Here is a 144,179-nt window from a genome sequence, read left to right on the forward strand (position 1 = left end):
CAGTACTTCTGGTAAGTGTGAACACGTTCATCATTGTCAACGTCAGTTTTGTATAGCAGGTGTGTTTATTGCTTGATTTACATTTAGTTTTTGTCTTTGTCTTTCTGCGCATTTTGGAGAAGTGTCCATCTTTGCCACCGTGTGTGATGGAACATGGCTGTCCAGTAGGGCCCTCCTGACCACATCTGAAGCATTTGACAGGTTGGTCATCATTAGATGGCTTGCCCTTGTTGGATGAAGAAAATCTTTTTACATTTTTTAAAACATTTTGTGACAGTCCCATCTGGGTTGTTTTTGTTCACTTTTCCCCTGTTGAATTGCATTGACGTTCAGTCTTTCCCATTCTGGCCGCATGCTGGTCAACAGCCTCCAAATACTTGGTCCCGTATGAAATCGTTTTTGAAATCTCCATAATCACATGTATCACCCAACTGTTTAATTCTGCTCACAAATGTGTCCACTGATTCCCCCTTGCGCTTGTTCAGCTTGCCTAAACAAATGTCTCTTGTAGGTGATGTTTTTTGGTGGAGTGACGTACTCGTTAAACTTTGTCAACCTGATTTCATAGTACTTGTCTTCCCCAATGTCGTCTAACTTTGTGAGTATATCCTGCACATCCAAACCTTCCAAGTGCAATAAAATAGCTTGTTTTTTGTGCTGCATCTTTGGTTCCTGAATCAGTGATGAACAGTTGGAAACTATTAATCCATTTTGCCCATCGCAAACCAACACTGGCTGGGTCGGAATGCACATCAAATGGCGGGAGAGAAAGTAAGCTCAGTGCTATTGTTCTTAGCTTCTTTTGCTAGCTAGTGCACTTGCTTCCTAGTTAGCTCTGTTAGATAAACGGCAAGGCTTTCATGAAAGTCCCTTTACAAATTCACTTTTCCTGCACTCACCCAGCATATTGAGTAGAAAAGGTATATTTTCTGATTTCCATATTCTCGTCACCAGTTGTAATATATTGACTTGACTCAGAATCATGGGAATCATTGACCTACACTTTATTTCTGGTCCCAAACCCAACCAATACATACCCAAGAATAGCCTACATCTGTGCATCGTGCCAGGGTTGAATTGCACCACTAATACACTACACTTCCTAACTCAGTTGCCCGAGAGAAAGGAAACTGCTCAGGGATTTCACCATGATGACAACTGTGACTTTAAAACAGATACACTGTGATAGGCTGTGATAGAAGAAAACTGAGGATGGATTAACAACATTGTAGGTACTCCAAAGTACTACCCTAAATGACAGATTGAAGATTGAAAATAAGGAAGCCTGTACAGAATACAAATATTCCAAAACATGCATCCTGTTTGCAATAAGGCACTAAAGTAAAACTGCAAAAAATGTGGCAAAGAAATTAACTTTATGTCCTGAATACAAAGTGTTATGTTTGGGGCAAATCCAACACTAAACATCAATGAGTACCACTCTTCATACACTACATGACAAAAAATATGTGGACACCTGCTCGTCGAATATCTCTTTCCAAAATCATGGGTATTTTTTTATGAAGTTGGTCCCCCCTTTGCTGATATAACAGCCTCCACTCTTCTGTGAAGGCTTTCCACTAGATGTTGGAACATGCAAGGTCTTGCTCCCATTCAGCCACAAGAGCATTAGTGGGGTTGGGCAATGGCGTTGGGCGATTAGGCCTGGCTCGCAGTCGGTGTTCCAATTCATCCCATAGGTGTTCGATGAGGGTGAGGTCAAGGCCAGTCAAGTTCTTCCACACCGATCTCAAGAAACCATTTCTGTATGGACCTCACTTTGTGCATGGGGGCATTGTCATGCTCAAACAGGAAAAGACCTTCCCCAGACTGTTGCCACAAAGTTGGAAGCACAGAATTGCTTCACTGGAAGTAAGGGACCTAGCCCAAACCCTGAAAAACAGCCCCAGACCAAGTTCCACCAAACTTTACAGTTGGCACTATGCATTCGGGCAAGTAGCATTCTCCTGGCTTCCGCCAAACCCAGATTTGTCCGTCAGACTGCCAGATGGTGAAGCGTGATTCATCACTCCAGAGAACACGTTTCCACTGCTCCAGAGTCCAATGTTGGCAAGCTTTACACCACTCCAGCCGACGCTCTGCATTGTGCATGTTGATCTTAGGCTTGTGTGCTTGCTGCTTGGCCTTGGAAAACCATTTCATGAAGCTTCTGAAGAACAGTTCTTGTGCTGTTGATCCAGAGGCAGTTTGAAACTCGGTAGTGAGTGTTGCAACCGAGGACAGACCATTTTTACGCGCTACACACTTCAGCACTCGGCGGCCTTGTTCTGTGAGCTTATGTGGCCTACCACTTCGCGGCTGAGCTGTTGTTGCTGCTAGACACTTGGACTTCACAATAACAGAACTTACAGTTGACCGGGGCAGCTCTAGCAGGGCAGAAATTTGATAAACTGACTTGTTGGAAAGGTGGCATCCTATTGTTGTGACGCGTTGAAAGTCACTGAGCTCTTCAGTAAGGCCAATGTACTGCCAATGTTTGTCTATGGAGATTGCATGGCTGTGTGCACAATTTTATACACCTGTCAGCAATGGATGTGGCTAAAATAGCCGAATCACACATTTGAAGGGATGTCCACATACGTTTGGATATATAGTGTATCATTCTTAATATATTTTGAGTAAATTCATCCGGTGGATATTTGTGTAGATTGCATTTGTCTTACTGTGACTGCCCCTAAAAAGCAACTAATACTTTTGAAAATGGCCTATGTGGCATCGGTATAAGCGTTGATGAGTCCAAAACATTTTTTCTAGTGTCAAAATTGACTACAAAGTGTAAATAGTATAACTTTGGTTATAAAGTCAATCTCTTCTAAAACAGAGTTTGGAACCTCAGTGCGACACAACAAGTAAATTAAGGTTGAGTTTGGATTAAGATTGGGACTGTTCTTCGGATTGAAGGATGACCGAGGATGGCTTTGGTGTTCTCTACCACGTCTGCAACGATGAAGTTAACACTGTCTGTGTGGGTATCAACCTGAATGGGGAGGTGAACTTCTCCAAAGACTTTGACATTTACAGGACTATTGCCCTGCGGAGACTGCACAGTCAATAGCTGGAGTGGAGGTCTGGATGAATGGCGTTGTAACAGCCAAGGCAGGACATTTCCAATAGAACACATACCTCCATGTCATACATTAGTAGGTGGATACTTATTTCGGGACCTGTGCCCTTGACACTGAGAACAGCAGGTGTGTTTAAGTTTTCGGGGGAATTGGGCGATTCGGGGACTGCCCGCGGCTTAACTGGCATCCTTGGTGAGGGACAGCCCTGTTTCATGTGTCCAATGCTTTGGCAGTTGTGGCATCTGATTTTGTTCCAATTGGTATTTTCGCTTGGTTTGTGTGGCTTGAAGCTGGACATTGGAGGTTTCTGACTCCGCTCGACAGATGGTGTTGTCCAACTCTCGCCTTCATCGTCACTGTGGTCGATGCATTCCCGTGAGGTAGCTGCTCTGGATCTCTACTCTGTAGTTCGCACATCAGACTGCTTCAGTTGAGTAACACTGTTAGCTGCTTGCTTGGTGGTTTCGTACCCGTGGGCAACCTCATAGGCTCGTGTCAATGTGCGTGGACGCTTCTCCAGTAGCTTCTGCACAATTCCAGCGTCTCCCATGGCGCTAGTGAAGACCTCCACACTGATGGAGTCCTGTTCTCCCTCAGAGCAATCTGCATACACAATGGACACCTTCTCATGAATGCAATCTTTCAATACACACAGTGATTCACCTGGTTTGATAATTCCCTAATCTCAGAACGCCATTCACTATAAGACGCAAATAAACAAAGTCAAAAATGGCTAAGCTCATTGCCTGACAAATATGAATTTAGTTTAGCCACTTTTCAGCATATTACAAATTGTCAATGTACTTGTTACAGTGTATGCAATAACTAACTTGACAAGTCGTTTACCGTTTTTTGACAAATCAGAAAGCAAATCCAATTTTTCACCTCACAGATCATCACATCAAATACAAGCCTAGCCTAACCATAGCGCAAAAGCTATACAGGGATGAAACCATTTTAGGGGAGTTTGTGGGGGGTTGTCAAGTCAATGGGGGGTGGAAATGGGGGAAAGTATCGTGGGGGGATATGATGCAGGAAATATTACTATGATGGGGATTTATCAATAAATCGGGGGCAAACACGAGAAGTTTATATGCTAAATAAAAATAAAGCTGAGCTGGCTTTATTCTGAGGTACCAAAGTTACAATCTGATGCCTGTGTTCAAAACAACTGGGAACTGGTAAATCTCAGACTTCCAGAGTTCAGAGTTCACAGTTGTCTTGAAAGCACCATAAGCCAGTCGAGTAAACTATCCCTTGTTATAACATTTTTCTCTGACAGACACTTACATGACAACCAGAATGCATTGTATGATGTCAACAAACATGGTGCCACACATAGCCGGCAAATACCTTATCATTAGATCATCATAATCAGTACAACATTCAAAAAAGTATTTTACACACATTGTGTGTCCATTAAATCTATGCAAGAATTGTAATGCATGATTTGTCACCAGTACTTGAAAACATGTGAATGAAAACAGTATATATATTATGATCGCTACAGCAGAAACAATAACATGATATACAGGAAATAAGCCACTGACTTTGATAGTAACGGACACATGTCCACAGTCCAATCTGTAAGGAAAACAACCATGGAGGCAATGCGGGCACCAGCCAGAAAATGTGCTGGTGAAAATGTTTGTGCAAGACCTGTTCTGACTAGAGATGCGCAATGTCTTCATACTCGGGAACTGCTTGGGCTCTCATTGAAGAGAGAAGTTTGTCCGGCTCAGTAAAGCCTCAAACATAAATTGTCCGTAAGATTGAAATGGGCTACTTATGTGAATTAACGAGGAGACGGAACACAACTCAATTAAAACTTGTTAGAAAATCATTTGAAATTGACAAGTTGAAACATAGCCTATAGATAATTAGCAGGCAGTGTGCCTTGGTTTGAGGGCAGAACAGGAAACTGTCCTGTTGCATAACAATCACATTTTGGAATAGTGAGAGCATTCTGACATCACAAGCATGAAAATGTCCTAACCGACTTGCCAAAACTATAGTTTTTTACAAGAAATGTGTGGAGTGGTTGAAAAACGAGTTTCAATGACTCCAACCTAAGTGTATGTAAACTTCCGACTTCAACTGTATGTAGTGATATGAGATGCTTGGTTGTCTCGCCTGGCTGACTTGAGATGAATGCACTAGCTGTGGGTCATTTTGGATGGGAGAATCTGATAAATGACCGATTAGAGGTCGACCGATTATGATTTTTCAACGCCGATACCGATTAATAGAGGACCAAAAAAAGCCGATACCTATTAAAATCGGCCAATTTATATATAATAAATATATATATATATATATTTGTAATAATGACAATTACAACAATACTGATTGAACAATGAACACTTTAATTTAACTTAATATAATACATATTATATTGAATAGAAAACTACAAAACCACAAAAAAAAACTACTTCCTGAATGGATTTTTCCCAGGTTTTCACCTGCTAAATTAGTTCTGTTATACTCACAGACACTATTGTAACAGTTTTGGAAACTTTAGAGTTTTCTATCCAAATCTACCAGTTAGATGCATATCATATTTTCTGGGCCCGAGTAGCAGGCCGTTTAATTTGGGCATATTTCATATACCTTTGGCTATTGGATGTTCTAATAGGTACTTCAGTATTGCCTGCCTAATCTCGGGAGTTGATAGGGTTGAAGTCATAAACAGCGCAATGCTTGAAGCATTGCGAAGAGCTGCTGGCAAACGTAGTACAGTGCTGTTTGAATGAATGCTTTACGAGCCTGCTGCTGCCTACCACCGCTCAGTCAGACTGCTCTATCAAGTCATGGACTTAATTATAATATAATAACACACAGAAATACAAGCCTTAGGTCATTAATATGGTCAAATCCGGAAACTATGATTTTGAAAAAAAAAAGTTTATTCTTTCAGTGAAATACGGAACCGTTCCGTATTTTATCTAACGGGTGGCATCCATAAATCTAAATATTGCTGTTACATTGCACAACCTTCAATGTTATGTCATAATTACGTAAAATTCTGGCAAATTGGTTCGAAACGAGCCGTTGCATATACCCTGATTCAGCGTGCAAGGAACTCAAGAGAAGTGACACAATTTCCTTAGTTTAATATTGCCTGCAAACATTCATTTCTTTTAACTAAATATGCAGGTTTAAAAATATATACTTCTGTGTATTGATTTTAAGAAAGGCATTGATGTTTATCGTTAGGTACATTCGTGCAATGATTGCGCTTTTTTTATTAGGAAGAAATGGTCTTCACACAGTTCGCATTGAGCCAGGCACCCCAAACTGCTGCATATACCCTGACTCTGATGCACAGAACGCAAAAGAAGTGTCACAATTTCCCTAGTTAAAAGAAATTCATGTTAGCAGGCAATATTAACTAAATATGCAGGTTTGAAAATATATTTGCATATTAATTTTCAGAAAGGCGTTGATGTTTATAGTTAGGTACACATTGATGCAACGACAATGCTTTTTTCGCGAATAGGCTTGTTAAATCATCCGTTTGGTGAAGTAGGCTGTGATTCAATGATAAATTAACAGTCACCGCATCGATTATTTGCAACGCAGGACAAGCTAGATAAACTAGTAATATCATCAACCATGTGTAGTTAACTAGTGATCATGTTAAGATTGATTGTTTTATTCAAGATACATTTAATGCTAGCTAGCACCTTACCTTGGCTCCTTGCTGCACTCTCATAACAGGTAGTCAGCCTTCATAACCGATTGTTATGAAAACTGCCTGGGCAGCAGCTAATTGAGGTTCCTAATAAAAACGACTAATACTAATGTATTTTTGTATTATTAAATGGAATGTTATCAGTGGAAGGAGAAACCCTGTCTATTCTGCAAACATACACAGAACATGGTTGCATTGTTCTCAGAATATCAGATATGAATGTTCCAGACATGTTTCATGTGAACGTTGCAAAAACATTTGTATAATTATAGATCACCTCTTTTACTATTGCCGAGCCAATCAAGGCCCTGTTTGGTTAACCACTGATCCATTCATATGTCTTTGTCTGTTAGCAAGGTAATGGATACTCTCACATACAATGCTTTTAAGATGGTGTTTTCAAGTAAAACCAGCAGGAATTCAGCTTAAAAAATGTGTTTAATATAGGAAATCTTTTCCCAAGTCCTCACCAAAATAAAAAATAGGTATGATGTCATGTCTCAATGTAATCAAGGTATGAAATTATTATTGTCAAATACAATCTCTTTTTGGAAATAGTTGTGGTCAATTTGAAGTGTGTCATGACGTTGGCCTGGGGGTCATAAACACCTCTTCCCCCCTTTTTCCTCTCTCTACCCTACTGATGTGAAATTTGAAAACCCCTTGGTTAACATAGAGATTCTGGGAACATCAGAAGGTGGGGGGAAATGAACTATATTCTGGTCTTCCAACCAATTGAACATATGCGGTGGTACTTAATGAATATGATGTCAGTTCGGTTGTCATCTGAGACATTCTCATCAATGATAGGATGACATAAACTCTACAGTGGAAAGTCTGCACATTGTAGTTATTGGATTCACATGGAATTGTTGTTCAATTTAAATGTTTGAATATAAAATTATTGTTGAAGAGATTAAATGTAATTTTAGCTTCCAAATGAGAGATTTGGGTTTTCATAAGGTTAGGACTCTGCTCAGTCAGTGGCCCGCCCCTGTGAAGGGACATGGGTTATAAAACTTTTCAAACACGCCCTCCTCTCCCTTCCTATATAAACCCTTGACGACAATATATCCTCCTGTTCCAAGTAAGTGAGGTCTGCGGCCTCTGCATTAAAAGGAATAACATGTCAACTACAGAACTAAGCCAACCTCAGCGTGAGCTTTGGTTGCGAATGGTATGAACTTTGAACTCTTATTCACTACAGAAGTGATACCTCCTAGCCGTTCAGTTAGCAACAGCAGCTGCAAACGTGGGCTAGGAAAGAACAGACAGAGTATCCCGTCTACCACACAACAACGTTACTACAATGTATCCAATTGACCACCAGAGACATTCTTCAAAGGACAAAGAACTTGGTTTGGCAACATGGCCTTCCATCTACCACCAACCTACCAAAGCGCAGCTCAGAGTAAATATTTATTGCATTTTCCTTTTCCAAATGGGCGGTAATTTAGAATGCATAAGATACTGTATTTACAATAGCACAGCTTCTCCCTTTGTCCCTCAGTCTTCCCGCTCATTCACTCAAACCCAGCCCCTTTTCTTTTGTGTAACCAGCTGTAATATCTGTTCCCTCCGCTAGGGACGTTTTCCTTTATGACGTGATTTGTAATCAAGGTATGATTCATTCTTTGTATATGTAATTCTGTGATTAGTTCGGTATTTAGTAAATAAATAATTAAACCCAATTTTGTATTGCTGATTCAACTTGTTAGCCAGGGTTCGTGAAGATAACCAAGAATGTACAACTTTCAGATGAGACTGAATTAAGGTGACGATTAATATTGACTGCTATTGATGTAAAATATTGATAGGTCTTTAAGAGTTTATTCGGAAGATAACAGCTCTATAAATACTATTTCGTGGTGCCCGGACTCTCTAGTTAATTACATTTACATGATTAGCTCAATCAGGTAATATTAATTACGGAGAAAGGATTTTATAGAACAGCATGTCATATCACTTAATCCGGCATAGCCAAAGACACGACAAGTGCACAAATCATTATAATAATGTTCCACCTCCCCCGACCATCTACTCCGAAAAATACTGTCCCGAAGCTGAATCTAGCTGCCTATACCTGAAGTATATAATTAATTTAAAAGTTCAAAAGTGCATGTACAACGGCAGATTGCCCTTCAAAACAAATCAAGTCAAATGTTATTGGTCACATACACATGGTTAGCAGATGTTATTGCGAGTGTAGCGAAATGCTTACGCTTCTAGATCCGACAGTGCAGCAGTATCTAACATTTTATTGTGATTTCTGTGATTTGTCCCAAGTGATTATGTTGCAATCTGTCTGTTTTTCCACATTAAAACTTGGAGATGGAACTCTGTGTTGTGTATTGTTTTGGTATAACTGGGGCATTATCATTGCTTAAATGGCACATGTGAGAAAGTACAGACATGCTATACACATTTTGTTATATTCTGAGAATATGGCAACCATGTTCTGGGTATGTTTCTATCAGAAGCAACATTACCGCCTGAGCCATGTATTCAGCAACAAACTTGGAATGTTAAATATAGAAATGCAATGACGAGAGCTGATGTGATTCCTAATCAGAGACACATGTTTTTTCTCCATGGTACAGGTGGTGTGGATTTCAAAAAGATGATAATGTGTTCTCTTTGAGATGCTCAGCTATCTAGAATTCTACTGATTCCCATCTTTCAATGAGGAACTCATTTGAAATCAGATCAAATAAATGTGTTGACTTTGCCATACAGTATATTGCTAAGAATGTGAGAGGAGGTGACTCCCCTAGTGGGCCTTGAACCCTAGTCACCAGCACCATTGACGAACACCCTAACCACTGTCCCAAAAAGGGATGTCTCAATGGCATGTGTTTATTTGGCTAGTATAGTTAGGCCCTGTCCAGCATTAGACAACTATATAGAAAGACCTTAAATTGTTGAAATAAGTAAATCAAATCTCATATAGCGCAAATGAACAGCAAACATGGTTTCAAAAAACAAATAAAGCAACACTTCACGGCACAACGCCTCTCCCCCATGTGGCCTACTTGTTGTGTGTATGTACTGAGATGTAACTGATAGATGCACACACACACACGTTAATGTTTTCAAATGTATGTAAATTGTAAAGTATTTTGTCTTTAAAATGTTTTCCGCTATGTGCCGGACCCCAGTAACACTAGCTGCGGGACGCCAGTAAGACTAGCTACTGTATATTGGAAGTGATGCAGACAGTTACATTGATGTAAACTACAATATTAAAGCTGGTAATACACCATACATTTAATTGTTTTAAATAAATTATTGTCCTATTTGGAACTAATAAATAGATATATATTTTTTAAAGACTAGCTGTCTCCATCGGCGTCGGCTAATGGGGATCCTAATAAATCTAAAAATAAAAAATCTGTAATGAGAGAATAGTCCAAATTAATTTACAACTGACACAGACATCGAGGAGTAGCAGGAAGATTTGAATCTCGTGATCCACGATGTTGAGAGTTCAAATCCCAGGTGAGGACCCAAATTAATTAAGCCAACTCAGGCATGGTGAAATTCTCTGAATGGTTTCAGATAAACAAATTATCTTTAAATGTAAAAAAAAAAATCATACTTTGATGTATTCACGAGTAAGAAAAAAAAGTCACATCCACTAAATTCCTCAGAGTTGTAAATTGATGAAAAGGTATCCTGGAAAGATCATATTCAATTTGTCTGCAGCAAAGTGATGAAATCTGTTGGTATCATCAGAAAGATTAGTGGTTTGGTTCCTCAGGCTTGATTCCTAACTCTATACTATAGCTTAATTTACCCATATCTCATTTACTGTAATATTGTCTGTGCAAGTATATATGCCTCATACTGCGCTTTTAACAGACCTCTGAGACTATCACAGTGCAGGTGCATTTATACGGAGACAGCCACCTCCTCTAATTACCTGGCTCCATCTGCACCTTTGTTTAATTTGGGATCGGTGTCCCTTCCACGGGACGGTCGAGCTAACGTAGGCTAATGCGATTAGCATGAGGTTGTAAGTAACAATAACATTTCCCAGGACATAGACATATCTGATATTGGCAGAAAACGTAAATTCTTGTTAATCTGACTGCACTGTCCAATTTACAGTAGCTATTACAGTGAAAGAACAGCATGCTATTGTTTGAGGAGAGTGCACAGTTTTTAACATGAAAAGTTATTCATAAACAAATTAGGCATACAGTGCCTTGCGAAAGTATTCGGCCCCCTTGAACTTTGCGACCTTTTGCCACATTTCAGGCTTCAAACATAAAGATATAAAACTGTATTTTTTTGTGAAGAATCAACAACAAGTGGGACACAATCATGAAGTGGAACGACATTTATTGGATATTTCAAACTTTTTTAACAAATCAAAAACTGAAAAATTGGGCGTGCAAAATTATTCAGCCCCTTTACTTTCAGTGCAGCAAACTCTCTCTAGAAGTTCAGTGAGGATCTCTGAATGATCCAATGTTGACCTAAATTACTAATGATGATAAATACAATCCACCTGTGTGTAATCAAGTCTCCGTATAAATGCACCTGCACTGTGATAGTCTCAGAGGTCTGTTAAAAGCGCAGAGAGCATCATGAAGAACAAGGAACACACCAGGCAGGTCCGAGATACTGTTGTGAAGAAGTTTAAAGCCGGATTTGGATAGAAAAAGCTTTCCCAAGCTTTAAACATCCCAAGGAGCACTGTGCAAGCGATAATATTGAAATGGAAGGAGTATCAGACCACTGCAAATCTACCAAGACCTGTCCGTCCCTCTAAACTTTCAGCTCATACAAGGAGAAGACTGATCAGAGATGCAGCCAAGAGGCCCATGATCACTCTGGATGAACTGCAGAGATCTACAGCTGAGGTGGGAGACTCTGTCCATAGGACAACAATCAGTCGTATATTGCACAAATCTGGCCTTTATGGAAGAGTGGCAAGAAGAATGCCATTTTTCAAGATATCCATAAAAAGTGTTGTTTAAAGTTTGCCACAAGCCACCTGGGAGACACACCAAACATGTGGAAGAAGGTGCTCTGGTCAGATGAAACCAAAATGGAACGTTTTGGCAACAATGCAAACGTTATGTTTGGCGTAAAAGCAACACAGCTCATCATCCTAAACACACCATCCCCACTGTCAAACATGGTGGTGGCAGCATCATGGTTTGGGCCTGCTTTTCTTCAGCAGGGACAGGGAAGATGGTTAAAATTGATGGGAAGATGGATGGAGCCAAATACGTCCTGTATTTGGCTCCATCCATCTTCCCATCAATTTGAACCATTCTGGAAGAAAACCTGATGGAGTCTGCAAAAGACCTGAGACTGGGACAGAGATTTGTCTTCCAACAAGACAATGATCCAAAACATAAAGCAAAATCTACAATGGAATGGTTCAAAAATAAACATATCCAGGTGTTAGAATGGCCAAGTCAAAGTCCAGACCTGAATCCAATCGAGAATCTGTGGAAAGAACTGAAAACTGCTGTTCACAAATGCTCTCCATCCAACCTCACTGAGCTCGAGCTGTTTTTCAAGGAGGAATGGGAAAAAATTTCAGTCTCTCGATGTGCAAAGCTGATAGAGACATACCCCAAGCAACTTACAGCTGTAATCGCAGCAAAAGGTGGCGCTACAAAGTATTAACTTAAGGTGGCTGAATAATTTTGCACGCCCAATTTTTCAGTTTTTGATTTGTTAAAAAAGTTTGAAATATCCAATAAATGTCATTCCACTTCATGATTGTGTCCCACTTGTTGATTCTTCACAAAAAAATACAGTTTTATATCTTTATGTTTGAAGCCTGAAATGTGGCAAAAGGTCGCAAAGTTCAAGGGGGCCGAATACTTTCGCAAGGCACTGTATTTGGGAAGTCTTGATACAACATTTTGAACAGAAATGCAATGATTCATTGGATCAGTCTAAAACTTTGCACATATACTGCTGCCATATAGTGGCCAAAATCTAAATTGCAGCTGGACTGGAATAATACATTATGTCCTTTCTCTTGCATTACAAAGATGACGGTACAAAAAATACAAAAGAACGGAAGACTATATTATCTTTTACCAGATATATTGTGTTATATTCTCGTACATTAATTTCACATTTCAACAAATGATTAATAGAAGGGGAGGGGTTATAAGACCCCTACTTACATTTATAGGGTCCTGAATACAGATTAATAATATATATATATATATTCATTTTAAAGGTTTAATATTGTTCCACAGTCTTTTCTAATCTCTGCCTCTTATAAAGAAACTGTGTGACTGAGACAGAACCCTGCAGGGGAGTGTAAGAGATAAGAGACTAGTCAGACATTCCACTATAAATCAACTTGGGGAGTGGACATTTACTGCTATTTTAGATAACACTAAAACTCTTGTTTACATAGCTGTGTAGGCATGGTTTTGGTCTCATGAGTAGGAGGTAATAACGGAGACAGTGACATCACTAAGATATATGACTGTAGGAATAATGAAACAACTCGGACCCTTTTCTATTTTGCAGAACTTACTCGGAAACATGCGTGCCATGTTCCTGTTGTGTCTGCCATGTTCCTATTGTGTCTGCCATGTTCCTGTTGTGTCTGCCATGTCCCTGTTGTGTCTGCCATGTTCACATTGTGAACTTCTGTCTGCAATTGCATTAATATGGCAATTGGCCATGCTGCTGTTCCAGTTTCAACTTCCACCTGACTGTGCTGCTGCTCCAGTTTCAACTGTTCTGCCTTATTATTATTCGACCATGCTGGTCATTTATGAACATTTGAACATCTTGGCCATGTTCTGTTATAATCTCCACCCGGCACAGCCAGAAGAGGACTGGCCACCCCACATAGCCTGGTTCCTCTCTAGGTTTCTTCCTAGGTATTGGCCTTTCTAGGGAGTTTTTCCTAGCCACCGTGCTTCTACACCTGCATTGCTTGCTGTTTGGGGTTTTAGGCTGGGTTTCTGTACAGCACTTTGAGATATCAGCTGATGTACGAAGGGCTATATAAATAAATTTGATTTGATTTGATTTGATAAAGGTTTTTGAATGATTTAATTAAAGATATTGTCAGAATGCTAATTTCACCAATGAGCCAATGATTTACCAGGAACAAGGAATGAACCCCAACAATAAACCCTTCAATGGATTATTCCAGGTTAATTCTGAAATCCATCTATATAACACCAGACACTGTGATAACCTTCACCCTCCCCACTGCTGCACCTCACATAGTCAATTCTCTATCAGATACAGAGGTACCATACTCTGGAATTCTTATCTTCACATTGCCAAAATATCATCATCCCTCAATAACTTCAAGCAAAGACTGGGTGTCGGCCTGATGAACCAAACTGCTCAGTAATCTCCTCCATATAGCCTAACTCTCACACACACACACACACTCACATGCATGCACACACACTCACATGCACACACATGTTTAAATACATAATACATCCAACTTAAACTAAATAATAATTACAGTATAAATAAACATGCAGAATGTAATCATCTCTGTCAAGTATGTACGTTGAAAACACTATGTTGAAAGTACTGTGTGAGTAACCCTAAGACAAAAAGAGCTAAGACTGCATCAGTGGTTTACCAATCAGGGCTTGGCAACAGTAACAAGGTCTGATGTGTAATAACAATGCACTTTTTTTGGAGAATGTGTCTTTGGGATCATCAGGTGACATCCTAACAACTGATACACAGAAATGTTATTGCAACTTTCCCATGAAACGTGTCTAGAACATTAATACCTTACATTCTGAGAACATGGCAACCAGGGTTTGATGTACAGTGGGGCAAAAAAGTATTTAGTCGGCCACCAATTGTGCAAGTTCTCCCACTTAAAAAGATGAGAGAGGCCTGTAATTTTCATCATAGGTACACTTCAACTATGACAGACAAAATGAGAAAAAAAATCCAGAAAATCACATTGTAGGATTTTTCATGAATTTATTTGCAAATTATAGTGGAAAATAAGTATTTGGTCACCTACAAACAAGCAAGATTTCCTGCTCTCACAGAGCTGTAACTTCTTCTTTAAGAGGCTCCTCTGTCCTCCACTTGTTACCTATATTAATGGCACCTGTTTGTACTTGTTATCAGTATAAAAGACACCTGTCCACAACCTCAAACAGTCACATTCCAAACTCCATTATGGCCAAGACAAAAGAGCTGTCAAAGGACACGAGAAACAAAATTGTAGACATGCACCAGGCTGGGAAGACTGAATCTGCAATAGGTAAGCAGCTTGGTTTGAAGAAATCAACTGTGGGAGCAATTATTAGGAAATGGAAGACATACAAGACCACTGATAATCTCCCTCGATCTGGGGCTCCACGCAAGATCTCACCCCATGGGGTCAAAATGATCACAAGAACCGTGAGCAAAAATCCCAGAACCACATGGGGGGACCTAGTGAATGACCTGCAGAGAGCTGGGACCAAAGTAACAAAGCCTACCATCAGTAACACACTACGCTGCCAGGGACTCAAATCCTGCAGTGCCAGACGTGTCCCCCTGCTTAAGCCAGTACATGTCCAGGCCCGTCTGAAGTTTGCTAGAGAGCATTTGGATGATCCAGAAGAAGATTGGGAGAATGCCATATGGTCAGATGAAACCAAAATATAACTTTTTGGTAAAAACTCAACTCGTCTTGTTTGGAGGACAAAGAATGCTGAGTTGCATCCAAAGAACACCATACATACTGTGAAGCATGGGGGTGGAAACATCATGCTTTGGGGCTGTTTTTCTGCAAAGAAACCAGGACGACTGATCCGTGTAAAGGAAAGAATGAATGGGGCCATGTATCATGAGATTTTGAGTGAAAACCTCTTTCCATCAGCAAGGGCATTGAAGATGAAACGTGCCTAGGTGTTTCAACATGACAATGACCCCAAATACACCGCCCGGGCAACAAAGGAGTGGCTTCGTAAGAAGCATTTCAAGGTTCCTGGAGTGGCCTAGCCAGTCTCCAGATCTCAACCCCATAGAAAATCTTTGGAGGGAGTTGAAAGTCTGCGTTGATTATTATTATTATTAATATACAATATAGAAAATAGTAAAAAATAAAGAAAAACCCTTCAATGAGTAAGTGTGTCCAAACTGTTGACTGGAACTGTACATGTATTCAATACAATGTCTATAGTGCTGAAGCATAGAAAAACATTTTTGTGGCCTAAAGCTTGGTTATGCTGCTGCCCTCCCTCTGTATATACTAAAGCCATTTCCCCATGGGCATCATCGGCACATTGAGAATCTTCATTGTTTTTCTTTTTTTTATTCCATCCACTTATTTTCTTTCAGCTGCTGCGAGATAGGGAGACTTGCATTTCAATTATAGATTGGTATCACATTCAACTCTTTTCTCTAATCCCTTTTCCCTTGACAAAAGGTCAAAGCCCGCGCCATCTTTTTCAGTCTGACCATCTTTATAAATCACACTTTATGAGGCCTCTGTTTTTCATTCTGATCCTTCACCTCTATTACATTCATTAGTAACCTGGACTGAATGTACACACACATGATCATTCTGACAATTTGTAACAGCATTCCATCTCTAGATTTGTGTTCTTTTATTCCTGTATTGGAAGCCTATTATCTTCCATTTCCATTGTCATATCTCTTTCTTTCAACAATTACCCTTGTCACATGTCATTACCCTGATACATTATTTATGTAAAACCATGCACCTCAGCCCAAATGTCAAACAGAATGTTGAAATCGGGAATTGCATTACAATTATCCTGCTTTTCATTTGTGAGTGTACTATTTGCTTGAAAAAATTTACAGTACACATTCAGCTGAGCTTTCCAACCTTCGCATAAAGATTCACCGTGTCTTTTCAACATAGTTGCACCTTTCATCCTTAGCGCACAGCTAGATGTACTGTAATTTGCCTCCATTTCTTGGATGTGCACCCAATGAAGTGTTATCGGGTGCACTATATAATATTTTTTTCAACGCTTGATTAGATCATATAGAGTGCCTTGCGAAAGTATTCAGCCCCCTTGAACTTTGCGACCTTTTGCCACATTTCAGGCTTCAAACATAACGATATAAAACTGTATTTTTTTGTGAAGAATCAACAACAAGTGGGACACAATCATGAAGTGGAACGACATTTATTGGATATTTCAAACTTTTTTAACATATCAAAAACGGAAAAATTGGGCGTGCAAAATTATTCAGCCCCTTTACTTTCAGTGCAGCAAACTCTCTCCAGAAGTTCAGTGAGGATCTCTGAATGATCCAATGTTGACCTAAATGACTAATGATGATAAATACAATCCACCTGTGTGTAATCAAATCTCTGTATAAATGCACCTGCACTGTGATAGTCTCAGAGGTCCGTTAAAAGCGCAGAGAGCATCATGAAGAACAAGGAACACACCAGTCAGGTCCGAGATACTGTTGTGAAGAAGTTTAAAGCCGGATTTGCCCCAATGTATAAGAAATCCCTCTATGCCTTCCGATGAACCATCAAACAGGCAAAGCGTCAATACAGGACATGGATTGAATCGTACTACACTGACTCCGATGCTCATTGGATGTGGCAGGGCTTGCAAACTATTACGGACTACAAAGGGAAGCAGAGCCACGAGCTTCCCAGTGACACGAGTCTACCAGACGAGCTAAATGCCTTCTATGCTCGCGTTGAGGCAAGCAACACTGAAGCATGCATTAGAGCATCAGCTGTTCTGAATGACTTTGTGATCACACTCTCCGCAGGTCAACATTCACAAGGCAGCAGGGACAGGCGGATTACCAGGAAGTGTACTCTCAGCATGCGCTGACTAACTGGCAAGTGTCTTCACTGACATTTTCAACCTGTGCCTGACCGAATCTGTAATACCAACATGTTTCAAGCAGACCACCATAGTCCCTGAGCCCAAGAACACCAAGGTAACCTGCCTACCTTCACTACTGACCCGTAGCACTTCTGTAGCCATGAAGCGCTTTGAAAGGCTGATCGTGGCTCACAACACCATTATCCCAGAAACTTTAGACCCACTCCAATTTGCAGTCCGCCCCAACAGATCATGCAATCTCTATTGCACTCCACATTGCACTTTCCCACTTGGACAAAAGGAACACCTACGTGAGAATGTTATTCATTGACGACAGCTCCGCATTCAACACCATAGTGCCCTTAAAGCTCATCACTAAGCTAAGGACCCTGGGACTAAACACCTCCCTCTGCAACTGGATCCTGGACTTCCTGACGGGCCACCCACAGGTGGTAAGGGTAGGTAATGACACATCTGCTACGCTGATCCTCAACACGGGAGCCCCTCATGGGTGCGTGCTTAGTCCCCTCCTGTACTCCCTGTTCACCCATGACTGCAGGCCAAGCACGATTCTAACACCATCATGAGGTTTTCCAACACCATCATGAAGTTTGCCAATGTCACAACAGTGGTAGGCCTGATCACCAACAACAAGACAGCCTGTAGGGAGGAGGTCAGAGACCTGGCAGTGTGGTGCCAGGATAACAAGTGTCTTCACTGACATTTACTATTATCATGACACAAGACGAGACCCAGATGCAGACACAGAAGGCAGATGGTTGGAGTCTGACAATGCTTATTAATCCAAAAGGAGTAGGCAAGAGAATGGTAGTGGACAAGCAAAAGGTCAAAACTAGATCAGAGTTCAGGAGGTACAGGGTGGCAGACAGGCTTGTGGTCAAGGCAGGCAGAAAGGTCAGGCAGGCGGGTACAGAGTCCAGAAACAGGGTCAAAACCAGGAGGATGAGAAAAAGGAGAAAAGCAGGAGAACAGGAAAACTACTGGGTGACTTGGAAAAACATACAAGACGAACTGGCACAGAGAGACAGGAAACACAAGGATAAATACACTGGGGAAAATAAGTGACATCTGGAGGGGGTGGATACAATCACAGGGACAGGTGAAACAGATCAGAGCATGACAACTATAGCAGTTTTGCACAGATCAATAGCTGTGTGTGCCTCCAGTTGATGAACTACACCTCCTCCCCAGTTACGCTCACACAGGTGTTCGGCGCATGCCAGATATATAATTAACACAGGTGGCCACCTATGACTTCCGTAAACAAGCTCTGTAAAATGGAGATATGGCCGTGTGGGAACACTAACCCTATCAAGGTGTATAGTAATTTAACCTTTAGATGTTATTTTTCGTTGATATGAAAGATACGTACCTTATTTCCAGAACCGTACCACAAGCAATGTGTTTTAACGTTCAGAACAAGCGCCGGGACTCTTAACAAAACTAACCCAGCCAGAAGATATGGGTAGCTACAGATGTAGGATCTCAATCTCAAAAAAGCTCAGCTAGCAAACGATAGCTAGCTAGTGTTAGCTAGACTGCGACTAGACTCGGCAGCTCACGGGCCCATAAACATGTCACATAGGCTTCAGGAGCCAGCTGGTTAGATATGATTCCACCATGGGCAACAATAACAAGTTATGTTCAACCTATAGCTAGTTTATCCAGTGACCACAGCATTTAGAATGATAGCTACTGACCATAGCCGCGGGAAGTATGTTGCTGAAACACCACCTGAAAAATCAGAGAAGTGTTTATAACAACACTAATAATAATAGAAAATGCAAAAATTCACAACTTAGCTCATTGTCTTTACTAGTTCGGTATTAGTGGACCGATATAGCCTGCAGCTGCAGCTCTCGCTGTCCGACAGGTGATATTTTCCACACATTGCCTACTAGGCCCTGTAGCACATGTGATAAAGTAATACAAATACACATGCATCAATTTAATTAGACAAAATGATGCAAATGAACTTATAGACCAATAAGCATGACTGATCCAATGTATTTTCGGCTGCTAACCAATTAACCGTTAGCATTAAGATCCCTAATACAAACCTTTTAAAACCACAACAAATTAAAGACACACCACGTAGAAACCGCTCTGCCATTTTCTGGTTGCTAAAATTAGAATATTTCGCCTAATTTTAGTTTATGAGAGAAAACAAACAAACAAAAAGTATTTTGTAGAGAATCATTATACCATCTAAACCACTGTGAAATATATTTTCCATTAAAGATGGTGTACAAAACTGAAAGTAAAATATGGCAAAAACCAAACGTATGAACTGGAAGCATAGAAATAGCTCACATAGAACATATCTACCGCTTCTTAGACTTGCTTTCAATGAGAATGACATGTCTATAACACACAGTTTTTGGGTTGGGTCGCCCAAAAAGTTACATATTGCAGCTTTAAGAGACATAAATAAGGTATGTAGCATGTGGTGTCTCCCATAGACACCAATGCAATAGCAGCTGGGTCTGGTCTACTTAGCTCATTGTCTTTCATAACTGCATTTGGAGACCTATGTTGACCCCATGTTAAACAACCAAAGAGAGGGGATATAGCTCAGTGGTAGAGCATTTGACTGTAGCTCAAGAGGTCTGAAGTTTGAATCCTGGTGCCCCCTTTAAATCAATAGTTCTTAACTATAGTTTGAGATAGGGAGTGTCCTTAATGGGTGCTTTTTTTCTCATACTAAAATGTTATTTATTAGACCATATGTCTCTCCTTTCAATATGTTACTAAGAGGGGGAATCACTCAGAGGTAGAGCATTTGGCTCTGGATCTTGAGAGCTCATGTTCAAGTCCCTGTGCCCCCTTTAAAACAAACAGTTTAAACTCATAATTTTTGGAATGTGGTGAGATCTCATGTTTCTCTATATAATATCAGCTCTCTGATATTATTGCCTTTGTGTATAGTTTAGAGAAACACTTCATTATTATTTTTGTCCACATATTTGAAATGTATGTAGAGTTTCTTATAAAAACAAATGGCTAGTAGTGAGAGGTTAAAAGTTCACAGAACTTGTCATAGGGAACGTTCCTTTGCCCAGGCGTTGCTAACTCATGCCAGATCTTTCAACGCCTGGAAAGGTATTTTAAGTATCAGCTAACCACATCATGTGTTATTGCAATCGATCAGTCGATGACACTGTCCATGACGTGGCACACAATCATTGTTTGATGCATGCAATGTCTGAGCATTGGAAAGCAACCATAGTTTCTGCTGAGTCAGCATGTTGGCTGTGACCCAGAGCTGTGGGTGCAAAGCATCGTGGATCATAAGAGGAGATGAATTAAGACATTTTCAAGCATTAAGCATATTCGATGACGCTCTCTGTTCAATTAGATGGAGGAAAGTCTGGCCTTGTAACGTGTCATTGTGTTCAATGACCTGTGAGCCTCTATGCTGAACTGTGGTATCGTTTTGTTACATTGGTGTCAGATATAATCATATAGAAAAGGTATTGAAGAATTTTCGGTTGAGCTAATGAATTGAATCAGTATATGCTTGGGGAATAATTAGATCATCTTTGAACAGACATGTACATAACTACAGAATATCTTTACAGAGAGGCAGAAACATTTCCTAGTGATTTAGATGTTTTACATAGGTCTACATCTCATCATTTATTTTCGCTGTTGTCTAATAGTTCACATTGAGATCGTCTCCTCATCAATATAAATGATAATTGACCCATTTTGTTCAACATTTCAACATGTTAATTGTTAGGCAAAAAAACAAGACCTCAACGATGTTTTGAGTTTATTGGACAAACAACATGTAAAGATCATGTTGAAATGTTTTGCAGCATTCCAACAGATGGCACTGTGGGCTTCTGATTTGAACCCAAATGTTGAACCATAGAAATGTGTTGGATATTTGCCACTGCTACAGCATTGTTGCATTTCCAATCAACCAAAAATACATATTGTGTAGGAAATATGGTTGTGTAATATATTATAGCATTTGTTAAAAAGACATGTGAAGCATATAAACAGACTGCGACATATGTCACATTTTTACTGTCGACATTACGGAAGCAACATAAAAAAAAATGCTGGGATTGGTTAATGTCTGAAAATATGTGTCTGTTTATAATGTTGTTTATGTCATTTTCATTACCAGGTCATCTTCAGACTTTAAAAAGGAGATGAAGTTGGGTAATATTGTAGCAGTACTTCCTCTTTAAAAGGCTGTAACTGGAGCACCTCCCCTTTTATTCAGAGGATGATGTCATCCGGGAGTCACTCAGTGTTTTTTTTCTTCTCCTGCTCTATCGCTCTCTCTTCGCATTTGCACTCTCCATTAGTGAGGTGACAGGACACTTCTCTGTCTGTCCATATTTTCTCTCTTTCTCGCTCTCCCTCTCTCTCTTCCTCCTTAGCTTCCTTTAACAGCAGGGATGTAGTCCTCTGCCCCTTTCAAACTTCAGCACCTGCTATGCTGTGAACTCCTTGGTGACCTCTATTGATTCTATTGAGACCGCTCCTTACTGAGATATTTTGCTCCACTTGTTTGAGAGGATCTAAGAGGACCTTATTGGGTTTGGAAGTTGTTTGATTTCTCTCTATACCCTGGTAGAACTACAGGACCATGGCCATGAAGGAGACCATTCTGCCCATCAGCGAGGTGTCTGGCCCGGCCCCGTTGCCCTACCCGGAGGTAGTGGAGCTCAACGTGGGTGGCCAGGTGTATGTCACGAAGCGCTCTACCCTGGTCAGCGTGCCCGACACCACCCTGCACGCCATGTTCACCCGGTGCCCGCCACGGGAGCTGCCAAGGGACAGCCGCGGGCGCTTCTTTATCGACCGCGATGGCTTCCTGTTCCGCTACGTGCTGGACTTCCTGCGAGACCGCCAGCTGGTGCTGCCCGACCACTTCCCTGAGCGTGAGCGCCTGCAGAGGGAAGCCGAGCACTTCCAGCTGGGCGAACTGCTGCGCCTCCTGGGGCCCCGGGTGGGTTCCAAGCAAGGCTCCATGAATGATGAAGGCTGCCACAGCGATATTGAGGAGAGCTCACAAAGCAGTGAGTACCCCACAGGTCGTACCTTGACTTCCTCGGACAAGAGGTCAGGGTTCATCACCATCGGCTACAGGGGATCCTACACCACGGTGCGGGACAATCAAGCCGACGCCAAGTTCCGACGCGTGGCCAGGATCATGGTGTGTGGACGCATCGCCCTGGCCAAAGAGGTGTTTGGGGAAACACTGAACGAGAGCCGGGACCCAGACCGGCCGCCAGAGAAGTACACGTCAAGGTTTTACCTCAAGTTCACCTACTTGGAGCAGGCATTTGACCGGCTTTCTGAGGCGGGCTTTACAATGGTGGCTTGTAATTCCACGGGAACAGCCGCTTTTGTCAACCAGTACAGGGACGACAAACTCTGGAGCAGCTACACAGAGTACATCTTCTTCAGTAAGTGCAAAATTACTTCTCACGCATTCACTAGCATACATTTTTGGAAAAGTGGGTCCAACATGTTTTGTCAGGTTTTGGTATTGTGTCAAGTTTCGCTTCACAAGTGAAACGATTGAATGAATTATTTGCCTATCTATTTGAACTTGGATTGTACAGGCTTTTAAAGGTAAAGAATACATTTTCCTCTACGTGGTTCAAAGTAATCATTACCAGCTTCTTCACTTTCCTTTAGAACATCCTCCCTGTTCCTCTAATCTGTTTTTGACATGTTTTCCAAAATCACAATAAATCTAGTAAATATGAGAATAGATTAGAGAGAAAGGTGTGTATGACAGTTACATATAGGGCTCTATTTTAACAAAGTCTTAGCGCTGGCGGTAGGCTATAAGTTCAGGCAAGTGTCAGAAATATTTTTGCTATTTTCACAAACATTATTATGGGTGCAATAGCTGACGGTGGCGTGAGAGGCCTGGGTTTTGAGTCATAAACAAGTTGTGGGTGTTTCAAGCCTTGACACCTCACTGGCCAGAAACATGGACCATGGCTAAAAATGTGGTTGCTCCAAGTCGTGTATTTACAGTCTTTCATGTATTGCATTGTCATCAACTCCAATACAAATGTTAGTCTGTTGAAGCCTAGTTCGTTGAATTGCCTGCCCCATATTTGCTAAATATGGTGAGCATATTTGCAGTCACATTATTGTAATTGCATTGCTCAATATGGAAATACGTTAATAAACATAGGCAATAGCATTCACACTGATATAGAGGCTAGGCCAGAGGAGGCTGGTGGGAGGAGCTATAGGAGGACAGGCTCATTGTAAAGGCTGGAATGGAATAAATGAAACGGTATGAAACAAATCAAAAATATGTAAGCCATGTTTACATTAAACATTAATTCCATTTCAGCCATTACAATCAGCCTGTCCTCCTATTGCTCCTTCCACCAGCCTCATCTGGGCTAGGTCCACTGTAAATTGCAGTTTGGACATGCCGAACATAATCAATAAGCAATATTAAATTCACTAGGGAGGAGGTGAGAGGAGTGTCCCTGGGAGTGTGGTGCCAGGAAAATAACCTCTCACCCAACGTCAACAAAACTAGGGAGCTGATCGTGGACTTAAGGAAACAGCAGAGGGAGCACCCCCCTATCCACATCAACGGGACAGCAGTGGAGAAGGTGGAAAGCTTCGAGCTCCTTGGCGTACACATCACTGACAAACTGAAAGGGTCCAACCACACAGACAGTGTGGTGAAGAAGGCGCAACAGTGCCTCTTCAAACTCAGGAGGCTGAAGAAATTTGGTTTGGCACCTAAAACCCTCACATAGATCATCAAGGACAACAACCACCACTGCCTGTTCACCCCGCTATCATCCAGAAGGCGAGGTCAGTACAGGTGCATCAAAGCTGGGACAGAGAGACTGAAAAACAGCAATCACTAGCACATTAGAGGCTGCTGCCTATATACAGGGCCTTGCGAAAGTATTCGGCCCCCTTGAACTTTGCGACCTTTTGCCACATTTCAGGCTTCAAACATAAAGATATAAAACTGCATTTTTTTGTGAAGAATCAACAACAAGTGGGACACAATCATGAAGTGGAACGACATTTATTGGATATTTCAAACTTTTTTAACAAATCAAAAACTGAAAAATTGGGCGTGCAAGATTATTCAGTCCCTTTACTTTCAGTGCAGAAAACTCTCTCCAGAAGTTCAGTGAGGATCTCTGAATGATCCAATGTTGACCTAAATGACTAATGATGATAAATACAATCCACCTGTGTGTAATCAAGTCTCCGTATAAATGCACCTGCACTGTGATAGTCTCAGAGGTCCGTTAAAAGCGCAGAGAGCATCATGAAGAACAAGGAACACAACCAGGCAGGTCCGAGATACTGTTGTGAAGAAGTTTAAAGCCGGATTTGGATACAAAAAGATTTCCCAAGCTTTAAACATTCCAAGGAGCACTGTGCAAGCGATAATATTGAAATGGAAGGAGTATCAGACCACTGCAAATCTACCAAGACCTGGCCATCCCTCTAAACTTTCAGCTCATACAAGGAGAAGACTGATCAGAGATGCAGCCAAGAGGCCCATGATCACTCTGGATGAACTGCAGAGATCTACAGCTGAGGTGGGAGACTCTGTCCATAGGACAACAATCAGTCGTATATTGCACAAATCTGGCCTTTATGGAAGAGTGGCAAGAAGAAAGCCATTTCTTAAAGATATCCATAAAAAGTGTTGTTTAAAGTTTGCCACAAGCCACCTGGGAGACACACCAAACATGTGGAAGAAGGTGCTCTGGTCAGATGAAACCAAAATTGAACTTTTTGGCAACAATGCAAAATGTTATGTTTGGCGTAAAAGCAACACAGCTCATCACCCTGAACACACCATCCCCACTGTCAAACATGGTGGTGGCAGCATCATGGTTTGGACCTTAAAATTGATGGGAAGATGGATGGAGCCAAATACAGGACCATTCTGGAAGAAAACCTGATGGAGTCTGCAAAAGACCTGAGACTGGGACGGAGATTTGTCTTCCAACAAGACAATGATCCAAAACATAAAGCAACATCTACAATGGAATGGTTCAAAAATAAACATATCCAGGTGTTAGAATGGCCAAGTCAAAGTCCAGACCTGAATCCAATCGAGAATCTGTGGATAGAACTGAAAACTGCTGTTCACAAATGCTCTCCATCCAACCTCACTGAGCTCGAGCTGTTTTGCAAGGAGGAATGGGAAAAAATGTCAGTCTCTCGATGTGCAAAACTGATAGAGACATACCCCAAGCGACTTACAGCTGTAATCGCAGCAAAAGGTGGCGCTACAAAGTATTAACTTAAGGGGGCTGAATAATTTTGCACGGCCAATTTTTCAGTTTTTGATTTGTTAAAAAGGTTTGAAATATCCAATAAATGTCATTCCACTTCATGATTGTGACCCACTTGTTGTTGATTCTTCACAAAAAAATACAGTTTTATATCTTTATGTTTGAAGCCTGAAATGTGGCAAAAGGTCGCAAAGTTCAAGGGGGCCGAATACTTTCGCAAGGCACTGTACATACACTTGAAATCACTGGCAACTTTAATAATGAAACACTAGTTACTTTAATAATGTTTACTTATTTTGCATTACTCTTCTCATATGTATATACTGTATTCCATCCTATTCTACTGTATCTTAGTCTGTCACTCTGACATTGCTCATACAAATATTTTTTATTCTTAATTCCGTTCCTTTACTTTAGATTGTGTGTATTGTTAGGTATTGTTAGATATTACTGCACTGTTGGAGCTAGAAACGCATGCATTTTGCTACACCCGCAATATCAAATCAATTGTATTCATACAGCCCTTCGTACATCAGCTGATATCTCAACGTGCTGTACAGAAATCCAGCCTAAAACACCAAACAGCAAGCAATGCAGGTGTAGAAGCACGGTGGCTAGGAAAAACTCCCTAGAAAGGCCAAAACCTAGGAAGAAACCTAGAGAGGAACCAGTCTATGAGGGGTGGCCAGTCCTCTTCTGGCTGTGCCGGGTGGAGATTATAACAGAACATGGCCAAGATGTTCAAATGTTCATAAATGTCCAGCATGGTCAAATAATAATAATCACAGTAGTTGTCGAGGGTGCAGCAAGTCATCACCTCAGGAGTAAATGTCAGTTGGCTTTTCATTGCCGATCATTAAGAGTTTCTCTACCGCTCCTGCTGTCTCTAGAGAGTTGAAAAAGCAGGACTGGGACAGGTAGCACGTCCGGTGAACAGGTCAGGATTCCATAGCCGCAGGCAGAACAGCAGCACGGCCAGATGGAATAGGGACAGCAAGGAGTCATCATGCCAGGTAGTCCTGAGGCATGGTCCTAGGGCTCAGGTCCTCCGAGAGAGAGAGAGAAAGAAAGAGAGAAAGAGGGTATTAGAGAGAGCATACTTAAATTCACACCGGATAAGACCCCAGATATAATAAACTGACCCTAGCCCCCCGACACAAACTATTGCAGCATAAATACTGGAGGCTGAGACAGGAGGGGTCAGGAGACACTGTGGCCCCATCCGATGATACACCCGGACAGGGCAAAACAGGAAGGATATAACCCCACCCACTTTGCCGAAGCACAGCCCCCACACCACTAGAGGGATATCTATAACATCTGCTGTGTATGTGACAAATAAAATTTGATTTGATTTTGAATGTCAAGGCCTAAAAAGACCGTGTATGTTTATAATCAAATTCAGAAAAAAAACTAAACAACTTGTTTTAAATAGGTTGTTTGAATACTGTTACAGATATCTTAATTGCTCCCCCGCACATAATACAGACAAGGAAACTTATACTATGGAGGGTTTTACGCACATCCAAACATTTCACAGGAGTTGGACAAAGATGCAATATAAAGAGAAAGGGGGAATGTCCACTCACTGTTACACTGCTCACAAATGTAATGTTTTATAAACATCATGGAGCCATCCTATAGGTCATATTTGCACTTCTCCAGAAATAGCAGATGAAATTGCATTGCATTCAAGCCATGTATGTTCTCAACATAAACCCACTGACTGGTGAATCTTTCTAATAAGTTTTAAGTCAAATTAAATGAAAATTTTTTTTTTAAACAATGTCAGGTCAGAAGTATGATATCATAAATCGCATCTCTCGTTCCACGAGCATAAGGCAATGTATGCACACGTAGGCTTAAGGGCTCATTGGCATGAATGTTTACCCTATACATTGACGATCAAAGTGTATTAAATAGTATACAGTAACCATAGAATAGGCCTAGTCATAAAAAACTTGTAGCCTATCTAGTTTTTTGTATTGGCTTAAACATGGAAACATTAGTCTACACACATTGCATTCGTATTTCAAAAGTGTACTGCGTGTTCAAGACATGGACAATTGGACATTGCCCAAATGTTATAAGAAGATTAGCCTTCCATTAGCCTGCCATCCCATTATTTGACAGGTCTAATAGGCTAGTGGAAGACGCAATTTTGTTTACCAAATGAAAAAGGAAAAGCAATAAGAAGTCTATTGTAATAACTTGATGACGGGCTCCTAAACAACTGTGCTATTTTGTTTGTAGTTTTTTCACATTGTAACTCATGTTGTACATAATGTTGCTGCTACTGTCTCTTATGACCAAAAAGAGCTTCTGGACATCAGAACAGCGATTACTCACCTCGAACTGGACAAAGATTTTTTCTTTAATGAGTTTGATGCAAAGGACATACTGCTTTGTCAAGACAAGGCCCAAATCCCTGTCATCAGCATGAAGAAAAGACAGAGAAAAGGGGGAGGAGTGCCTTGTAAGAATCTGCCAATGAGGAGGAAAACCACCACTACCCTCCATATTATTGGCCAACGTGCAATCATTGGAAAACAAACTGGATGATTAAGACTATCCGACCAACGGGGCATTAAAGACTGTATTATCTTGTGTTTCACCGAGACGTGGCTGAACGACGACACGGATATAGAGCTGGGTGGCTTCTTCGTGCATCGGCAGGACAGAGCAGCCACGTCTGGTAAGGCGAGGGATGGGTGTGTGTGTGTGTGTCTATTTGTAAAATACTGCCGGCACCCAATATCGAATATTAAAGAAGTCTCGAGGTATTGCTCACCTGAGAATACATCATAATAAGCTGTAGACCACACTATCTACCAAGAGAGTTCTCATTTATATTATTCGTAGCCGTCTATTTACCACCACAAACCGATGCTGGCACTAAGACTGCAATCAACGAGCTGTATAAGGCGATAAGCAAACATGAAAATGCTCATCCAGAAGAGGCGCTCCTAGTTGCCGGCGACTTTAATGCAGGCAAACTAAATCCATTATACCGAATTTCTACCAGCATGTCACATGTGCAACCAGAGGGAAAAAACTCTAGACCACCTTTAATCAACACCCAGCGATGCACACAAAACTCTCCCTGAACATCCATTTGGCAAATCTGACCATAATTCTATCCTCCTGATTCCTGCTTACAATCAAAAACTAAAGCAGGAAGTACCAGTGACCCACTCAATACGGAAGTGGTCAGATGATGCGGATGCTACGCTACAGGACTGTTTTGCCAGCACAGACTGGAAAATGGTCTGGGATTCATCCAATGGCATTGAGGAGTATACCACCTCAGTCACCGGCTTCATCGGTGACGTCGTCCCCGCAGTGACCATACGTACATTTCCTAACGAGAAGCAATGGATTACAGGGAACATCCGCATTGAGCTAAAGGCTAGAGCTGCCAATTTCAAGGAGCGTGACACTAATCTGGACACTAGTAGGAAATCCTGTTATGCCCTCAGACGAACCATCAAACAAGTAAAGCATCAATACAGGACTAAGATGGAATCCTCTGCTCTGATGTTCGTCGGATGTGGCAGGGCTTGAAAAATATTGCAGACTACAAAGGGAGACCCAGCCGCGGGCTGCCCAGTGAGGCGAGCCTACTAGACAAGCTAAATGCCTTTTATGCTCGCTTCGAGGCAAGCAACACTGAAGCATGCATGAGAGCACCAGCTGTTCCAGACGACTTTGTGATTTCGCTCTCCGTAGCAGATGTGAGCAAGACCTTTAAACAGGTAATGCGCAAAGCTGCAGGGCTAGACAGATAACCAGGACGTGTATGCAAAGCTTGTCTACTGTACACTGATATTTTCAACCTCTCCCTGACCGAGTCTGTAATACCTACTGTACATGTTTCAAACAGACCACCATAATCCCTGTGCCAAGAACGCAAAGGTAACCTGCCTAAATGATTACGTAGCTAGCCATGAAGTGCTTTGACAGGATGGTCATGGCTCACATCAACACTATCATTCGAGAAACCCTAGACCCACTCTAATTTGCATACCGCCCCAACAGATCCACAGATGATGCAATCGCACACCACACTGCCCTTTCCCACCTGGACAAAAGGAACACCTATGTGAGAATGCTGTTTATTGACTACAGTTCAGCATCCAACACCATAGTGCCCACAAGGCTCATCACTCATCAGGACCCTGGTACTAAACCTCTCTCTGCAACTGGATCTTCCTGATGGGCCGCCCCAGGTGGTATGGGTACGCAACAGCACATCTGCCTCAACACGGGGGCCCCTCAGGGGTGCGTGCTTAATCCCCTCCTGTACTCCCTGTTCACCCATGCGTGGCCAAGCACGATTCCAACACCATTATTAAGTGACAACGACAACAATGAGACAGCCTATAGGGAGGAGGTCAGAGACCTGGCAGTGTGGTGCCAGGACAACAACCTCTCCCTCATTGTGAGCAAGACAACGGCGCTGATCGGGGACTTTTGGAAAAGGAGGGCACAACAGGCCTCCATTAACATTGACGGGGCTGAAGTGGAGCGGTCGAGAGTTTCAAGATCCTTGGTGTCCACATCACCAACAAACTATCATGGTCCAAACACACCAAGGCAGTTGTGAAGAGGGCACGACAACACATTTCCCCCCTCAGGAGACTGAAAAGATTTGGCATGGGTCCCCAGATCCTCAAAGTATAAACTGCACCATGGACCGGTTGCATCACCACTTGGTATGGCAACTGCTCGGCATCAATTTCTAAACTCTATTTCTTGAACTGCGTTGTTGGTTAATTAAGGGCTTGTAAGTAAGCATTTCACGGTTCTATTCGGTGCACGTGACAAGTAAAATGTGTGTCGATGTGACAAATGAGGCAAATGATCTTTTAAAATCAAAAATAGACTTTTAAAGTAATTTTTTTATTCCACCTTTATTTAACCAGGTGGGCCAGTTGAGAACAAGTTCTCATTTACAACTGCGACCTGGCCAAGATAAAGCAAAGCAGTGCGACACAAACACCACACATGGGATAAACAAAGTTACAGTCAATAACCCAATAGAACAATCTATGTACAGTGTGTGCAAATGTAGTAAGATCAGGGAGGTAAGGCAATAAATAAGCCATAGTTACTCCAGGTGTCCACTCCCATTTCTGAGTGTCTACATTTGATTTCTCTTGGAATCGACTTTTGGAGATCGACTTTTGGGGAATCGACTTTTGGGGAATCGACTTTTGGGGAATCGACTTTTGGGGAATCGACTTTTGGGGAATCGACTTTTGGGGAATCGACTTTTGGGGAATCGACTTTTGGGGAATCGACTTTTGGGGAATCGACTCTTGGAATCGACTATTCTTTTTGATGGAGGAGATTAGTTGCCGTACTTCTGAGAATAAAAACACTTGCATCCTTCATATAGAGCACGGCATGGAGAGAGAGTGGGGCAGGTGGGCAGGTCGGCATCAGGCAGACAGTCAGAACAGTGCACTACAGTGGTTCTTCCTTTAAAAGTTGTGGCGCACTGCAGCACAGCTTGCGGGGTGCTGCAAGATTTCTATGGGACGTTATTTAAGAGTCAGCTATTGTTGCCAGAATGACGCAATTTACCACAATCTGACACCATCTACCGCAAACGGTCACGTCATAAACGCAAAACCTTTTAAAAGGAAGAATCACTGTAGGAATATCAAAAGCTGTAACTCGCAATGGAATGCTGTGTCTTGCCATTTCTTGGCTTGAAATGTCTCGCGAATTCAGTAAAGCAGGGCCTATCATCAATGAATTGGCTAGGATCTTCTGCACGCAACAGACCGAAGGCTGAACACACACTAGCATCATTAGCAAAGCGGAGGCGAGCCAGATCGAGGGAGAGAGAGGAGGGGGGCAGGCAGGCAGGCAGAAAACATTTCTTGGTAATCTGTATCTCGTAATTTCTTGACTTGCATGCCTCTCTGGTTCTCACATTTTACAACATTTCCCAGGCCGTTAAGCCTAATATCTAGTTAGGCTATAAGCTTAACACGGAAACTAATGTTTTGTGATAACTGCACTGTGATTTTAATTTTGTGGGGGAATAACAAAAGAAAACAGTTTTCTGGTAGGGATTTTTCTTAGTGTTATGGATCCCAACTTAACACCCCTAATCAAATCCCCATTTCAAATGTTATTTGTCACATACACATGTTTAGCAGATGTTATTGCGGGTGTAGCGAAATGCTTGTGTTTCTAGCTCCGGCAGTGCTGTAAGATCTAATATAAGAAGTAATATCTAATAATTGCATAACATATACCTAACTCACACACACAAATGTAAGTAAACAAATGGAATTAACAATATATAAATATATGGACGAGCAATGTCAGAGCAGCATAGACTACAATAGTATTGAATACAGTATAAACATATGAGATGAGAAATGCAAGATATGTAAACATTACTAAAGTGACTAGTGTTCCATTTATTAAAGTGGGCAGTGATTTCAAGACAATGTATATAGAAAGCAGCCTCTAATGTGCTAGTTATAGCTATTTAACAGTCTTCTTTCCTTGAAATAGAAGCTATATTTCAGTCTCTCTGTCCTAGCTTTGATGCACCTGTACTGACCTCGCGTTCTGGATGATAGCGTGGTGAACAGGCAGTGGCTCGGGTGACTGTTGTCCTTGATGATCTTTTTGGCCTTCCTGTGACATTTCCAACAATGAACGGCGCCGATATCTGAACGCTTATTGTAGGCCACATCACGTGTATCAGTGCTCACATTCTAGGGCAATGGACAACATTCAATGTCCTTGAGGTAGCAGAGCTTTGCTTTTTCAATTTTGGTTGATTTCAAAAAAATAATCTAGAATAATTATACACTTACGTTTAAAAAAAAAGCAATGGCTGATAATCACACCTCACAACAACAAAACAAACTTTTCTTCAATGGAGTTGCCACTGACAAGCAAAAATATATAATATTCCTCCTTCCCAGGCCCCTTGGACGTGTTCTTCAACCTGACAAAAGAGAACTAGGCAGCCAGCTCCCACGGGGCAGCAACACATCACACTAAAGCCGGCCGACAGGCCCTGTCGACCTCGCTGCCCCCTGCCCCTGTGTGCCTGCTCTCCCCCACGTCAAGCCTCCCCAATCCGTCAAAGCCTTCACATCCAATGGGACCAAGCCAAGAGTTCTTCATTAGCAGCAGGGAAACGTGACTCGGGGAGGTGAGACAGGGGTCTGGCAACAAGTCAGGGAGCAAAATGTCTGGAACTGTAGACCGTCAGAACATAGACTGGGCATTTTCTTCATGAACACCTTTCAGTCCCCTGAAGTCTTTTGCAGGTACACAAACACACATTCAGACACACAAACACATTGATACACAAGCGCACATAGCCTACATCCACACAGGCACACCATGTACGCACAAACACGTACACACACTCCTCTCTTTCTCAGTATTTATTTGTATTGATTAGAATGCTCCAATCTGTTTAGATTGGAGCAGTCGTCCCCCCTCCACAAATCATTCCCTATTCCCCAGACACACCTCACCCCTAGATACACCCCACCAAAACCCCATCTATCTGCCCTCAGGCAGTTTTCGATCAATCATTCCTCTTCCAATGAAAGTAGGGGCTCTATTTTCTGCTGCCGTTAAGGCGGCAGTAATGACAAATGCTCGCTCTTTGGCAAAGCCAGCTCTCTGCTATTTGGGTTGGATATCAGCTCGCTTGAACTAAGGTGGGATGGGTGTAAATATTTGAAATGTGTCCTTAAAAATGCCAATTTGCTCACCAAAAGCTGGTCTTAGCAGTAATGTAATTAGTTATGGTCGATTTTGCCAGCGGAGACCCACAGTAGCCTATAAACAATGTTTTATTAAAATATCAGAAGCAGCAAAACAGTCAACAGACATTCTTTACATTGGACATTATTATTGTCCATGAAGCTTCTGTGAAAATGTCACGTTCTTCTAAATGAGCAGACCAAGGTGCAGCGTGAGTATAGTTCCACATCATTTAATGAATAAGTGAAACAAAATAACAAAACTGTGACTACATAGTGTTCAAACACACTAAACATAAACAATATCCCATAACCCACAGGTGGAATAAAATGCTACTTAAGTATGATCCCCAATTAGAGACAACGATAACCAGCTGCCTCTAATTGGAATCATACATATCACCAACACAGGAAATCAAACCTAGAACCCCACATAGAAAATACAAACTAGAACAAAAACCCCTAGTCACGCCCTGACCTACTCTACCATAGAAAATACAGGTTTTCTATGGTCAGGACGTGACAGAAAACTTTGGACACATTGGGCCTATGTGCAATGCCAGGGGACTGAAAGGGGGCAGCAGGTAGCCCAGTGGTTAGAGCGTTGGGTCGTAACCGGAAGGTTGCTGGATTGAATCCCTGAGCTGACAAGGTAAATACAGTGCCTTGCGAAAGTATTCGGCCCCCTTGAACTTTGCGACCTTTTGCCACATTTCAGGCTTCAAACATAAAGATATAAAACTGTATTTTTTTGTGAAGAATCAACAACAAGTGGGACACAATCATGAAGTGGAACGACATTTATTGGATATTTCAAACTTTTTTAACAAATCAAAAACAGAAAAATTGGGCGTGCAAAATTATTCAGCCCCCTTAAGTTAATACTTTGTAGCGCCACCTTTTGCTGCGATTACAGCTGTAAGTCGCTTGGGGTATGTCTCTATCAGTTTTGCACATCGAGAGACTGAAATTTTTCCCATTCCTCCTTGCAAAACAGCTCGAGCTCAGTGAGGTTGGATGGAGAGCATTTGTGAACAGCAGTTTTCAGTTCTTTCCACAGATTCTCGATTGGATTCAGGTCTGGACTTTGACTTGGCCATTCTAACACCTGGATATGTTTATTTTGGAACCATTCCATTGTAGATTTTGCTTTATGTTTTGGATCATTGTCTTGTTGGAAGACAAATCTCCGTCCCAGTCTCAGGTCTTTTGCAGACTCCATCAGGTTCTTCCAGAATGGTCCTGTATTTGGCTCCATCCATCTTCCCATCAATTTTAACCATCTTCCCTGTCCCTGCTGAAGAAAAGCAGGCCCAAACCATGATGCTGCCACCACCATGTTTGACAGTGGGGATGGTATGTTCAGGGTGATGAGCTGTGTTGCTTTTACGCCAAACAGAAAGTTTTGCATTGTTGCCAAAAAGTTCAATTTTGGTTTCATCTGACCAGAGCACCTTCTTCCACATGTTTGGTGTGTCTCTCAGGTGGCTTGTGGCAAACTTTAAACGACACTTTTTATGGATATCTTTAAGAAATGGCTTTCTTCTTGCCACTCTTCCACAAAGGCCAGATTTGTGCAATATACGACTGATTGTTGTCCTATGGACAGAGTCTCCCACCTCAGCTGTAGATCTCTGCAGTTCATCCAGAGTGATCATGGGCCTCTTGGCTGCATCTCTGATCAGTCTTCTCCTTGTATGAGCTGAAAGTTGAGGGACGGCCAGGTCTTGGTAGATTTGCAGTGGTCTGATACTCCTTCCATTTCAATATTATCGCTTGCACAGTGCTCCTTGGGATGTTTAAAGCTTGGGAAATCTTTTTGTATCCAAATCCGGCTTTAAACTTCTTCACAACAGTATCTCGGACCTGCCTGGTGTGTTCCTTGTTCTTCATGATGCTCTCTGCGCTTTTAACGGACCTCTGAGACTATCACAGTGCAGGTGCATTTATACAGAGACTTGATTACACACAGGTGGATTGTATTTATCATCATTAGTCATTTAGGTCAACATTGGATCATTCAGAGATCCTCACTGAACTTCTGGAGAGAGTTTGCTGCAATGAAAGTAAAGGGGCTGAATAATTTTGCACGCCCAATTTTTCAGTTTTTGATTTGTTAAAAAAGTTTGAAATATCCAATAAATGTTGTTTCTCTTCATGATTGTGTCCCACTTGTTGTTGATTCTTCACAAAAAATACAGTTTTATATCTTTATGTTTGAAGCCTGAAATGTGGCAAAAGGTCGCAAAGTTCAAGGGGGCCAAATACTTTCGCAAGGCACTGTATATGTCGTTCTGCCCCTGAGCAAGGCAGTTAACCCACTGTTCCCTGGGCACCGTAGATGTCGATTAAGGCAGCCCCCCACACCTCTCTGATTCAGAGGGGTTGGGTTAAATGCGGAAGACACATTTCAGTTGAATGCATTCAGTTGGACAACTGACTAGGTTCCCTCCTTTCCCCTAACAAATGAAAGGTGTCTGAAGTCTTTTTAGGACATCAAATCACATTTTATTTGTCACACGCTCCGAATTCAATGCTCCGAATACCGTGAAATTCTTACTTACAAGCCCTTAACCAACAATGCAGTTCAAGAAAATATTTACTAAATAAACTAAAGTTTAAAAAATGAACACAAGAAAATTTCATAACAATAACAAGGCTATATACACGGGGTACCGGTACTTAGTCGATGTGCAGGGGTACAGGTTAGTCGAGGTAATTTGTAAAGTGACTATGCATAGATAATAAACAGTGAGTAGCAGCAGTGTAAAAACAAAGGGGGGGAGGGGGTGAATGTAAATAGTCCGGGTGACCATTTGATTAATTTTAGAGCAGTCTTATAGCTTGGGTTTAGAAGCTGTTAAGGTGCCTTTTGGTCCTAGATTTGGCGCTCTGGTACCGCTTGCCGTGAGGTAGCTGAGTGAACAGCCTATGACTTGAGTGACTGGAGTCTTTGACAATTTTTGGGGCGCTTCTCTCTGACACCGCCTACTATATAGGTCCTGGATGTCAGAAGGCTTGGCTCAAGTGATATACTGGGCCGTAGGTAATACCATCTGTAGCGCCTTACGGTCGGATGCCAAGCAGTTGCCATACCAGGCAGTGATGCAACCAGTCAGGATGCTCTTGATGGTGCAGCTGTATAACTTTTTGAAGATCTGGGGACCCATGCCAAATCTTTTCAGTCTCCTGAGGGGGAATTGGTGTTGTCGTGTCCTCTTCACAACTGTCTTGGTGTGTTTGGACCATGATAGTTTGTTGGGGATGTGGACACCAAGGAACTTGAAACTCTTGACTGCTCCACTACAGCCCCGTCAATGTTAATGGGGGCCTGTTTGGCCCTCCTTTTCCTATAGTCCATGATCAGCTCCTTTGTCTTGATCACATTAAGTGAGAGGTTGTTGTCCTGGCACCACACTGCCAGATCTCTGACCTCCCTATAGGCTGTCTAATCGTTGTCAGTGATCAGGCCTACCACTGCTGTGTCGCCAGCAAACTTAATGGTGTTGGAGTTGTGCTTGGCCACGCAGTCGTGGGTGAACAGGGAGTACAGGAGGGGACTGAGCACGCACCCCTGAAGGGCCCCAGTGTTGAGGATCAGCGTGGCAGATGTGTTGTTGCCTACCCTTACGACCTGGGGTGGCCCGTCAGGAAGTCCAGGATCCAGTTGCAGAGGGAGGGGTTTAGTCCTAGAGCAGTCTTATCACTTATCACAAATTTATTTTCATCACTCAGTGATGAGCTTTGTGGGCAGTATGGTGTTAAACACTGAGTTGTAGACAATGAACAGCATTCTCACAAAGGCGTTCCTTTTGTACAGGTGGGAAAGTGTGGAGTGCGATTGAGATTGCGTCATCTGTGGATCTGTTGGGGCAGTATCCAAATTGGAGTGGGTCTAGGGTTTCCGGGATGTTTGTGTTTATGTGAGCTATGACCAACCTTTCAAAGCACTTCATTGCTACCGACATGAGTGCTACGGGGCTGTAATCATTTAGGCAGGTTACCTAAGCTTTTTTGGTTACAGGGACTATGGTGGTCTGTTTGAAACATATACAGTTGAAGTCGGGAGTTTACATACACTTAGGTTGGAGTCATTAAAACTCGTTTTTCAACCACTTCACAAATGTCTTGTTAACAAACTCTAGTTTCATCAAGTCATTTAGAACATCTACTTTGAGGATGACACAAGTCATTTTTCCAACAATTGTTTACAGACAGATTATTTCACTTATAATTCACTTTTTCACAATTCCAGTGGGTCAGAAGTTCACATGCACTAAGTTGACTGTGCCTTTAAACAGCTTGGAAAATTCCAGAAAAGTATGTCATGGCTTTAGAAGCTTCTGATAGGCTAATTGACATCATTTGAGTCAATTGGAGGTGTACATGTGGATGTATTTCAAGGCCTACCTTCAAACTCTGTGAAAATGGGAACATAAAAAGAAATCAGCCAAGACCTCAGAAGAAAATTGTGGACCACCACAAGCCTGGTTCATCCTTGGGAGCAATTTCCAAACACCTGAAGGTACCATGTTCATCTGTACAAACAATAGTATGCAAGTATAAACACCATGGGACCAAGCAGCCGTCGTACCGCTGAGGAAGGAGATGTGTTCTTTCTCTTAGAGATGAACATACTTTACTGCGAAAAGTGCCAAACAATCCCAGAACAACAACAAAGGACCTTGTGAAGATGCTGGAAGAAACAGGTACAAAAGTATCTATATCCACAGTAAAACGAGTCCTACATAGACATAACCTGAAAGGCAAGTAAGAATACACTGCTCCAAAACCTCCAAAGCCAGACTACGGTTTGCAACTGCACATGGGGACAAAAATCGTACTTTTTAGAGAAATGTCCTCTGGTCTGATGAACCAAAAATAGAACTGTTTGGCCATAATAACCATCGTTATGTTTGGAGGAAAAAGGGGGAGGCTTGCAAGCCCGAAGAACACCATCCCAACCGTGAAGCACGGAGGTGGCAGCATCATGCTGTGGGGGTGCTTTGCTGCAGGAGGGACTGGTGCACTTCACAAAATAGATGGCAGGAGGAAGGAAAATTATGTGGATATATTGAATCAACTTCTCAAGACATCAGTCAGGAAGTTAAAGCTTGGTCGCAAATGGGTATTCCAAATTGACAAATGATTCAAGCATACTTCCAAAGTTATGGCAAATTGGCTTAAGACAACAAAATCTAAGTATTGGAGTGGCCATCACAAAGCCCTGACCTCAATCCTATAAAAAAAATTGTGGGCAGAACTGAAAAGGCGTGTGCGAGCAAGGAGGCCTACAAACCTGACTCAGTTCACCAGCTCGGTCAGGAGGAATGGGAAAAAATTCACACAACTTATTGTGGGAAGCTTGTGGAAGGCTACCCGAAACGTTTGACCCAAGTTAAACAATTTAAAAGGGCAATGCAATCAAATAGTAATTGAGTGTATGCAAACATCTGACACACTGGGAATGTGATGAAAGAAATAAAAGCTGAAATAAATAATTCTCTACTGTTATTCTGACATTTCACATTCTTAAAATAAAGTGGTGATGCTAACTGACCTAACAGGGATTTTTTACTAGGATTAAATGTCAGGAATTGTGAAATTTTGCTAAGGCGTATGTAACCTTACGACTTCAACTGTATGTATTACAGACTTGGTCAGGGAGAGGTTGAAAATGTCAGTGAAGACAAATGCAAGTTGGTCAGCGCATGCTTTGAGTAGACGTCCTGGTAATCCATCTGGCCCCACGGCTTTGTGAAGGTCTTGCTGACATCAGCTACGGAGAGCGTGATCACAGCTCTCATGCATTCTTCATTGTTGCTTGCCTGGAAGCGAGCATTAAAGGCATTTAGCTCGTCTGGTAGGCTCATGTAATTGTGCAGCTCATGGCTTGGTTTCCCTTTGTAGTCCGTAATAGTTTTCAAACCTTGTCACATCCGATGAGCGTAGAGCCGGTGTAGTAGGATTCAATCTTAGTCCTGTATTGATGCTTTGCCTGTTTGATGGTTTGTCTGAGGGCATAGCGGGATTTCTTTTAAGTGTCCAGATTAGTGAGCCTCTCCTTGAAAGTGCCAGCTCTGGTCTTTAGCTCGTTGCGGATGTTGCCTGTAATCCATGGCGTCTGGTTGGGATATGTACGTACGGTCACTATGGGGATGACGTTGTCGATGCACTTATTGATGAAGCCGGTGAATGAGGAGGTATACTCCTCAAGGCCACTGGATGAATCGCATAAGATATTCACGTCTGTGCTTGCAAAACAGTGCTGTAGCGTAGCATCTGCGTCATCTGACCAATTCCGTATTGAGTGAGTCACTGGTGCTTCTTGCTTTAGTTCTTGCTTGTAAGCAGGAATCAGGAGGATAGAATTATGGTCAGATTTGCTAAATGGAGGACGAGGGAGAGTGGAGGACGAGGAGAGTGGAGGACGAGGGTGGTCTAGAGGTTTTTTTCCTCTGGTTGCACAGGTGACATGCTGGTAGAAATGAGGTAAAACAGATTTAAGTTTGCCTGCATAAAAGTCCCCGGCCACAAGGAGCTCCTCTTCTGGATGAGCATTTTCTTGTTTGCTTATGGCTTTATACAGCTCGTTGAGTACTGTCTTAGTGCCAGCATCAGTTTGTGGTGGTAAATAGATGGCTACAAATAATATAGATGAGAACTCTTGGTAGATAGTGTGGTCTACAGCTTATCTTGAGTTATTCTACATCAGGCGAGTAATACCTCGAAACTTCTTTAATATTAGACATTGCGCACCAGCAGTTATTGACAAATAGACACACACCCCCGCATGTCATCTTACCAGACAGAGCTGCTCTGTCCTACCAAATTACAGAGAAACCAGCCTTCTCTATATTATCCATCATGTCTCGGGGAAACGTAAGATATTACCGTTTTTAATGTCCTGTTGGTAGGATAGTCTTAATCGTAGAGTTTGTTTTCCAATGATTGCACATTGGACAATAATACAGAGGGTAATGGTGTTATTTTTAATGATTATTTTACCAGTCGAGTCAGTTAGGAACAAATTCCTATTTACAATGACAGCCTACCGAGGAACAGTGTTCAGGGGCAGAACAACATATTTTTACCTTATCAGCTCAGGGATTCCATCCAGCAACCTTTCGGTTACTGGCCCAACAGTCTAACCACGAGGCTACATGCCTACCTTCCTGTCAGCAAGTTCTTACAAGGCACCCCGCCCTCCTCCCCCTTTTCCTCCATAATTTCTTCATGCTGATGATGGGGATTTGGGCCTTGTATTAACAAAGCAGTATATAATTATTGTCAGACTCATTGTGCTATCATGCCATCCAGTGTTGTGTGTGTATATATTGTGAAAGTGTTTATTTCTAAGGATTTGTTGTTTACTTTTCATTATCGTAAATCATTTTTGCTCTAATTCAAATATATTTATATGTTATTGGTCAGTGTAATAATTAGATATAGTAATGATTATTTAATGCAAACAACACAAGCAGTTGCTGTTTTAAATATAGTGACAATCTCTTTTGAAATAATCAAACTTGAGTGTTGGTGTTTCTTTCATGCCTCTCAATGGAATTCAAATGAAACCGAATAGAATCATGGAATGGTTGTTCTCTCTTTTTACTTTTTGACTAAAGTAAAAGCTCATAACTTGGGTTCTGATAAAGATATCAGTTTGTAGTTTACAGTACTATAAAAAGTGTTTAAAAATGATCCAGCATGTGAGTGATTTTTCTAGGCAGACACACAAATGGTTCAATGTTTGTCTTTCTGTAGTTCTTGTCTAAAGGATGATCTATAGCCTCAGCTATTACCACTAACATTCTCTAACACTGTACTGAACTGTTGTCTGTTCTTTGTGAGACAAGGATTGAATAAGCACTGTAAATCTTTCCATTATATCAATACACTACCAAGATATTGGTTGGTTTCCCTTTCATCAATATAGTACACGATCAATGACATCCACAACATACACTACAGTTATATTATTTTTTAGATGGAGTAAAATACTTTCAATAGAACCTTGACCAATCAGTCTCGGCTACAAGTTAAAGACGGGGCTACATTCACAATCCTGTATCATGCCAAGGTGTGGCAGAGAGAGCTCTGAGGTGTCATTTAAAAATGCTTCCATGGGAGGTGTATTTTGAAGGAAAAACAAGATGCCAACATAAGATGTATGTGAGAACACTCCGTGGGAGAGGGGGGGGTCATCATATCTGACATGTATATATAGTATCTTACCCCCCACCTGCCATGATAGTATAACACTTTTAAAAGTGAATTGTGCTGGAGGGCATAAATATGCAGGGGTAAGAGGTCGGGGGGTGGGGTGGGGGGGGGTAATGGATAGGGTGATGAAGCAAAAGTGTTGAGTGACACCTGAGGAGTTTGAGGTTACGGCTGCTGCTGACAAACGCTTGACTGGTTTAAGAGGTTGAGGAGGCTGTTGGGTTATCTGCTTTTCTTCCTGTCGATGGAAAAGTTGGCATTGCTGTACACACACACACACCTCTTCTCTGAAGCTGAAACCGAAACTGATCCACCTGTGTGGTCCCGCTAGGGCCTTGCGTAATTCATTGACCACTCTGCAACAGGGCATTGCATTGATATTTATGAGGGAATCAAGACTTCATTCCGGAGCAATGATAGAGCATCACTGCGATAACAAAGTGGATTTATCTCCTGTTGAATGCAGTAAAGCATAGAGCTGCTATTCTGTTGTTTCGAAATATGAGTTGATACACTTTTCATATGTCATTACAAGGAAATGTCACAGGCACGTAGGCAACATAATGGTATATTACAGTATATTAAAATATAACAAATGTTTTACAAGTGCAGGCACATTGTTTGCATGTTATGAATATTTAAAAAAATACAAGAGACTATCATGTCTAAGACATCAACTGCAAATAAACTTAAACTTCTCATAAACTTCTCAGCTCACTGGCCACGATAACAACACCCCACCCGTAGCACGCGCTCCAGCAGGTATATCTCACTGGTCATCCCCAAAGCCAACACCTGCTTTGGCCGCCTTTCCTTCCAGTTCTCTGCTGCCAGTAACTGGAACAAATTGCAAAAATCTCTGAAGCTGGAGACTTTCTCTCACTAACTTTAAACATCAGCTATCCGAGCAGCTAACCCAGCTGTAAATAGCCCATCCAATCTACCTACCTCATCCCCATATTGTTTTTATTTACTTTTCTGCTCTTTTGCACACCAGTATTTCGACTTGCACATCATCATCTGCACATCTATCACTCCAGTGTTAATTTGCTAAATTGTAATTACTTCGCTACGATGGCCTATTTATTGCCTTACCTCCTCACACCATTTGCACACACTGTATATAGACTTTATTTTCTTCTATTGTGTTATTGAGTGTACGCTTGTTTATTCCATATGTAACTCTGTGTTGTTGTGTCGCACTGCTTTGCTTTATCTTGGCCAGGTCGCAGTTGTAAATGAGAACTTGTTCTCAACTGGCCCACCTGGTTAAATAAAGGTGAAATAAATAAAAAAACAATAAAAAATAAGAAGCATTGACCATGTTGTCGAAGAGGTCGCATTCAACCATGTTAAAAGGATTGTGATGGTTCCACCTGTCACCAGTTGGTGGCAGAGACCATCCACACTCGGGTGTGTCCAATGTACTCATTATGATTATCCTGTTAAAACAGGTGTGTTTTCTGTTGTCCTTTGCAGAAGTTGGAATTGTGTGCCATGTGTGTTTGTCGCCTGTGTGAGTTTGAGACTTAGTGGTTTATTGTTTTCCCTGTGTTCCGTTCGTTACCATTTCTCAGTAAAGTATTATATCTTTTTGTCCCCAATTTCGTGGTATCCAATTGTTAGTAGTTACTGTCTTGTCTCATTGCTACAACTCCCGTACGGGCTCGGGAGAGACGAAGGTTGAGAGTCATGCGTCCTCCGAAACACAACCCAACCAAGCTTCTTAACACGTGCATCCAACCCGGAAGCCTGCCGTACCAATGTGTCGGAGGAAACATCGTACACCTAGAGACCTGGTCAGCGTGCACTGCGCCCGGCCCGCCACAGGATTTGCTAGTGCGCGATGAGACAAGGATATCCCTACCGGCCATTGTGCGTCGCCCCATGGACCTCCCGGTCGCGGCCGGCTGCGACAGAGCCTGGGCACGAACCCAGAGTCTCTGGTGGCACAGCCTTAGACCACTGCGCCACCCGGGAGGCCCTCAATAAAGTTGTGTTTATCCTTATCCGCTGATTCCTCGTCTGGTCTCTTCTCTGCACCTGGGTCCAACCTCACCATGTTACAAGGATACTGTGAGATTCTGGCTATTAAGCTGCTAGCTTATGCTACTGTACCTGTAGACTTCCAGTCATTGTGCTAACGCTAGTTGATATTGGCTTGTGACACTACCTCCAACTTCCTTCCGGTGGAGCTCGGTAGGAGGACGGGCCATTGTAAAGTCTGGAAAGGAATTCATCCGTCAAACATGTGGTTTCCATATGTTTCATACCTTTCCATTAGTTCCATTCCAACCATAACAATGAGCCCATCCTCCTATAGCGCCTCCCACCAGCCTATTCTGCTTACTTTACACTGCATGCAGAGACATAAAAATCCATGAGTTAATCTGACTCTGGGTGAGTAGAAAAACAGCCAGAATCTTAAACCGTAAAGTTCTGCATTGGCCACATTTAAAAGCATTCAAGAAAGCTTTTTTCCAAAACTGAGTTATCCATCCCTCATCTGCATTATACACTTTAACCTTCATCCCTAAACCACCTTACCATGCATTATACATGCTGTTATGGTTCAGCAGGTTCACACTGTATCTCAGACCAAATATATTGATTGCCAATGTCTTTGGTCTGAAGGTCAATAGACAGAAAAGTTGGCAATAAGCTAGAATACATATGTGAAACTTTGCAAACAAGGAGTGTGCAATATATAAAAATGTTCCATATTCCAGCATAATGCAGACTTATTCTTGACATGTTGTACTCTTAGATAAAACCCAAAGGCTCTTGCTTGCTGAGTGTGTTTTAATTTTTTTTTCATACAGTAGCTGGTATTCCACAGAGACCGAACACGCATGCTCGCTCGACACACACACACGTTCAATTACTTCTATGGAGTTAATCCTCTTTGCCAGGGACACATAGGGAGTCAAAACCCCTAGTTGGTCCCTATTACAGCCCATTCTTATCTAAAGCCCCACATATACCGCACACTGCGAACAGTTCTCAAATCTGTACTGTGCATTAGGCCTACCTTAAGCTAGATTAACGTCTTACATTTGGTCATTGATATGTCTTCAGTCTACTGTTTGGGTGGTTAGAATTCTTGTTACTTCATTTTTTTTAAAGCTATTCATAGTCCTGAAGCTACTGCTAGCCAAAGTTCCAACAAGAAGAACAACACAATTCCCTGATGCATTGTCAGTCAAAGGGACATTACGCTCCAAAACCAGAGGTATTCAGACCTCAAATGTGGTCTTATGTTGAGGAGTCCACGTCCCAGGCCATCTGTCGTGTAGATTCAGCTATATGCCACATCCCCGGAACGGATGGAAAAGATATGGAAATGATATTGTGCTTATCGTATTCAGCGCTGATCCCTTTCCACTCATTTTGGGCACATAGCTGCGTCTACACAACTGATGGCGTGGGATGTGGATTCCTCATGAGATCAGACTACTTTGTGGGTCTAAAAGTGTCGGACATGATTTTGATTTTGGACTTTAAGACCATGGTAAAAACGGAAATGTCAATTTATGGCCTCATCGTCTTAAACATGCCCTGAGTTGGTTATAAATGACCAGAGAGCAACCGAGGACTGTCCTGGCATAATACGATTTGCATGCAGATGTCATTTAGAAAGTTGTATTTTCTGTCAAGCGAAGTGCCAACAAAAACAAGAAACGAAAGGCATGACAGAGCAAAGTTGATTTATGCGGCGACATTCTTCAATGCTGAAATACTGCAGATCCATCACTGGGACAAGTGACAAACGTGGTGGGACTCCCAGCACATCTGGCCAAATGATAGATTTCATCTGATGTCAGGCGGAGGCCGGTTTTTGACTTTCTCGCCGTTCGCTCACTCCGTAAACTTCACTCCATTGGGTTTGTCTATTTAAGAAGGCTTGCAATTCTTTCATTTAGATAAGCATTTGGGGTACGCTCAGAGATAGGTAGTTGACTCTACACTTGAAACAAATAATCCCCATTTCGCAATTTCTCATTTGATTTGCCATTGTTGTCCTTTAGAAATGCCAAACACTCACATTTCAGTGCGTAATAGATAGTGAGCACAATAGCAGGAGCATAATTAGTCTTCAACAAAAAATTCACTGTCAAATTCCCTTAAATATTAGGATATGCTTTCATTCAACTGTGTCTCTATGCACTCTCACAGGGCCCTACACACTCATGCACACTCACACGCCATCACACAACACTCACTGCATAATTTGCTCACACAAACATATGCACATACATTTATACTGACTCTACACACATCCACTCACATATAATCATCATATACGCTGCTGCTACTCTGATTATCATGTACCCTGATGCCTATGGCAATTTACACATTTACATACAGTTGAAGTCTGAGGTTTAGATACACCTTAGCCAAATACATTTAAACTCAGTCTTTCACAATTCCTGACATTTAATCCTAGTAAAAATTCCCTGTTTTAGGTCAGTTAGGATCTCCACTTTATTTTAAGAATGTGAAATGTCAGAATAATAGTAGTAATAATAGTAGTATTTCAGCTTTTATTTCATTTGTCACATTCCCAGTGGGTCAGAAGTTTACATACACTCAATTAGTATTTGGTAGCATTTCCTTGAAATTGTTTAACTTGGGTCAAACGTTTCAGGTAGCCTTCCATAAGCTTCCCACAATAAATTGGGTGAATTTTAGCCCATTCCTCCTGACAGAGCTGGAGTCAGGTTCGTAGGCCTCCTTGCTCGCACATGCTTTTTCAGTTCTGCCCACACATTTTCTATAGGATTGAGGTCAGGGCTTTGTTATGGCCACTCCAATACCTTTGCTTTGTTGTCCTTAAGCCATTTTCCCACAACTTTGGAAGTATGCTTGGTCATTGTCAATTTGGAAGACCCATTTGTGACCAAGCTTTAACTTTAACTGATGTCTTGGGATGTTGCTTCAATATATCCACATCATTTCCCTTCCTCCTGATGCCATTTATTTTCTGAAGTGCACCAGTTCCTCCTGCAGCAAAGCACCCACACAACATGATGCTGCCACCCTCGTGCTTCACGGCTGGGATGGTGTTCTTTGGCCTGCAAGCCTCCCCCGTTTTCCTCGGTTATATATTTGTTTCATCAGACAAGAGGACATTTCTACAAAAAGTACGTTCTTTGTCCCCATGTGCAGTTGCAAACTGTAGTCTGGCTTTTTATGGCGGTTTTGGAGCAGTGGTTTCTCCCTTGTTGAGCTGCCTTTCAGGTTATGTCGATATAGGACTCGTTTTATTGTGGACATAGATACTTTTGTACCTGTTTCCTCCAGCATCACAAGGTCCTTTTCTGTTATGAGATTGATTTGCACTTTTCGCACCAAAGTACTTTCATCTCCAGGAGACAGAATGCATCTCCTTCCTGAGCGGTATGACAGCTGCGTGGTCCCGCGGTGTTTATACCTGCGTAGTATTGTTTGTACAGATGAATTTGGAAATTGCTTCCATGGATGAACCAGACTTGTGGAGGTCTAAAAAAAAAAAATCTGAGGTCTTGGCTGATTTCTTTTGATTTTCCCATGATGTCAAGCAAAGAGGCACTGAGTTTGAAGGTAGGCTTTGAAATACATCCACAGGTACACCTCCAATTGACTCAAATTATGTCAATTAGCCTATCAGAAGCTTCTAAAGCTATGACATCATTTCTTGGAATTTTCCAAGCTGTTTAAAGGCACAGTCAAGTTAGTGTATGTAAACTTCTGACCCACTGAAATTGTGATACAGTGAATTATAAGTGAAATAATCTGTCAGATCACAATTGTTGGAAAAAGTACTTGTGTCATGCACAAAGTAGATGTCCTAACCGACTTGCCAAAACTCTAGTTTGTGAACAAGACATTTTGTGGAGTGGTTTTAAATCAAGTTTTAATGACTCCAACCTAAGTGTATGTAAACTTCCGACTTCAACTGTATCTACTTCTCACTCCAGTATCACTGCAGATTGTAAATATGGCAATGGAACATACCGGGATATGGTATTTGAAAGAAACAGGATTGTGTGTTTACTTTCTCTTGTTTACTTGTATTTTTATTTATTGTGTGTTTTTGCTCTCCCTTGTGTTTTTATTGTATTCAATTGTAATTGATTAATTCATTGTTGGTTTCAGAGCTTGCGAGAAAGGCATTTCACTGTACTTTTGCACGTAATGTTGACTTAATTTGAAAGAGGGAGTGATAAAGTGTGGAAGGAAGTCTAGACAGAATTATATATATTTTATTTGCTGGGCTGCTACATACAGTGCATTCGGAAAGTATTCAGACCCCTTCGCTTTTTTCCACATCTTGTTACGTTACAGCCTTATTCTAAAATGGATTGACTAAAAAGGTTTCCTCAATCAATTTACACACAATCCCCCATAATGACAAAGCAAAAATTTTTTTTTACATAAATATTCAGACCCTTTGCTATGAGACTCGAAATTGAGCTGAGGTTCATCATATTTCCGTTGGTCATCCTTGATGTTTCTGCAACTTGATTGGAGTCCACCTGTGATTGGACATGATTTGGAAAAGCACACAAGAGAGATTAAAGTAGATGTCACGTGTCAAAATTTTGATTGATGACCCTATGTGAACCTATGTGAACTCTATGTGAACCCTATGTAGTGATGACGTGTGCATGTCTTCTGGTCAGGCAAGCCTGGTTAGGTGGGGGCTATGGGGTGAGTAAGGGTCCATTTGACAGGCCGTTAATGATTGATGACCCAAGCCTGATTTATGACCCTATGTAATGATTTATGACCCTATGTCATGTAGAAGGGTGCATGCCCAGGGGGGTTGGTGGGGTTGAGTAAGTGACCATGTGTCAGGTCAACCTGTTACTGTTTCTCACGGTTTGGGTTGGTTAAGGCCCCTTATAAAGCCGCTGAACAATACCTGTTTAAGAGTGCACAAGATCTTAAGAATAACCATGGAATTTGGGATCGGTACCAAAGCAGTGATGACGGTAACAACTGAAACAGGCCTTCGGGTTGCCCATAGAGCAAGGGCAAAGTATCAACCAGCAATATATGATGCGCCAAAAAAACGTTTTTTAAATGTGTATAGAACCCAAATACCGCCAGCAAATGCTCTGACAGATCAAGTGTTGATGTCTAATGGCCAGCAGTGGGGGTATCGGTTTGATTACCTGGCCTGTAGAGTGACCCTCTATACGGTAGATGAAGGAGAAGAATATACAGACCAGACTGTAGGCTTGGAATATGGTGTTGAAGACTGGTCGGTTTTTCGCAAGGTTGTGTGTCCTGAACTGAGCCTTATCACCAAGGGGTATAGTGTGTTCACGGGCCACGAGACCCGTTGGGAAGGTACCCCTGACTCCTCAGGACAAATATTTCACAGGGTGAAAATACAAAGAAAGAATGGCCGACCGTGCGGCAGCGTGGAGTTCTATATCGGCACCGAGGCAATCCGAAACCACAACCTTAGGGGTGGTGGCCTGACTGGGGATACCCGACTGCGTCTGCTTATTCCTTTTAAGAGTTGGGATGTACTGGAATTGAAAATGTTGCAACCGTTGGATGCTCTCTTTGTACAGAGCCAACAGCGTCAGAGCCTTGTTCATTTAAAGAAGTGCATAATATATACGAATCGTAAAGATTACGATGCAAAAGAGCCTCAAGAAGATACAGCGTCAGAAGAAAACTAAGTAAGCGGATGCTTTAACCCCGCCCCCCAGATACCCAATGGCCTTGTTCTACAATAAAAAGAAAAAAGCAGCCAGTTCTTCATTTCAGCATACACCATGGATCTCCAGACCATCTACGAGGAAGCCACTACGTCATGGGGGCCCGACACTAAAGACTCTATGCCACGAAGCCCTACACTCTACGCACCCCTGGCAAGACCCGTGACACCCCCGACATTTACCCAGCCTGAGGATGTGTTTGATGGGGTGGCCAGTACTATTTTTGTGGATACAATCAAGGCCTCTGTAGCTACACTTTTAAACGTGGTGATTGGCGAATATATACGTGAAAAATGCATCGGCTGTGAGATCAATCATCCCAGCCAGCGTCGTCATCCTTGCCTCTACGACCCTCCTAGATACTACTTTTTCAATCATTTTGAGGAGCTGGTGAAAAGACTGTGGTCCTGCCGTTTTATACCAGCGCTGGTCATCGCCCTGGAGTCTATGGGTATTGCGCCGTCTATCCCTAGAGTTTACGGGGTAACCGAAGCCTTCCTAAATGAACTGAAGGAGGCCATCTTCATCCATGAGAAACTCAAAGAAATCCGACACACCCTGGTGGACGACAACAAATACAGGGAAGCTGTGGTGGCTGATGTGATGCTTTTCTGGCTCAATAAATCCCAAGAGACCGAGTGACATTTTGTTTATTTAGAGCTATGGGTAACTATGTGTCTACGATGTTTGAGCGAATAAATACATTTTTTCTTTTGAGAGACCTTACAAATGTTATGCATCAGATTATTGAAAATAAAGTGAACAATGTAAAGTTCTACACAACCCACAATACAGGGGTTATTGTAGAGCGTGTGTTAAAAATGGAGCAAATCATGAAACATGTCCGACATACGGGCGAGAGTTTACAATGGTCACATATGGTATCAAGGCTTGTTGAGGATTCTGAAGAACTAGAAATAACTTTGGCTAAGATTTTACATTATTTGTTTGAACCACCCTTTAATGTGAATGTGTATCATATTTGTTGTTTATATACTTATATATCAGACGTGTGTGTTTTAAAAATTCAGCGAAACAAACCTGTAAATCTAAACAATATATACAGGGTGTTGCATGCTGTGATTGTTGAGAAAACGGGGACTTGTATCTTGCAACAAATCCTGAATTGTCTGTATACGTAATAATTGTTGCATTCTTAAAATAAAAATTCACAAACTGAAATGTTGTCGTTATATGAAAGTGGCTCATTACAGTTATTGTACCTCAGAGAGGCAAGAAGGATGGCTGAGCAGCTGTTGAAAAACATATATTATAATCCCTCTAACCCCGGGTCTTATGGGGGTAAAGAGCGTTTACAGAGAGCTATAGTCGAAGAAACAGGTAGTCTGTTAAGCGATGCTAAAGTGAATGAATGGTTATCAGAGCAAGATGCCTACACTCTACATAAACCTGTAAGAAAACATTTTCCAAGAAATAGAGTTTTTTCTACGCATCCATTATCCCAATTTCAGGCGGATCTATGTGACATGCAGTCCCTTGCCGATAAAAATGATGGAAATCGCTACATGCTAACGGTTATAGATATTTTCTCTAAATTAGCCTATGTAAGGGTGTTAAAAAATAAGAGCGGGGCAGAGGTGACCAGGGCCTTTGAATCGATCTTGAAGGCAGGAGGCGCACCCAAGAAAGTGCAGACGGATGGCGGAAAAGAATTTTTTAATAAAACATTTCAGAAGCTAATGAATAAGTTTAATATAGTACATTTTGCTACAGGCTCTGATTTGAAAGCTTCGGTTGTGGAACGCTTTAATAGGACTTTGAAAGAGCGGATGTGGCGCTATTTTACAGCTCACAACACCAACCGATATACAGACATAGTTCAGGATTTAGTAAACGGGTACAACCACAGCTACCATAAGACTATACGTATGAAGCCCTCGGAGGTCTCTTCGGAAAACTCTTTTCAAGTCTTTAAAAATATGTATGGTTTGTTCCCACTTCGCCGTAAGAAAAAAATGACTTTTAAATTCCTAGTGGGTGACTTGGTGCGTATATCAAAGTTGAGGGGTGTTTTCGACAAAAAATACGAACAAGGCTTTAGCTCGGAGTTGTTTACCGTTACCGAATGTCTGCCACGCATTCCGCCGGTCTACAAATTAAAAGATTATGACGGGGATCTTATAGAGGGATCTTTTTATGAGAAGGAATTACAGAAGGTCCAGTTGGGTAAAGACAAAGTCTTTCACGTGGAGGAGATTCTAGATCAGAAGAGAGAAAAGGGTAAAAAATGGTTACTGGTCCGCTGGAAAAACTGGCCTCAAAAGTTCAACAGTTGGGTATTGGAGCAGGATGTGGTGGAGGCAACGGGGCTTAATTTAAACCCCTAGTCATGATAACTAGCGCATCATTCGCGTGTACACAGTTGGGCATCATGGAACACAGCGGCTTCTACCTGACTCTCCCCAGTAATGCGTCGGCACAGATATATCGTAATAATCAGAGTTCGAAGTATACAACCAATTTTCCAAAGCCTATAGAGTTATCAGAGGCTTGGGAAGTAGGTCTCAGCGAGATTACATACCCCCATAGTTGGTATAATATCAAAGCTAAGGACCGTGATTTTTATTGCAAAAGGTTCTCGGAACCTGCGAAACTTATTAAGCTTAAAAAAGGTTTCTATAGAACCGTCGACAGGATCGTCTCAGAGTTGAATGAACACCTAACCCTGAACAAGATGGAAATATTCCTATTCTACAATCCAATCCATAAAAGGATACAAATCTCAGGGCCTGCTAACGGAGGTATAAAGACCAGCGGTAATTTATCCTACATGTTGGGGATGGGTCCCAATAAATGGACGTATGTGAACGATAAATTATTCCCATTCCCTGCGGATATACATGCAGGCTTTTACAACATATTTGTCTATACCGACATCATAACCTATCAAAGGGTCGGAGACAGCTGTGTGCCCCTCCTGCGAACAGTTCATATAGACGGCAAGGATGGGGACATCGTCACTGTCAATTATGACAAGCCGCACTACGTACATGTCAGCAAGAACTATATTGAAAACATTCTGGTTGAGCTTAAAACGGATCAGAACGAAAACATTGAATTTACTTATGGTAAAACGATTGTAAAACTCCACTTTAGACCCACCAAAACCTCTCTACATATATAATAGCTGTATTATATTTATAAACATAATACAAATAAAAGTGTTATGGAGCACCATCAGCTCGACCCTAACCGTTATGTTTCATACTATGTGGATCAAGTGGGTAATGGACTACCAGGATATCATGGAGCGCCGACAATGTATGGTTCGGGGATAGGAGGTATATTCCGTAACCTCTTCAGGATGGTTTTACCGTTTATGAAGAGAGGCTTCAGCATAGCCAAACCACATTTAAAATCAGCGGCTAAAAATATAGTAAGTGAGGTTGTAGCTAATGCTATGACCCGAAGGGCGTCACCAGAGGTGGAGCATCAAGAAGGCTCGGGGCTTATGATATTGTCTCGAAGGCCAAAAAAGAGACCCCCTGGTTTAAGGCGTAGGCCGGCACCTAAAAAGCGGCGGTTAACTGTTAAAAGAACCTCAGTAAGTCAAAGACGGGGTAAAGTGAGGAGGTCTGTACCAAAACAGGCTAAAAGAATACTAGGAAGTATTTTCTAAAAGAATAAGTGACATGGCTCTTTTACATCGAATGTCCTCTGAAGCTATAAAGACAGAACTTGATCTTTTCACGTTAACGCAGCATTCAATAGATAGATCCAGTTATGTGGAGATAGCCCCTCTCTCTGCTATTACCGATAACGGGCCTATCGAATTTTTCATACCAGGCCATGGTGACAACTATCTGGACCTCAACAACACCTTGGTGCATTTACGTCTAAAAGTGACCAAAAGAGATGGGTCTAATATTGCAGACGATGCCAAAGTGAGTCTCATTAATTACCCCTTGGCCACCATTTTCTCCCAAGTTGATGTGACTTTGGGTGAACGCCTAATCAGTCAAAGCAGCGCTACATACCCTTATAGAGCCATCATGGAGTGTTTACTAAACTACTCCGAAGACACTCTCAAAACCCAATTTAGCGCCGGGCTGTTTAGCAAGGATACTGCAGGAGCCTCTATGGAATCGACAGACCCTTCCACCGGTGCAAACAAAGGACTAGCGGCACGAGCTCGCTACTGCGCCGAATCTCGAGAGTTTCATTTGCTAGGCCCTATACACTCTGACATTTTCTTTCAAGAACGGTTACTCTTAAATTCGGTTGATTTAAGATTAAAATTAACCAGGGCCAAGGATGATTTTTGCCTGATGTCTCCCCAAGACGGGGATTTTAGTTTGAAAGTGTTGGGGGCAACCCTTTTTATTAAAAAAGTATCTGTATCTCCGGCCGTGCGCCTGGGTCACTCACATGCTTTGATGAAAGGAAATGCCCTTTACCCTCTCCAAAGAATTACCATGAAAACCTTTAGCATACCTGTGGGCAGTAGAATCTGCAGTCAAGAAAACCTATTTCTAGGCCCTTTACCTAGATATGTGGTTATAGGTCTGGTTGATCACGCCTCTAATACGGGCAGTTTAGATAAAAAAACTTTAATTTTCAGCACTTCAATGCAGAGTATGTAGCGCTCTGTCAGGACGGACGTCAGGTTCCGGCGAAGGCTTTCCAACCACAATTTAATAACAACATATCTGTGCGAGAATTTTACAATCTATTCCTGGCTACAGGGCGACATCTAAAAGATCTCTCTTTACCTATTGACAGAAATGATTTTGCAGAGGGTTACACATTGTATGCTTTCAATTTATCACCTGATGATGACACCTCAGGAAATCTGTCTGTGGTGTCCCAAGGTAACCTCAGGCTGGAAATGCGTTTCCGTACACCTTTAGCCTGTACAGTTAGCATGATTGTTTACGCATGCTCTGATTCAATCTTGGAAGTGAATGCCCGAAGACAGGTCTTAGTGGATTATTATTAAGGACCTTTGAACAAAGACATGAATACCCAAGAGTTGGACGGGCTCATGAGCCGCTTGATTGGAAAACAATTTTGTGGAGTGTTGGCTTGTGATGAATTACCTATTGAGATATGGCCTGAGAGGCCTGCAATGTTTATTGTCAATACCCATCCTAAACACATGCCTGGTGAACATTGGCTAGCTATGACATTAGAACAGGAAGGTGGACGAAAAATCTCAACTTTTTTTGATTCCTATGGCTTTCCCCCCGGTTTTTCACATTTCCCTAAATCTATTAAAGATTTTTTGACCCTAAACGGTACAAAGATCTACTACAACATCAAACAAGTGCAAGATAACCTTTCCACTACATGCGGTCACCACTGTGTATTTTACCTGTGCCAAAGAGCCCGGGGAGTTTCTTTTGAAGATGTTATGTCTCTTTATAAGGATGATTTAAGAAGTAATGATAACCTTGTATCTTGTTTTGTTAGAAAATATCAAAAGTGTTCAAATGTGTTTCCTTTAAGAACGCGTAATCAAGGCGTATGCTCACGTCATATGTTTCAAGAATGCCACAAATGTTAACTTGCTTATTTTTCAAATAAAAAATTATTTAATTTAATCATAGTCATTCAAAAGTCATTTTCAAAAGTCTAACCACGCCGAGAGATCGGGTTTAGGAAAAGGTCCTGAGACGTTCATGGGAGTAAATGAGTTAGCATCATCGCTTTCATAGGGGGACGGTGTCGTTGGGGCATCTTTAGGGGTGCTGTATCTCGTTGTAGGCTTTTGTTTTAAAGCTTGAATCTGTTGACGAAGCTTATGGTTGGGTACACCGGAGAGGGGGATGTTGAGGATTGCCAGGGCCTTAAGAAACTGACGCCAGCCGGGAGGCCTTCGGTCATCAGCAACCTTGTGGGCAGCCGTGGTACTTTTAAGCAAGTCCTGCATATGGGACCCCCTAACCACAGAGCCCTGAAGGATAAACTCTCCAGAGTCGTTCCAAGCAGCTATCCCCTTTGAGTCTTTTATCTTGTTCATAATGTATTTAACATTCTTCCTGTTACGTAAAGGCACATGTGTCAGTAGGTCATGCATAACTTTATCTTCAAATGGCATTTGAGCTTCACCCGACATATTATCTCCACTAGGTAAGATCGACGGTACAGGCCTTACAGGGGCATGGCTATCGTTAGGTTCGACATCTGTTAAAGGGTCCGGTAGGGAAAGGGTTAAATGGTTAGTCTCTCTCTCCCCTTGCTTTACCCGAGTCAAATACCTTTGCATTAGGTTTGTGTATTTTTGAATCTTATCATAGGGGTTCAATCCTTTTCGGTTCAAAACATCCTTCATGGCCGTATCCAAATCATTTTCCGCTGTTTGTCTGATATCTTCAGGACCCTGCATTTGTTTTTTAAGTCTATCCAACTCTTGTTGAGGCACCAAGTACATTTTAGTGGCCATCACACCACGTGTTCAACCCCCACGTCTGGCCGCAATAAGGCTGGTGATGAAGGGCACGGCTATACTGAGTAAAGGTAGAAGAAAACCCCCAGACTGTTGTATACTATGTCTTTTCTTTTGAAGACTGGGCCTTTTATTGGCAAAGAGTTTGATCGCTGTCTTTTGTCTCCTTAATTTTTTCAATTGGTTCAGGGTGAGTGGAATGCGTCCTTTGAGAAGATTCAAAGCAATCTCACATAGGGCTAATATGAGATCTGAAGAACAGCGACCCAAGATGGCCTTCCGTTCTTTAGCTGTAGAACCTACTAGCCTTCTCAAGAGGGGGAGGTTTCTTTTTAAACACAGAGACATAGCGTTTACTTTTTAGGAAGGTATGCAGCAGGCCTCTCCCCCGGAAACAGCCCTGTACGTAGCCTAAGGTGTTCTGGAGTATTTGCTTTTAAATCCACGATTAAATAAGAAAATGGCTCTTTGGTAGCGTCCTCATAGCTCTCCATAAAGTATGATTTCCGTCCAGGGTACATCTGCTGAGCTAGAGTGCTAATTTGCAGTTTGTCTCTAGGATTTTTAAACAATACCATGTAGTTGGCATTCAAGCTAATGGTCCGACTATTTTTACCTTGGTGAAACACATTCTGGACCAAGTAAAGCACGGACAGGTTTCTATGATGAGTATATTGGGTAAAAGCTCGTGCAATTTCAGGGTGTTCGCTACCAGCAAATAGCATATCGTCCAAAACCAGCAGATTATTTACATGTGGGGGGAGAAGTTCATCATCAGACAGAGAATCGGGTATTCCTTCAACAAACTTGATTTTTATTGTCTTCAATAATTCATCATACAGAGGTTGGTAACATGAATAACACCATACAATATTGTCAGGCTTTTGAGATAACACATGTTCAGAATTCTCTAAAATACTTTTTACAAAAAAAGTTTTACCACTGTTTGAAGGGCCTGCAATTAATGCTGAAAAAGGCAATTGTAGACGGGGGTCAAAACCCTCGACAGCAGTCATAATATCTTAAGCTTTAAGACACACTGGGGCTTGTAGCATAAGTCAGTAGCCAAAGGGCAATGTGGTACCGTCAGGCAATAGCTGTCTCTTGTCATAGACTACCCTGAATCTTTTAGTGAGTGGTGCGTTTCTTAGATGGAACCCCTTTTTATCCCTCACTATTTTGTTGTAGGAGCTCAAAATCTCCAAGTCACTATTCTTGTCCTTTACGAACCCCTCGACCAAGCGCGTGATTGATTCCAAGTTTACACGCGGTGCATTTTCATAGTTTTGAGTCACGCCTTTGGCTTTCAACACCACGTGATTGGCTTTAGTCCTAAAAGCATAGCTTTTTGGACCACATGAGGACCATTCTGTAATATGGTCACCCTCTTCGAGTTCACTCGTTAAACCCCCAAGATAGTTGCTAAGTGGGGGGGTCCAATCCCCCGGTTTGCTTACATAGACCACAGAGTCTGTGTCGTGGTAAAGAACCCGCCTCTGAAGCTGTTCCATGAGGGTGTACAGTTCAAGGCGGCCATAGGCTGTGGTAAATGCTGCAAGAAACACATTTACATTACCCGGGGGTAGAACCCACTTTTGGTGGCGCCTCCATTGCACCAAGGCAATGTCTTGACTCAAGAAGGAAAAATGTGAAATTTCGTATTGGTCCGAAAAAACAAATTCCAAAAATTCTTCGGGGTCTTTAATGATCGAAGTTGTTAGCATATTGCATCTCTGCGCTAATTTCCCCCAAAGGGAGTTCAAGTACAATTTCGACACATTTCTTTTGGTTTTGTTGACCTCTATTCTGTCAGGGTCAAGAAGTATGCCTTCTCTGTCATGGTAGTCTTGAATGTACTGGTCTTTACTTTCTTGATCTGTGACCGATGCAGGATAGCCTGAAGCCATCTGCTTGCATCTCAAGAAGGTTTTGATGTACTCTTTAAAAAGTGTGTCTGATTTCCTGGAAAAGTTCCACACTTCAAAGATTTTGGCCACACGATACCCCTTCTCTAAAGCCTTAGAGAATTCTACAGTGACCCATACACCGGTCAGGGCTCTTTCTTGATCTGTGTGATCACAGGGGTTTTCCTGGTTGTGGTTTTCACAGCATGTGCGACAAAGGGGAAAGAAAAGTTTTCCTTTAGGACCCTTGTAAGGCAACACAGGTATAAACAGCCCCCTAGGAGGGTAGACAGTCGCTTTGATTAAACCAAAATAATTTTGGGGTTCGTCAAAGTCGCTGTGAATAATTTCAGGATGCCCTATAGGATAGAATGAGGAACTCATTACATGAGGATATAGGGATGTAAAATCTACATAGCCTATTGTCTCGTCGGGTTGAGCTACATAACGCAATGTCAAAGCATTGGTCCGGCCTCCAAACAAGGCCTGTCGCGGTTCCAGGGGCTCTGGAGGGTCATAATGGGTAAGGAAGGCCTTAACACTAGGATCTGCCTTTTTGAGGGCTGTCCATTCGTGCTCCCACAAAACCACAACTTTTAACCCGTAAGTAGCCTTTAAAGAATTCAGTTTGTCTTGAAACTCTTGGTACATTTCCCCAAAAGTCTTTTGGGTTAGGACACACAAGGTCTGGGGGACAAAGCATAATTTACAACCGTGGAAGAAACAACCGTTGTACTCATACACTGTCTCAACCCCGTCAATCTGTGTGTATCCATCTACATGGTAAGGCCCAAAAGCCTTCTCCCCCCGATTCAAAGCATGTTGGATAAAAATATCTTTATCCTGGGCCAAGTACTCCAACCATTGAATGGAACCACTAGAGTAGGCCTTGAATTGGCGTCGGTAGTTGTCTGGCGATGGGATAGCTATAGATTCAGGAGTTAGATAGTGTGTACGATAGGTTTTCATGCACGCTGATGCAATAGTTGTACAGCTCCAGGGGTCAATGCCCGCATCTTTGATTACCTCTTCTCTGAATCTGAGGCATCCTTCACGAAGTATAACAACGTCATTGTCACAGTATGATTCCATCTCTTTATGGAAATCAAAAGTGCCATGTCTTACGGTCTCGTACCATGTCATGAATCTCTCACGCTCTTTGGGAGACATTTGATCACACCCGTACATTTCGGGGGCTGGATAAGATCCTATATAATGTAGATTCTCCTCAGATGTGAAGAAATGAGGGAAATAGCCTTTGACAGAGTTTTCAAAACCCAAGGCCTCTGGCATTTGAGCCAATCTCATGGGTAAGAAGCTTAAGCTGTCAATGTATCTCTGTTTGAAGGCGGGGTCAACAAAGCATAATATTTTACTCCCTTGAGCTATGACACTGGGGGCCACGCCTTGCTGTATCAAAGGGTTCAGAAGCAGATAGGAGTCATAGGCCCTAGCATTGTGAGCTATAAACGTGAAGTTTCTGTACTGGGCTTTTCTAAAATGTTTTAGAAAGAGCCGGGCACAATTGGGTCCCTCGGCCGACCATTTTTCACCCTTGAAAGTCATGGTTGACACAAAAATAGGCAAATGAACCCCTGATTGCTGATTTGTCTCAAAATCATAAAACACATATTTCTCTGTATGTTCATCTTCAGCCAAGGGCTGAATGTAACACTCATGTGTTACTTCTTGAACCGCTTCCGCGTCTCTGCTTTTCAAAGGACCTTTACAGATTGGGCAGTGTATAATTCCACAAACATGAGGTTTAGGGCTATCTATTTTAAGGTTGTAATTGCAATGACATTTTGGACATTTCTTGTTAATGTCACAACTGCTTACAGATTTACATGCCTTGGGATGCCATGTTTCAGTTTTGTGTTTTTCGTAACAGTAGGCCGAACGACATGTGCGGTGACAATCCGCACAGGGGGTCAAGTTTAGCGGCTGCATAGGGCAATGTTTATCCAGACATACTGAACAGTTGTAACGGCACGAGTGCCCCCCCATGCGTGTGTAGCCGGTATGACAGGCTGGACAGACATATGGCGCGCCTAAAAAGGCTGTGATGTTAGTTACGGCATAGTAATGCTCATTTTGCACATAAAAGTACATAGTCTTAGGATGTGGTTCGGGTATATTTTGGAACTTGAGGAGAGCGTCATTAGCCCTACTGTGGTACAAAACCACAATCTTGATGTTCAGAAAGTTTTCAAATTTGACTATGTCTGAGAAAGCCACAGCATCCTGTATACCGAGACCCACCGCAGTTTGTAGCTCTCGAGCTTTATGTAACGCGGCTTGATCAGTACATCCTGGGCTGAGTAAGTGGGCCAAACCTATGGCAAAACATAGCTTATTACCTGGATTGTGAACGTTTATGAGATAGGCCCTTTTATTGCTTATGATTTCGGACTGCATTAAACTCTCGAGCTTTCGTCTCTGACCCCCGCCCCCTTGTGGTTGGCGTACTAATTGTACTACAAGTTCGAGGGTCCTATCTGCTAGCACGTTTAAATTTGACTGAACAAGGCGTTCTAGCAGTTTAACAAATTGTTCAAGCTCTGCTTCACCATTCTGTAAAATAAGCGATACCTTGCTCTGTAGACTGTCTCCACAAATTTCCAACTGTAAGAGATCCCTAGGTTCGCTATAATCTCTAATCCTCGCTAACAGTTCATTCAAAGTGTCCATAAGCATTACGTAAAACACAGCATATTCCCGAATCTGACCCCCCCATGCGAAATTGAAAAACTGGCGAACCTCAATATTGTTGAATTTATTTCGACGCAAAACATGTACACTTCGATCAAGACCTCCCCCCTCCAGATTTGCTAGGCAATTGTCCAACTGTTCAAAAACATCGTATTGGGTTTCAGACTCTTCGGACATTGGTGTTAAAGGCTGATTTATAGGTGTCTGGGGTGCCGAATTAAACCTAGCGCTCTCGTTCTGTACACTGATCTCAAGACCGCCCCCCTCCAGATTTGCTAGACATTTGTCCAACTGTTCAAAAACATCATATTGACTTTCAGACTCTTCGGACAATGTTGTTAAAGGCTGTCTTAGAGGTGTCTGTGGGGCCGAATTAAACCTAGGGCTCGCGTTAAGCTGGGTAATTAGAGATATGATGGTTTCGGGAATCTGTGTTAACATGTTTTCCTCGGAAGGCCCTGACTCATTCATACGTGTAATAATGTCTATGAGTTCGGAGGGAATCTGGGATAATAGATTTTCATCTATTGTCATTATGTCAATTACCCCCGAATCATTCATATGGTTAACTATATCTTGGAGCTCTGTAGGGATCCTGGCTAAGAGGGTTTCAATTGTCTCACTTTGGTCTATAGGGGGCGCCATCTGTCTAATTAAGGATGTGTGTGTGTGTGTGTGTTTACATGTGTGTTTTTTAACGGCGGTATTTGCTTGTTTTAGCCCTAATGTTTTTTAACATACGGGGTAGCTCGCTACGCCAGAATGACACATCCTGATTGTATTGATGCTCGAGTAGAATACACATGCGCCTCTGGAGTAGAGCCTTTCGTGATTTTAAACCCAGGGTAAACGCTTTGAAAAAACGTTCTTGGTCTATTTCAGAATCTGCTGTTTCCCCCACAGAATTGGCCGATTCAAGAAGGTTGGCAGCTTCACAGAACATCAAATCGTCTACCTCAGAAATGTCATTTAAATCTTTGACATCATCAGGTTTCTGCTGGTGTCTTTGGAGCCTCCTCGGGGATGCTTGTCTGGGCATCCTCCGATGTTTGTGCGTTGTGTTCATAAGCCGGTGAGGAGTCTGAAATAAAAATAATACATACACAAATAGGTTATTAACCCTAAAATATGTTAAAAATGCCAAATACATTTCAGATATAAGCCTATATATTAACAATACATTAATTAAATACCTCGGCTTTTTTGACGAGGGCTGTTCTGAAGAAGCTCTGAAACCAGGGGCTGATGTCTTTGTTCAACCTGTATTACAGCATCTGCAGGTTCGGTAGATGGGGAGCCTGAAAAAAACAAAAAACAAAAAAAAACAGCATTAGGCCTTGTTTTAACATATTCCGGCATAAAAAAAATATATAAATATTAAAATAATAATATATATAAATAATAATATATAATTGATTCATACCTAGTCCTTGGAACGACGTCTCGTGAATATCGGCCAAGTAGAATTGTTCGGGTGAAGCGGAACTGTGGATCTGAGCACTAATTATCCTTTGGTGTTTAGAAATATGGGGGACAACGTTGTCCTGGCCAAGGGGAGTTGACCTGCCGTTTAAAGTCTCTGTTCGCTGCTTTTGTGTAAATACATCCTGGGAGTAGGGCAGAATTGTCTCGTAGTCATATGCTTCGCAGAAACCGTTCAGGCTCCATAGGGCATCGTTTAACCTTCTAGGCTTTAGGTCCTCTGTAAACATATAAAATAACTTTTAATATAAGATGCCCACACTTTTTGTTTTTAAGGTATAAATATTTTTATGTATGGAATTCTTGGAGCTTACTTACGTTGACAATTCAGGGCAGGCGTTTGTTTGTCTGCACTTTGTTCCGGAGCCCCATTGGATGGTTCGAGCTCAGTTATACCTCGGAGTATCTGCGTGAATGCTTCAGAATCTATAAAACATTCGACAATATTAAAGCTATAATCACTTTAGCTAATATTGCCTTGTTATACGGTAAGCATACTGATCCTAATGATTGTTTAATATTTCTATAACATCCCACGCTTTTCAAACAATTCCCCACAACAACCAAATCTAATAAAGATTTATTTCAAGAACTCACCTTGCGATAGATCCATTAGACTGTTTTCCCCGATTATCTTTTTTAACGCTTCAGTCCGATAACGATTCTTGGAGTTTCTGGAGGTGCTGTTTGCATCGGAACTAAAACGCTGCTAACATTGCCCATGGTTTCTAGCGCTTTTGTACCCTACGACCTAGAGAAAAACCCCTGAATGATTTTTTACATAGCATTTGGGGTTTGTCGTTTTTTTTCGGGCTATACCCCCGCCCATGGTATATTTGACACATTTCAAACACATGGTATTGGGTGTGTCTAAACATTAGGATCCTTTTGGAGCTTCTAAAATCTCCGGGGTGCTAGCACCTAGATGCATGGGGGTGTGTTGTTCTCGACATCGCTGGGATGAATGACTTTTTAGCCCACCTAAAAAAATAGTTTTATGAAAGGCCTTTAAGATTAGGAGTCGTAAGACACAATATTATTGTTGGGGGGTAGGCATCTGTTTTGCAGGCTAGTGTAAACCTTGGTTTCAAACGACCCACCAGGCATGCAAGGGTATTTTTTTAACAAACAACCCGCCCCCCTTTTTCTGTTTTTGAAACACACACACACACACACACACACACACACAGCCACTACAGAAAACTCCCTCACGCACATGCGCGCGCACATGGCTTTTTCCGCAAGATTTTTCTCAGGGACAGACTGCGCTAAGAGTGAACAAACGCGAGAGTTCATAACGTGGTGAGATTCTGATTTTAAAACCATTTATTTCATTCAAAATATTTAGTACATACATTTTATATCGTTACATTCTTAAGGTATTTTACGATGCCTTTCTTACAGATCCTGGGAGCTTATGCAACCAACCGCCATTGTCCGTGTCGAGTTCACCCTCAAAAGGCAAGGCTCTCTTGCTAGGTCCATCAACACATGGTAAGTTTTCACTCCAGGGGTAGATCCTCCGTCGGGCCTTTTGGTCTTGACTCTGTCTCAAGGAAAGCCTCGCCCAGCGCTTTAACTGTTCCCCATTTTGGAAGAGAATGTCCAGCTTATTCATAAGTGTTATGAAAATTGGATAATCCACCCATTTAAAACTAAACACAGGAATAAAAAAGTTTACATGTTTGCGGGCTCTGGAAGCTACAGGAGAATTGACAGACTTTGTAGCATTAGCCTTATCATAAAGGTCACAGGCTAAAATTGTCACTTTGTTGTCAGGGCTATAGTCCATTGAAGCAATTCTTAGAGCCTTGAGATCACTGCGGCCGCAGACCTGTTCTTCCAACGCATATCCTGGCACATTTGTAACACTTAGGACCTGTTCAATTTTACAAAGAGCCAGCCTGATGTTTAGCCATTCTCTCATCCCCAGAGCCGGGGGAAAACTCCCAGGTTTTGCAGGATAAAGGGGTTTGGGTCCACGGTCTGTGAATATCTTTACCGTAGAATCCTCCGGGTGGAATATGTAAGACATGTGGCCCTCACTCGTACCCAAAAATCCTTTAAAAACATTCTGGAGCTTCACACAGAACTTCTTCAAGGCTTTGGTCACTGGGTTCATGACAAGCCGAGCATAACCCCCTGAATATTAACATAGATGACACCTATGCCAATTTTAGGGATGTTATGCTCGGCTTGTCATGAACCCAGTGACCAAAGCCTTGAAGAAGTTCTGTGTGAAGCTCCAGAATGTTTTAAAGGATTTTTGGGTACGAGTGAGGGCCACATGTCTTACATATTCCACCCGGAGGATTCTACGGTAAAGATATTCACAGACCGTGGACCCAAACCCCTTTATCCTGCAAAACCTGGGAGTTTTCCCCCGGCTCTGGGGATGAGAGAATGGCTAAACATCAGGCTGGCTCTTTGTAAAATTGAACAGGTCCTAAGTGTTACAAATGTGCCAGGATATGCGTTGGAAGAACAGGTCTGCGGCCGCAGTGATCTCAAGGCTCTAAGAATTGCTTCAATGGACTATAGCCCTGACAACAAAGTGACAATTTTAGCCTGTGACCTTTATGATAAGGCTAATGCTACAAAGTCTGTCAATTCTCCGGTAGCTTCCAGAGCCCGCAAACATGTAAACTTTTTTATTCCTGTGTTTAGTTTTAAATGGGTGGATTATCCAATTTTCATAACACTTATGAATAAGCTGGACATTCTCTTCCAAAATGGGGAACAGTTAAAGCGCTGGGCGAGGCTTTCCTTGAGACAGAGTCAAGACCAAAAGGCCCGACGGCGGATCTACCCCTGGAGTGAAAACTTACCATGTGTTGATGGACATAGCAAGAGAGCCTTGCCTTTTGAGGGTGAACTCGACACGGACAATGGCGGTTGGTTGCATAAGCTCCCAGGATCTGTAAGAAAGGCATCGTAAAATACCTTAAGAATGTAACGATATAAAATGTATGTACTAAATATTTTGAATGAAATAAATGGTTTTAAAATCAGAATCTCACCACGTTATGAACTCTCGCGTTTGTTCACTCTTAGCGCAGTCTGTCCCTGAGAAAAATCTTGCGGAAAAAGCCATGTGCGCGCGCATGTGCGTGAGGGAGTTTTCTGTAGTGGCTGTGTGTGTGTGTGTGTGTGTGTGTGTGTGTGTTTCAAAAACAGAAAAAGGGGGGCGGGTTGTTTGTTAAAAAAATACCCTGCATGCCTGGTGGGTCGTTTGAAACCAAGGTTTACACTAGCCTGCAAAACAGATGCCTACCCCCCAACAATAATATTGTGTCTTACGACTCCTAATCTTAAAGGCCTTTCATAAAACTATTTTTTTAGGTGGGCTAAAAAGTCATTCATCCCAGCGATGTCGAGAACAACACACCCCCATGCATCTAGGTGCTAGCACCCCGGAGATTTTAGAAGCTCCAAAAGGATCCTAATGTTTAGACACACCCAATACCATGTGTTTGAAATGTGTCAAATATACCATGGGCGGGGGTATAGCCCGAAAAAAACGACAAACCCCAAATGCTATGTAAAAAAATCATTCAGGGGTTTTTCTCTAGGTCGTAGGGTACAAAAGCGCTAGAAACCATGGGCAATGTTAGCAGCGTTTTAGTTCCGATGCAAACAGCACCTCCAGAAACTCCAAGAATCGTTATCGGACTGAAGCGTTAAAAAAGATAATCGGGGAAAACAGTCTAATGGATCTATCGCAAGGTGAGTTCTTGAAATAAATCTTTATTAGATTTGATTGTTGTGGGGAATTGTTTGAAAAGCGTGGGATGTTATAGAAATATTAAACAATCATTAGGATCAGTATGCTTACCGTATAACAAGGCAATATTAGCTAAAGTGATTATAGCTTTAATATTGTCGAATGTTTTATAGATTCTGAAGCATTCACGCAGATACTCCGAGGTATAACTGAGCTCGAACCATCCAATGGGGCTCCGAAACAAAGTGCAGACAAACAAACGCCTGCCCTGAATTGTCAACGTAAGTAAGCTCCAAGAATTCCATACATAAAAATATTTATACCTTAAAAACAAAAAGTGTGGGCATCTTATATTAAAAGTTATTTTATATGTTTACAGAGGACCTAAAGCCTAGAAGGTTAAACGATGCCCTATGGAGCCTGAACGGTTTCTGCGAAGCATATGACTACGAGACAATTCTGCCCTACTCCCAGGATGTATTTACACAAAAGCAGCGAACAGAGACTTTAAACGGCAGGTCAACTCCCCTTGGCCAGGACAACGTTGTCCCCCATATTTCTAAACACCAAAGGATAATTAGTGCTCAGATCCACAGTTCCGCTTCACCCGAACAATTCTACTTGGCCGATATTCACGAGACGTCGTTCCAAGGACTAGGTATGAATCAATTATATATTATTATTTATATATATTATTATTTTAATATTTATATATTTTTTTTATGCCGGAATATGTTAAAACAAGGCCTAATGCTGTTTTTTTTGTTTGTTTTTTTCAGGCTCCCCATCTACCGGACCTGCAGATGCTGTAATACAGGTTGAACAAAGACAACAGCCCCTGGTTTCAGAGCTTCTTCAGAACAGCCCTCGTCAAAAAAGCCGAGGTATTTAATTAATGTATTGTTAATATATAGGCTTATATCTGAAATGTATTTGGCATTTTTAACATATTTTAGGGTTAATAACCTATTTGTGTATGTATTATTTTTATTTCAGACTCCTCACCGGCTTATGAACACAACGCACAAACATCGGAGGATGCCCAGACAAGCATCCCCGAGGAGGCTCCAAAGACACCAGCGAAACCTGATGATGTCAAAGATTTAAATGACATTTCTGAGGTAGACGATTTGATGTTCTGTGAAGCTGCCAACCTTCTTGAATCGGCCAATTCTGTGGGGGAAACAGCAGATTCTGAAATAGACCAAGAACGTTTTTTCAAAGCGTTTACCCTGGGTTTAAAATCACGAAAGGCTCTACTCCAGAGGCGCATGTGTATTCTACTCGAGCATCAATACAATCAGGATGTGTCATTCTGGCGTAGCGAGCTACCCCGTATGTTAAAAAACATTAGGGCTAAAACAAGCAAATACCGCCGTTAAAAAACACACATGTAAACACACACACACACACACATCCTTAATTAGACAGATGGCGCCCCCTATAGACCAAAGTGAGACAATTGAAACCCTCTTAGCCAGGATCCCTACAGAGCTCCAAGATATAGTTAACCATATGAATGATTCGGGGGTAATTGACATAATGACAATAGATGAAAATCTATTATCCCAGATTCCCTCCGAACTCATAGACATTATTACACGTATGAATGAGTCAGGGCCTTCCGAGGAAAACATGTTAACACAGATTCCCGAAACCATCATATCTCTAATTACCCAGCTTAACGCGAGCCCTAGGTTTAATTCGGCCCCACAGACACCTCTAAGACAGCCTTTAACAACATTGTCCGAAGAGTCTGAAAGTCAATATGATGTTTTTGAACAGTTGGACAAATGTCTAGCAAATCTGGAGGGGGGCGGTCTTGAGATCAGTGTACAGAACGAGAGCGCTAGGTTTAATTCGGCACCCCAGACACCTATAAATCAGCCTTTAACACCAATGTCCGAAGAGTCTGAAACCCAATACGATGTTTTTGAACAGTTGGACAATTGCCTAGCAAATCTGGAGGGGGGAGGTCTTGATCGAAGTGTACATGTTTTGCGTCGAAATAAATTCAACAATATTGAGGTTCGCCAGTTTTTCAATTTCGCATGGGGGGGTCAGATTCGGGAATATGCTGTGTTTTACGTAATGCTTATGGACACTTTGAATGAACTGTTAGCGAGGATTAGAGATTATAGCGAACCTAGGGATCTCTTACAGTTGGAAATTTGTGGAGACAGTCTACAGAGCAAGGTATCGCTTATTTTACAGAATGGTGAAGCAGAGCTTGAACAATTTGTTAAACTGCTAGAACGCCTTGTACAGTCAAATTTAAACGTGCTAGCAGATAGGACCCTCGAACTTGTAGTACAATTAGTACGCCAACCACAAGGGGGCGGGGGTCAGAGACGAAAGCTCGAGAGTTTAATGCAGTCCGAAATCATAAGCAATAAAAGGGCCTATCTCATAAACGTTCACAATCCAGGTAATAAGCTATGTTTTGCCATAGGTTTGGCCCACTTACTCAGCCCCGGATGTACTGATCAAGCCGCGTTACATAAAGCTCGAGAGCTACAAACTGCGGTGGGTCTCGGTATACAGGATGCTGTGGCTTTCTCAGACATAGTCAAATTTGAAAACTTTCTGAACATCAAGATTGTGGTTTTGTACCACAGTAGGGCTAATGACGCTCTCCTCAAGTTCCAAAATATACCCGAACCACATCCTAAGACTATGTACTTTTATGTGCAAAATGAGCATTACTATGCCGTAACTAACATCACAGCCTTTTTAGGCGCGCCATATGTCTGTCCAGCCTGTCATACCGGCTACACACGCATGGGGGGGCACTCGTGCCGTTACAACTGTTCAGTATGTCTGGATAAACATTGCCCTATGCAGCCGCTAAACTTGACCCCCTGTGCGGATTGTCACCGCACATGTCGTTCGGCCTACTGTTACGAAAAACACAAAACTGAAACATGGCATCCCAAGGCATGTAAATCTGTAAGCAGTTGTGACATTAACAAGAAATGTCCAAAATGTCATTGCAATTACAACCTTAAAATAGATAGCCCTAAACCTCATGTTTGTGGAATTATACACTGCCCAATCTGTAAAGGTCCTTTGAAAAGCAGAGACGCGGAAGCGGTTCAAGAAGTAACACATGAGTGTTACATTCAGCCCTTGGCTGAAGATGAACATACAGAGAAATATGTGTTTTATGATTTTGAGACAACTCAGCAATCAGGGGTTCATTTGCCTATTTTTGTGTCAACCATGACTTTCAAGGGTGAAAAATGGTCGGCCGAGGGACCCGATTGTGCCCGGCTCTTTCTAAAACATTTTAGAAAAGCCCAGTACAGAAACTTCACGTTTATAGCTCACAATGCTAGGGCCTATGACTCCTATCTGCTTCTGAACCCTTTGATACAGCAAGGCGTGGCACCCAGTGTCATAGCTCAAGGGAGTAAAATATTATGCTTTGTTGACCCCGCCTTCAAACAGAGATACATTGACAGCTTAAGCTTCTTACCCATGAGATTGGCTCAAATGCCAGAGGCCTTGGGTTTTGAAAACTCTGTCAAAGGCTATTTCCCTCATTTCTTCACATCTGAGGAGAATCTACATTATATAGGATCTTATCCAGCCCCCGAAATGTACGGGTGTGATCAAATGTCTCCCAAAGAGCGTGAGAGATTCATGACATGGTACGAGACCGTAAGACATGGCACTTTTGATTTCCATAAAGAGATGGAATCATACTGTGACAATGACGTTGTTATACTTCGTGAAGGATGCCTCAGATTCAGAGAAGAGGTAATCAAAGATGCGGGCATTGACCCCTGGAGCTGTACAACTATTGCATCAGCGTGCATGAAAACCTATCGTACACACTATCTAACTCCTGAATCTATAGCTATCCCATCGCCAGACAACTACCGACGCCAATTCAAGGCCTACTCTAGTGGTTCCATTCAATGGTTGGAGTACTTGGCCCAGGATAAAGATATTTTTATCCAACATGCTTTGAATCGGGGGGAGAAGGCTTTTGGGCCTTACCATGTAGATGGATACACACAGATTGACGGGGTTGAGACAGTGTATGAGTACAACGGTTGTTTCTTCCACGGTTGTAAATTATGCTTTGTCCCCCACACCTTGTGTGTCCTAACCCAAAAGACTTTTGGGGAAATGTACCAAGAGTTTCAAGACAAACTGAATTCTTTAAAGGCTACTTACGGGTTAAAAGTTGTGGTTTTGTGGGAGCACGAATGGACAGCCCTCAAAAAGGCAGATCCTAGTGTTAAGGCCTTCCTTACCCATTATGACCCTCCAGAGCCCCTGGAACCGCGACAGGCCTTGTTTGGAGGCCGGACCAATGCTTTGACATTGCGTTATGTAGCTCAACCCGACGAGACAATAGGCTATGTAGATTTTACATCCCTATATCCTCATGTAATGAGTTCCTCATTCTATCCTATAGGGCATCCTGAAATTATTCACAGCGACTTTGACGAACCCCAAAATTATTTTGGTTTAATCAAAGCGACTGTCTACCCTCCTAGGGGGCTGTTTATACCTGTGTTGCCTTACAAGGGTCCTAAAGGAAAACTTTTCTTTCCCCTTTGTCGCACATGCTGTGAAAACCACAACCAGGAAAACCCCTGTGATCACACAGATCAAGAAAGAGCCCTGACCGGTGTATGGGTCACTGTAGAATTCTCTAAGGCTTTAGAGAAGGGGTATCGTGTGGCCAAAATCTTTGAAGTGTGGAACTTTTCCAGGAAATCAGACACACTTTTTAAAGAGTACATCAAAACCTTCTTGAGATGCAAGCAGATGGCTTCAGGCTATCCTGCATCGGTCACAGATCAAGAAAGTAAAGACCAGTACATTCAAGACTACCATGACAGAGAAGGCATACTTCTTGACCCTGACAGAATAGAGGTCAACAAAACCAAAAGAAATGTGTCGAAATTGTACTTGAACTCCCTTTGGGGGAAATTAGCGCAGAGATGCAATATGCTAACAACTTCGATCATTAAAGACCCCGAAGAATTTTTGGAATTTGTTTTTTCGGACCAATACGAAATTTCACATTTTTCCTTCTTGAGTCAAGACATTGCCTTGGTGCAATGGAGGCGCCACCAAAAGTGGGTTCTACCCCCGGGTAATGTAAATGTGTTTCTTGCAGCATTTACCACAGCCTATGGCCGCCTTGAACTGTACACCCTCATGGAACAGCTTCAGAGGCGGGTTCTTTACCACGACACAGACTCTGTGGTCTATGTAAGCAAACCGGGGGATTGGACCCCCCCACTTAGCAACTATCTTGGGGGTTTAACGAGTGAACTCGAAGAGGGTGACCATATTACAGAATGGTCCTCATGTGGTCCAAAAAGCTATGCTTTTAGGACTAAAGCCAATCACGTGGTGTTGAAAGCCAAAGGCGTGACTCAAAACTATGAAAATGCACCGCGTGTAAACTTGGAATCAATCACGCGCTTGGTCGAGGGGTTCGTAAAGGACAAGAATAGTGACTTGGAGATTTTGAGCTCCTACAACAAAATAGTGAGGGATAAAAAGGGGTTCCATCTAAGAAACGCACCACTCACTAAAAGATTCAGGGTAGTCTATGACAAGAGACAGCTATTGCCTGACGGTACCACATTGCCCTTTGGCTACTGACTTATGCTACAAGCCCCAGTGTGTCTTAAAGCTTAAGATATTATGACTGCTGTCGAGGGTTTTGACCCCCGGCTACAATTGCCTTTTTCAGCATTAATTGCAGGCCCTTCAAACAGTGGCAAAACTTTTTTTGTAAAAAGTATTTTAGAGAATTCTGAACATGTGTTATCTCAAAAGCCTGACAATATTGTATGGTGTTATTCATGTTACCAACCTCTGTATGATGAATTATTGAAGACAATAAAAATCAAGTTTGTTGAAGGAATACCCGATTCTCTGTCTGATGATGAACTTCTCCCCCCACATGTAAATAATCTGCTGGTTTTGGACGATATGCTATTTGCTGGTAGCGAACACCCTGAAATTGCACGAGCTTTTACCCAATATACTCATCATAGAAACCTGTCCGTGCTTTACTTGGTCCAGAATGTGTTTCACCAAGGTAAAAATAGTCGGACCATTAGCTTGAATGCCAACTACATGGTATTGTTTAAAAATCCTAGAGACAAACTGCAAATTAGCACTCTAGCTCAGCAGATGTACCCTGGACGGAAATCATACTTTATGGAGAGCTATGAGGACGCTACCAAAGAGCCATTTTCTTATTTAATCGTGGATTTAAAAGCAAATACTCCAGAACACCTTAGGCTACGTACAGGGCTGTTTCCGGGGGAGAGGCCTGCTGCATACCTTCCTAAAAAGTAAACGCTATGTCTCTGCGTTTAAAAAGAAACCTCCCCCTCTTGAGAAGGCTAGTAGGTTCTACAGCTAAAGAACGGAAGGCCATCTTGGGTCGCTGTTCTTCAGATCTCATATTAGCCCTATGTGAGATTGCTTTGAATCTTCTCAAAGGACGCATTCCACTCACCCTGAACCAATTGAAAAAATTAAGGAGACAAAAGACAGCGATCAAACTCTTTGCCAATAAAAGGGCCAGTCTTCAAAAGAAAAGACATAGTATACAACAGTCTGGGGGTTTTCTTCTACCTTTACTCAGTATAGCCGTGCCCTTCATCACCAGCCTTATTGCGGCCAGACGTGGTGGTTGAACACGTGGGTGTGATGGCCACTAAAATGTACTTGGTGCCTCAACAAGAGTTGGATAGACTTAAAAAACAAATGCAGGGTCCTGAAGATATCAGACAAACAGCGGAAAATGATTTGGATACGGCCATGAAGGATGTTTTGAACCGAAAAGGATTGAACCCCTATGATAAGATTCAAAAATACACAAACCTAATGCAAAGGTATTTGACTCGGGTAAAGCAAGGGGAGAGAGAGACTAACCATTTAACCCTTTCCCTACCGGACCCTTTAACAGATGTCGAACCTAACGATAGCCATGCCCCTGTAAGGCCTGTACCGTCGATCTTACCTAGTGGAGATAATATGTCGGGTGAAGCTCAAATGCCATTTGAAGATAAAGTTATGCATGACCTACTGACACATGTGCCTTTACGTAACAGGAAGAATGTTAAATACATTATGAACAAGATAAAAGACTCAAAGGGGATAGCTGCTTGGAACGACTCTGGAGAGTTTATCCTTCAGGGCTCTGTGGTTAGGGGGTCCCATATGCAGGACTTGCTTAAAAGTACCACGGCTGCCCACAAGGTTGCTGATGACCGAAGGCCTCCCGGCTGGCGTCAGTTTCTTAAGGCCCTGGCAATCCTCAACATCCCCCTCTCCGGTGTACCCAACCATAAGCTTCGTCAACAGATTCAAGCTTTAAAACAAAAGCCTTCAACGAGATACAGCACCCCTAAAGATGCCCCAACGACACCGGCCCCATATGAAAGCGATGATGCTAACTCATTTACTCCCATGAACGTCTCAGGACCTTTTCCTAAACCCGATCTCTCGGCGTGGTTAGACTTTTGAAAATGACTTTTGAATGACTATGATTAAATTCAATAAATTTTTTATTTGAAAAATAAGCAAGTTAACATTTGTGGCATTCTTGAAACATATGACGTGAGCATACGCCTTGATTACGCGTTCTTAAAGGACACACATTTGAACACTTTTGATATTTTCTAACAAAACAAGATACAAGGTTATCATTACTTCTTAAATCATCCTTATAAAGAGACATAACATCTTCAAAAGAAACTCCCCGGGCTCTTTGGCACAGGTAAAATACACAGTGGTGACCGCATGTAGTGGAAAGGTTATCTTGCACTTGTTTGATGTTGTAGTAGATCTTTGTACCGTTTAGGGTCAAAAAATCTTTAATAGATTTAGGGAAATGTGAAAAACCGGGGGGAAAGCCATAGGAATCAAAAAAAGTTGAGATTTTTCGTCCACCTTCCTGTTCTAATGTCATAGCTAGCCAATGTTCACCAGGCATGTGTTTAGGATGGGTATTGACAATAAACATTGCAGGCCTCTCAGACCATATCTCCATAGGTAATTCATCACAAGCCAACACTCCACAAAATTGTTTTCCAATCAAGCGGCTCATGAGCCCGTCCAACTCTTGGGTATTCATGTCTTTGTTCAAAGGTCCTTAATAATAATCCACTAAGACCTGTCTTCGGGCATTCACTTCCAAGATTGAATCAGAGCATGCGTAAACAATCATGCTAACTGTACAGGCTAAAGGTGTACGGAAACGCATTTCCAGCCTGAGGTTACCTTGGGACACCACAGACAGATTTCCTGAGGTGTCATCATCAGGTGATAAATTGAAAGCATACAATGTGTAACCCTCTGCAAAATCATTTCTGTCAATAGGTAAAGAGAGATCTTTTAGATGTCGCCCTGTAGCCAGGAATAGATTGTAAAATTCTCGCACAGATATGTTGTTATTAAATTGTGGTTGGAAAGCCTTCGCCGGAACCTGACGTCCGTCCTGACAGAGCGCTACATACTCTGCATTGAAGTGCTGAAAATTAAAGGGGTTTTTTATCTAAACTGCCCGTATTAGAGGCGTGATCAACCAGACCTATAACCACATATCTAGGTAAAGGGCCTAGAAATAGGTTTTCTTGACTGCAGATTCTACTGCCCACAGGTATGCTAAAGGTTTTCATGGTAATTCTTTGGAGAGGGTAAAGGGCATTTCCTTTCATCAAAGCATGTGAGTGACCCAGGCGCACGGCCGGAGATACAGATACTTTTTTAATAAAAAGGGTTGCCCCCAACACTTTCAAACTAAAATCCCCGTCTTGGGGAGACATCAGGCAAAAATCATCCTTGGCCCTGGTTAATTTTAATCTTAAATCAACCGAATTTAAGAGTAACCGTTCTTGAAAGAAAATGTCAGAGTGTATAGGGCCTAGCAAATGAAACTCTCGAGATTCGGCGCAGTAGCGAGCTCGTGCCGCTAGTCCTTTGTTTGCACCGGTGGAAGGGTCTGTCGATTCCATAGAGGCTCCTGCAGTATCCTTGCTAAACAGCCCGGCGCTAAATTGGGTTTTGAGAGTGTCTTCGGAGTAGTTTAGTAAACACTCCATGATGGCTCTATAAGGGTATGTAGCGCTGCTTTGACTGATTAGGCGTTCACCCAAAGTCACATCAACTTGGGAGAAAATGGTGGCCAAGGGGTAATTAATGAGACTCACTTTGGCATCGTCTGCAATATTAGACCCATCTCTTTTGGTCACTTTTAGACGTAAATGCACCAAGGTGTTGTTGAGGTCCAGATAGTTGTCACCATGGCCTGGTATGAAAAATTCGATAGGCCCGTTATCGGTAATAGCAGAGAGAGGGGCTATCTCCACATAACTGGATCTATCTATTGAATGCTGCGTTAACGGTGCCGTGAAAAGATCCAGTTATGTGGAGATAGCCCCTCTCTCTGCTATTACCGATAACGGGCCTATCGAATTTTTCATACCAGGCCATGGTGACAACTATCTGGACCTCAACAACACCTTGGTGCATTTACGTCTAAAAGTGACCAAAAGAGATGGGTCTAATATTGCAGACGATGCCAAAGTGAGTCTCATTAATTACCCCTTGGCCACCATTTTCTCCCAAGTTGATGTGACTTTGGGTGAACGCCTAATCAGTCAAAGCAGCGCTACATACCCTTATAGAGCCATCATGGAGTGTTTACTAAACTACTCCGAAGACACTCTCAAAACCCAATTTAGCGCCGGGCTGTTTAGCAAGGATACTGCAGGAGCCTCTATGGAATCGACAGACCCTTCCACCGGTGCAAACAAAGGACTAGCGGCACGAGCTCGCTACTGCGCCGAATCTCGAGAGTTTCATTTGCTAGGCCCTATACACTCTGACATTTTCTTTCAAGAACGGTTACTCTTAAATTCGGTTGATTTAAGATTAAAATTAACCAGGGCCAAGGATGATTTTTGCCTGATGTCTCCCCAAGACGGGGATTTTAGTTTGAAAGTGTTGGGGGCAACCCTTTTTATTAAAAAAGTATCTGTATCTCCGGCCGTGCGCCTGGGTCACTCACATGCTTTGATGAAAGGAAATGCCCTTTACCCTCTCCAAAGAATTACCATGAAAACCTTTAGCATACCTGTGGGCAGTAGAATCTGCAGTCAAGAAAACCTATTTCTAGGCCCTTTACCTAGATATGTGGTTATAGGTCTGGTTGATCACGCCTCTAATACGGGCAGTTTAGATAAAAAACCTTTAATTTTCAGCACTTCAATGCAGAGTATGTAGCGCTCTGTCAGGACGGACGTCAGGTTCCGGCGAAGGCTTTCCAACCACAATTTAATAACAACATATCTGTGCGAGAATTTTACAATCTATTCCTGGCTACAGGGCGACATCTAAAAGATCTCTCTTTACCTATTGACAGAAATGATTTTGCAGAGGGTTACACATTGTATGCTTTCAATTTATCACCTGATGATGACACCTCAGGAAATCTGTCTGTGGTGTCCCAAGGTAACCTCAGGCTGGAAATGCGTTTCCGTACACCTTTAGCCTGTACAGTTAGCATGATTGTTTACGCATGCTCTGATTCAATCTTGGAAGTGAATGCCCGAAGACAGGTCTTAGTGGATTATTATTAAGGACCTTTGAACAAAGACATGAATACCCAAGAGTTGGACGGGCTCATGAGCCGCTTGATTGGAAAACAATTTTGTGGAGTGTTGGCTTGTGATGAATTACCTATTGAGATATGGTCTGAGAGGCCTGCAATGTTTATTGTCAATACCCATCCTAAACACATGCCTGGTGAACATTGGCTAGCTATGACATTAGAACAGGAAGGTGGACGAAAAATCTCAACTTTTTTTGATTCCTATGGCTTTCCCCCCGGTTTTTCACATTTCCCTAAATCTATTAAAGATTTTTTGACCCTAAACGGTACAAAGATCTACTACAACATCAAACAAGTGCAAGATAACCTTTCCACTACATGCGGTCACCACTGTGTATTTTACCTGTGCCAAAGAGCCCGGGGAGTTTCTTTTGAAGATGTTATGTCTCTTTATAAGGATGATTTAAGAAGTAATGATAACCTTGTATCTTGTTTTGTTAGAAAATATCAAAAGTGTTCAAATGTGTGTCCTTTAAGAACGCGTAATCAAGGCGTATGCTCACGTCATATGTTTCAAGAATGCCACAAATGTTAACTTGCTTATTTTTCAAATAAAAAATTATTGAATTTAATCATAGTCATTCAAAAGTCATTTTCAAAAGTCTAACCACGCCGAGAGATCGGGTTTAGGAAAAGGTCCTGAGACGTTCATGGGAGTAAATGAGTTAGCATCATCGCTTTCATAGGGGGACGGTGTCGTTGGGGCATCTTTAGGGGTGCTGTATCTCGTTGTAGGCTTTTGTTTTAAAGCTTGAATCTGTTGACGAAGCTTATGGTTGGGTACACCGGAGAGGGGGATGTTGAGGATTGCCAGGGCCTTAAGAAACTGACGCCAGCCGGGAGGCCTTCGGTCATCAGCAACCTTGTGGGCAGCCGTGGTACTTTTAAGCAAGTCCTGCATATGGGACCCCCTAACCACAGAGCCCTGAAGGATAAACTCTCCAGAGTCGTTCCAAGCAGCTATCCCCTTTGAGTCTTTTATCTTGTTCATAATGTATTTAACATTCTTCCTGTTACGTAAAGGCACATGTGTCAGTAGGTCATGCATAACTTTATCTTCAAATGGCATTTGAGCTTCACCCGACATATTATCTCCACTAGGTAAGATCGACGGTACAGGCCTTACAGGGGCATGGCTATCGTTAGGTTCGACATCTGTTAAAGGGTCCGGTAGGGAAAGGGTTAAATGGTTAGTCTCTCTCTCCCCTTGCTTTACCCGAGTCAAATACCTTTGCATTAGGTTTGTGTATTTTTGAATCTTATCATAGGGGTTCAATCCTTTTCGGTTCAAAACATCCTTCATGGCCGTATCCAAATCATTTTCCGCTGTTTGTCTGATATCTTCAGGACCCTGCATTTGTTTTTTAAGTCTATCCAACTCTTGTTGAGGCACCAAGTACATTTTAGTGGCCATCACACCACGTGTTCAACCCCCACGTCTGGCCGCAATAAGGCTGGTGATGAAGGGCACGGCTATACTGAGTAAAGGTAGAAGAAAACCCCCAGACTGTTGTATACTATGTCTTTTCTTTTGAAGACTGGGCCTTTTATTGGCAAAGAGTTTGATCGCTGTCTTTTGTCTCCTTAATTTTTTCAATTGGTTCAGGGTGAGTGGAATGCGTCCTTTGAGAAGATTCAAAGCAATCTCACATAGGGCTAATATGAGATCTGAAGAACAGCGACCCAAGATGGCCTTCCGTTCTTTAGCTGTAGAACCTACTAGCCTTCTCAAGAGGGGGAGGTTTCTTTTTAAACACAGAGACATAGCGTTTACTTTTTAGGAAGGTATGCAGCAGGCCTCTCCCCCGGAAACAGCCCTGTACGTAGCCTAAGGTGTTCTGGAGTATTTGCTTTTAAATCCACGATTAAATAAGAAAATGGCTCTTTGGTAGCGTCCTCATAGCTCTCCATAAAGTATGATTTCCGTCCAGGGTACATCTGCTGAGCTAGAGTGCTAATTTGCAGTTTGTCTCTAGGATTTTTAAACAATACCATGTAGTTGGCATTCAAGCTAATGGTCCGACTATTTTTACCTTGGTGAAACACATTCTGGACCAAGTAAAGCACGGACAGGTTTCTATGATGAGTATATTGGGTAAAAGCTCGTGCAATTTCAGGGTGTTCGCTACCAGCAAATAGCATATCGTCCAAAACCAGCAGATTATTTACATGTGGGGGGAGAAGTTCATCATCAGACAGAGAATCGGGTATTCCTTCAACAAACTTGATTTTTATTGTCTTCAATAATTCATCATACAGAGGTTGGTAACATGAATAACACCATACAATATTGTCAGGCTTTTGAGATAACACATGTTCAGAATTCTCTAAAATACTTTTTACAAAAAAAGTTTTACCACTGTTTGAAGGGCCTGCAATTAATGCTGAAAAAGGCAATTGTAGACGGGGGTCAAAACCCTCGACAGCAGTCATAATATCTTAAGCTTTAAGACACACTGGGGCTTGTAGCATAAGTCAGTAGCCAAAGGGCAATGTGGTACCGTCAGGCAATAGCTGTCTCTTGTCATAGACTACCCTGAATCTTTTAGTGAGTGGTGCGTTTCTTAGATGGAACCCCTTTTTATCCCTCACTATTTTGTTGTAGGAGCTCAAAATCTCCAAGTCACTATTCTTGTCCTTTACGAACCCCTCGACCAAGCGCGTGATTGATTCCAAGTTTACACGCGGTGCATTTTCATAGTTTTGAGTCACGCCTTTGGCTTTCAACACCACGTGATTGGCTTTAGTCCTAAAAGCATAGCTTTTTGGACCACATGAGGACCATTCTGTAATATGGTCACCCTCTTCGAGTTCACTCGTTAAACCCCCAAGATAGTTGCTAAGTGGGGGGGTCCAATCCCCCGGTTTGCTTACATAGACCACAGAGTCTGTGTCGTGGTAAAGAACCCGCCTCTGAAGCTGTTCCATGAGGGTGTACAGTTCAAGGCGGCCATAGGCTGTGGTAAATGCTGCAAGAAACACATTTACATTACCCGGGGGTAGAACCCACTTTTGGTGGTGCCTCCATTGCACCAAGGCAATGTCTTGACTCAAGAAGGAAAAATGTGAAATTTCGTATTGGTCCGAAAAAACAAATTCCAAAAATTCTTCGGGGTCTTTAATGATCGAAGTTGTTAGCATATTGCATCTCTGCGCTAATTTCCCCCAAAGGGAGTTCAAGTACAATTTCGACACATTTCTTTTGGTTTTGTTGACCTCTATTCTGTCAGGGTCAAGAAGTATGCCTTCTCTGTCATGGTAGTCTTGAATGTACTGGTCTTTACTTTCTTGATCTGTGACCGATGCAGGATAGCCTGAAGCCATCTGCTTGCATCTCAAGAAGGTTTTGATGTACTCTTTAAAAAGTGTGTCTGATTTCCTGGAAAAGTTCCACACTTCAAAGATTTTGGCCACACGATACCCCTTCTCTAAAGCCTTAGAGAATTCTACAGTGACCCATACACCGGTCAGGGCTCTTTCTTGATCTGTGTGATCACAGGGGTTTTCCTGGTTGTGGTTTTCACAGCATGTGCGACAAAGGGGAAAGAAAAGTTTTCCTTTAGGACCCTTGTAAGGCAACACAGGTATAAACAGCCCCCTAGGAGGGTAGACAGTCGCTTTGATTAAACCAAAATAATTTTGGGGTTCGTCAAAGTCGCTGTGAATAATTTCAGGATGCCCTATAGGATAGAATGAGGAACTCATTACATGAGGATATAGGGATGTAAAATCTACATAGCCTATTGTCTCGTCGGGTTGAGCTACATAACGCAATGTCAAAGCATTGGTCCGGCCTCCAAACAAGGCCTGTCGCGGTTCCAGGGGCTCTGGAGGGTCATAATGGGTAAGGAAGGCCTTAACACTAGGATCTGCCTTTTTGAGGGCTGTCCATTCGTGCTCCCACAAAACCACAACTTTTAACCCGTAAGTAGCCTTTAAAGAATTCAGTTTGTGTTGAAACTCTTGGTACATTTCCCCAAAAGTCTTTTGGGTTAGGACACACAAGGTCTGGGGGACAAAGCATAATTTACAACCGTGGAAGAAACAACCGTTGTACTCATACACTGTCTCAACCCCGTCAATCTGTGTGTATCCATCTACATGGTAAGGCCCAAAAGCCTTCTCCCCCCGATTCAAAGCATGTTGGATAAAAATATCTTTATCCTGGGCCAAGTACTCCAACCATTGAATGGAACCACTAGAGTAGGCCTTGAATTGGCGTCGGTAGTTGTCTGGCGATGGGATAGCTATAGATTCAGGAGTTAGATAGTGTGTACGATAGGTTTTCATGCACGCTGATGCAATAGTTGTACAGCTCCAGGGGTCAATGCCCGCATCTTTGATTACCTCTTCTCTGAATCTGAGGCATCCTTCACGAAGTATAACAACGTCATTGTCACAGTATGATTCCATCTCTTTATGGAAATCAAAAGTGCCATGTCTTACGGTCTCGTACCATGTCATGAATCTCTCACGCTCTTTGGGAGACATTTGATCACACCCGTACATTTCGGGGGCTGGATAAGATCCTATATAATGTAGATTCTCCTCAGATGTGAAGAAATGAGGGAAATAGCCTTTGACAGAGTTTTCAAAACCCAAGGCCTCTGGCATTTGAGCCAATCTCATGGGTAAGAAGCTTAAGCTGTCAATGTATCTCTGTTTGAAGGCAGGGTCAACAAAGCATAATATTTTACTCCCTTGAGCTATGACACTGGGGGCCACGCCTTGCTGTATCAAAGGGTTCAGAAGCAGATAGGCGTCATAGGCCCTAGCATTGTGAGCTATAAACGTGAAGTTTCTGTACTGGGCTTTTCTAAAATGTTTTAGAAAGAGCCGGGCACAATTGGGTCCCTCGGCCGACCATTTTTCACCCTTGAAAGTCATGGTTGACACAAAAATAGGCAAATGAACCCCTGATTGCTGATTTGTCTCAAAATCATAAAACACATATTTCTCTGTATGTTCATCTTCAGCCAAGGGCTGAATGTAACACTCATGTGTTACTTCTTGAACCGCTTCCGCGTCTCTGCTTTTCAAAGGACCTTTACAGATTGGGCAGTGTATAATTCCACAAACATGAGGTTTAGGGCTATCTATTTTAAGGTTGTAATTGCAATGACATTTTGGACATTTCTTGTTAATGTCACAACTGCTTACAGATTTACATGCCTTGGGATGCCATGTTTCAGTTTTGTGTTTTTCGTAACAGTAGGCCGAACGACATGTGCGGTGACAATCCGCACAGGGGGTCAAGTTTAGCGGCTGCATAGGGCAATGTTTATCCAGACATACTGAACAGTTGTAACGGCACGAGTGCCCCCCCATGCGTGTGTAGCCGGTATGACAGGCTGGACAGACATATGGAGCGCCTAAAAAGGCTGTGATGTTAGTTACGGCATAGTAATGCTCATTTTGCACATAAAAGTACATAGTCTTAGGATGTGGTTCGGGTATATTTTGGAACTTGAGGAGAGCGTCATTAGCCCTACTGTGGTACAAAACCACAATCTTGATGTTCAGAAAGTTTTCAAATTTGACTATGTCTGAGAAAGCCACAGCATCCTGTATACCGAGACCCACCGCAGTTTGTAGCTCTCGAGCTTTTTGTAACGCGGCTTGATCAGTACATCCTGGGCTGAGTAAGTGGGCCAAACCTATGGCAAAACATAGCTTATTACCTGGATTGTGAACGTTTATGAGATAGGCCCTTTTATTGCTTATGATTTCGGACTGCATTAAACTCTCGAGCTTTCGTCTCTGACCCCCGCCCCCTTGTGGTTGTCGTACTAATTGTACTACAAGTTCGAGGGTCCTATCTGCTAGCACGTTTAAATTTGACTGAACAAGGCGTTCTAGCAGTTTAACAAATTGTTCAAGCTCTGCTTCACCATTCTGTAAAATAAGCGATACCTTGCTCTGTAGACTGTCTCCACAAATTTCCAACTGTAAGAGATCCCTAGGTTCGCTATAATCTCTAATCCTCGCTAACAGTTCATTCAAAGTGTCCATAAGCATTACGTAAAACACAGCATATTCCCGAATCTGACCCCCCCATGCGAAATTGAAAAACTGGCGAACCTCAATATTGCTGAATTTATTTCGACGCAAAACATGTACACTTCGATCAAGACCTCCCCCCTCCAGATTTGCTAGGCAATTGTCCAACTGTTCAAAAACATCGTATTGGGTTTCAGACTCTTCGGACATTGGTGTTAAAGGCTGATTTATAGGTGTCTGGGGTGCCGAATTAAACCTAGCGCTCTCGTTCTGTACACTGATCTCAAGACCGCCCCCCTCCAGATTTGCTAGACATTTGTCCAACTGTTCAAAAACATCATATTGACTTTGACTCTTCGGACAATGTTGTTAAAGGCTGTCTTAGAGGTGTCTGTGGGGCCGAATTAAACCTAGGGCTCGCGTTAAGCTGGGTAATTAGAGATATGATGGTTTCGGGAATCTGTGTTAACATGTTTTCCTCGGAAGGCCCTGACTCATTCATACGTGTAATAATGTCTATGAGTTCGGAGGGAATCTGTGATAATAGATTTTCATCTATTGTCATTATGTCAATTACCCCCGAATCATTCATATGGTTAACTATATCTTGGAGCTCTGTAGGGATCATGGCTAAGAGGGTTTCAATTGTCTCACTTTGGTCTATAGGGGGCGCCATCTGTCTAATTAAGGATGTGTGTGTGTGTGTGTTTACATGTGTGTTTTTTAACGGCGGTATTTGCTTGTTTTAGCCCTAATGTTTTTTAACATACGGGGTAGCTCGCTACGCCAGAATGACACATCCTGATTGTATTGATGCTCGAGTAGAATACACATGCGCCTCTGGAGTAGAGCCTTTCGTGATTTTAAACCCAGGGTAAACGCTTTGAAAAAACGTTCTTGGTCTATTTCAGAATCTGCTGTTTCCCCCACAGAATTGGCCGATTCAAGAAGGTTGGCAGCTTCACAGAACATCAAATCGTCTACCTCAGAAATGTCATTTAAATCTTTGAAATCGTCAGGTTTCGCTGTTTTCTTGACTGGTGTCTTTGGAGCCTCCTCGGGGATGCTTGTCTGGGCATCCTCCGATGTTTGTGCGTTGTCTTTATAAGCCGGTGAGGAGTCTGAAATAAAAATATTACATACAAAAATAGGTTATTAACCCTAAAATATGTTAAAAATGCCAAATACATTTCAGATATAAGCCTATATATTAACAATACATTAATTAAATACCTCGGCTTTTTTGACGAGGGCTGTTCTGAAGAAGCTCTGAAACCAGGGGCTGATGTCTTTGTTCAACCTGTATTACAGCATCTGCAGGTTCGGTAGATGGTGAGCCTGAAAAAAACAAAAAAAACAAAAAAAAATAACAGCATTAGGCCTTGTTTTAACATATTCCGGCATAAAAAAAATATATAAATATTAAAATAATAATATATATAAATAATAATATATAATTGATTCATACCTTGTCCTTGGAACGACGTCTCGTGAATATCGGCCAAGTAGAATTGTTCGGGTGAAGCGGAACTGTGGATCTGAGCACTAATTATCCTTTGGTGTTTAGAAATATGGGGGACAACGTTGTCCTGGCCAAGGGGAGTTGACCTGCCGTTTAAAGTCTCTGTTCGCTGCTTTTGTGTAAATACATCCTGGGAGTAGGGCAGAATTGTCTCGTAGTCATATGCTTCGCAGAAACCGTTCAGGCTCCATAGGGCCTCGTTTAACCTTCTAGGCTTTAGGTCCTCTGTAAACATATAAAATAACTTTTAATATAAGATGCCCACACTTTTTGTTTTTAAGGTATAAATATTTTTATGTATGGAATTCTTGGAGCTTACTTACGTTTACAATTCAGGGTAGGCGTTTGTTTGTCTGCACTTTGTTCCGGAGCCCCATTGGATGGTTCGAGCTCAGTTATACCTCGGAGTATCTGCGTGAATGCTTCAGAATCTATAAAACATTCGACAATATTAAAGCTATAATCACTTTAGCTAATATTGCCTTGTTATACGGTAAGCATACTGATCCTAATGATTGTTTAATATTTCTATAACATCCCACGCTTTTCAAACAATTCCCCACAACAACCAAATCTAATAAAGATTTATTTCAAGAACTCACCTTGCGATAGATCCATTAGACTGTTTTCCCCGATTATCTTTTTTAACGCTTCAGTCCGATAACGATTCTTGGAGTTTCTGGAGGTGCTGTTTGCATCGGAACTAAAACGCTGCTAACATTGCCCATGGTTTCTAGCGCTTTTGTACCCTACGACCTAGAGAAAAACCCCTGAATGATTTTTACATAGCATTTGGGGTTTGTCGTTTTTTTTCGGGCTATACCCCCGCCCATGGTATATTTGACACATTTCAAACACATGGTATTGGGTGTGTCTAAACATTAGAATCCTTTTGGATCTTCTAAAATCTCCGGGGTGCTAGCACCTAGATGCATGGGGGTGGGTTGGTCTCGACATCGCTGGGATGAATGACTTTTTAGCCCACCTAAAAAATAGTTTTATGAAAGGCCTTTAAGATTAGGAGTCGTAAGACACAATATTATTGTTGGGGGGTAGGCATCTGTTTTGCAGGCTAGTGTAAACCTTGGTTTCAAACGACTGCAAGGGTATTTTTTTAACAAACAACCCGCCCCCCTTTTTCTGTTTTTGAAACACACACACACACACACACACACAGCCACTACAGAAAACTCCCTCACGCACATACGCGCACACATGGCTTTTTCCGCAAGTTTTTTCTCAGGGACAGACTGCGCTAAGAGTGAACAAACGCGAGAGTTCATAACGTGGTGAGATTCTGATTTTAAAACCATTTATTTCATTCAAAATATTTAGTACATACATTTTATATCCTTACATTCTTAAGGTATTTTACGATGCCTTTCTTACAGATCCTGGGAGCTTATGCAACCAACCGCCATTGTCCGTGTCGAGTTCGCCCTCAAAAGGCAAGGCTCTCTTGCTAGGTCCATCAACACTTGGTAAGTTTTCACTCCAGGGGTAGATCCTCCGTCGGGCCTTTTGGTCTTGACTCTGTCTCAAGGAAAGCCTCGCCCAGCGCTTTAACTGTTCCCCATTTTGGAAGAGAATGTCCAGCTTATTCATAAGTGTTATGAAAATTGGATAATCCACCCATTTAAAACTAAACACAGGAATAAAAAAGTTTACATGTTTGCGTGCTCTGGAAGCTACAGGAGAATTGACAGACTTTGTAGCATTATACTTATCATAAAGGTCACAGGCTAAAATTGTCACTTTGTTGTCAGGGCTATAGTCCATTGAAGCAATTCTTAGAGCCTTGAGATCACTGCGGCCGCAGACCTGTTCTTCCAACGCATATCCTGGCACATTTGTACCACTCAGGACCTGTTCAATTTTACAAAGAGCCAGCCTGATGTTTAGCCATTCTCTCATCACCAGAGCCGGGGGAAAACTCCCAGGTTTTGCAGGATAAAGGGGTTTGGGTCCACGGTCTGTGAATATCTTTACCGTAGAATCCTCCGGGTGGAATATGTAAGACATGTGGCCCTCACTCGTACCCAAAAATCCTTTAAAACATTCTGGAGCTTCACACAGAACTTCTTCAAGGCTTTGGTCACTGGGTTCATGACAAGCCGAGCATAACATCCCTAAAATTGGCATAGGTGTCATTTTTGTTTAATATTCAGGGGGGTTATCATGTACAGTCTTAAACAGGTATTGTTCAGGCGCTTTATAAGGGGCATTAACCACCCCAAACCGTGAGAAACAGTAACAGGTTGACCTGACACATGGTCACTTACTCAACCCCAACAACACCCCTGGGCATGCACCCTTCTACATGACATAGGGTCATAAATCATTACATAGGGTCATAAATCATTACATAGGGTCATAAATCAGGCTTGGGTCATCAATCATTAACGGCCTGTCAAATGGACCCTTACTCAACCCATAGCCCCCACCTAACCAGGCTTGCCTGACCAGAAGACATGCACACGTCATCACTACATAGGGTTCACATAGAGTTCACATAGGTTCACATAGGGTCATCAATCAAAATTTTGACACGTGACATCTACTTTAATCTCTCTCACACACCCGTCTATATCAGGTCCCACAGTTGACAGTGCATGTCAGAGCAAAAACCAAGCCATGAGGTTGAAGGAATTATCCGTAGAGCTACGAGACAAGATTGTGTTGAAGCACAGAGTTGGGGAAGGGTACCAGAAAATGTCTGCAACATTGAAGGTCCCCAAGAACACAGTCGCTCCAAGACTCTTCCTAGAGCTGGCCGCCCGGCCAAACTGATTAATTGTGGGAGAAGGGCCTTGGTCAGGGAGGTGACCAAGAACCTGATGGTCACTTTGACAGAGTTCCAGAGTTGAGAAAGATGAACGGAGCAAAGTACAGAGAGATCATTGAAGAAAACCTGCTCCAGAGCACTCAGGACCTCAGACTGGCGCAAAGGTTCACCTTCCAACAGGACAACGACCCTAGGCACACAGCCAACACAATGCAGGAGTGGTTTCGGGATGTTCTTGACTGGCCCAGCCAGAGCCCGGGCTTGAACCCCATCGAACATCTCTGGAGACACCTGAAAATAGCTGTGCAGCAAAGCTCCCCATCCAATCTGACATAGCTTGAGAGGATCTGCAGAGAAGAATGGGAGAAACTCCCCAAATACAGGTGTGCCAAGCTTGTAGCGTCATACCCAAGAAGACTCAAGACTGTAGTCGCTGCCAAAGGTGCTTCAACAAAGTACTGAGTAAAGGGTCTGAATACTAACGTAAACGTGATATCTTTTTTTATAAATGTTCCAAAATATCTAAACCTGTTTTTGCTTTGTAATTTTGTGGTATTGTGTGTAGTTTGATGGGGGGGACTATTTCATACACTTTAGAATATGCCTGTAATGTAACAAAATGTGGAAAAAGTTGTGTCTGAATACTTTTACAATAATGCGTTGATCTATGCATAAACATATACATATTTCCCCAACATATTCAAACGTTCTACGGGTTACGGTTAGAATGATTTCCATCAGTACCGTTACTTTTCAAAACAATCTCTACTATAGCCATACAACGATCCCTTCCTGTTTACAACTTAAGGCCATAAATGGTGCAGTCTGGTAGGCTACATAGTAATCTACTCAATAGCCCAATCCCTCAGCTGCATAGCAAAACAAGTGTCCATTTTGCTGGAAAAAAACATAACCTTTTTTTAGGAAGTACAATTGCGCTGGGGATTCTTATCAAGCAAATGCCAGCTGACTATGGTGGTCTTTATCTGCCTAAGTCTAATTAATTAGGCAGAAAGCTGTCTGATAACATGCCTGAAAGATAGTAGCAGTAGCCACTTTGCCTGTCTATTAAAATCCAGATAGACACCAGGAATGTAAGTAGTCATTGTGGACTCTACCGGACCATGAAAATGGACACAGATGGGAATGTTCCATGCACCCGATTAGCAGATGAAAGCATGAGTGAACACAATATGTTTCCACCGTTTCCATGTGCATTATTTCTAGGACATCGTTTTGTCAGGCCATCTGCTCTCCCAGATTCCCACCACTACACAGGTTGTGAGCCTGAGTATGAACAGATTAGTGCTTTCATTGTAATTGGATGTTCACTAGCAGGATGTTTTTAACTTGTTTCGATAGCCATTTCTACTACAGAGTAAATGTGCACATTGATTTACAGATTACAGGTGGCAATAGCCACAAACCTGTCTGAAAAACACCCAGCAGAGAATGTACTGCAAGTTAAATTCAAATTCTCACATAGTAGGAGGGAGAAGGAATGATAATCACCCTCTTCCTCAATACACCAGTCTCCACTGATGTACTGTACATGTATTCAATACAATGTCTATGGTGCTGAAGCATAGAAAAACATTTTTGTGGCCTAAAGCTTGGTTATGCTGCTGCCCTCCCTCTGTATATACTAAAGCCATTTCCCCATGGGCATCATCGGCACATATTTGTATTTTTTATTCCATGCACTCCTTTTCTTTCCCCAACTCAGCTGCTGCGAGATAGGGAGACTTGCATTTCAATTATAGATTGGTATCACATTCAACTCTTTTCTCTAATCCCTTTTCCCTTGACAAAAAGGTCAAAGCCCGCGCCATCTTTTTTTCAGTCTGACCATCTTTATAAATCATTACTTTACGAGGCCTCTGTTTTTCCATTCTGATCCTTCACCTCTATTACATTCATTAGTAACCTGGACTGAATGTACACACAACATGATCATTCTGACAATTTGTAACAGCATTACATCTCTAGATTTGTGTTTTCTTTATTCCTGCTATGAGTCTTTCTATTTCTCGTCTTTTTTTTTCTTCAACGATTGCCCTTATCAAATATTACCCTGATACCCTTATCCATCATATTGCTTTCAAACTATGCACTTCATCCCCAATGGATGTCGAATAGGGAATTGCATTACAGTTATCTGCTTTTCATTTTTGAGATCAGTGTGCTTGACATATGTTTTTTTATTTATTAACATCTCAGGTCAGGTGTACATGTTTTGTTCTGCGAGTATTCGGCGGAGCTTTCCAACCTTATTAAGATTCACCATGTCTTTTCAACATAATTGCACCTTTCATCCTTAGCGCACAGCTAGATGTACTGTAATTTGCCTTCATTTCTTGGATGAGCACCCAGTGAAGCGTTATCGGGAGCACTTATATAATATTTTTTTCACTTGATTAGATAATAGATGTCTTCCTTAGCCGTTGGTGTGCTTTCTCGCATATCTCACTTTTTTTAATGTGGTGTCCATTCAACGTGGTCTCGGGCAATTCATATTATTCTGTATGTAAATCTGTTAAAACCCCATTTAGTATGATGTGTTATGTTAGGTTACATTATGAATGGAATAGCGGTTTTACAATAGGATACGAATTAGAGGACGTATCATATGATAAGTCTTACCTGGTCATAAAATAGCATAGAAATGGAATGACGTAATTATCATATATCCTGGAGGACGTATAGTGTTGCACATCTTTATCTGAGACCAGGTTGCTTGTTGCACATTCCAACAAAGGAGAAATATGGGAGAAATGTGTGTCGTAGAGGAACTAAAGATAAAGGTTAGGAGAAGTAAAATGACAAATGAAAGGTGTATTTATGTAGCAGGTTAGGTGAATTGGGTTAAGTTTAGAAAAAATGCAACCTTTGATTGTTTGACTGTCACGGATTACTCCTCATCATCCATACTTTAATTTCTGTACCAAGTAACTAGACCATTCCTAGGTATCATACTTCTTGGCAGTACTCAGGAATACGTAAAGTCTAATTTGTGTATGTAATTTCATCATGCCATGACACCCACCATCTCAGACTGTTCTGAAATCCTTTCTGTATTTAGAAACAGATAAGATAAGCATTCCGGAAACACAATTTTGTTGAAATATCTTATTTGGTCCTCCCAAGTGGCGCAGTGGTCTTAGGCACTGCATCACAGTGCTAGCTGTGCCACTAGAGATTCCGGGTTCGAGTCCAGGCTCTGTTGCAGATCCATATGGCGGCGCACAATTGGCCCAGCGTCATCAAGGTTAGGGGAGGTTTTGGCCAGCAGGGATGTCCTTGTCCCATCGTGCACTAGCGCCTCCTGTGGCGGGCCGGGCGCAGTGCACGCTGACACGGCCCCAAGGTGCACGGTGTTTCCTCCGACACAATGGTGCGGCTGGCTTCCGGGTAAAGTGGGCATTGTGTCAAGAAGCAGTGCGCCTTGGTTGGGTTATGTTTCGAAGGACGCAAGGCTCTCGACCGTCACCTCTCACGAGTCCGTACGTTGCAGCGATGTGACAAGACAGTAACTACCAAATGGATACCACCAAATTGGGGAGAAAAATGGGTAGAAGTAAAAAAATATATACACACACAAATATATACAAAAATGGTTCGCTCCTACAGACAGCGAGTCGGGTGGCTGTGGCATGCTATATAAAGCATGCAGACATGCAAAGAGGCATTCAGTTACTGTTCGACTGAAAGGTAGAATGGGCAAAATACAGATGAAGTCAGAAGTTTACATACGGCTTGGCCAAATACACTTAAACTCCGTTTTTCACAATTCCTGACATGTAGTCCAAGTAAGAATTCTCTGTCTTAGGTCAGTTAGGAACACCACTTTATTTTAAGAATGTGAAATGTCAGAATAATAGTAGAGATAATGATTTATTTCAGCTTTGATCTCTTTCAAACACATTCCCAGTGGGTCAGAAGTTTACATACGCTGAATTAGTATTTGGTACTCTGTTGTCCTTAAGCCATTTTGCCACAACTTTGAAAGTATGCTTGGAGTCATTGTCTATTTGGAAGACCCATTTGTGACCAAGCTTTAACTTCCTGATTGATGTCTTGAGATGTTGCTTCAATATATCCACATCATTTTCCTCCTGATGATGCCATTTGTTTTGTGAAGTGCACCAGTCCCTCCTGCAGCAAAGCACCCCCACAACATGATGCTGCCACCTCCATGCTTCATGGTTGGGATGGTGTCCCCTTTTTTTCTTCAAACATAATGATGGTCATTATGGCAAAACAATTCCATTTTTGTTTCATCAGACCAGAAGACATTACTCCAAAAAGTACGGGCTTTGTACTCATGTGCAGTTGCAAACCGTAGTCTGGCTTTTTTAGGGCGGTTTTGGAGCAGTGGCTTCTTCCGTGCAGAGTGGCCTTTCAGGTTATGTCAATATAGGACTCGTTTTACTGTGGGTATAGATAGTTTTGTACCCGTTTCCTCCAGCATCTTCACAAGGTCCTTTGCTGTTGTTCTGGGGTCGATTTGCACTTTTTGCACCAAAGTACGTTCATCTCTAGGAGACAGAACGCGTCTTCTTCCTGAGCGGTATGATGGCTTCGTGGTCCCATGGTGTTTAAACTTGCGTACTATTGTTTGTACCGATGAACGCGGTACCTTCAGGCGTTTTGAAATTGCTCCCAACGATGAACCAGACTTGTGGAGGTCTACAATTTTTTTGCTGATTTCTTTTGATTTTCCCATGATGTCAAGCAAAGAGGCACTGAGTTTGAAGGTAGGCCTTGAAATACATCCATAGGTACACCTCCAATTGACTCAAATTATGTCAATTAGCCTATCAGAAGCTTCTAAAGCCATGATATCATTTTCTGGAATTTCCTGTTTAAAGGCTCTAGTTTTCCTGTTTAAAGGCTCTAATTTCCCTATTTAAAGGCTCTAACTTAAGTGTATGTAAACATTTTACCCACTGGAATTGTGATACAGTGAATTATAAGTGAAATAATATGTCTGTAAACAATTGTTGGAAAAATTACTTGTGTCATGCACAAAGTTGATGTCCTAACTGACTTGCCAAAACTATAGTTTGTTAACAAGATTTTTGTGGAGTGGTTGAGTTTTAATGACTCCAACCTAAGTGTATGTAAACTTCCGACTTCAACTGTATAATTCGAGTTTTGAGAAAGTAAACTAATTGATTGCACACAAATTGGCCATTTTAATTTATAGGATTCATCTAATATTAAATAATGATGGTAACTAACATCCAATTTAAACTAAACTTTTTTCTGACAATGAATAAGACGAGGAATCCAAATAAGTTTGTCAAAAGCCATCCACGGACCCCCCACATCCCACGTCAATCCCATCTCAACAACGAGTATACAGCATCAGTTCTCTATATCTGACAAGTAGTATGGAGCTGTGGCTTGGAATATTGTTTCTTCATCCTATGTAATGTATTGTCAGTGAAATTTGTGATATTTTTTTCCCCTGTTCAGAGAAAAAAAATATATGGGGGATTGGAAGTGATGCAGACAATTACATTGATGGAAGCTACAATCTATCTGCAATATTAAAGCTGATCTACTCCCCCCACCCCGACGGTCAAAGATAAAAGTAAAAAAAACGATGTACTAATTAAAACACATGCATAAGAGATTCTCCAAATAAAATGTTCCAGGCATTTATAGATAAACTCCAGTCGTAATTTATCAACAAAAAAAATTCCCAGATGTTTCATAGTGTCCTTTTGTTTCCAGTACTTGCCTTACAGTATATTATCTCCAATGTATCATCCATGTAAAAAAAACTGTCTGATTAGAATGAATAATGTCCAACAATACCTTTTTTAATTCTATGCGCGATACATTTTGCATCACAACACTGAAGTGTTAGGGGCCTCGATTTGTATTTATTTAAATGGACTGGACCTTTATATTTACCACTTGTATCCTGTTTCAGTAATAAAGAAATCAGACCTGGTTGTGTCTGATAATCTACCATTCCATCCAGTTTGTTACACTTGATCTTTCTTGAATAAGTTCATCCATGTCTTTTTGTTTTTCATCTAACTTATTCTGAGCCTTTTAGTCCGTCTATTTCCTTTGTTAGTATGGTCTTTTGACCTAAATTGCTTTTATTTTAGAGATGAGTACTGAATTGCATGGCCTCTAAAGGCACATTTAAGTGTCCTATACAATAAGGGGATTTGCTGTACCTAATGTTATGTCGCAAAAATTCAGTTATAAATTCCTCTGTCCTAGTGAAAACAAGTTATCATCCAATAGGCTTTGATTACATTTCCAATATCCCCGCCCATGTGGAAATTCAGTAAGAGTAAAGTATATGCCAATTATCTGATGGTCCGACCACATTCTATCCCTTATCACTTTTTAAAAACATTTGGTGCCAACGAGAATGACATAAGAAAAGTTGACTAGATTGATTATTCCTGCACACTGTATATCTCACTAAGTCAGGATATTTAAACCTCCATATATCCACTTGTTCCAATATATCCATGACATTAATGATTTCCTTAAGATCATTAGGATGATCGCTTGTAGTGTGACTTTCTTTACAGTCCATTGAGGTATTTAAAACCATATTATAATCTCCCACCATAATAATAGAGTATTATATTGCTTGCAGGGTTGATCATTTATTATATATATTTTCAAAGCTTGGATCATCATTATTTGGTCTGTAAAGGTTACTGAGCCATATGTTTATGGTCCAATAACACATTTAAAATCATCCATCTACCCTGCAGATCTGTTTGGACAATTTCCACATTCAGATCAAAATTACTGTTAATTAATATCATCACCCCTTTTGAATTTCCTGTAAACAATAGATATTATATTCCATCTCTTTGAGCCAGGTAAGTATTGTTATTCTATTATCTGCTAAGCCATTACAATTAACTGGCTATACTTATTTCACCATTTGCCATAATGAGACACAATTTCAAATCTATTTATCGTAATATACACTACCTCATGAGAGCCAGTTTCATCATAGCGCTTGATGGTTTTTGCGACGCACTTGAAAGTTCTTGAAACGTTCCGCATTGACTGACCTTCATGTCTTAAAGTAATGATGGACTGTCATTTCACTTTGCTTATTTGAGCTGTTCTTGACGTATGGCGCACTGGCAAGGAAAGAAATTCCACAAGTGAACTTTTAACAAGGCACACCTGTTCATTGAAATGCATTGCAGGTGACTACCTCATGAAGCTGGTTGAGAGAATTTCAAGAGTGTGCAAAGCTACTTTGAAAAATCTCAAATATATTTTTATTTGTTTAACACTTTTTTGTTTACATGATTCCATATGTATTATTTCAAAGTGTTGAGGTCTTCACTATTATTCTACAATGTAGGAAATGGTAAAAAGAAAGAAAACACCTTGAAAGAGTAGGTGTGTCCAAACTTTTGACTGGTACTGTATGTATGTATGTATGTATGTATGTATGTATGTATGTATGTATATATATGGAAAATCATGTTTTTTACTGCACTGGGTTCCAGTCTCTTGCTGTTTGACAGACAGTTGTTGGACTGAAATGTTCTTTATAGGTTTGAAACCCAGTCAAGCTATCCCCTGCATTCGCTACACTACATTTGTCATGCTACAATGCTACTGTACGTAGGTGCATGTGATGAATGTGAATATAATCTTTTTCCATTCTAGATAAAGTGCTCTGTACTTGGATGTGCAAAGCTGTGAGAGACACAGTGGGGAAATTAGGGACCGTTTGTACAGAATTGTGTATCAATGAAACAGGTCAAAAAGATTAAGATTAGAAGAGAGTTGTTTACTTTAGAAGGTGCCCTAATCAGCTTTACGGGACACTGTATCATCTGATGTGTCTGAAGTATAATTCTGTATATGCATGGGTTTATTAAGCCTAACTGCCCAAGATGAAGTAAACCCGTAAAGTTTTTTTTACAGGTTTATTAATGATTCTGTATCTCTCCCTTTGAAAGGCTTCCTGAGACAGTTTCCTTAGGAGAGCAGTAGGACAAGACATGAACTACTACCAATTGGATACCACGAAATTGGGGAGAAACATTTACATTTTTTTTTTAAAGCACCCGGATCCAGATGTGAAGGGACCTCCCAAATTAAGCGTTCACTACGGTCCTTCACCACTTTTACTGTGAGACTGGGGGCGTGCGCAGTCCTCCTTTTCCTGTAGTCTACAATTATCTCCTTTGTCCTGATCATGTTGAGGGAGAGGTTGTTATCCTGGCACCACACTGCCATGTCTCTGACCTCCTCCCTATAGGCTGTCTCATTGTTGTCGGTGATCAGGCCTACCACCGTTGTGTTGTCGGCAAACTTAATGATTTTTATTTTATTTTACCTTTATTTAACCAGGTAGGCCAGTTGAGAACAAGTTCTCATTTACAACTGCGACCTGGTCAAGATAAAGCAAAGCAGAGTTTGGATTGGTCTGCCATATAGCACTCTTCTGTCTATTTGAGCTGGTCACTAGGTAATTCTGTTTAACGCAGCTTTAAAAAAAATTTTTTATCGCATCTTAAAACTTAAAAGACTTGACCATGCAAGTATCCATTTCTGTTTCAGAGGGCTCTCGCCTGTGTGCCAGAGTGCAGAATAACTCGTGAATTTATGAACGCTCAACACCGGTTGAATATGGCCGGTGTCAGTAAACATTGGCAAAAAAAGCATCATTAAATTGTTGCGAGGAGCACAGTTACAATCACCAACACTCTGGATGACATGAAAACAGCCTGACCAGCTCTGCTAGGGTGAGTGAAATGATCAGAGTTTGGGTGGGGGCTAAAGATTATGGCATTGTACACGGTCAATGTGAAGCAGTGACTTGACATAACTGGTCAAGCAATTTAAACGGCACAGGACGTCTTATTTAATGAAAGGGGTTGCAGTCTGCCATGAAGCACTCATCCATGTAGAAGGGTAAGAGTCTAGCTACAGTTTCAGATACTATACGTTTCTAATTTTGTCCGAAAATTGTTTTCATTGCAAATCAAAGCTTTGTGTTAGCTAGCTAGCTGACATTAGATGGCTGGCTCGCTAGCTAACATTACGTTTATGATCTGTGTGTAGTAATGTTCTCAGAATGCCATTTCACATTGCTAGTTATGGCCTAATGTTATCTAGCTAACTTGCTACCATTGAACCTATTTGGTTAACTTTAGCTAACTATGACAATCGGTTTGTATTACTAGTACTCTATGGTTTAGCTAGCTAGCTGATGTTAGATGGCTGGCTCGCTAGCTAACATTACATTTATGGTCTGTGTGTAGTAATGTTCTCAGAATGCCATTTTGCATGACTAGTTATAGCCTAATGATACCTATTTGGTTAACTTTAGCTAGCTATGACAATCGGTTTGTAATGCTAGTACTCTATTGATTATGGTTAATTGTTTAGTTAGCATGTCTAAACCAAAGACTCCACTTCGCCAGATGATTACATGACCCATCAAGTTAGGCAGGTGTGTCTGACGGTGATTACGGCTGTCTATTGTATAATAATGGCAAATAATTGTACCTGGAATTAGTCTTTCAGCATCAATAGAACACGCCTGGCTAACACGTCTGACATGTTGGGGCGGCAGGGTAGCCTAGTGGTTAGAGCGTTGGACTAGTAACCGGAAGATTGCAAGTTCAAATCCCCAAGCTGACAATCTGTTGTTCTGAACAGGCAGTTAACCCACTGTTCCTAGGCTGCCATTGAAAATAATTAACTGACTTGCCTAGTTAAATAAAGGTAAAAAATAAATGAATGATGGCGCCAGAGAGGATGGCTGATGTTTTATGGGCTCTTATTAACCAATCGGGCTATTTTTTTATTGCATTGTTTGTCAATTATTTTGTACAAAATGTTGCTGCTACCGTGTCTTATGACTGAAAAGTGCTTCTGGACATCAGAACAGCGATTACTCACCTTGAATTGGACAAATCATTTTTCTTTAACGAGTCAAGACGGGAAGGATATACTCAACACCCAGACAGGCCCTCATCCCCGTCATTTGCAGGAAAAAGAAAGAGATTTTGCGGAAAGAGTTTGGGGTGTCTTGTGAGAATCAGGCGACGAGTGGCTAATCTGACATTGCCATGGTCCGTCTCTCCACACAACCGTGACAAAGGTGCAGTGTGATTAAAGGTTGTCCTTGGGCTTTCTGTGGGTGCGAACCCTGGCGTCGTCGAGGTCCTCCCTTTTTTCCTTCCGTCTGCATCCTCTCATGTCCTCCCAAGTCCAAAATCTCCTCACCTCATGCTCACGGTGCTTGGTCCTTTGTTGGTGGGATCTTCTGTCACGGTTGTGTGGAAGAGACGGACCAAGGCGCAGCGTGATTAAAGTTCCACATATTTATTGACGCGAAACTTCCAAACAAAAAGATACAACGAACCATGACATCAAAGGTGCCACATGCACTAACTCAAAACAAGATCCCACAAAACAATGGCTGCCTAAATATGATCCCCAATCAGAGACAACGATTAACAGCTGCCTGTGATTGGGAACCATGCCAGGCCAACATAGAAATAAAACAACCTAGATTACCAACCCTAGTCACACCCCGACATCACCAAAATAGAGAATAAAAAGGTTCTCTATGGTCAGGGCGTGACAGCCCTCCGTACTGTTGGCCAACGTTCAATCGCTGGAAAATAAATGGGCCAAACTAAAAGCACGTATATCCTACCAACGTGACAATAAAAACTGTTATCTTATGTTTCACCGAATCGTGACAGACGACGACATTAATAACATGCAGGTTATACACTCTCGGCCAGATAGAACAGCAGCCTCTGGTAAGACATGGGGTGGCGGCCTATGTATATTTGTAAACAGCTGGTCCACGATATCTAAGGAAATCTTGAGGTTGTGCTCGCCTGAGGTAGAGTATCTCATGATAAGCTGTAGACCACACCATCTTTCCTAGAGAGTTCATCTGTATTTTTCGTAACTGTCTACATACCACCACAGACTGATGGCCCAAGCAAGCACAGCTTACACTGAAGCATGAGGACTTGCAGCGAGTGGTGAACTTCATCAACAGCTACACAGAGGATAATGCAATAGTGTTACCAGGACGCCGCCAGGGACACAAACACTTTGGTGCAAAGCTGCTGTCATCCCATGTGACAAAAGCAGCAGTGTGGCGTCTCTACAAGGAATGGAACACTTGGTATGTAAAGCATGAACAACACGTTTTCATTATTTAACTGACCAACATGACTGGCACTACTTTTATTGATCTGTATTTTCCAGAGGTACGTGTAGTCAGGCTGTGTGTTATATCATTTTAACTTCCAGTTTCCAAGACGATGTTTCTGTATGCAGTGCTGCTGCTCTGCACATTTGTAGGTAAGTGAAACTTACCTGATAACGATGCATTACAAAATGATATCACGTTTTACATTACATTTTCTTTTCATTAACTTATCTTAATGTTCTTTTGTTGTTTGCAGGTGCACTATCCTTCTGACCCTATGCAGCCAGGTCCCATCTACTTTTTAACTCCTTGCAAGTGTGGCTTGTTTCGTGTCTGCTGTGAAGGAAACCCACAACAAGTCAACTACTTGACTGATGTAGGCATGTCATCCAGCAAAGGCAGCAGCGCAGTCATCAACTACATGCACCATTTCTTCACCAACCACGGAGTTGTGGAAACACGTGTGGACCTGAATTGTGATAACTGCAGTGGCGAAAACAAGAACACGTTTGTGCTCTGGTATTGTGCCTGGCGGACCATACACAAGCTCCACCACAGTCTCGGAGGATGGTACGGTGCTGGTGGAAAGCTATGGCTGGCAACAACACCTGACTCCGTACTTCAGGCCGCTGCCACAGTTCAAGCAGTACCAGCACTTCAGGTGAATATAATTTTCATTGCATTATATGAGGTTATTCTTCTTATCTGAACTTGGGAGATGAATTGGTGTTGTAATGTCTTATTTAAAAAATATATATTTCCTGTTTTACAGCTTCCATGCTCTGGAGCCTGGTGTTGTTGTCGCCAAGGAGCATTCGGACTGAGTCGGGACCAGGTTTCAGCTACTGCGCAACGCTGACATCTTTCCTCCCATAGATGGTCTGCCTGTACAAGCACCACCTGAACTGGACACAGCTAGGAAAACGTATATTTTTGAGAAGATCAGGGAGTTTTGCGATGAAGAGGCTATGGACATCGCATGCCCTGCACCAAAGTCAAGGGCAGGATAGAAACAGGCTCTCTGAATATAGATTCCCTTGTTCATGCGTGGGTCAGACGGACCAGTCATCAGCATTATCTGCAGTGCCTCTATTCAAATTACTCTCTCCTAACACACGTTGCTGCTACACATTTCTTTATCCTGCTGCTTAGCCACTTTACCCCTGATAGTATGCATAGAACTACCTCATCTATCACGATCGTTATTGATATTGTTTGTGTACATACTGTATATTATTTGATTTATATTGACACTATCTATTTCTGATATTGCTACTATGCAAGTAACCATTTGGCTGTACCGTTTACACCTTCTGTAGTGACCCATCCACTTGACAAGACAAATATTGATATATAAAATGAATACTGACGTGTGGTCGTAACAGGACTTTGTGACATACGACACAGACTCACAAAACAAAAATGCTTTGTTTGTAAGTTATGTCTGATAAATAAAAACAATTGGGTCTAGTTTAAGGAATTTGAAAATATTTTTACTTACTTTTGATACTTAAGTATTTATATTTTTGGCAACTTTTACTTCACTACATTCCGAAAGAAAAGAATGTACTTTTTACTGCATACATTTTCCCTGACACCCAAAAGTAATAGTTACATTTTGACAGGAAAATTGTCCCATTCACAAATGTATCATCCCTACTGCTTTTGATCTCACTAAACACATGCTTCATTTGTAAATGTCTGAGCGTTGGAGTGTCCCTGGCTATCCGTCAATGAACAAATATTTTAAAAAACAATTTGGTTCATCTGAATTACTATAAGGAATTTGAAATTATTTATACTTTTACTTTTGATAAAGTATTTTTTTAAACCAAATACTTTTACTCAAGTAGTATTTTCCTGGGTGACTTTTACTTCAGTCATTTTCTGTTGAGGTATCTTTACATCTGGACACTTTCTGTTCACCTGAAATGTTTCCTTATTGTAGGCTACTACCACTTTTAGTCTTAATCGTTCCTACACTACTCACTGTTTAGCACATGGCCTCACATGTGAATCCTTAAAGAGATGGGCGGGGCTAAAGAGTAAGAGGGTGTGAACAATGCTGAATGGGTGTAGACAAAGGAGAGCTCTTCACCACATACCAAAATATTCCAAGGCCCTTTTCTCAAAAGTGAGTTTACAAGTTTATCAACTTTCAAAGCAGAATTACTTTCCCATTGTTCCTCAACTGTAGTGTATGATAACCTTTTCTAGCTCCGAGTCATTTATCAAATGTTTTAAAAAAAACATCATTTAACATTTTGCTACATAAGACCAAATCCATGTAAAGACTGATATTTTTTATAATCTGCTAAACCATTACAATTACAACTGGCTATACTTATTTCACCCCGTACCGTAACTAGATACTATTCTCAGTCTAAATTGACCATAATTAGTGCTTGTAAATGTACTGTCGTAAGAGCTATTATGACGGTCAAAATTTGAGATTTCAAATGTCTGATGTTTAGAATTCAAGAAACAGGTTCTAGTAATATTTGTTGTATTCCCTTGTCTGTTTGCCTGTGAGCCAGTGCCACAGATGTTAGAAAATGTTGTCAAGCTATTATCTGTGTAGTAAATCTGAGTAGGTTGATGTGTATGATATTGGATGTGACTTAGTGAGTGGGTGTGATGTCTGGATAAGAGTAAGACTATAACATGTCATGTCTAAATAAATAATAACCCAGCCAATTTGCATGGTTGAGTGTCTATGTGTGTCACATGAAGCCTTAATATTCAGGATGATAATTGTAATCCACATTGTATCACCATGATATTTGCATTATAGTTTTAATTGAAAAACACATCCCAGCATTTCCATTGAAATTTCACATGATTATGACATTTCTATAGAGATTGCTTTACTACAGTACAACTGTATCCCTTACAATAAGTTATTATCCCGCATCATCCCTGTTCTGATCTCTTCCCATTGCTTGTTGTAAACATAGACAAACAAGACATTAAATAAGAGAAGAGTTCTCAACAATAGAGAGAGAGAGGAGAGAGAGAGGGAGATGAGTGAAGAGAGAGAGTGAGAGATCAAGTGTGTGTGTGTGTGTGTGTGTGTATGGGTCCATATGTGTAAGCGAGCGTATAATTGAGCGCGTGTGTACGCATATCAACTTCATAGTGTTCAGATATTTATTTTCAAGGACATTAAAGAACCCCCCCCCCCCCAACACAAATTGTTAAAGGGACAGTTTACAAAATTGAATTGAGGTTTTCTAGCCCTGTAAACTCTCTATGGACCAGCTATGACAGCAGCCCATGCTTTGGTTTTGTTTATCTGGCCACTGTTTCAAATTCAAACTTTCTTGCATTTTTTTTGTCATTTTTGAAGTGGAACGACCCATATGGCTCTGAGGTCAGTCTGGTCCATTTGTTGAGGCTGGTCTGAAAGGTGTTTTTTAAAGTGTCAAGTGATTCTTAACCAAGGATTCATGCCTTAATGATATCCTGTTATTCATTGAGATGTATTACTCTTTCACGTAAACATTTCCAATATGAGAAAGTGCTGGATGTACTTCTCCAACCCCACTTTGCAATGTTATGTTCTTCAATGGAAGCTTCTTTAACATCAGATATGTACAGGGCAGTGTCCCTCGGGGCAGTTGCCTTGGGCTGTTACGCTTCTCTATTTTTACAAATGATGACAGGAACAAAATCCATGTCTGTCCTACTAATGCTGTGTTTGTATGGTCTCCACTCTAGCTTCCTACAGTTAGACTGGGTGTATGGTCAAGGAAAATGGTTTTTGCTAGCGATAGCTTGAGCTGACAATGACTTGGTGATAAACACCTAAAGCTGGCATTCCATAGACAAGATGTGGTGTGTGTGACCCGAGATGAGATAGAGATAGCCTGGAAGAGTTTAGAACAATCCCTTATTGTTCTAATCATCCTGGCATCTGGGAAACTAAGCTAGAATGACTGTGTACGTGGATGATTCCACACTATACATCAGCACCCAAAGCCAGTGAGCTCACTGAAATTCTAATACAAGAGTTACAGTCAGTATCAGAATGGGTGATTAATAATAAATTGGTCTTAAAGGGATACTTCAGGATTTTGGCAATGAGGCCCTTTATCTATGTACTTCCCTAGGGTCAGATGAACTTGAGGATGCCATTTTTTATATCTCTGCGTTCAGTTTGAAGGAAGTCGCTAACTAGCATTTGCTCAATTACTGTGCTAATGTTTAGTTAGCATTGGCTCACGAAATTACCTCCAACTTTCTTTATACTGGACACAGACATAAAAATGTTTTTCACAAATTCATATAACTCTGGGGAAGTAAATTGCCAAAATCCTGAAGTATCCCTTTAAGTATAGCTAAAACTAAAATACTTCTATTGGGTTCAAAACATTCAGTAAGACCCGAACCTCAACTGGAGTTCATAAAGGATGTGACCATTGAGCAGGTTGAGGAAGCTAAACTCCTAGGTATAACATTAGATGGTAAATTATCATGGTCAAATCATTTACAGACAAAGTTGTTGTGAAGATGGGAAGTGGTCTGTCTGTTTTTGACACAAATCAACTGTACTAGTTGTTCAGGCTCTGGTCTTTCTCCATCTTGATTACTGTCTGGTAATATGGTCACGTTTTGCAAAGAAAGAGCTAGCGAAACTGCAGCTGGCTCAAAACAGAGCAGCATGCCTTAGGGGTTGATGAGAGATTATCCACTTCTCTTCTGGTTTTTATGAGAAATGTTTGACGAAAATTCTAGATTGTCTGCATAATCAAATAACATTCAGCTCAGACACCCGTACCCCATAAGTCATCCCACCAGGGGTTTCACAGTCCCCAAGTCCAAAATGAATTCACGGCAAAGCAACGTTTTTTTATACTGAGCCATGATCGCATGGAACTCCCTTCAATTTCCAATTACTGAAGGCGAACAGCAAAATTACCTTTAAAAACAAATTCAACTCATGAAATGGCGTGAGCTGTGAGGGGACACACGCATGCACATACACACTAACACATTATGCTTTAGTTGTATTGTTTGTATATTTTTGTATTTTACATTTGTGTGACTTTGGTTAATTGTCATGTTTTTTTTGTGGACCCCAGGAAAAGTAGTTGCTGCTTCTGCAAAAGCTAATGGGGATCCAAATAACAAATCATTTAAAAATAAAAGATTTCTCTGAGAACATTGTTTCTTTCCATCATCAAAAACAGGCAAAATATAGGTAACCTAAACTGTTGTTCTGTGGTTGGAGAGGGAGAGGCAGAGAGCGAGGGAAAGAGAGAGACTACACACTACTATGATGACATAGTGCACATAAATAACTTTTGCGATTAAATTCCCATGTACCGAATAAAGAACACAAGTTAAATGAGTTTCCATTGCATTTTCAACTCCACTGATGGTTGTGTAAAAACAAATGTTGCTTTACAGTATATTGCAAATGTTTCCACTCTGGTCTTGACACAGACTCTCTAGCCAACAGCTCGCAGATACAGTGTGGGTAGGATAGCCTTGATGATTAGATTATGGAAAAAAGATAACGATTCTTTTTACTTGTCAAAAGGCAGCCAAACATAGATCATAATGTCTCCAGAATAAGACCGTTACTGGAAAGGAGTATCAATTACCTTGTGAAGTTCATCATCACATACTTAATCTGTAGCCTAATAAACTGCCTTCTTTCCCAACAAGTCATAGTGAGAGGACCACACAACATGTCATTGTTTGACTCCAAGTTGACTTCGTTATGATGGTTATTCTATTCATATTTTTGCATAAGAGCATTTCCATCGCCATTTCTCACAATTCATTTTACAGACGAACAAAGATCCTACCTTGTCTAGCATGTTTAGTCAACATTTGGAAAATTAGCTGTTTCATCGGGCCTGTCGGGAATTTTTTCTTATCCGACTTGTACAGTTGAAGTCGGATGTTTACATACACCTCCAGATATATCTTCCTAGTAAAAAATGCCCTGTCTTAGGTGAGTTAGCATCACCACTTTATTTTAAGAATATGAAATGTCAGAATAATAGTAGAGATAATGATTTATTTCAGCTTTTATTTCTTTCATTCTTTCATCACATTCCCAGTGGGTCAGAAGTTTACATACACCCAATTAGTAATTGGTAGCATTGCCTTTAAATTGTTTAACTTGGGTCAAACGTTTTGGATAGCCTTCCAAAAGCTTCTCACAATAAGTTGGGTGAATTTTGGCCCATTCCTCCTGACAGAGCTGGTGTAACTGAGTCAGGATTGTCGGCCTCCTTGCTCGCATATGCTTTTTCAGTTCTGCCCGCAGATTTTCTGTAGGATTGAGGTCAGGGCTTTGTGATGGCCACTCCAATACGTTGACTTTGTTGTCCTTATGCAATTTTGCAAGTATGCTTGGGGTCATTGTCCATTTGGAAGACCCATTTGCGACCAAGCTTTAACTTCCTGACTGATGTCTTGAGATGTTGCTTCAATATATCCACAATTTTCATCATCACGATGCCATCTATTTTATGAAGTGCACCAGTTCCTCGTGCAGCAAAGCACCCCCACAACATGATGCCGCCACACCCGTGCTTCACAGTTGGTATGGTGTTCATCGGCTTGCAAGCCTCCCCTTTTTTCCTCCAAACATAACTATGGTCCTCATGGCCAAACAGTTCTATTTTTGTTTCATCGGACCAGAGGACATTTCTCCAAAAAGTATGATCTTTGTCCCCATGTGCAAACCGTAGTCGGGCTATTTTATGGAGGTTTTTGAGCAGTGGCTTCTTCCTTGTTGAGCGGCCTTTCAGGTTATGTCGATATAGGACTAATTTTACTGTGGATATAGATACTTTTGTGCCTGTTTTCTCCAGCATCTTCACAAGGTCCTTTGCTGTTGTTCTGGACAGAACGCATCTCCTTCCTGAGTGGTATGATGGCTGCGTGGCACATGGTGTTTATACTTGCGTAATATTGTATGTACAGATGAATGTGGTAACTTCAGGGATCTGGAAATTGCTCCCAAGGATGAACCAGACTTGTGGAGGTCTGCAATTGTTTTTCTGAGGTCTTGGCTGATTTATTTTGATTTTTCCATGATGTCAAGCAAAGTGTAACTGAGTTTGAAGGTAGGCCTTGAAATACATCCACATGTACACGTCCAATTTACTCAAATTATGTCAATTAGTCTATCAGAAGCTTCTAAAGCCATTATATAATTTTCTGGAATTTTCCAAGCTGTTTAAAGGCACAGTAAACTTCGTGTATGTAAACTTCTGACCCACTGGAATTGTGATACAGTGAATAAGTGAAATAATCTGTCTGAAAACAATTGTTGGAAAAAAGTAGATGTCCTAACCGACTTGCCAAAACTATAGTTTGTTAACAAGAAATTTGTGGAGTGGTTGAAAAACTAGTTTTAATGACACCAATCTAAGTGTATGTAAACTTCCGACTTCAGCTGCACTTTACTCGCATAAAAAGTTTGGATGGAAACCTGATTGTAGTCCCAATGTCACCGGAGAAGGGCGCTGGCATCAGTGGTCCTAATTCAGCTCTAACCGACCCCACCTGAGTAGCCTTTCCCTACTGTCCCTAGGGCTCAGTGATGATCTTGCAGCCCTGAGAAAGACTCTCCCAGAGAATCGATCTGAAACATGAAGACTCGGCAGGGAATTATATGGGAGAGTGGTTATAGGGAACTAGATCCTTTATAGGGAGGGTTGAGATTTGACTCAGTTCAATATTAGATCACCAGCTTGTCCTTGGATGTGAACAATTTAAGTTCAAATATGTAATTCGGTAACGCTTTACATTAAGTTGCCACTATTACTATGTAACTACACAATAACTGTAGTAACAACATAGTAGTTACATGTGTTAGTATGTAACTACTTGGTAATAAGGTTTAAGCCCTATAAGTTATTACACAATTGTAAGAAGGAATGTGTAATTACACATCCACTTGCTGAAGGTTATTCCACATGTGTAATTACTGATGTTATTACACATTTTATTTTTCCACTATATAACTGTTTTGTAATTGCACATTTTAGACACTTGTGAATTACCATGTTAATAACTAAAACCAAAATATGACATGTAACTACAAGGTGCCACTATCATCAAATCCACATGTAATACCAGTGTTGATAAATAGGCTAGGACCTGGTAACAACAATCTTAACAAGACACACCCTGTCATTTTAACTTTCACCGGTAATGATGAGACGGCCTAGAGGGAGGAGGTTATAGATCTGGCAGTGTGGTGCCAGGACAACAACCTCTCCCTCAACTTGAGCAAGACAAAGGAGATGATCGTGGACTACAGGAAAATGAGGGCCGAAAAGGCCCACATTAACATCGACGGGCTGTAATGGAGCAGCTCGAGAGTTTCAAGATCCTTGGTGTCCACATCACCAACAAACTATTATGGTCCAAACACACCAAGACAGTCGTGAAGGGGGCACAACAACACCCTTTCCCCCTCAGGAGACTAAAAAGATTTAACATGGATCCCCAGATCCTCAAAACGATCTAGAGGTGCATCATCGAGAACATCCTGACAGTTGTCTGGTATGGCAACTGCTTGGCACCCGACTGTAAGGCGTGTGATAGAAAAAAATACATTTCTGTCCTACTAACGCTGTGTTTTTATGGTCTCCACTCCTACAGTTAGAGTGGGCGTATGGTCAAGGAAAATGTGTTTTGCCAGAGATAGCTTGAGCTGACAATGTCTTGGTGATAAAACCTAATAGACAAATAGACAAAATGTGGTGTGTGTGACCCGAGATAGAGATAGCCTGGAAGAGTTTCAAACAATCCCTTATTGTTCTAATCATCCTGGCATCTGGGAAACTAAGCCGGGGTCAGGTTGAAACGGCACCGGGTTTGGATGACCACAGGATGACTTACGATGCCCCAATCTGCATAGGAGGGGTGGAACCAGCAATGACTAAGCATCTTTAATGTCAGCTATATAAAAACTCTGCATTGTCTGTAAGGGATAGGCTGCTCGGCCCAACAGTCTTATTGCAATAATTGATAACAATTAAAGATGATTGTTTGAAGAAATGGCAAAGTCTCTCTCAATATGAATTTCCACGACAGGCGCTACAGAGGGTAGTGCGTACGGCCCAGTACATCACTGGGGCCAAGCTTCCTGCCATTCAGGACCTATATACTAGGCGGTGTCAGAGGAAGGCCCAAAAGACTCCAGTCACCCAAATCCGACTGTTCTCTCTGCTACCACACGGCAGTTCCAAAAGGCTTCTTAACAGCTTCTAACCACAAGCTATAAGAATGCTGAACAGTTCATCAAATGGGGTCCACCTACTCTCTGTTTATTATCTGTGCATAGTCACTTTACCCCTACCTACATGTACAAATTACCTCGACCAACCTGTACCCCCACACATTGGTACCAGCACCCCCCTGTATATAGCCTTGTTAATATGTAATTACATTTTTTAATTTAGTTTATTTAGTAAATCTTAACTCTATTTCTTGAACTGCATTGTTGGTTAAGGGCTTGTAAGTAAGCATTTCATGGTAAGGTCTACACTTGCTGTATTCAGTGAATGTGACAATTAACATTTGGTTTGATTTTCTATTTGTTTATTTCTATGTTTTGAGGTGGCTCAATGGCTATACCGAATCAATTGTCATATAAGAACAATGTAGTTACATAGGATATACTTGTAATTATCATGTGCAGTGCCTTCAGAAAGTATTCACACCCGTTGTCATTTCCCACATTTTGTTGTGTTTACAAGGTGAGATTCAAATTGATTTAATTGTTATTTTTTTCTCTCAATGATCTACACAAAATACTCTTATGTCAAAGTGGAAGAAAAATGTCTAACATTAGTAAGTCTCTCTTTGAGTCTTTCTGGGTAAGTCTAAGAGCTTTGCACAACTGGATTGTATAACACTTGTACATTATTATTTTAAAAATTCTTCACGCTCTGTCAAGTTGGTTGTTGATCCATGCTAGACAGCCATTTTAGAGTCTTGCCATAGATTTTGAAGCCAATTTAAGTCAAAACTGTAACTAGGCCAGTCAGGAACAATCAATGTCTTGGTAAGCAACTCCTGAATGTCTCCCAGTGTCTGTTGGAAAGCAAACCGAACAAGATATTCCTTTAGGATTTGGCCTAAGCTTAGCTCTATTCCGTTTCTTTTTATTTAAAAAAAAAACCTCCCTAGTCTTTGCCGATGACAAGCATACCCATAACATGATGCAGTCACCACCATACTTAAAAAATATGGAGCGTTGTACTCTGATGTGTTGGGTTGGATTTTCCCAGAACATAACACTTTGTATTTAGGACAAAGTTAATTTGCCACATCTTTTGTTGCAGTTTTACTTTAGTGCCTTAATCAAATTATTTCAAAGCATGCATCCTGTTTTAATTTGTACAAGCTTTCTTCCTTACACTCTGTCATTTAGGTTAGTATTGAGACACTACAATGTTGTTGATCCATCCTCAGTTTTCTCACTGCCATTAAACTCTGTACCTGCTTTAAAGTCACCATTGTTCTCATGCTGAAATCCCTGAGCGGTTTACTTCCTCTCGGGCAACTGACTTAGGAAGGACACCTGTATCTTTGTAGTGACTGGATGAATTAATAGACCATCCACAGTGTAATTAATAACTCCACCATGCTCAAAGGGATATTCAATGTCTGCTTTTTTAAACGTTTTACCCATGCTAAAACAGGAAAGGGCCTTCCGCAAACTGTTGCCACAAAGTTGGAAGCACGGAATAATCTAGAATGTTCTATGCTGTAGCGTTAAGATTTCCCTTCATTGGAACTAAGGGGCCTAGCCCGAACCAGGATAAACAGCCCCAGACCATTATAGATGGCACAATCCATTCGGGCAGGTAGCGTTCTCCTGGCATCCGCCAAACCCAGATTCGTTCTTCGGAATGTCAGATGGCTTACCGCCCCAATAGGTCCACAGACAACACAATCGCAATCACACTGCTCACTGCAATAACCCATCTGGACAAGAGGAATACCTATGTAAGAATGCTGTTCATCGACATGAGCTCCACATTTAACACCATAGTACCCTCCAAACTCATCATTAAGCTCAAGACTCCGGGTCTCGACCCCGCCCCGTGCACATGGGTCCTGGACTTTGACGGGATGCCCTCACCAGGTGGTGAGGGTAAGAAATAACATTCCACACCGCTGATCCTCAACACTGTGGCCCCACAAGGGTGAGTTCTCAGACCTCTCCTGTACTCCCCGTTCACCCATGACTGAGTGGCCATGCATGCCTCAAACTCAAACATCAAGTTTGTAGACGACACTACAGTGGTAGGCTTGGTTACCAACAACGATGAGACGGCCTACAGGGAGGAGGTGAGGGCCTACGGAGTGTGGTGTCAGGAAAATAACCTCACACTCGACGTCAACAAAACAAAGGAGATGACCGTGGACTTCAGGAAACAGCAGAGGGAGCACCCCCCTATCCACATCAACGGGACAGTAGTGGAGAAGGTGGAAAGTTTAAGTTTCTCGGCGTACACATCACAGACAAACAGCGCCTCCTCAACCATCAGGAGGCTGAAGAAATCTGGCTTGTCACCAAAAACACTCAAACTTTTTCAGATGCACAATCGAGAGCATCCTGTCGGGCTGTATCACCGCCTGGTACGGCAACTGCTCCTCCCACAACCGTAAGGCTCTCCAGAGGGTAGTGAGGTCTGCCCAACGCCAAGCATTAGCCTCTTTAGCTATCATACTCTAATTCCACTGATTTCAAAACTCGGTCCTCCAGAAAGTGGAGAACACTTATGCAGCTCCAATACACAATACTTTTTTTTTTAAAGCCGCGTTCGACAGGATTACCAACACAGACTTACCAGCTCAAATAGACAGCAGCCTTCAATATGACAGACCAATCCGAAATCCTCTCTCGGCATGTCCAGCCCACTCATTATCTCAGCCAATCATGGATAGGGGGAAGGTTGCCAACTTTTTCTGTGGCTTAAGCAAAATGGCTTGTAAATTTAACAATTTTATTCAAATTTACAGATGGCATACAAGTTTGTTATTAAGGCACATGAAAGTTGTTTGAGAAGGCATTTCGCCCCAAAAACGCATTTTGATAATTTTTTATATATTTTTTTACATTCGAACGACTCCCCTGTGAAGTCGTGACTTGCGGCATATGCCTAGCTTCACGAATCGGGTCACATATATAGTGTATATTTTACTCTGTTTGAGTGGACTGCCACATCCCTAAAATTGCCGTGTGACATTTGGTCACTGCTCCTCCAAAATGTTATTGTGGGGAAAACAAAGTGACCACTGCTTTCTCTTGGCCAGAGTTCAGATTATGACACTGGTAAAGCTGCTATCCTTCAGGCTTACGAGTTGGTCCCAGAGGCGTACGGACAACAGTTCCGTAAATTACAAAAGATAGAATCAAAAAGCCGTGCTGAGATTGCAAGTGAACACGCGTGTCTTTCTAATCGGTGGTGTGGTTCTCAAAAGGTCAACGACGTTGAGGATTTAAAAGACACTCGTAATTCTCGAGAAGTTAAAAAAATTGCCTTCACGAAATGGTTTCTACCTATATTTATGAGCACAAGGATCTCACTCTTGAAAAAGCAGCAGCTCTGGCAGATGAGTGTGTGTTGGCACATAAAACGACCTTCAAACAATGCACACAGTAGTTATCCCTACGCATAAAAGCAATTCAGAGAAGTCACCTCCAAAAGGTTTCGGTCCTTTTCTACAGTGCCCAAAGAAAGATCGACAGAACAGTTTTTTTGTATATGCCAGTTTGTTATTATTACCGTGAGAAAGGACACATTGTCTCTGTGTCCTAAGTTGAAACAGAAAAATGAGAGCGAAAAAAATCAGTTTCTTCTTGTGGGAGCCCTCCAGCCCATTAAGTCTCTTTGAAGATACTGTGAGTCAGCGATCCCACAATGGTCGATCTGTCTGAGACGTTTATGGGTGATCCTAATTTCAGTAAATCTCCTGAATTGACTTTTCCTTTGAAAACCCCTAAGGTGAGTGAGTTTGTAGGACCACTGAAGGAAGAGAGTTCCTACAGTTGACACTTCGATGTCTAGGAAGCAGCTGATTTCTGAACAGAGTAAAGATGTTTTCATCTCCCCTTGCTGCTGAGATACGTCCGGAGGAAGAGTTTGTTGAAGTTTGTGGGGTATACTTAGACAGAGATGGTGTTCTAATGAGGAAATTGCATTCTCGTGCCACTTCTGGGCAAGGCAATTGGGCCAGTGTATCTCAAATTGATGATCCAGTTACGCTTCGACGAGTTACTGAGGATGGCTCACAATTTATATTAACGGCACATTTTGCCATTTTGGAAATAACTTGCTTAATAAAATTCTAAAATAATTTAAAACGGAAAAGTGGTGCATGCATATGTATTCACCTCCTTTGCTATGAAGCCCCTAAATAAGATCTGGTGTAACCAATTACCTTCAGAAGTCACATAATTAGTTACCTGTGTGCAATCAAAGTTTCACATGATCTGTCATTATCTCAGTATATGTACACCTGTTCTGAAAGGCCCAAGTGTCTGCAACCCCACTAAGCGAGGGGCACCACAAAGCAAGCGGCACTATGAAGACCAGGGAGCTCTCCAAACTGGTCAGGGGCTAAGTTGTGGAGAAGTACAGGTCAGGATTGGGTTATAAAAAATATCTGAAACTTGGAACATCCCAAGGAGCACCATTAAATCCATTATTATAAAATGGAAAGAATAAGGCACAACATCAAAGCTGCCAAGAGAGGGCCGCCCACCCAAACTCACGGACCAGGCAAGAGGGGCATTAATCAGAGAGGCAACAAACAGACCAAAGATAACCCCGAAGGAGCTGCAAAGCTCCACAGCGGAAATTGGAGTGTCTGTCCATAGGACCACTTTAAGCCGTACACTCCACAGAGCTGGGCTTTATGGAAAAGTGGCCAGAAAAATGCCATTCCTTAATGAAAATAATCAAACACGTTTGGTGTTCGCCAAAAGGCATGTGGGAGACTCCCCAAACATATGGAAGAAGGTACTCGGGTCAGATGAGACTAAAATTAGCTTTTTGGCCATCAAGACCACGTTATGTCTGGCACAAACCCAACGCCTCTCATTACCCTGAGAACACCATGGTAGCATCATGCTGTGGGGATGTTTTTCTTCAGTAGGGACTGGGAAACTGGTCAGAGTTGAAGGAATGACGGATGGCATTAAATACAGGGAAATTCTTGAGAGAATCCTATTTCAGTCTTCGAGATTTGAGACTGGGACGGATGTTCACCTTCCAGCAGGACAATGACCCTAAGCATACTGTTAAAGCAACACTCGAGGGGTTTAAGGGGAAACATTTAAATGTCTTGGAATGGCCTAGTCAATGCTCAGACCTCAATCCAATTGAGAATCTGTGGTATGCCTTAAAGATAGCTGTACACCAACGCAACCCATCCAACTTGGAGCTGGAGCAGTTCTGCCTTGAAGAATGGGCAACAATCCTCGTGGCTTGATGTGCCAAGCTTATAGAGACATACCCCAAGAGACTTGCAGCTGTAATTGCAGGTTGTGACCACAGACCACTTCTCAGTTCCTATGCTTCCTGGCTGATGTTTCGGTCACTTTTGAATGCTGGCGGTGCTTTCACTCTAGTGGTAGCATGAGACGGAGTCTACAACCCACACAAGTGGCTCAGGTAGTGCAGCTCATCCAGGATGGCACATCAATGCGAGCTGTGGCAAGGAGGTTTGCTGTGTCTCTCAGCATAGTTTCCAGAGCATGGAGGCGCTACCAGGAGACAGGCCAGTACATCAGGAGACGTGGAGGGGGCTGTAGGAGGGCAACAACCCAGCAGCAGGACCGCTACCTCTGCCTTTGTGCAAGGAGGAGCAGGAGGAGCACTGCCAGAGCCCTGCAAAATGACCTCCAACAGGCCACAAATGTGCATGTGTCTGCTCAAACGGTCAGAAACAGACTTCATGAGGGTGGTATGAGGGCCCGACGTCCACAGGTGGGGGTTGTGCTTACAGCCCAACACAGTGCAGGACGTTTGGCATTTGCCAGAGAACACCAAGATTGGCAAATTCGCCACTGGCGCCCTGTGCTCTTCACAGATGAAAGCAGGTTCACACTGAGCACGTGACAGACGTGACAGTCTGGAGACGCCGTGGAGAACGTTCTGCTGCCTGCAACATCCTTCAGCATGACCAGTTTGGCGGTGGGTCAGTCATTGTGTGGGGTGGCATTTCTTTGGGGGGCCGCAGAGCCCTCCATGTGCTCGCCAGAGGTAGCCTGACTGCCATTAGGTACCGAGATGAGATCCTCAGACCCCTTGTGAGACCATATGCTGGTGCGGTTGGCCCTGGGTTCCTCCTAATGCAAGACAATGCTAGACCTCATGTGGCTGGAGTGTGTCAGCAGTTCCTGCAAGAGGAAGGCATTGATGCTATGGACTGGCCTGCCCATTCCCCAGACCTGAATCCAATTGAGCACATCTGGGACATTATGTCTCACTCCATCCACCATCCATTGCACCACAGACTGTCCAGGAGTTGGCGGATGCTTTAGTCCAGGTCTGGGAGGAGATCCCTCAGGAGACCATCCGCCACCTCATCAGGAGCATGCCCAGGCGTTGTAGGGAGGTCATACAGGCACGTGGAGGCCACACACACTACTGAGCCTCATTTTGACTTGTTTTAAGGACATTACATCAAAGTTGGATCAGCCTGTAGTATGGTTTTCCACTTTCATTTTGAGTGTCACTCCAAATCCAGACCTCCATGGGTTGATTAGGTCTCTGCCCCTCTCTCCATCTCTCTCTCTTCATCTCCTTTGTAATAAGCCGCCATATTGTCAGTCTGCTAGGGCCTGTTTTTATGTATTACCTGTGTTACCATTTACTGTAGTTATTTAGTAAATAAATAATTACACCAATTTGTGTAGTACCGAATCAAGTAAGGCTAGGGTTTTTGCAGATGCAGGAGGTTACAACTGTTCAAAATGATACGATACGAGGTTATAATTAATACGTTGACTGTTTTACGGATGTGATAGGTAAAGACCTTTAGTCTTTAATTCAGGAGATGGTAACTCTTTAAACAACGGCTCTCGTGCTGCCCACCAATCCTAATGAGTTAATTGTTGCATGATTAATTTAATCAGGTAACAATTAAACATAGTTAGTTGACTAAATAAATAACAGTCATTTGATTAGGGCGGCAGGGTAGACTAGTGGTTAGAGCGTTGGAGTAGGAACCAGAAGGGTGCAAGTTCAAACCCCTGAGCTGACAAGGTACAAATCTGTTGTTCTGCCCCTGAACAGGCAGTTAACCCACTGTTCCTAGGCTGTCATTGAAAATAAGAATTTGTTCTTAACTGACTTGCCTAGTTAAATGAAGGTAAAATAAATAAAAAGATGAATGAAAGTAAAGTCTTGACAGTAGCCAGTATGTAAAACAATCACATAAAAAAAATACACAAGTGAACCCTTTCAAAATATCCACTACCACTACTGTCCATGCACACATTCTTATTCTGAAAACTGGAAAGAATCTACCTGTGTAGTCTACCTGCTATTAATTATAGTCACCCAAACCATTCTGTAATTTCATTTGGCTATGTTGACACTATTCTTTTAATACTGCAATGTGGTTTCGATTGAGTCGCGTCCCTAAGACTTATTGAGATAGGGTGCCAAGAACCATCCCACACAAAAGCACATTGTGTCACGTTCGTCATAAGGATCGGACCAAGGCACAGCGTGGTATGAGTACATTCTCTTTTTAATGAATGAACAAAAACAACAAACAAAAATGAAACGTGAAGCTATACAAACTAGTGCTGACAGGCAACCAAACATAGACAAGATCCCACAACTAACAATGGGGAATATGGCTACCTAAACATGATCCCCAATCAGAGACAACGATAAACAGCTGTCTATGATTGGGAACCATACCAGGCCATCATAGACATACAAAACCCCCAGATGACAGAAACCCTAGACATACAACAACTAGAGTACCCACCCTAGTCACACCCTGACCTAACCAAAATATATAGAAAAACAGAGAATCTAAGGTCAGGGCGTGACACATTGTTGAATGCCAACTGTCTCGGCGAGTTAGTAATCCTTGGATGGCACACTTTCCCTACGGACCCTAGTCAAAGGTAGTACACTACTGTATACAGAGAATAGGGAGCCACATATGATGTGCCTTTGTCAAACAAGATGTATGATATGCTATTTATCTAATGGAGTCACATTTTCTCCTCTGATGTACTGGCTCCCTATCTCTAAAGTCCCTCTATTAACTTGACTTTAGTTGTCTAAGCATTGAGAGTAGCAAGTTATTCATGCTCTATTTTCAAATCAAATGGGAGACAGTCGGACAGAATATTCTCCGTTTTAAAGGCCCAGGGAACGTTCTAAATTGGTTTGATTTCTACTGACCCTCTGCAGTCTATTGCATAATTTTTTTTCTCCATTCGTGCCACTGAGTGTAGAGAAAGATGGAAAAATGGAACCTGGCACTGATTCGATTCAACTTTAAAAAATTGCTGTGTGAGGGGGGGGGGTGCAATAGAGATACAGCATGTGTGCGCACGAGCGTGTGTGTCAGAGATAACGAGATCTGTCTCTATCACTACTGTAAATCCCAGAGGTAGAAACATCTGTCCACACAAAGGAACTGCATTGTGGGAAGAGTAATCTAGGATCTACATATGTAATTGGTTTCCGTGGTGGAGGCAGTCATTGTGAATGATGTTTGGCATCCTTGGGGTCTTGGCTACTGTTGCTATTAGTGAGATAGTGAACCAAAGTGGAAGCCATGAAGTACAATGCCTTTGAGGTGCATCACTGATTTACAGCCTGCATGTGTTTGCTAATACGGGCTTGCAGCGGCCCACCAAAAACCCAGGGCTGGCTGACATTTGAACACAAGCCATATCAGCTATTGTGAATGTAGATCATTTATGTGTTTTTGTTTATTCTGCAGTGGGTAGGGGGGTGTAGAAGCATTTTTTTATTCATATTTCAATGAAATGTTATGGGCAAATTGTAGAATCGACATAATAGAAATGATGCCTCTAGTTCTGATGTTATAAAACCAGGGGTCAGATTCAGCCAAACTCATTCTACAAAAAACCCTGAGCTGTGGAATGTCACAAAATACTAACGCTGCAAAAAGGCACCATTTCACTTGAATCAAAATGAGTTATTTGTAAACATGTGAATATTGTTTTTATGCAGATTTCAGAATATTTACACGAAAATCTGTAGCCAATTGGATGGAAACCTAGCCACTGACAAGGATTTTAAGCTGGGTGTTGAGATGCGTTAGCCTTCTTACTGTAACCAGAGAGAGAGAGTGAGAACGCGAGCGAGTACCTAGCACAACTGATTCAACTGCTCAACTAATCACCAAGATGAGTTAGGTGTGCTTGTACTGTAACAGAACATAAGTGGATGGCTGTGGCACTGAAGAAGAAATTTGGGGGAAATTGGCAGCATGACATACACAGGTGCTCTTTACTCCAGTTGTCTCAACATGTGACTGACCTTGTCTCTCTGCTCTGTGTTTGGCAGGGCCGGCATCGAAGATCGTCTCCCCCAAGCAGGACTGTGAGGAGCGCCAGAAGGACAAACTGGGCACCGACAAAGGCAGCGAGAGCGGCACCTCCCTCAACGAACTCTCCACCTCCAGCTCCGAGACCCACTCTGAGGCCACCTCGCCCCAGGACGGCCCCAACTTGGGTGGGGGAGGCGGCGGGGGATCCATGGCCCCCTGCGGAGCCCTCCAGTCTGTCTCTCGGCAGCCCAGCACCCTCACCCTTGGGCGGCCCTCCAAGAAGGGCTCGTCAGTGCAGTGGATGCAGCTGCCAGATAAGCGACGCAACAGCGAGCTCTTCCAGTCGCTGATGGGGCGTGAGGGTGGCCTGAGCAGGAAGAAGAACACGGAGAGACCCAGCGCAGAGGAAGAGATGAAGCAGTGCATACAGGACTTTAACAACATCAAAATCCCACAGGCTTTCCCCGAGCGCAAGCGTCAGTGGCAGTCCGAACTACTCCAAAAGTATGGTCTATAGGGACCCTTTTCTAACACCATGCCACAAGCAGTAGTCATTTTAATTTGGATTCCCTCCATTTGGCTGGTTTTAAGTGCTATGATTCATTCTAAAATGTCTTCCAGTTCAAATGAAGTTAAAAGGATGATCAACAAACTGTTTTTGTGAGGGGAGGCACAAGGTTAGTAAGCACATGCATTTCTGGGGCACATGTTAAAAGAAGCACAGCAGAACTCCCCTTTACCGGTATGTTGTCTCTTCAGTTCTAGATTACGTTTGAAACAATATGCCTATGTGAACAGTATATGACTACTGTACATTTGTCCAGTTTATTAGGTACACCACCCCGTTCACAAAATTGGTTCGCTCCTACAGACAGCGAGTCAGGTGGCTGTGGCATGCTATATAAAGCATGCAGACATGCAAAGAGGCATTCAGTTACTGTTCGACTGACTGTTAGAATGGGCAAAATACAGTTGAAGTCAGAAGTTTACATACGCCTTAGTCAAATACATTTAAACTCAGTTTTTCACAATTCCTGACATGTACTCCAAGTAAGAATTCTCTGTCTTAGGTCAGTTAGGTTCACCACTTTATTTTAAGAATGTGAAATGTCAGAATAATAGTAGAGTGATTGATTTATTTCAGCTTTTATTTCTTTCATCACATTCCCAGTGGGTCAGAAGTTTACATACACTGAATTAGTATTTGGTAGCATTGCCTTTCAATTGTTTAACTTGGGTCAAACGTTTCGGGTAGCCTTCCACAAGCTTCCCACAATAGCTTCCCACAATAAGTTGGGTGAATTCAGTTAAGAACAAATTCTTATTTTCAATGATGGCCTAGGAACAGTGGGTTAACTGCCTGTTCAGGGGCAGAATGACAGATTTGTACCTTGTCTGCGCGGGGATTTGAACTTGCAACTTTTCGGTTATTAGTCCAACACTCTAACCACTAGGCTCCCCTGCCACCCTATGTGCAGTTGCAAACCGTAGTCTGGCCTTTTTTTTTACCTGGTACGATGTGTACCTAATAAACTGGTAACTGAGTGGATATTTCCATTATTTGACACATTCAGTGTCAGTGGATTGAAATTGTTGTGAATGCAGATGACTCTTAACAAATAAGAAAACATAGATAAACTGTAGACCGCTAAAGACTGAAAGTACATTATTCTCTCTGTAGATAATTAAGTGTTCGACATGTGAATTGTTTAAGAAGTTTGTAAATCCACATAGTGGAAAGAGGGGAAGATGTCCATTCAGTATCTACCATGGACGTCCTTTGTGTTTACTGTTGTTGTCCATGGTCAATATGTGCGTAATGACATTTATTGCTACTTTTCTATTCTACAATAAAATATATCATGTTATAACACTTTTTAGTCCAGGACCAGGCTTAATCAGTGTCTGGGAAACCAGCTTTTTAATGTATAAATCTCTCGGTCCGGGGTAAGAAAAGGGGAAGACAATTGTCTTACAATGACTAGATAGAGGCTGGTTTAGTCATATTTTACATCAGGATTTGAACCTTGGGAAAAGTCATCCAATAAAAAACAATGGTTGGAGCAGCACAGTTTTTGGAAGTGTTGGTAGAGAGCCACAGTACATATGGTGTTCTGAAGACAGAGCCTTTGCTGCAGTGTTAACCCCAAGCCGTCTTTCTGTTGCTCACCCAGTAACTTTTATGAAAATCACTGAAAAATCGGATTATTCAGCAACGGAAGACTGTTTCTGTAAGTCTCTATTTGTTGCTGCTTAACGAGGAAAAAGCTGCTGGCTGAGTTTCCTACTTCCCCCAAAGATCTGAATTGGAGATCAGGAGTTTTTCAATTATAACGGAGGTTAACATGCCTTGATGCTCTGTTTTGAGGCAATGCACATTGTCAAGGCTATCTATTTTTGCTCTGCAGAGGTACATTAAGATCTGTGTATTATATCAGGTAGCCAGTATACGCCAGTTTGTTTGGTAGTGTACAGCACATTTTCAAGGTGAGATGTTTTGTTTTAAAGACATTTAATGCATTCAATAAAATATGTTATTAACTAGAGGAACTACAAGATTTCCTTCAACACATTTTTCAGACATATTGTGTAGAACCCAATTACGAATCCCTTACCATGAGCACATAGCAAAAACAAACCCAAGCTTAGTAAATTGAAGAAAATGCAACTCATCCAAAATGCTTTGACAGATGGACAATGTGTTGGCAAATTACATGAACACTTTGACTGCTTTGCGTTTGCTCTTTGAATGAGAAGAAAATTAGCATCAGAGACTCTTAAAACATGCTTCACTGAGTTTAACCCTGCTTGTCTAAATTGTCTCGATCCATGGTGCTGAAATGATCATGCAGTTAGTCTCAAATGAAATTGCTGTGTATCACAACAACATTTAGCAGGTGAAGTTCTCTTCTCTGCCAGGGACAAAACATGTCAGAAAATGGAAATGTGAACAATGGTTTTAGATCATTGATTATTGATTATTTCACTGATAGTTGACGCAAAACTGAAACTGTCTGATACGCTCAGAGACCAGTAATGTGGTAAGATTTCCAATAAAAACAGCCTTAAAATTAAACCTAGAACCCCACGTAGAAATAATAAACTAGACAAAAAAAACTAGTAACGCCCTGACCGACTCTACCAAAGAAAATACAGGCTTTCAATGGTCAGGATGTGACGTTAATTCAATCCATGCTCAAAAATGACAGAACGTGCAAGGTGCTATAAAACAAAAATGGAGCACACGTTTCGGGCTCATCAGGGCTGTGAAGGGACTGCTGGTGCCTGTAGACAACATTACAAGAAACATGCAACAATGTCCAATTCCTTATTAAGCCCTCCAATTCTTCATCAGCCCCGAAGGGCTTAATGAGGAATTGGACCTTACATGTTTTTGTAATGTTGTCTAAAACAAAACTGAAACTGTCTGATACGCTCAGAAACCAGTAATGTGGTAAGATTTCCAATAAAAACCGCCCTGGTCCATCTCTTGCAATCAGGGCTCATCTACAAGAGGTCGGTAAGAGGCCCCAGTTGAATATATTCGAACGGAAAATAAAAGATGAAGATTTGCTGGCATTGTTAGCATTGTTTCCATGGTAATGCAGGAAAGTGGATGGACTCTCGAAAGATAATGACAGCCACCCACTCTGGGGCAGATAGTGCTGGTTGATGTATGCATAGGCAAGAATTTTACATTCTGAAGTCCATGTAAACTAACACAACAGTTATTATTTAACCACGGAGAGAAAATTGAGGAGACATTATGAGTCTCTCTTGAATACATTATCGCTGTGTCGGACTGCCAAGGCCATGCGCAAGTCCCAGTGAAATGTATTATTCTGCTTTTTGAAAATCTAGTTCTCACTGGGAATTTATTTAAGGAATTAGATCTGTCAATAGAGGATTGACCATATGACAAGACCGAGAAGCCCTCTGAAATGTCTGACCGGTGCTGTTGGAAAAAAATTCCCACATGTGCCCTTTATGAAAATTCACCAATTTGCATAGTGCTGAGCAAAAAAATAAAACAATGTTGGTTTTTGGAGGGGGGGGTTACTAAACTAATTTAATCGTTTTTTTTGGGAGCTCAATGTGCCGTTTCTCTAGAGAGAAATCAAATCATGCAGGAGAAAAACTTAGTCAAGAACTATGTAGGACGCTGGACTAATTGGAAGTTTTAGTTTTCATTGTTCAAATATTCAACCTAGATCAGAACAGAAACGTGGTAATTAACTACAATAAAAGCCAGAATATGGGTTTAGGCTCAGGCTAGAATGGAAGGTGGCTGGTGCGTAGGAGAAAAAATATATATGTGGAGTTCAAAAGGTACTCGCACTCAAAACCATGAAAAGGAATACCCCAAGGAAGCCAAGATGCAAAAATTATGTAGTTAATTGTCACGATCGTTAGTATAGACGGACCAAGGCGCAGCGTACGTAGAGTTCCACATTTATTCGAGAGTGAAACTTAGGGAAAAAAAGAACAAAAAAAACGAACCATGACGACAATGCAGTGCTAACAGGCAACTAAACATAAACATTGCATAACCCACAGGTGGAAAAAATACAACTTAATTATGATCCCCAATTAGAGACAACGATTACCAGCTGCCTCTAATTGGGAATCATACACAAACACCAACATAGAAAATTAAACCTAGAACCCCATATAGAAATAATAAACTAGACTAAAAAAAAAACTTGTCACGCCCTGAGTGACTCAGGCTTTCTATGGTCAGGACGTGACATTAATTCAATCCATGCTAAACATTTTTACAAAAAGTCCAAGGTGCTATAAAACAAAAATGGAGCACACGTTTCGGGCTCATCAGGGCTGTGAAGGGACTGCTGGTGCTTTTACATTAATAAGTCCTTTTTTATTAATAATATGCAGTTGAGTTTCTCTTAATTCAACTACATTATGTAAACACTTTCATAAACACCATTTTCCTTATTAAATCTTAGCCTGAGGGCAGAAATATCTTTCCATATTTTGAGGATGGAATTGTTTAAGTAAAGTACCAATGCAGCTGTTTTTTATCTCATCATCAAATAATTTCTGGGTAAAAATTAAGTACCTTTTTCCGGCAGGGCAGGTGGAGGGTCAGGTTTCGGGTCGGGAGCCAGACCCTCTCCCCCGGTGTGTACACCGGGGCCACGCTGCGGTGGCGGTCGGCACTGGCCTTCTGCCGTTCTTCGGCCCATTTAAGGTTCCCGTGGGCGGCCTCCCAGGTTTCCCTCACCCAATCATCCACCACAGGAGCCTCGGTCTGGCTCTGATGCCATGGTACCAGGACCGGCTGATAGCCCAACACACATTGGAAGGGCGACAGGTGCCAGAAGACGTGAGTAAACAGGGCCTCCGCTGTCTGTAGGGCTGTAGGGAGACCGGGCAAAGTGAGGAGATGACAGGACTTAGAAAACTGATCCACAACGACCAGGATCGTGGTGGCAGATCGGTCAAGAAGTCAACCGATAGGTGTGACCAAGGCCGCTGTGGAACGGGAAGGGGTTGTAACTTCCCTCTGGGCAGGTGTCTAGGAGCCTTGCACTGAGAGCACACTGAGCAGGAGGACACATAAACCCTCACGTCCTTGGCTAAAGTGGACCACCAGTACTTCCACTAAGACATCACACCGTCCTACCGATCCCCGGGTGACCAGAGGAAGGGGACGTGTGAGCCCACCAAATTAGCCTGTCTCTAACCTCCAGCGGAACATACACCCGTCCCGCTGGACACTGTGGTGAAGTAGGGTCAACACGCGATGCTCGCTCAATGTCTGCGTCCACCTCCCACCTCACAGGTGCCACTAGACAAGAAGCCGGGAGGATGGGCGCAGGATCAATGGCCCGCTCCTCCGTATCATATAGTCGGGACAGAGCGTCTGCCTTAGTGTTCTGGGAGCCTGGTCTATATACATTGAGCGGACTTTCTTCTTGGGCCTCTATAACTATATCTATTGTTTTTATTTTTGTTGTTGTTGTGTGATTTGGATTGATCCCCTCTACCACACGGAACCCCACTAATCTACTGACGGAGCGCAGGAGGTGGCTAACAACAGACCTCCATCCTATGCTAGCTTGCTACCGATGCCCTGGCTAGCTGTCTAAATCACCAACCAACCTCTCCACTCACCGGACCCTTTTGATCACTCGACTAAGCATGCCTCTCCTTAATGTCAATATGTCTTGTCCATTTCTGTTCTGGTTAGTGTTTATTGGCTTATTTCACTGTAGAGCCTCTAGTCCTGCTCACTATACCTTATCCAACCTATTAGTTCCACCACCCACACATGCAATGACATCTCCTGGTTTCAACGATGTTTCTAGAGACAATATCTCTCTCTTCATCACTCAATACCTAGGTTTACCTCCACTGTATTCACATCCTACCATACATTTGTCTGTACATTATACCTTGATGCTATTTTATCGCCCCCAGAAACCTCCTTTTACTCTATGTTCCAGACGTTCTAGACGACCAATTCTCATAGCTTTTAGCCGTACCCTTATTCTACTCCTCCTATTTTCCTCTGGCGATGTAGAGGTGAATCCAGGCCCTGCAGTGCCTAGCTCCACTCCTATTCTCCAGGCGCTCTCTTTTGATGACTTCTGTAACCGTAATAGCCTTGGTTTCATGCATGTTAACATTAGAAGCCTCCTCCCTAAGTTTGTTCTATTCACTGCTTTAGCACACTCTGCCAACCCGGATGTTCTAGCTGTGTCTGAATCCTGGCTTAGGAAGACCACCAAAAACTCAGACATTTTAATTCCAAACTACAACATTTTCAGACAAGATAGAACTGCCAAAGGGGGCGGTGTTGCAATCTACTGCAAAGATAGCCTGCAGAGTTCTGTCCTACTATCCAGGTCTGTACCCAAACAATTTGAACTTCTACTTTTAAAAATCCACCTCTCTAAAAACAAGTCTCTCACCGTTGCCGCCTGCTATAGACCACCCTCTGCCCCCAGCTGTGCTCTGGACACCATATGTGAACTGATTGCCCCCCATCTATCTTCAGAGTTCGTGCTGCTAGGCAACCTAAACTGGAACATGCTTAACACCCCAGCCATCCTACAATCTAAACTTGATGCCCTCAATCTCACACAAATAATCAATGAAACTACCAGGTACCTCCCCAAAACCTTAAACACGGGCACCCTCATAGATATCATCCTAACCAACTTCCCCTCTAAATACACCTCTGCTGTCTTCAACCAAGATCTCAGCGATCACTGCCTCATTGCCTGCATCCGTAATGGGTCAGCGGTCAAACGACCTCCACTCATCACTGTAAAACGCTCCCTGAAACACTTCTGCGAGCAGGCCTTTCTAATCGACCTGGCCGGGGTATCCTGGAAGGATATTGATCTCATCCCGTCAGTAGAGGATGCCTGGATATTTTTTTTAGATGCCTTCCTAACCATCTTAAATAAACATGCCCCATTCAAGAAATTTAGAACCAGGAACAGATATAGCCCTTGGTTCTCCCCAGACCTGACTGCCCTTAACCAACACAAAAACATCCTATGGCGTTCTGCATTAGCATCGAACAGCCCCCGTGATATGCAGCTGTTCAGGGAAGCTAGAAATCATTATACACAGGCAGTTAGAAAAGCCAAGGCTAGCTTTTTCAAGCAGAAATTTGCTTCCTGCAACACTAACTCCAAAAAGTTCTGGGACACTGTAAAGTCCATGGAGAATAAGAACACCTCCTCCCAGCTGCCCACTGCACTGAAGATAGGAAACACTGTCACCACTGATAAATCCACCATAATTGAGAATTTCAATAAGCATTTTTCTACGGCTGGCCATGCTTTCCACCTGGCTACTCCTACCCCGGACAACAGCACTGCACCCCCAACAGCAACTCGCCCAAGCCTTCCCCATTTCTCCTTCTCCCAAATCCATTCAGCTGATGTTCTGAAAGAGCTGCAAAATCTGGACCCCTACAAATCAGCCGGGCTAGACAATCTGGACCCTTTCTTTCTAAAATTATCTGCCGAAATTGTTGCCACCCCTATTACTAGCCTGTTCAACCTCTCTTTCGTGTCGTCTGAGATTCCCAAAGATTGGAAAGCAGCTGCGGTCATCCCCCTCTTCAAAGGGGGGGACACTCTTGACCCAAACTGCTACAGACCTATATCTATCCTACCGTGCCTTTCTAAGGTCTTCGAAAGCCAAGTCAACAAACAGATTACCGACCATTTCGAATCTCACCATACCTTCTCTGCTATGCAATCCGGTTTCAGAGCTGGTCATGGGTGCACCTCAGCCACGCTCAAGGTCCTAAACGATATCTTAACCGCCATCGATAAGAAACATTACTGTGCAGCCGTATTCATTGATCTGGCCAAGGCTTTCGACTCTGTCAATCACCATATCCTCATCGGCAGACTCGACAGCCTTGGTTTCTCAAATGATTGCCTCGCCTGGTTCACCAACTACTTCTCTGATAGAGTTCAGTGTGTCAAATCGGAGGGTCTGCTGTCCGGACCTCTGGCAGTCTCTATGGGGGTGCCACAGGGTTCAATTCTTGGACCGACTCTCTTCTCTGTATACATCAATGAGGTCGCTCTTGCTGCTGGTGAGTCCCTGATCCACCTCTACGCAGACGACACCATTCTGTATACTTCCGGCCCTTCTTTGGACACTGTGTTAACAACCCTCCAGGCAAGCTTCAATGCCATACAACTCTCCTTCCGTGGCCTCCAATTGCTCTTAAATACAAGTAAAACTAAATGCATGCTCTTCAACCGATCGCTACCTGCACCTACCCGCCTGTCCAACATCACTACTCTGGACGGCTCTGACTTAGAATACGTGGACAACTACAAATACTTAGGTGTCTGGTTAGACTGTAAACTCTCCTTCCAGACCCATATCAAACATCTCCAATCCAAAGTTAAATCTAGAATTGGCTTCCTATTTCGCAACAAAGCATCCTTCACTCATGCTGCCAAACATACCCTTGTAAAACTGACCATCCTACCAATCCTCGACTTTGGCGATGTCATTTACAAAATAGCCTCCAATACCCTACTCAACAAATTGGATGCAGTCTATCACAGTGCAATCCGTTTTATCACCAAAGCCCCATATACTACCCACCATTGCGACCTGTACGCTCTCGTTGGCTGGCCCTCGCTTCATACTCGTCGCCAAACCCACTGGCTCCATGTCATCTACAAGACCCTGCTAGGTAAAGTCCCCCCTTATCTCAGCTCGCTGGTCACCATAGCATCTCCCACCTGTAGCACACGCTCCAGCAGGTATATCTCTCTGGTCACCCCCAAAACCAATTCTTTCTTTGGCCGCCTCTCCTTCCAGTTCTCTGCTGCCAATGACTGGAACGAACTACAAAAATCTCTGAAACTGGAAACACTTATCTCCCTCACTAGCTTTAAGCACCAACTGTCAGAGCAGCTCACAGATTACTGCACCTGTACATAGCCCACCTATAATTTAGCCCAAACAACTACCTCTTTCCCAACTGTATTTAATTTTTATTTATTTATTTATTTTGCTGCTTTGCACCCCATTATTTTTTATTTCTACTTTGCACATTCTTCCATTGCAAAACTACCATTCCAGTATTTTACTTGCTATATTGTACTTACTTTGCCATCATGGCCTTTTTTGCCTTTACCTCCCTTCTCACCTCATTTGCTCACATTGTATATAGACTTGTTTATACTGCATTATTGACTGTATGTTTGTTTTTACTCCATGTGTAACTCTGTGTCGTTTTATCTGTCAAACTGCTTTGCTTTATCTTGGCCAGGTCGCAATTGTAAATGAGAACTTGTTCTCAACTTGCCTACCTGGTTAAATAAAGGTAAAATAAAAAAAATAAAAAAATAAGAGATGGTAAACCTAAATCGGGTGAAAAACATGGCCCACCTTGCCTGACGAGGGTTCAGTCTCCTCGCTGCCCGAATGTACTCTAGATTACGGTGGTCAGTCCAGATGAGAAAAGGGTGTTGGGCCCCCTCAAGCCAATGTCTCCACACCTTCAGGGCTCTGACAACAGCCAGCAGCTCCCAATCTCACACGTCATAGTTTCCCTCCGCCGGGCTGAGCTTCCGAGAAAAGAAAGCACAGGGGCGTAGCTTCTGTGAGAGCACGGCTCCAACCCCAGCCTCGGATGCGTCCACCTCCACTATGAATGCCAAAGAGGGGTCCGGATGCACCAGCACGGGAGCCGAGGTAAAAAGAGCCTTCAGGAGACCAAAAGCCCTGTCCGCCTCAGCCGACCATCCCAGACGCGTCAGCCCCCCCGTCAGCAGTGACGTAATGGGAGCAGCCACCTGCCCAAAACCGGTAGTAGTTGGCAAACCCTAAGAACCGCTGCACCTCCTTTACCGTGGTTGGAGTCGGCCAATTACGCACGGCTGCAATGCGGTCATCCTCCATCACCAACCCCAATGTGGAAATGCGATACCCAAGGAAGGAGACGGCCTGTTGGAAGAACAAGCATTTCTCAGCCTTGACACACAGGTCATGCTCCAACAGTCGCCCAAGTACCTTGCGCACCAGAGACACATGTGCGGCGCGTGTAGTGGAATAGACCAGAATATCATCGATGTAAACTACCACACCCTGACCGTGCAGGTCCCTGAGAATCTCGTCCACAAAAGATTGAAAGACTGCTGGAGTATTCTTCAACCCGTACGGCATGACGAGGTACTCATAATGGCCGGATGTGGTACTAAACGCTGTCTTCCACTCATCTCCCTTCCGGATACGCACCAAGTTATATGCACTCCTGAGATCCAGTTTTGTGAAAAACCGTGCTCCGTGAAATGACTCAATCGCCGTGGCAATGAGAGGTAGCGGGTAACTATACCCCACTGTGATGGAATTTAGACCTCTATGGTCAATGCACGGACGCAGACCTCCCTCCTTCTTCTTCACAAAAAAGAAACTCGAGGAGGCAGGTGAGATGGAGGGCCGAATGAACCCTTGCCCCAGAGATTCAGATATGCATGTCTCCACAGCCACCACAGGGGATACACGTGACTCCTGGGAAGTGCAGCGCCTACCAGGAGATTTATCGCACAACCCCCTCGTCGATGAGGTGGTAATTGCGTCGCCTTTTACAGAAGGCGATAGCCAAATCGGCATATTCTGAGGGAATGTGCATGGTGGAGACTTGGTCTGGACTCTCCACCGTTGTAGCACCGATGGAAACTCCTACACACCTGCCTGAGCACTCCTCCGACCACCCCTGTAGAGCCCTCTGTTGCCACGAAATCCTGGGGTTGTGACGGGCCAACCAGGGGATCCCAAACACCACCGGAAACGCAGGAGAATCAATGAGGAAGAGACTAATTCTCTCCTCATGACCCTCCTGCGTGACCATACCCAGTGGAGCCGTGGCCTCCCTGACTAGCCCTGACCCTAATGGTCGGCTATCTAAGGCGTGCACTGGGAAGGGTTTGTCAAGCTGAACAAGGGGAATCCCTAACCTGTTCGCTAAACCGCGGTCAATAAAATTCCCCGCCGCGCCTAAATCTACTAGCGCCTTATGCCGGGAAAGAGGGGAAAATTCAGGAAAACCAATCCATACATACATACATACATACATACATACATGTGACCAACAGGGGGCTCTGGGTGAGCCTGGTGCCGACTCACCTGAGGTGTCTGGGTAGTGCTCGGCCTGGCGTCTTGACTCCCTGGAGGACCCCCCCAGCACCGGTCAGCAGTGTGCCCTCTGCGACCACAGCTGGCACAGGAAAGGCCCCCTCCTCCGGTCGCCCTCGCTGCAGCACCTCCTAGCTCCATGGGTGTTGGAGTGGTGGAGATGGGGGATGGAACTGACAGAGCCCGATCTGGACGTCCGCGGGTCGCCAGCAAGTTGTCCAACCGAATGGACATGTCGATCAACTGGTCCAAGGACAGGGTGGTGTCTCTACAGGCCAGCTCCCTACGGACGTCCTCACGCAAACTACACCTATAGTGATCGATCAAGGCCCTGTCGTTCCATCCCGCGCCAGCGGCCAAGGTCCGGAACTCTAGAGCAAAGTCCTGAGCACTCCTCTTCTCCTGCCTCAGATGGAACAGCCGTTCACCTACTCTGGATAGTGGTCCCTCGCTGAATCAGGATCGTTCCATACCGCATTGGCCCACTCCAGGGCTTTACCTGAGAGGCAGGAGACGAGGGCGTTCACGCTCTCACCCCGCGAAGGAGCCGGACGAACGGTCGCCAGGTATAGGTCCATCTGGAGTAAGAAGCCCTGGCACCCGACCGCCGTCCCATCGTACTCCCTCGGGAGGGCGAGTCGAATCCCACTGTGCTCAGGCAATGAAGGAGAGGGTAGTGGTACTGGTTGGGGTGTGGCTGATAAAGGTGTGGGAAGTCCACCTCTCTCCCATCTCTCCATCGTCGCCATCACCTGATCCATTGCGGTCCCCAGCCGGTGTAACACTGCCGTGTGGTGTTGAACTCGCTCCTCCACGGACCCTGGGAGTGCGTCTGCTCCTGCTGACTCCATAATCCTGCACGAATTAAGGCAGGCAACAGGAGCCCTATATACACACAGAAATGAAAGCAATTGAAACCAGGTGTGAAAAGGAACACAGACAAAACAACCAGAAAAGGAAAAAGGGATCGGCAGTGGCTAGTAAACCGGCGACGCCGAGCACCGCCCAAACAGGGAGAGGAGTTACCTTCGGTAGAAGTCGTGACAACCTTATTTATTTTACCAGGCAAGTCAGTTAAGAACAAATTCTTATTTTCAATGATGGCCTAGGAACAGTGGGTTAACTGCCTGTTCAGGGGCAGAACGACAGATTTGTACCTTGTCTGCTCGGGGATTAGAACTTGTAACCTTTCGGTTACTAGTCCAACACTCTAACCACTAGGCTACCCTGCCGCCCCAGGGTGGCAGCCTTACTGTGATTGTTTTCAATAAAAATTGTCAAAAATAAGAAACAAATAGCTTCTTAGCAAAAACCAATTTCTCACGCAATAATTTTGCTAGAACTGTCAGTGGTTTGAGTTGGGAGGGGAAAACTGAAAATAAGCTGTTATTGACAGAGTTTTGGAACTCTTTCTTAATGCCCACTAACTAATTTACCACATGGTGATGTCACCATCGAAGGCCATAACTCCCTCCCACCAAAACAAGGTGGTCTTTTCAAACATCTTTTACACTATAAGGGCATTTTCATAATTTTCACAATTGCACATTATTATTCCAACCTCAATGTGGAAATATTTATAAAACACAGGAAAATCACATTTTTGACTGCACTGGACCAGACATGCCATATCGGGTGTCATTGAAAATGACTCGTGCAGCTCCCTCCTTCACAAGCTGATGTTGGACTTTTCACATGGATCAGTCACAAAAAAATCTGTCGTACGATCGGAAGTCTGCCTTGGGGCAAAATGTCATCAATACTGTATGGACATGATGGTGACAACAAACCATAATGTAAAACCCTAACCCAAACCGATAGATCTTTCCTCATTTAGTTTGGAGTGATTTTTTTTGTACCATTAGCTCAGCCAACCACTCTACTGAAAAAAAAAGATCAAAAAGATTTGGAACAACATTGGAACTACAAGGAAATTAAAATGTTCATATCTCATTTGACTTGGCCTCTGAGTGTGGACATCAAAGAGGGTTCGTGCACCTGCCAAATGAGATTGCAGTACATTAAAACGGATCGATTTTGATGTTACACATATGTATATTTAAAAAAGCACAGGAAAATGAGTTGATCTTCAGAAACCTGAAGGTTTTACCTCAGTCGCCGCTTGAAATACATTTGGGGCGTTCCTCTGACACCGCCTAGTATAAAAATCTAATCAAATGTTATTTGTCACATACACATGGTTAGCAGATGTTAATGTGAGTGTAGAGAAATGCTTGTGCTTCTAGTTCCAACAATGCAGTAATATCCAACGAGTAATCTAACCTAACAATTTCAAAACAATTACCTTAAAAACACAAGTGTAAAGGAATGAATAAGAATATGTCCATAAAGATATATATGAATGAGTGATGGTATAGAACGGCATAGGCAAGATGCAGTGGATGGTATAGAGTACAGTATATACATATGAGATGAGTAATGTAGGGTATGTAAACATTATATGAAGTGGCATTGTTTAAAGTGGCTAGTGATACATTTATTACATCAATTTTTCCAGTGGCTGGAGTTGAGTCAGTATGTTGGCAGCAACCACTCAATGTTAGTGATGGCTGTTTAACAGTCTGATGGCCTTGAGATAGAAGCTGTTTTTCAGTCTCTCGGTCCCAGCTTTGATGCACCTGTACTGACCTCGCCTTCTGGATGATAGCGGGGTGAACAGGCAGTGGCTTGGATGGTTGTTATCCTTGATGATCATTTTGGCCTTCCTGTGACATCGGGTGGTGTAGGTGTCCTGGAGGGCAGGTAGTTTGCCCCCGGTGATGCGTTGTGCAGACCTCACTACCCTCTGGAGAGCCATACGATTATGGGCGGAGCAGTTGCCGTACCAGGCGGTGATACAGCCCGACAGGATGCTCTCGATTGTGCATCTGTAAAAGTGTGTGAGTGTTTTTGGTGACAAGCCAAATTTCTTCAGCCTCCTGAGGTTGAAGAGCGCCTTCTTCACAACGCTGTCTGTGTGGTTGGACCATTTCAGTTTGTCCGTGATATTTACGCAGAGGAACTTAAAACTTTCTACCCTCTCCACTACTGTCTCGTCGATGTGGATAGGGTGCAAATGCCCACATGCAGGGATGCCCCGAATTGTGGGATGCAGTTGTGTAATTGTGTAATTTATTTCCAGATCAGTGTTTAGACAAAAGAAAAATCCACCCCTGTCGAATGGAAACAAATGTTACCAATCTTCAGAAAATATCTCCTATATCTGCTGTTTCCTTTACACATCGCAATTATTATTTTATTTAGGACATTGCTTTTGTCAAATAAACCTGGGTCAATGGAAACCTGTCTAGTGGTACAATTGAGCGATTGAAGGGAAAAGTGCCGCAGTTACGCAGCTGCATATGATTAAAGGGAATTTCACCCTGGCTCTGCCATGGCATATAGTCACCTTTTTGTCATAAACATCAACATTATCCAAATCACAAGCTACAACGAGCGCATTTTCATTTCACTGGTAAAATATATAAATGTTGACTTCCTGTGTTTTTCGTCTGCTCATAGCGAAGCACAACGTCCAGCATTCATAGCGAATTTTGAACAAGCACATTTTCAAGGTGAGATGTTTTGTTTTAAAGACATTTAATGCATTCAATAAAATATGTTATTAACTAGAGGAACTACAAGATTTCCTTCAACACATTTTTCAGACATATTGTGTAGAACCCAATTACGAATCCCTTACCATGAGCACATAGCAAAAACAAACCCAAGCTTAGTAAATTGAAGAAAATGCAACTCAACCAAAATGCTTTGACAGATGGACAATGTGTTGGCAAATTACATGAACACTTTGACTGCTTTGCGTTTGCTCTTTGAATGAGAAGAAAATGAGCATCAGAGACTCTTAAAACATGCTTCACTGAGTTTAACCCTGCTTGTCTAAATTGTCTCGATCCATGGTGCTGAAATGATCATGCAGTTAGTCTCAAATGAAATTGCTGTGTATCACAACAACATTTAGCAGGTGAAGTTCTCTTCTCTGCCAGGGACAAAACATGTCAGAAAATGGAAATGTGAACAATGGTTTGAGATCATTGATTATTGATTATTTCACTGATCGTTGACGCAAAACTGAAACTGTCTGATACGCTCAGAGACCAGTAATGTGGTAAGATTTCCAATAAAAACAGCCTTAAAATTAAACCTAGAACCCCACGTAGAAATAATAAACTAGACAAAAAAAAAACTAGTAACGACTCTACCAAAGAAAATACAGGCTTTCAATGGTCAGGATGTGACGTTAATTCAATCCATGCTCAAAAATGACAGAACGTGCAAGGTGCTATAAAACAAAAATGGAGCACACGTTTCGGGCTCATCAGGGCTGTGAAGGGACTGCTGGTGCCTGTAGACAACATTACAAGAAACATGCAACAATGTCCAATTCCTTATTAAGCCCTCCAATTCTTCATCAGCCCCGAAGGGCTTAATGAGGAATTGGACCTTACATGTTTTTGTAATGTTGTCTACATGCACCAGCAGTCTCTCCCCCAGCACTCTGAACTTTTACATTAATAAGTCCTTTTTTATTAATAATATGCAGTTGAGTTTCTCTTAATTCAACTACATTATGTAAACATTTTCAAAAACACCATTTTCCTTATTAAATTTTAGCCTGAGGGCAGAAATATCTTTCCATATTTTGTTGATGGAATTGTTTAAGTAAAGTACCAATGCAGCTGTTTTTTTTTATCTCATCATCAAATAATTTCTGGGTAAAAATGAAGTACCTTACTGTGATTGTTTTCCATAAAAATGGTCAAAAATAAGAAACAAATAGCTTCTTAGCAAAAACCAATTTCTCATGCAATAATTTTGCTAGAACTGTCAGTGGTTTGAGTTGGGAGGGGAAAACTGAAAATGAGCTGTTATTGACAGAGTTTTGGAACTCTTTCTTATTGGCCATTAACTAATTTACTACATGGTGATGTCACCATCGAAGGCCATAACTTCCTCCCACCAAAACAGGCAGAAATTTCAGGTGGTCTTTTCAAACATCTTTTACACTATAAGGGCATTTTCATTATTTTCATTATTTTCACAATTGCACATTATTATTCCAACCTCAATGTGGAAATATTTATAAAACACAGGAAAATCACATTTTTGACTGCACTGGACCAGACATGCCATATCGGGTGTCATTGAAAATGACTCGTGCAGCTCCCTCCTTCACAAGCTGATGTTGGACTTTTCACATGGATCAGTCACAAAAAAATCTGTTGGATGATCGGAAGTCTGCCTTGGGGCAAAATGTCATCAATACTGTATGGACATGATGGTGACAACAAACCATAATGTAAAACCCTAACCCAAACCGATAGATCCTTCCTCATTTAGTTGGAGTGATTTTTTTGTACCATTAGCTCAGCCAACCACTCTACAGAAAAAAAAGATCAAAAAGATTTGGAACAACATTGGAACTACAAGGAAATTAAAATGTTCATATCTCATTTGACTTGGCCTCTGAGTGTGGACATCAAAGAGGGTTCGTGCACCTGCCAAATGAGACTGCAGTACATTAAAATGTTTGATGTTACACATATGCATATTTTAAAAAGCACAGGAAAATGAGCTGATCTTCAAAAACCTGAAGGTATTACCTCAGTTGCCGCTTGAAATACATGACTTCATCAACCAAGGCCATATCCCATCCTAAGAGCATTTTTTTGGTCACGTGTCAAATAAAACAGGTGTAGACCTTACAGTTAAATGCTTACTTGCAAGCCCTTAACCACCAATGCAGTTCAAGAAATAGAGTTAAGAAAATATTTACTAAATAAACCCCAAAAATGTAATCAACTCAAAATAACAATACCGAGGCTACATATAGGCGTTACCGGTACCGAGTCAATGCTCGGGGGTACAGGTCAGCGGAGGTCATTTGTACATGTATGTAGGGGTAAAGTGACTATGCATAGATAATAAAAAGCGAGTAGCAGCAGTGTAAAATGAAAGGGTCGGGTGGGGTGTTAATGTAAATAGTCCGGGTGGCCATTTGATTAATTGTTCAGCATTCTTATGGTTTTTTGGGGGTGTTCCACTGACACCGCCTAGTATATAAATCAAATCAAATGTTATTTGTCACATACACATGGTTAGCAGATGTTAATGCGAGTGTAGAGAAATGCTTGTGCTTCTAGTTCCGACAATGCAGTAATATCCAATGAGTAATCTAACCTAACAATTTCACAACAATTACCTTAAAAACACACAAGTGTAAAGGAATGAATAAGAATATATACATAAAAATATATATGAATGAGTGATGGTATAGAACGGCATAGGCAAGATGCAGTGAATGGTATAGAGTACAGTATATACATATGAGATGAGTCATGTAGGGTATGTAAACATATAAAAGTGGCATTGTTTAAAGTGGCAAGTGATACATTACATCAAGATGGCAAGATGCAGTTGATGGTATAGAGTACAGTATATACATATGAGATGAGTAATGTAGGGTATGTAAACATTATATGAAGTGGCATTGTTTAAAGTGGCTAGTGACATTTATTACATCAATTTTTCCAGTGGCTGGAGTTGAGTTAGTATGTTGGCAGCAGCCACTCAATGTGAGTGATGGCTGTTTAACAGCCTGATGGCCTTGAGATCGAAGCTGTTTTTCAGTCTCTCGGTCCCTGCTTTGATGCACCTGTACTGACCTCACCTTCTGGATGATAGCGGGGTGAACAGGCAGTGGCTTGGATGGTTGTTATCCTTGATGATCTTTTTGGCCTTCCTGTGACATCGGGTGGTGTAGGTGTCCTGGAGGGCAGGTAGTTTGCCCCCGGTGATGCGTTGTGCAGACCTCACTACCCTCTGGAGAGCCATACGATTATGGGCGGAGCAGTTGCCATACCAGGCGGTGATACAGCCCGACAGGATGCTCTCGATTGTGCATCTGTAAAAGTTTGTGAGTGCTTTCAGTGACAAGCCGAATTTCTTCAGCCTCCTGAGGTCCTGAGCCAGCCTCAACGCTGTCTGTGTGGTTGGACCATTTCAGTTTGTCCGTGATATGTACGCAGAGGAACTTAAAACTTTCTACCCTCTCCACTACTGTCTCGTCAATGTGGATAGGGTGGTGCTCCCTCTAATGTTTAGGTCCTGGATGGCAGGAAGCTTGGCCCCAGTTGTGCTAGGCCATACGCACTTCCCTCTGTAGCGCCTTATGGTCAGATGCTGAGCAGTTGCCATACCAAGGTGCAGCTGTAGAGCTTTTTGAGGAACTAGTAACCCATGACAAATCTTTTCAGTCTCCTGAGGGGTACAATGATACAGTAGCTATGTTTCCATGAACTTGTCCTGTGATTTGTTTTGTAAAAATGTAGAAAGTTTGCATAGAAAATAGATGTGACAATTGCCAATTGCGTTATTAAATTGGCGACAGTCTATATGCCCTCCCACCATCTGTTTCATGTCTCAGGTAGTCCGCGAAAGCCAGCATGGATAGAATGTAATAACTGACTGTTTGCCATACACTGTATACTAATAATTCTCATGTGCCAACGTATCTCCACGGTCCGTGCCATGGTGAAACATGCACTATTGCAATACTAATTAGATGGTGAAACTTGCAAGCCAACCAGAAAGGCATAGCAATTCAGGCATCCTTGAAAGTCAGGGTGATCCTTGTCCTGCAATGATAGATTATTTTTAGAGTTGAAAAACATTATTTTGCAAGCAGTAGGCATTTTGAATGAAATGTGGAGTGGAGCTTTATGATGATGATGAGATCGCGTGCCCTGTGTACCTTCAACATTATAAGGTCATCATAATTTGAGAAGGGTGCCAATGGAACCGTTCCTGCATGTGGGCATTAATGCATTTGCAGGAACCCTTCTTTATACTTCTATTGGTCGAAGGACACAGTGTGCCAGCCAGCTAGTCCAAGAAGTACTCCGGTACACAGCAGGCAAGGGCGAAACCTTGTGTTAACTAATAAGCTAGCTAACAGGCAGTGACGCTAACTATCAAGCTAGTTAGTACAGGGTACGACCGGTAGACAGTGTACTTTGCCCCCGCCTGTTGGCCACAGTTTTCTCTGGTACACAACAGGTTCTTTTGGGAGGGGTGTTGCCCCAGCCTTCCGCATGCTGTGCTAGTGTGAGGCGGGGGAGAGCGTTAGTGTCGTTCACCCCCGCCTGTCGGGCATGTTTTCCCACAGTTCTGTTAATGATGGTGAGGGCATGCGGGAGTGAAGGACACTGTCTAAACTCCAGTAAAAAAAATATTTCCCTTTTGACCCACATTCGAAAGTGTCACACAAGCATGAAGATGCAGGAACCAAGGGGGTTCCCGAGGGGGGGCGTTCATGCAGGAACCAATAGGATGCTCGGGGGGGGGGGGCTTCATGCAAATGCACACATGCAGGGATGCCCCAAATTGTGGGCCGCAGTTGTGTAATTGTGTAATTTATTTCCATAGTCAGTTGTTAGACAAAAGAAAAATCCAACCGTCGAATGGAAACAAATGTTACCAATCTTCAGAAAATGTCTCCTATATCTGCTGTTTCCTTTACACATCGCAATTATTATTTTATTTAGGACATTGCTTTTGTCAAATAAACCTGGGTCAATGGAAACCTGTCTAGTGGTACAATTGAGCGATTGAAGGGAAAAGTGCCACAGTTACGCAGCTGCATATGATTAAAGGGAATTTCACCCTGGCTCTGCCATGGCATATAGTCACGTTTTTGTCATAAACGTCAACATTATCCAAATCACAAGCTAGAACGAGCGCATTTTCATTTCACTGGTAAAATATAGAAATGTTGACTTCCTGTGTTTTTCATCTGCTCATAGTGAAGCACAACGTCCAGCATTCATAGCGAATTTTGAACAACCAGCACACAGTAATCTCAGAATTTCTCTAGGTGTTTTGCCCGTGTAATGTTCTGTCTGGCTGTGCTAATTATTATTATGGTTAAAATAATGTTTTTGTGTATATGTTTGGCCCACAATGGTAGGATGACAAAACAAAGAACCCTGCAGTTAACATTGTGAAATCATATAAATGATGTGATGGTTTCCCCACAAAGCAACGAGTTGTGTTCACAGCCTGAGCCTCACACCATTAGATCTGACAAATTGAAAAACCCTTGTCATTGGAGATTCCATTATCCGCAATATTAGACTTAAAAAGAATTATCCAGCGATCATACATTGTTTACCAGTGGGCAGGGCAACCGACATAAAGGTTCATCTGAAGATGGTTCTGGCTAAAGCTAAAACTGCGTATAGATGGTATGGGGATATTGTTACCCACATCGGCACCAACGATGTTAAAAGTGAAACAGTCACCTAGTGCAACACGACTTCACTGTGTAACTTAACATCGTTGGTGCCATCATCAACTCAGTGGGTTTTGTTCAGCATGTCTCTGGACCTACACATTGTGTCCAGTGTAATAAATATTGTGGATCTAAATGTTTTTCCTCATAATCCAGGACTATTGGCCCACCATTTAATTACATTTGCAATTGCAACAAATAATCTGATCAGACCCCAATCAAGGATTATTTAAAAAAATCGCACTATAAATTCTCGGACAACACAAAGATTCCCAGATACCCTTTCAGACTTCCTCCACCTATCCAAGGATGTCAGAGTACAAAAATCTGTTAACCACCTAACCGAGGACATAAACTTAACCTTGCGTAATACCTCGGACACAGTCACATCTCTAAAAAATTAAAAACATTTGTCACAAGAAATGAGCTCCCTGGTATACAGAAAATACCTGAGCCCTGAAGCAAGCTTCCAGAACATTGTAATGGAAATGCTGCTCTTCTGAAAAAGCCCTCACTGCTGCTTGATCAGACTACTTTTCCAACCTGATTGATGAGAATAAAAATAGTCTAAAAAATAAAATGTTGGATTGTCGCAAAGCTAACTAAAAAGCAGCATTCTCCAAGTGAGGACGGCCTTCACTTCAGCTGTCATGAAATCATGAACTTCTTCGATGAAAAGATCATGATCATTAGAAAGCAAATTATGGACTCCACTATGAATATGCATATTTCTCTAAAGCTCAGTTGTCCTGAGTCTGCACAAATCTGCCAGGACCTAGGATCAATGGAGACACTTAAGTTTTTAAATCCTGTATCTCTCAACACATTCACGAAAATAGTCATGGCCTCTGAAACTTCCAGCTGCCTACTAGACCCTATTCCAACTCAACTACTGAAAAAGCTACTTCCTGTGCTTGGCCCTCCTATGTTGAACATAATAAAAGTATCCCTATCCTCCAGATGTGAACCAAACACACTAAAAGTGGCAGTAATAAAGCATCTCCTGAAAAATCCAAAACAAGAAATGTTTCAAAATTATAATCGAATCTCCCATTCCTCTAAATAAAATTTTAAAAACTGTTGCGCAGCAACTCCCTCCCTTCCTGAAGACAAATAATGTATAACGCTCCAGTCTGGTTTTAGACCCATCATAGTACTGAGATTGCACTGTGAAATTGGTAAATTACCTTTTAATGACATCAGACCAGACTCTGCATCTGTCCTCGTGCTCCTAGACCTTAGTGCCGCTTTTGACACCATCGATCACCACATATTTTTGGAGAGATTGGAAACTCTAATTGGCCTTCATGGACAAGTTCTTGCCTGGTTTAGATCTTGTCAGACAGAAATCAGTTTGTCTCTGTGGATTGTTTGCCCTCTGACAAATCAAGTTTCAGTGTCCCTCAAGGTTCACTATATATTCTTCCTCTTGGTGATGTCATTCGGAAACACAATGTCAAATTTTACTGCAGACATAAGGAAGTGGATGGCGACAAATGTTTTACTTTTAAACTCGGACAAAACAGATAAAACAGATGATCTGACAATTCATTGTGATGGTTGTACAGTCGTCTCAAATAAAACTGAGGGACTGTTACGCTGGACCCTGATCTCTCTTTTGACAAACATCAATGTTTCAAGTACAGCTTTTTTTGAATCTTCATAATATTACTAAAAAAATCTGAAACATTTTGTCAGAAAATTATTCAGGAAAGCTAATCCATGCTTTTGTCACTTCTAGATTAGACTACTGCAATTCTTTACCCGGAGAGCACAAAATAAACTTCAGGTACTGCTAAATACGGCTGCTAGAATCTTGACTAGAACCAAAAATGCATATCATATTACTCCAGTGATAGCCTCGGACTTCCTGTTAAGGCTATGGCTGATTTAAAGGTTTTACTGATAACCCCTGATAGCATTCCATGGACTTGCTCCGACCTCTCTCCAATTTGGTCATGCCGTACATACCTACAAGTTCACTACGGTCACAAGATGCAGGCCTCCTTATTGTCCGTATCATTTCTAAGGAAACACCTGGATGCAAGGCTTTCTCCTATAGAGCTCCATTTTTACACAATTGTCTGCATATCCACACAAGAGATGCACACTCAGTTTTGACCTTTAAGTCTTTACTGAAGACTCATCTATTTTTTTAATTGAACCTTTATTTAACTAGGCAAGTCAGTTAATAAGAACACATTTTTATTTACAACTGCCTTGTTCAGGGGCAGAACAACTGATTTTTACCTCGGGGGTTCGATCTAGCAACCTTTCAGTTACTGGGCCAACGGTCTAACCACTAGGCTACCTGCCGCCCCATTAGGTCCTATGATTGAGTGTAGTCTGGTCCAGGGATGCGAAGGTGAACGGCAAGGCAAGGCACTGGAGTGACGAACCGCCCTTGTTGTCTGCACTGGGATTCTCTGCCTCTGATCGTATTACGGGGCCTGAGTCACTGTCTTACTAGTGCTCTTCCATGCCGTCCCTAGGAGGGTTGTGTCATGTCATGTCAGGCTTTTTTGACAGGCTGTGGGTGGGGTTATATCCTGCCTGGTTTGCCTTGTCTGGAGGTATCGTTGGATGGGGCCACAGTGTCCCTTGACTCCCTGTACCAGCCTCCAGTATTTATGCTGCAATGTTCTATGTGCCGGGGGGCTAGTGTCAGTCTGTCCTATCTGGTGTAATTCTCCTGTCTCATCTGGTGTCCTTTGTGTACTTAAATATGCTCCCTCTAACTCTCCCATCTCTCTCTCTCTTTCCTCTCTCGGAGGACCTGAGCCCTATGACCATATCTCAGGACTACCTGGCCTGATGACTCCTGGCTGTCCCCATCCCCAGTCCACCTGGTCGTGCTGCTGATCCAGTTTAAGCTATTTTGCCTGTGGCTATGGAACCCTGACTTGTTCACCGGGCGTGCTACCTTGTCCCAGGCCTGCTGTTTTTGACTCTCTCTCCCTCTCTACAGCACCTGCTGTCTCAACCTCTGAATGCTCGGCTATGAAAAGCCAACTGATATGAACTCCCAAGGTGCTGACCTGTTGCACTCTGATTATTATTTGACCTGCATGTCAAATAATCATAATCTGTGAATGTTTGAAGATCTTGACGAATGATCTGGCCTCAATGGCCATGTACTAATATAATCTCCACCCGGCACAGCCCGAAGAAGACTGGCCACCCCTCAGAGCCTGGTTCCTCTCTGGGTTTCTTCCTAGGTTCCTGCCTTTCTAGGGAGTTTTTCATCGCCACCGTGCTTCTACATCTGCATTGCTTGCTGTTTGGGGGTTTTAGGCTGGGTTTATGTATAAGCACTTTGTGACATCTGCTGATGTAAAAAGAGCTTTATAAATACATTTGATTGATTGATAAATCTTTCCAAATATAATGGTAAATGATTGATGTTTCTCAGCACTTTACACTTGTCTGAATAGTCAGCAACAGAGCAAACAAAGTTTATATAATTGCACTTACATAATTAAATTGGACATGTTATCCTTTATCACATGCCAGTATTCGTTTTGTATCCAATGCATTTAGTTTACATTAGGATGAAGTCGCCTCGGCCTTCTAATCTAGTTAGATTGCATCATTTCACCTTTCAATATGAGTTATCAACTAGTATAAAACCATGTTGTTATCTTGAACATCTGTGTCACCACAGGTGCGATAGTTGTATGAATTAATCCGAATGAAAGCCCACGCATTAGAAGAAAACAGCAGCTCTAATGCAATATTAGCTTCAGAGTGAAACACCACTATTCTGGCTATTAATCATTCGTAAACAGTGAGTAAAATAGCTTATTTAGCCATCTCAAAAAATTGTAGCCTGTACGATATCATGCATGCAATCTTACCTGTCCTGACCACAACATGGAGCAGCAGACCGAGCAATATGCGAGAGGAGGACCCTATACCGTAGGATAATTATTCTGGTCAGTGTCCACTTCATTAATTACAGGTACTGAGGAAAATGTTACTTATTATTCATGTCAGATATGTCCATTTTAGGATAGTTGTCCACTAAATTGCTAGCGCTTGCTGCTCACGCTGCTACAGTGGCTACAAACATATTGCGCTTGGTGCAATGTCAATGCGTTATCAAGGGATGCTGCCTTCGAAATCATCCAAAATGTCAGTAACATACTGGAAAATTGTTACCTACTAAGGTAGGTGCTTTGGAGACAGGTAGGCAGCATCCTTTGGATTGGTTAAATAATAACAATAGGGTACACCAACATTAGTTTCCATTCATACAAAGTGATTGCCCAGCACAAAGTCGTTATGGTCGGAGCCGAAGCGTGCTGGTCAGACCTCTGGGTTATAGCAGTTCAGAATGCACGAGCAAGCTGTGAGTATACTTGATCATACTTCATTGGAATTAGGAAGAGGCCCTCTTCCGGGGGGCCGGAACTAATTGAATCGGCCCGGAATCGGGTGTCGGACTCAGCCCGGAATCAAAATGAATGACTGCCGAGAATTGGCCCAAGTACATCGGGCCGTTTCCATCTACCAGAACTCAGCAGACTTTATCGGTGTAACAGTATAGCTTCCGTCCCTCTCCTCGCCCATTTCACATCGGTTACACCGACATCTTAAAAGAATCCCCCCAGAAGCGGGCCGATGCAAATTTAAATAAATGTATACAAAATTATCAGATTGTCATTTTAAATATTACTATTATACATTTTAAACATACAAATTATACCCATCCACAAACAAACATTTAGTCTCGGAGGAAACACCATACACCTGGTGACCGTGTCGGTGTGCATGCGCCTAGCCCGCCACAGGAGTCGCTACAGCACGGGAGACTGCTGGGGGAATAAGGATAAGGACATCCCAGCCGGCCAAACCCTCCGTCGAACTCGGACGACGCTGGACCAATTATGCATCACCTCATGAGTCTCCCTGTCACGGCTACTCTTGCGATAAATGCCAGGGGATTTATTTATTAGACCATAGAAAGTCATAGCCTTGATTAAATAATATCACATCGAGAACTTAGAGTGAGTTGTCCCTATAGCTACTACCCCAAGGTAATGTGGTCTTCATAGACCCATGGGATGAGTGCCCAACTTTGGCCCATACACCACTTGTCCTTCCCCCAGCAGTCTCCCTTCTCCCTTCCAAGTACTGAGCAGCAGACCCAACCTTTAGTGTTACCTTTAGTGGTATAACACTTTGGAAGCCACTACTTATTTTTAACATAGATTAATAATCTAGAATAGATCAACACGATATAGTATTTTTCATATCCCATAGAGAGACAAAACTGTATAGCATAATTATTTTCATACATGTATGAACTCGGTTGACATTCATTGGACAGCACTGGTGCTGAATCAACTTGGACAGAAACGGACACCAGAGTAGAGTAACATTTAGAGTTTTTTTTAAACAATAAAATGTATTACATTTTACAGTTTTTGGATGAATTTGGAGTCCATACACAAGCAAAATGGCCTTTCAAAATCTGAAACCAGCATAATAGATGCAACATTTTAACTTTTCAGGATAATTTACTCTTGGTTTGAATATAATGTGTTGAAGATGATTCCATCAAATTACTTCTAATACGGTCTCTCTTTAGACACAGCAGGTGCAAACAATTAGCTGAAGCATCTACAATAAAAAAATGTTGAAGAAGCAAATCGCAAAATGAAAGTATTTTGTTTTTCATCTCGAGTTTGAAATTCAAATTACACTTGGCATGTTTTACAGCTTGCAATAAAAGACATGTCTTGTGCATTACAGATTTGATTAAGGCTTGTCAGAGAATGTTATCCTTCTCACTGCATTTTCTTGAAAGGACGTTCCCTCATGACAAAACTTTAATCTGCATCGTATTTTATGGGCTGCACATCATTATTCAAGATTGTGAACAGCCCTTTTCTGCATTGAGTTGTTTTTGCAGATTAGTTTATGATATGACAGCAAATTGAGCAAAGAGTTGGCATACATGTCCAAAATGTGAGATGTGTTGTCCACATAAGGTAAAACCAAAGGAAAAACAGAGCATGTTGTAGCCCTGAAACAAATGTTAAAGGAATAAGCTGATCCTTTGCATGTTTGAGTGGATTTCAAGTCAAATTATATTAGTCACATGCGCCGAATACAACAGGTGTAGTAGACCTTAGTGAAATGATTACTTATGAGCCCCTAACCAATAAGATAAGAATAAGAGATAAAAGTAACAAGTAATTAAAGAGCAGCAGTAAAAAATTTAATAATATACACCGGTTAGTTGAGGTAGTATGTACATGTTGGTAGAGTTAATTAATGTGACTAGGCATAGATGACAACAGAGAGTAGAAGTGATGTGGAGAGGGGGGGGCAATGTGAATAGTCTCCGTAGCCATTTGACTAGATGTTCAGGAGTCTTATGGCTTGGGGTTATAAGCCGTTTAGAAGCCTCTTGGACCTAGACTTGGCACTCCGGTACCACTTGCTGTGTGGTAGCAGAGAGAACAGTCTATGACTAGGGTGACTGAAGTCTTTGACAATGTCCAGGGCCTTCCTCTGACACTGCCTGGTACAGAGGTCCTGTATGGCAGGAAGCTTGGCCCAAGTGATGTACTGGGCCGTTCGCACTACCCTCTGTAGTGCCACCTTGCGTTCGGAGGCTGAGCAGTTGCCATACCAGACAATGATGCAACCAATCAGGATGCTCTCGATGGTGCAGCTGTAACATCTTTTGAGGGT

The 144,179-nt window shown here is 42.2% G+C and overlaps 1 protein-coding gene across 1 annotated transcript; it reads left to right on the plus strand.

The window, feature by feature from the left end:
* The first annotated feature begins 21,829 nt into the window (after positions 1-21,829).
* Positions 21,830-118,382, plus strand: LOC109906032 (BTB/POZ domain-containing protein KCTD8-like). Its single transcript, XM_020503676.2, has 2 exons — positions 21,830-23,023; positions 116,527-118,382. Exons 1-2 carry the CDS (start codon positions 22,201-22,203, stop codon positions 117,024-117,026), a joined length of 1,323 nt encoding a protein of 440 aa, XP_020359265.1. The 5' UTR covers positions 21,830-22,200; the 3' UTR covers positions 117,027-118,382.
* The last annotated feature ends 25,797 nt before the right edge of the window (positions 118,383-144,179 follow it).

The sequence above is a fragment of the Oncorhynchus kisutch genome, linkage group LG15 (genome assembly GCF_002021735.2).
Source record: "Oncorhynchus kisutch isolate 150728-3 linkage group LG15, Okis_V2, whole genome shotgun sequence".
Taxonomy (NCBI): Eukaryota; Metazoa; Chordata; class Actinopteri; order Salmoniformes; family Salmonidae; genus Oncorhynchus; species Oncorhynchus kisutch.

What these genes read in the sequence shown, in the direction of transcription:
- LOC109906032 (XM_020503676.2), top strand. Translation starts at nt 22,201, where the DNA reads ATGGCCATGAAGGAGACCATTCTGCCCATCAGCGAGGTGTCTGGCCCG. An exon ending in CACAGAGTACATCTTCTTCA is followed by an intron (nt 23,024 to 116,526) that starts GTAAGTGCAAAA and finishes TGTGTTTGGCAG; the next exon opens with GGCCGGCATCGAAGATCGTC.